This window comes from Babylonia areolata, chromosome 25 (assembly GCF_041734735.1).
Source record: "Babylonia areolata isolate BAREFJ2019XMU chromosome 25, ASM4173473v1, whole genome shotgun sequence".
NCBI classification, from domain to species: domain Eukaryota; kingdom Metazoa; phylum Mollusca; class Gastropoda; order Neogastropoda; family Buccinidae; genus Babylonia; species Babylonia areolata.
Genome location: NC_134900.1, coordinates 23,818,783 through 23,952,478, shown reverse-complemented (window position 1 = coordinate 23,952,478; position 133,696 = coordinate 23,818,783). Strand labels below are relative to the sequence as shown.

The window sequence follows — 133,696 nt, the reverse complement described above, 5'->3', positions numbered from 1 at the left end:
AGTATCCAAATATGCACAATGGAAACCTTAAGTTTTTCAGCAATTTCTTCACTCAGCACATTTTGTTTTTAACAGAGCGCAGCTAGCTCCAACAGAAGTTTGTGAAGAGTCCTTTGCATGTAAAATCCATCTGAAAAAATCACCATCTGGTCAGCTTCGAAAGTCAACATGCTCTATTTGTTTCGAGTTTGATAGTCAGTCGTGTCTGACTGTGACCATCAGAACAGCAGTGGAAACAACTGTTGTCCCGACTGTCTGAGCTAGAATTTTATTGTAGAGGAGAGTGTCTTGCCCAAGTTACACCCCCACTCTCTCGGCCAAGATGGCTTTAGGACGGTCTTGTTGGGGTGGTTTCCAAAGGCCAAATAGCCCCCAAGGCTGAAACACTAAGAGCTTGTGCAGTCATACCTCTTGACTTGATCATAGTCCTTTACAAAAGACAGCTGTAAATTAATTCCCATTGCAGCAGAGAAGTCACTGGTCATACAGCTCTCACTTTGCTGTTGCCCAACTGTAAGCTAATGTCAGTTTTTGTTTGAAGACATCAGAAGAAACTCCATTATTCATCTTTCTAGTAGGAGGATGGATTCTGTCCGGATTATTTCTGTTGACAAAGGGCCGTTGCAGATTCGGTCGGACAACAGACTTCTAATCCAGTGCCTTAGTGATCAGGGTTGGAGACCACGTTTCGGCATGGTGTTGTGTCCTTGGGAAAGGCACTTTACTTCGCTTTTTCTCACCCCACCAAGATTGTGAATGGGTTCCTGACTTCGGTTGAGGAAGCTTATAACGGTGAATGGAGAGAGCTGGGCCCCGTCTTCCCATGCCGAGCCCTGGACACATTGGATGTGAATTCACTGCCCCGATGGCCGTAAAGGGCTATGCGATCTTTAATCTGGTTTTTTCCCTGTTAACAGGCACAGCAGGTTTTCAGAAATATGTCAGTTGCAGGCTATTTTACATATGTATATGGTACTATATAAGTATCAATAATGATAATGATAAAAACGATTTGAGTTCGTTGCACGTCTTATTTCTCCCCGAATGTTTTAACCTGATGGAAGTACATCTTGATGGTTTGGCATGAATGTTTTAACCTGATGGAAGTACATCTTGATGGTTAGGCATGAATTCACCCTCTGTGTGGTGACACGTTGTGGTGTCTTTGAACAGAACACCATGTTTCTGGCTCATGCCTGTTGTAGTTTTATTCTCCGCTGAATGATACACATTACTTCTCGTAGGTTTCGCCTTAGCCTCCACCGTGATTTCCATTTCACACAGTCCCTGAAGACGAACCTATGGTTTGAAACGTAGATCAGCCCTACTTCTTGTCAGAGTGAGCCTGATTTTAAAACCTAGGATGCTTTTTTTTTATCGACTTTCTCCAAATGTATGTCTCATAGACTCTGCAGTAATCTTTTGAGAATTATTGCCGTACATTTCTGCACTGGGCTTTGAATCAGGGTCCATTTTGGGGGACGCTTTTTTTTTCAAAGCAAGTGCAGACAAGAATTTTTGTTGTTGTATTTCTACTGTTAGAAACACAAATATTTGTTTTGACCATGCTTGGTACTTGACCTGACTTGCTTTGACTTGCAAGGACGTTTGAGAACCCTCCAAAGGGCCTGTTCGTTGTTCTGTTGAATAAACAATATTCTTAGCAACATGCGTGGCAGGCATTAGTGCTAATAACAATGCAGTGTCTGCTGATTGCTTATTATCGCCATGCTGGTGATTACAGGGTTAACAGATATCTTCAGTGGTGGTCAAGTTGGTTCTTGAAATGAACAGTCCTCAGAAACTGGATCTCTTGGCCAGCCGTTTTCAAATCGCAAGTTTGCTGGTTACGCACGTGCTACAGTGTGAGCGATGCTCAATGTGGCAAGCAGCAAACCAACTGAGCGGACCGTGCGATGCAATGACCTGTTTTTCATGCAGTGAGTGTTGTGAGACTGCTCGATGAATCCGGGATGGGTAATCGGGTAAATCGGAATCCGTGTCTTGTCGGCCTGCTTCTGTTTTGATTGTCCACCTGTTCCCAAACCCATCGTTCACAATTAAGACTTGCCCGTTTGCATTTGCCCTCAGGCACCCCTGCCATTTCAACTGTTGAAAAAAAATGATTGGGCGAACTTTTCCTGGTGCAACCAGTCGGAGAAAGCTTTCAAAAACAGAAGTGCCACATTTGACGATCCTACGACCTGTCATCTGTGTAATACACACGTACGTTGAGCGTTCGCAATAAAGCCTACCTACTCAATTATGTTGCTTTTTTTAGCACCACTCCCCCCTCTCCTCCCCCCCCCCCCCCCACCCCCGGCTCTGCGCATATGAGAAGCGAGCCAACCCATTGACCTTGACCTTGTGCAGTGTGTGCAATGTAGTTTGTCTTATGCTTTGTTGTTTTTGTTTGTTGTCGTTTTTCTTTTTCCTTCCACAACAGATTTCTCTGTGCGAAATTCGGGCTTTTCTTCCCCACAGTGTAGTGCCACCTTTTTTGTTTTTTTTTTATAGTTTTTTGTTTGTTTTGTTTTTAACCTGTAAGTGTATTTGCTTTACGGTCAAAGACAGATGTTTTTCTACATAATTTTGCCAGAGACAATCCTTTCGTTGCCACAGGTTCTTTTTTAGGTGCGCTGAATGCATGTTTTCTCACGGGACCTCGGTTTATCATCTCATCTGAAAGACTAGCGCCCAGACCACCACTCCAGGTCTCGTTGTGGGTGAAGTAGAAATTCCGGTATTCGAACCCACGGACACCCGCGTCTCAGTCGGGCACATAAGCCGCCGCTACACACAACTCTACAGTTCAGGGAACTGTAATTAGGATCCGAATTTCTCTCCTAGGAGAATCCTGGATCCTTTCAATGGTCTTTCTGCGATGTGTTGTGTGTGTGTGTGTGTGTGTGTGTGTGTGTGAGACAGAGAGACAGAGAGAGAGAGAGAGAATTAATTCACCAATAAGGTGACTGCATAGAATATTGCTCTTAAGGCAACCGGGGCTGTCACTACCTTCCCTCGATAATCGAAGCTGTATTTTGGCCACTGGAATCCTGCTATGTAGGTCTGTCTGTGTTGTCTTTGATAGCGATCAGTTTTCAGAAGAAACAGACCCAGTTTCTTCTATTTTTACCAAGTCGCCGTAAGGATTATATGTGTTTGAGTACTTATAGGGTGACTTAAAACGATGATCTCACCTGCGAGCAAGATGAACACGAGCACAATGTGCTGATGTGCTTTTCTTTTGGGTTAGACGATAAACCGAGGTCTTGTGTGCAGCATGCAAAAAGCAAAGCACACGTAAAATAACTCAAGTCAAGGCATGAAATGTCCCCAGTAAAATTCAACAGACATGCGCACTTTGGTAGTATAGCAATACACTTGCAGACAGAAACAAGGTGGCGCTGTGCTATGGCGACGAGCTCTCCCAAAGGGACAGCAGACCGATTTTCAACACAGAGAAATCCATTGTGGCAAAACGTAATACAATGCAATAAGATGCAACACCATACAGTAGCTTAATAAATGACTAAATAAGCTCGCGTATTCAGAGTTTAACAATGGTGAAATGCGTAATATTCTCTCTCTCTCTCTCTCAGATTCCCCCCGCTCCCCTCTCTCTCTGTCTGTCTGTCTCTTACTGTCTCCCACCCCCTCTCTTTCTTTCCATTAAAAAAAGGTTCGTTCATTCGTTCTATCTCTCTCTCACTGCTTGTTTAAGTTGTTTTCTTTTTGTTTTATTCTATTCCTTCGTGTATTAATATGATCTCAGTGGCAGATGTAGATCAGCAAGGACAAATTGGAAAAAAAGTTGCAATATCTAATATCCAATTCCTTGAGTAATATAATTTTGGATTATAAGCTCTGAGTTTTGACTTCTCTCTTCAGAACTTCGCGTCAGTTGGTAATTTTGATTGTGCCATTTCGCTTCTTAAAGATGCGTAGAAAAACAAATATAACTAGATCTATAATATGGAGTCCAGATCAAACCAGAGACGCCCGAGACTTGCCTAGAATGACCGCAGGTTAAAAACACAGCATGGGATGAGGGGGGGCAGGGGGGGGGGTGTAATTTTAGGCTGCTGCACCGGTACAGCAGCAAAATGAAGCGACGGGCGGAGAAAAATGCAGATCTAACCCGAGTCGATCAGCAATGGCACCAGGATAGAGAAGAGGTGTGGGTGGTAAGCGTCCATGTCAATACCCATTGATCAAGAACGACAACTCTCGGCTTCCCGCCATCGATCGTTTCCCTTCCTGACGGTTCGCTCCTTCATTCAGGTCCTTTCCTGAGCAGGATGTCAAAACGGATTTCTTCTTAAAGGGGTCGATCCGCTGTAAACCGTGTTTTTTCTCTTTTCTTTACGAAAGTGTCTCCTGTTCTCTTTCCTTTTCCTTTTCTCAATTTATCTTGGCATGGGAAGTGTGAACGAAGTTTTGTCAATTCTACCTTCCGTCGCTGTACCTCTCTACTAAGTATTAACCCCTTCACTGTTGATAACATGTTGCCGGTGCTTGTCAATGAACTGTTGTCACCTCACTGAGATAAGGCAGATCTTACAAATCAGGATGTCAGTGAAGGGATGTCACCTCATTGAGAGCAGACAGAGCTTGCAGGTTAGCATGTCAGTGAAGGGCAGTCATATCACTGAGATAAGACAGCTCACATGTCAGGATGTCAGTGAAAATCACTCCCCGCCCCCCTCCGCCCCTACTTCTCAACTAGACCTTCAGTGGTGGTCTGGACGCTAGTCATTCGGATCAGAAGATAAACCGAAGTCCCGTGTGCAGCATGCGCATGGCACACGTAAAAGAACAAACGGCAACAAGATTTGTTCCTGGCGAAATTATGAAGTAAAATCCGTGTAAGTCGTATCCAACAATGACTATCAGAACAGTTAAGGAGACAACTGCTGCCTCGACTATCTGGGCTAAAAGTTTATTGTAACAGAGAGTGTCTTCACATTAAAGGAGACAACTGCTTCCTCGACTATCTGGGCTAAAATTTGATTGTAATGGAGAGTGTCTTTCCCAAGGTAAATACCCGCTCGCTCAGCCAAGAGGGTTTTTAGGACAGTCGTTGCTGGGATGGTTCCCAAAGGGAAACAAATCCCCCAAGGCTGCAGTACAAAGAGCCAGTGCAACCTTGCCTCCTGGATTCAGAGTCATAGTCTTTCACGAAAGACTAAGCTGTGAATGAAATCCCACTGCAGTGGAGAAACCACTCATCATACAGATTCCACTTTGCGGCATGCAAACTTGTGTCAGTCTCTGACAGAAGCCGAGCACAGAGCCTGAGAAAAATCCACTTTGACTGTACAACAAATAAACTCGTAGAAAGAAAGAAGAAGGGAAAAAAGGCGGCACTGGACTGTTGCATGCTCTTCCTGAATTTCACACAGAGAGATATGCAAACAAAAACAAACATATAACAAAAAGTAATACAATACAATACAATAATATAATACAATACAATAAATACAATACAATTCAATGCAGTACAGAAAAATGTTGTAACAAAGAGTGATACAATACAATACAGAAAGGGCAATACAATACAATACAATAAAATACAACACAAAACGCAGGACTCAACAGGACTCTGGACCTGGGCGGTAAGATGTGGCCACTGTGTGGGAAGACATCTTGTTCTCAACTAGATCAACACTCTTTCCGTATTTCCTCCTCACCGGGTCCGCTGATCAACCCAGAATAAGAAGGAGAAATAATGTAATATTGCTCTTACAGGCATACACACGCAAAGGGGCTGGAATCACCAGTGTGTGATGGACACTGAACAAAATCCCTCATCTTCCTCGCACGCAAGTGGCCAAAACGTTTTAGACGATGCTTAACTGGATCAAATTTCGCGGAATTCTGACAGGGAGCGATGATCGTATTGCACAATATTCCATCTCAAAAACAGTATTTTACCTATGGAAGTTGCTGCAAACCGTTTATATGTCCGTACATTATCTGTATTTTCTACCCTCTTTTTGTGAGACAGTGTCGCCGGCACATTACCCCATTACCTGCACGCAACTCGGTAAATACTGCCGTATTTCCTTCATCTTTTTCTAGGTCTGGCAAACATAAAAAAAAAAGGAAGAAAAAAAAAATATATCCCATCAGTCCCCGCCTACGTACGTAGACATTGGAGTGGGTCAGAGGCATCAGACAATACTTAACTGAATCAAACTTCGCCAAATTGTGACAGGGTTTTCCCCAGCCGCCGTGGCGCAGTGGTTAGCGTCGTCGACTGACGACTTGTAAGACGCAGGTTTGCTCCCCATTAGAGGTGGGTTTTTCGGCCAATGACCAGCTCCAGCCCAGAGCTGAGGGTGCTGTGGGCTCAAATGGGAAGACTGGGACCACACAGTCGAGGATTATCCACTTCACGGATTTTGTATTTGAGAGGGTTGCTCCAAGTTTCCTGACCAACACTGCAGATGTCTGTATCTCTCTGCCTGGCTGATGCCGGGATATGTTATGAGAGGACAGATTTGTCAAGTAGTCCCCCAAAACCTAAATGGATCCCATCGCAGCATCTTCATAACTCTCATCATCATCATCATCATCCATTATCATCTATATATAGAAAATAATGTCTCAAATTCTGCAACGCACACACTCACACACACACAAATTACAGGATCTCATTAACTGCGTTGCAAGTATTTCATCTCGTCAAGATCGTTGGAAAGAATATAATTCTTTTTTTACCCTGTGGAGGTATGAAGTGATGTGTGTGCACAAAGAGAGAGGGCCCAAACTGTCCAGCCATCAACCATCTCTCCAGCGCCTCCTTTATAGGAAAGCGGGGGCGTGGGATGCTGTCAGCTGGCACTTTACATGCACGGAATGCACGTGAAACATGTGGCTCTTTTCGTTCAGTCAATATGCCCCAGTTGACTTTCCCTCTCCTTGCCTGTCTCTCTCTGTGTCTGTCTGTCTGTCTGTCTATCTTGAACGAGTTGAACGAGGGAAGTGGGTCCCGTCTTCCTATTTGACCTTAAACCTTACTGAGCTTTGTGCGAACAGGGTTAATTCGATTTTCTGTCCACGTGCATTTTATCCGATCACGTCCAAGAAACAGACTTGAGTTCTATGCTCAGGTCTGTTGTACTGAAATTACTTTTTTTCTTTGCGCACGCATACACACACTGTCACACATAGTCTGAGACAGACAGACAGACAGACAAACAGAGACAGAGAGACAGTCAGAGAGAGAGATATATATAATTACACACACACACACACACACACACACACACACACAGAGAGAGAGAGAGAGAGAGAGAGGAGAGCAGACAGACAGGCAGGTAGGCAGACACGCAGACATATGCCCACACGCAGAGAGAGAGAGAGAGAGAGAGAGAGAGAGAGAGAGAGAGAGAATAAGACGAAGACAAAGACCACATGCCCAACGGTACCATCTTCTTTGCCTGTCAGCCCAAAGCACCCAACAGGCAAGGGCAGGAACCGTGGGGGTGGGTGGAGGGAGGAGGGAGAAGAGCAAAAAAAAAAAAAAGGAACCTTACAAACCACACCCTCACCCCTCCCACCCCATCACACATAGTCGGGGAGGTGGAGACTTAGGGAGGGGGGGGGGGGGCAGAGAGGAGAGAGAGGGGAGCGAAAGGGCAGTGGAACCAATGACCTAGTTGTGGTATTTCGGGTTTTTGAGGGGGTGCGGGGGGGAGGGGAGGGGGGCGAACTGTGCTGTATGTATGATGTGATACCTGCAGCTTTGATTTTGGTTTTTTTTTGTTTTTGTTTTTTTTTGACTGGTCTGCATTTAGCAGGGTGCATTGTATTGTGTTGACAAGTGTTGCGTTGTGTTGTATTGTGTTGTGCTGTGTTGCGTTGTATTGGGTTGCATTGTGTCTTGTTGTGTTGTGTCTTGTTGTGTCGTGTTGTGTTGTGTTGTGTCTTGTTGTGTTGTGTCTTGTTGTGTTGTGTCGCATTGGATCTTGTTGTAGTGTTCATATGGTATCATATTGTATTGTGCTGCAATGCGTTGTGTTGCGTTGTGTTTTGTTTTATTGCATTGGATCGTATTGTATTCCTTCTTGTTGTATTGCGTTGCGTTGTGTTGTGTTGTGTTGTGTTGCAGTGCGTTGTGTTGTGTTGTGTTGCGTTGTGTTGTCTTGTATTGTGTTGTCTTGCATTGTATTGGATCATGTTGTATTGCTGTCATATTCTATTGTTTTTGAAATGTGTTGTGTTGCAACGGATGTGTTCTGTTGTATTGGATTGGATTGGATCGTACTGTGTTGTGTTGTATTGACATGTATTGTTATTGTATTTTGTCACAGGGCGTTGTATTCATTGTGTAGTCTTGTGTTAACTTTCGTCACAACAGATTTTTCTGTGTGGAATTCAGGTTGCAGTCCTCAAGGGAAAGTACTTCGTTACAGTGCAGCGCCACCCACTTTGTTTTTCTTTTCTTTCTTTATGTGTGTGTGTGTGTGTGTGTGTGTGTGTGTGTGTGTGTGTGTGTGTGTGTGTGTGTGTGTGTGTGTGTGTGTGTGTGTGTGTGTGTGTGCAAGTACACTGATTCACTATAAAACTGGAATTTTCTTCAAAACTTTGTCAGGGACAACCCTTTTGTCGCCATGTATTCGTTTACGAGCGCTGAGTGCATGCTGTAAACAGGATCTCGTTTTATCGTTTCATCTAAAAAAAAATCTAGCACCCTGACCACCACTGAAGGTGTAGTGGAGGGGGCAGTGAAAACCCCTGTGTACACTACAACACTCAACCAGCAACGTTGTCCCATGTCAAAAAAGAAATAGCTTGGCATTGAAGAATAGCAGGAACGGCTTATCACCCATGTCAAGAGAGAGAGAGACAGAGGGGGGCAGGGAGTGAGAGACAAGACAAGACAAGACAAGACAAAATTCTTTATTTCGAGGACAACAGATAAGCACTGGTGTGCTTTTTTTACATCCAGTACCCGCCCTGAATAGGGTCAACACTACACAATATTAAATAGAAATTGAAGCAAAGCATGATGTTGATAGAAATACATAAGAGAGAGAGAGAGAGGGGGGGGGGAATTAAACAATCAATCTAAATATATATATATATATTCACACACACACACACACACACACACACACACACGAGCATGGTGTTAGCAAAACACACAGGGAACAGAATGAACACAATGAAAGAAACAAACACACAGAGCACACACCGCATCAGGAGAGAGAGAGAGAGAGAGAGAGAGAGAGAGAGATGGTTCAAGATTCAAGATAATTTATTCATATATATGCCAAGGCCCCTTATGAAGGGGTAGGTGAACATAATACAATGAAAAGACCATAATGCAACATATACGGAAAACTTGTATAAAACATCAGTTCCAAATGTAAACTAGCCTAATGCAGAAAAATCAGTATTCTCATGACGTAATGGTTTCTCAGACTTTGAAAGCTTTAAACAAATACAAAGCAAAGTTTCTAACAAGTTCACAGGAGGTTGAAAACATTAACAGGTTCAATTTAAACATATTTGGTTGTCTATGACATTTAGGCCTAATATTTTTTAGAGAGAGAGAGAGGGGGGAGGGATGAAGGGATGGATGGAGGGAGAAAGAGAAGCTTCTGAGCAAGAGATGAACACACCAGTCGCCACTCCCACCCAAAGATACCATGCAGAAATTCGCTTTCTCCTCACGTTCCACCGTCAACGAAATGAGATGCAAGATTGGCTGCACGTGCTGCTCCAGATAGCGTCAGTGTCCATTGTCCCACCCACATCCACCCACACACCCACACACTCCGGCCTTTGTTATCGAACACCCCTCTGGCAAAAGCTGGCAGATCTTGTTTTCCTGTGAATGTGTCAGGGTGAGCACGATATTGGTTCCTGGGATTGTGGGGCTGCATACCCACAGCGGATTTACTCTGTTGTCTGTCTGTCTGTCTGTCTATCTGTCACTTCTTGCTCCATTCAGAGCGACATGGAAAGGAAGCGAAGACTGGGAGAAAACAATGGAAAGGAGACCAAATGTGTGTGTGTGTGTGTGTGTGTGTGTGTGTGTGTGTGTGTGTGTGTGTGTGTGTGTGTGTGTGTACATGTTTGTTTACGTGTGTGTGTGTGTGTGTGTGCGCGCGCGCAAACACGCTTAGTTGCAAATGTGCATTGGTGTAATTATTTTTGTGAGCATGAGACAGGCCGATACTTTTCAGTTTTTCTAATGTTTCACTGTTATTCTCTATTTCTCCAACTCATGACAATGAAGATAAACAAATAAACGAATGAATACATAAATAAGATAACTAGAGAAAGGTGAGAAAAATAGATACATTTGTAAACAGATAGATATTAAATCAATAAATGCATAGATAATTACATAGAAAAATGAATAAATACATTGATAAATATATAGATAAATAAATAAAAGTACAAATGAAGTCTTGAACAGACAACAATTATTCAACCTCGTCTTAAAGTGTAGCTGACCTGTCTAGTCATTTCTGAATCTGTCCTGACCCTTTGGTGTGTCAGACAATACAGCAGAATGTGAACTTTATTGTGGAGCATCACGCCAACGTGCAATCTGTCTCAGAAACCGTGGAGTCTCTTTTCTGTAACCGTGTCTCCTTTTGAAGAACTAAATACGCAACAATGCTGTGCTTTACCGCTGAGAAACTGTCGGCTCTCTTTTCTTTAACTCTCTTCGTACGATGACAAAATAGGCGATAATGCTGTGTTTTACTGTTGAGAAACTATATAGTGTATTTTCTTTACCTCTCTTCTTACGATGACAAAATAGGTGATCATGCTGTGTTTTACTGCTTAGAAACTCTTACACTCTCTTTTCTTTAACTCTCTTTGTACGATGATAAAGTAGGCGACAATGCTGTTTTTTACTGCTTAGAAACTCTTACACTCTCTTTTCTTTAACTCTCTTTGTACGATGATAAAGTAGGCGACAATGCTGTTTTTTACTGCTTAGAAACTCTTACACTCTCTTTTCTTTAACTCTCTTTGTACGATGATAAAGTAGGCGACAATGCTGTTTTTTACTGCTTAGAAACTCTTACACTCTCTTTTCTTTAACTCTCTTTGTACGATGATAAAGTAGGCGACAATGCTGTTTTTTTACTGCTTAGAAACTCTTACACTCTCTTTTCTTTAACTCTCTTTGTACGATGATAAAGTAGGCGACAATGCTGTTTTTTACTGCTTAGAAACTCTTACACTCTCTTTTCTTTAACTCTCTTTGTACGATGATAAAGTAGGCGACAATGCTGTTTTTTACTGCTTAGAAACTCTTACACTCTCTTTTCTTTAACTCTCTTTGTACGATGATAAAGTAGGCGACAATGCTGTTTTTTACTGCTTAGAAACTCTTACACTCTCTTTTCTTTAACTCTCTTTGTACGATGATAAAGTAGGCGACAATGCTGTTTTTTACTGCTTAGAAACTCTTACACTCTCTTTTCTTTAACTCTCTTTGTACGATGATAAAGTAGGCGACAATGCTGTTTTTTACTGCTTAGAAACTGTGGAGTGCGTTTTCTTTAATTCTCTTCGTACGACCACAGAATAGACGACAATGCTGTGTTATACCGCTGAGAAAATGTAGACCTTCTTTTCTTTAACTGTCTTTGTATGATAACAAAATAGGCTATAATGCTGTGTTTTAGTGCTGAGAAACTGTAGACTCTCTTTTCTTACTCTCTTCGTACGATGACAAAATAGGTGTTAATGCTGTGATTTACTGCTTTGGAACCGTGGAGTGCATTTTCTTTAACTCTCTTCATATGATGACAAAATAGGCGACAATGCTTCGTTTTACCGTTGAGAAACTGTAGACTCTTTTCCTTAACTCTCTTCGTATGATGACACAAGAGAGGCAAGGCCTTCAAGACTCACTTGTGTTACACTTTAAAAAAAAAATCTAATCATTAAAATGTGTTCTGTATTTGTTAGTATAAAACTTCGGGTTAAAAAAGGAAAAAGAAAAAAGAAAAAAAATATATAGTCCTGACGGCAGATTCGAACCCCGCGTGTTCGGGTGAGAAGAAACTGTCTTACCCAATACACCATCATGGTTCCTTCACTGTCATTCAAAAATTTAACATTTAAACTAACTTTTTTGAAGGGCGATAAATCGATTGCGGTATTCCCAGCGGTGAGAACGGTGTTTAAATCATATTATTCTGGTGTATCTTGGGCATTCAAAAATTCTTTAAGGGCAATTAAAAATTCTTTTTAAGTCCGCGGTAAAGGCCGGAGATGTGGCTATCGCGGCAATCACACTGCAACATTTAGCCATTTTCTCTGGATCTAGATAGATGTACAAGTTTAGTTACACCCGCCAGGAATGTACGACACGGTTGATTCAGTTTCTCTTTTATGTTCATTCTAGTTTCATAGTTTTAAAGTTGATATGAAAAATTGAGTATTTTGTTAAACTAACAACATGTAGAGCCAAGTACAAGTACTTGTAAACGTCGTATGAAGTGAAAAGGACTTCATTTTGAGAAAAGTCAAGACTGGAAATTTTTACGTTTCATCAATGGTATTAACTCTCATGGTTTATTATTTTTAACTGTGAATTCCGACTGATTTTGTTGAGATTTTTTATGGCACTTTGGGGCATAATCCAGAAAGTGATGAGGCGTTCACAAATCTTTCTCTGAATAAATATTTAACGGTCTCCTTCTCCAACTTTCCATCACATGTTATATCGTGTATTGTTGATTGAATATAGGATTGAACGGGCAGGTCAACAACTTGAAACAAAATGGCGACCTTCGCGTTCGCGAGGAATATAAGCACGCGCTTTGAATATGTATAAATATGTATACGCAATTGATTTTTGCTCATGACCTTCAGGGCTCAGTCAGTAGATCTATAAAGTCCACTCGTAGTGTTGATTTTAGTATTTTCCGAAAAAGACCACTTGGGCGAATTAACATAGTGAAAGCTTTTTATGTATTGAGTATGATTTCAGAATGTAATGTTTAAGATGAGAAAGATCAGTTTAAAGCAAATTAACCCCCCTAGCGTTAATTACATATTATTTTCCCTTTTTTACTATCTGCAGCAAAGACATGCACCAGAAATATAACTTCCATGCTTAGTAAAAGAAGTTCCTGTTTGAACAAAAAATGATTAAAAAAAAGACTATTCTTGTTGTTGTCAGAACATCAGATCAAAGTGCCAAGTTTAGAGAAAAATAATATAACAGTAAATTCAGTTTGCATATAATTTGGCTTCTTTTTTAATTTTTTGTGCCCATCCCAGAGGTGCAATATTGTTGTAAACAAGATGACTGGAAAGAACTGAATTTTTCCTATTTTTCTGCCAAATTTGGTGTCAACTGACAAAGTATTTGCAGAGAAAATGGCAATGTTAAAGTTTACCATGGACACACACACACACACACACACACACACAACCAAACACCGGGTTAAAACATAGACTCACTTTGTTTACACAAGTGAGTCAAAAATAGGCGGTAATGCTGTGTTTTACTGCTTAGAAACTGTACACTCTCTTTTCTTTAACTCTCTTCATACGGTGACAAATTAATAGGCAACGATGCTGCTTTTTACCGCAGCTGACATCACTGAAACGTTACTAACGGAAGGTGCTCATAATAACATTGAGGAACTGGATGAAGACAATGAATGGCAGTATTTCTAACGATGAAAGTCATAGGCTGAGCCATTGAGACACCACTGGACATCTGATGGGGTGTCTGTGGGGTGAAAGACAGGGAGAAAATTAGCCGTCCCGAGTGAGTTAATTCTTCTCCAAAGTTCGTCTTTTCTGGTCAGTAGGAAACTGAATGGCAGATCAGACTCGTCTGAAGTGTGAGGTATGGTCAAAATGGATGACACGCAACACTGTTAATATCAAATTTGATATTGTTTTTGAGGAAGAGAGGGGGTGAGAATCGTGCGTGTGTGCACACAATCACACACACACACACGCGCGTGCGCGTGCGCACACGCACTACACACACACGCACATACAAACACAAACACTACACATACACACACCTGTTTTCATTGCCCTTCATACTGAACAGCTTTCGCGATTGTAAGATTCTTAAGATTTGTTCTGCCAAAACGAAAGTGAGAACATGTATCATGTTCAGTTGCACTGGTTCCCTTTAGAATTTCGATGTGAATACAAAGTTGCAGTTCTTGCCTTTTGCTGTCTTGATGGGTTACCTTTGCCTCAACTGACTGCTTCATTTTCCACATATCGCTCTTTTTGTGCTGTTTGTTCTTACCAAGAAAACCTCTTCAGACGTCTGAGGCATAAATTTTAGACTGTCAAGAAATGTCACACACACACACACACACACACAGATCTTTTTTTTCACTGACCCCAGATATGAAACTGGCTGCCATCAAGTCCACGTAACTCCAACTCTGAGTGAATTCTAACTCAATCTCAAAACATATATTTTGCCAAATATTCCCTTAGCTACTTTACAGGCTCTCTCTCCCTCTGTGTGTGTGTGTGTGTGTGTGTGTGTGTGTGTGTGGATATAGCTGTTTATGGTGCATGATCTTAGTACATAAGCTGTATGAGTGGAGTATGTACAGTGCTTTGATTTGCATGTCGCAAGAATGTGCTATAATGACATTCATTATTTCATGATCAATAAAATCTGAATATAAAAATCAAAATACACCAACATACACGTATGTGCATGTGCACACACACACATACATGCATGCACACACTGACTCTCACACACACAAACACACTCACAGACACACAGACATACACCCACCACCCACACTTTTGAGCTGCAAGCACACAAGTTCGCCCTCCCTTCCCTTATCGTTCTCAATACTGCTTCCTGTTCCATGCCGCCCTGTCTTGAGTTAGAAGTGACAGATAGACAGACAGACAACAGAGTAAATCCGCTGTGGGTATGCAGCCCCACAATCCCAGGAACCAATACCGTGCTCACCCTGACGCATTCACAGGAAAACAAAATCTGCCAGCTTTTGCCGGAGGGGTGTTTGATAACAAAGGCCGGAGTGTGTGGGTGTGTGGGTATGTCGTGGGACAATGGACACTGACGCTAACTCGAGCAGCACGTGCAGCCAATTTTGCATCTTATTTCGTCGACAGTCGAACGCAAGGAGCATGTTGCTTTTTTCACATGAACGGTTTTTTTTTTGTTTGTTTGTTTTTGCTGTTTTTTTTTGGGGGGGGGGTGTCTATTTAAATATTCTCCCAAAGCATTCTCAAATCATTTACATTGTCTTTGGCTAAGTCGACCCTGTGTGGACCAACAACAACAACACACACACACAACAACAACAAAAAAACTTATCCACGGTTTGGTTACATTGGTATAATAAGTCAACCTTTTCTGGGACACAAAAATTTGCTTGCTGTATATGAGTCCACTTGTAGTTGTGTTTTTTTTTCTCTTAATGTGTGTGTGTGTTCATGCGTGCATGCATGTGTATATTATTATGTGTATGTGTGTGCATACATGTGTATATTATGTGTGTGTGTGCACGAGCATGTTTTTTCTTGTGTGTGTGTGTGTGTGTGTGTGCTTGTGAGTAAAAGAGACTGAGTTTTGTATATCAGTTTGTCTATGTCATTCTCTGTCCCCTGTTAACTCTGAAGGAATATGTTTTATTCTGTTGCTTATATCATACCCAGACTGTACTACTGATCAACCTCCATTCTTATGATAATCATCAGGTAATAGTCACAAGATAATGTTTAGAAGATAACAATCGTAACTTAAGGTCCATAAGGTAACTTTCATAAGCTTACGTTTGCATGCTAACTTTGTGAGCCAAGATTTGTATAAGCTTACATTCGTCAGCTAAGGTTAAAAAGTTAAGGTTTATAACGCAGCAAACATGAGCTGAGTGCTGAGGTTTGACTTTGAAAGGTTGAAAACAGCTACCAAAATTATGTGGAAAAGTAGAGCTCTACAAAATATTGGGGTTTTCTCTGGACTTCGATCTGTGTTTTGAGACCATGAACATTGTGTGAATTAAAAAAAAAATCTTCAAACGTGTGACAGTGGAGAGCCATTTTCAGATGTATACATACTTCACTCTATCTCTCTATATATACATGTGTGTGCGTGCATGCATGTGCACACTTTCTTATTGACACATTCCATTTGTCTTGAATGTAAGTCTTGATTATAGAACCCTGTGGAGTTAAATATCTGGTACACATCATTATTGAGAGTAACAACGTTTGTTGGTATACAGAAAAAGATGAAACAGAGCACATCTTGTGGTATGTAAAAAAACATTTATTTTCACCTGTTTCACAATGACATGTCAACAAAAAGTCTCAAATATATGTTTTTCTTTCTTCACTCATCTTTATTTCAAACATTTTTTTTGTTTTGAGAATAAAAACTGTATGGTCTTAAGAAAACAGGCATCCCACTGGCATCTTGTTCCAACCTCACAAATGAACCACACACACACATACATGCAAACACATTCCCAAAACAATTCACTTTTCTCCTTAGGTTCTTACAGATGTGACCACACAAAATTCCAGACTTTTAACAGACCAGACTGAAAATTCTCCATACCAAATACACAGCCAGACAGAATCAAAACTTCGTCTGCTGTAATGGCTGATGAAAGAGATCGGAGGATACCCCACTATCAATCTCCAGCTTTCTTCACTTTTTGTCTGTTCATTTGTTTGGTGTTCTTGTTGTTGAAGTTTTTTTTTTTTTAACTGCATTATGCTCTTTGTTGACTAGTACTAGTCCGAGGTGTAATTAGAATAGCAAGACTTTTCCAGCCCTGGAAATGGTTCTCTCTCATTTTCCAAGACTTTTGCAGCCCTGGAAATGGTCCTCTCATTTCCCTATGATTTTTCCAGCCCTGGAAATGGACCTCTCATTTCCCCAAGACTTTTCCAGCCCTGGAAATGGACCTCTCATTTCCCCAAGACTTTTCCAGCCCTGAAAATACTTTTTCTTGTTTTTGCAAGACTTTTCCAGCCCTGGAAATGGTTCTTTTTTCCAGACTTCGATGACTGTGGTAATCCTGTGCATTCATCTCAGCATGCGACTGTATGATCAATGGTTTCTCCACAGCAAGGGGAATTCTTTTACAGCTTTGTCAAGGACTATGATGGTCAAAATTAGAGGTAAGATTGCACTGGCTCTCAGTGCTGCAGCCTTGAAGGCTTGTTGGCCTTTGGGAACCATCCCTACACTGACTGCCCTAAAAGTAAAACCCTCATGGCTGAGAAAGTAGGGATGTAACCTGGGCAAGACACTCTCCACTATAATCAAATTTCAACCCAGATAGTCAGGAAAGCAGATGCCTCTCCTGCTATGCTGATGGTCATAGTCAGACACAACTGACTATCATACATATATACCAGTATCACCACAATGTCTGTGGCACAATATCCACACTAAGACAGACAGGTGATGTAAGAATTAAAGCTAAAATAATGTAAATATTCAGTGAAAGAAATCACGGCTAAAATGACAGTCTGAATAACTCAGTGTCCCATTTCATTTATTGTTCTAAAAAAAACCCCAAACAAACTACTAATATAAAACAGTCCATTAAATGCAACATTGTGTGCATGCTACCTAAAATCAAATTCTGTAGAAAAACATTTTCAAATCATAAAATTAGAGCAAAGCTAAAATCGTCCCACCATCAGCCCACAATGACACAAAGGTTAAAGGTCCCACATAACCTTTTCACTAAATTTCAGCAATCAGGGTAGTGAATTCATTTCCACTGCGTTCAGGGCTTGGCACAGGAAGGCAGGGCCCACTCCTCTCCTTCCACCATTATAACCTTACCCCAACCTGAAGTCAGGTACCCATTCACACCTGGGTATGACACAACACCATGCCAAAATGGGGCTTCGAACCCTATCACTGGTGAACACAGGGTCAGTAGTCTGATACCTAACTCATTCAGCCACAGAGCATCAGTAATGCCACAGTTCCAGAACACCCCCCCCCCTTCCCCCACAAAACCACAGGAAAACCCACTGCATACACACTTTTCAGAGGAACCATGCGACTGTACAATCGTTAGTTGTATTTGAGTTGAGACTTATTTCCCATTCCATAAGCCATATACTGTTCCAGACATACATTTCCAATGACATTCATTTATAAGCCATGCAAACTCTGTGTGTGTGTGTGTGTGTGAGTAATTAAGTAATGTACTATGCATAGTCTTTGAATCTGTTTCATGCTTTTGTGCATTAAACCATTTTTTTTCTTCTTCCTTTTGTATGCTATTGTGTGTGTGTGTGTATGTGTTTAATGTTTATTGTAAAGTGCTTTAAGCTCCCTTTAAGGGAGGAAAACACTCAACAAGTATCCATTATTACTATCATTATCATCAGGCACCAAAAATTAAATCCATGGACAATGCCATACTTTTTTTTTCTCTTTGAATCACATATTATACAACTATGTACATCTTTATCAAAATCACATACATTCATGATGTAAACCAACTCATATCCCTTCAATTCTTAACACAGTACAAATAAGGTCAAACCCATGCATTTAGTTTTTCCATTCACCAATTCCTGTTTAAAATCCATTCAGACAATATCCAATAAACTAGGTCAAGGTCACACACTCAGTTTTTCCATTCATTCATTCCTGATCTGTTAAAATTCATTCTCAGAATATTACAATAAATTATTCGTTGTAATTCTAAGCTGTTCACATCACTGAGGCACAGGTTTCAAGCTCGGCTCCGTGTCTCACACTGAAGTACAAGTTGAGCACTCTTTGTAATAAATATATAAACAAATCTGCCCCTTCCTACCTCTGTGACTGCCTTCACCTCTACACCCCATCTTGCTTGCTACAATCAGCTTCAGACCCATTGTTTCCTTGCCGTGTTCTGAGATTCAAACACTCCACAGAGGGCTGCCGCTCTTTCTCTGTGCACTTGGAATGAGATCACTCTTCGGCCACGTCACATCTCTGCACTCAGGTCTTTCAAGCCTGGTCATAGGTCTCTCCTCCCCTACCTGGAGTGGAATGATGGTCTAGAGGTAACGCGTCCGCCTAGGAAGCGAGAGAATCTGAGCGCACTCGTTCAAATCACGGCTCAGTCGCCAATATTTTTCTCCCTCTCCACTAGATCTTGAGTGGTGGTCTGGACGCTAGTCATTTGGATGAGACGATCAACTGAGGTCCTGTGTGCAGCATGCACTTAGCGCTCATAAAAGAACCCACGGGAACAAAAGGGTTGTTCCTGGCAAAATTCTGTAGAAAAATCCACTTTGACAGGAAAAACAAATAAAATTGCACACAGGAAAAAATACAAAAAAATGGGTGGCGCTGTAGTGCAGCAACGCACCCGCCCTGGGGAGAGCAAATTTCACACAGAAATCTGTTGTGATAAGAAGAGAAATACAATACAATACAATCCAATACAATCTCTTCACTGCCTACAGATTCTCCAGCTTTCTGTTCAATGTATTTCTAAGTTCTGTCTTTCATCCGCCTGAATCAGACTTGCATGTGAACGACTGGTGTGAAAGCGCTTTGATTTGCTTCACAACAATGTCAAGAGCTATACAAACACCTTTATTATCATTACTATTATCATATTCAATGGAAATCAGTCTTGTGGTAGAGTGGCCATGAACACTTTCTGATCCATTGAGTTGATGAACTTGCTTTCGTCTCCACGCAGACACAGTGTTTCGGACTCCAGCTTAGGTCCCGTTTTTTCCTGAAAAAAAAAAGAGAAAAAAAACAATGATACATATATAACACACTATCCAGAAATCTACTCTAGGTACTTTACAAAACCACTTTTGTTTACATAGCACATTACATCAATGTGACTGACAAACTGAACACACACAAATACATACAAACACACATACACACACAATGCATACATACATTTTAACGTATATATGTACATAGCAGCTACCCTCCACACATACACACACATTGGCATGCACAAACAGACACAGACGCGTACACACACACACACACGTACCAACATACACATTCATACACATGCATGTATTTATGTACACATACATATGTATGCACACATAGTCAAGCTCAGCTCACACAAAGGAAGTGGACCTGCCACAACTGAACTTACTGCTGAAAAAATAATTGAATAATTGAAAGGAACATCAGAAACAAATTGTTAACAAAAAGCAAACAGAAAAACAGAAGAGATATAACTGAATAATCAAAAGGAAAATCAAAAACTAATAGTAAACATGTAAACACTCTCTCTGGGGACAGCAGCCTGAATTTTGAACAGATAAAATCTGTTGTGATAGAGCAATCTGATCACCAATATGCAGCAGTTTAGGGGAAACAACCCATGGGGTGTGCCATGCACTGTGGAAAGCCTGACAGGGATTGCGTCCCTTCCATCATGCTCGGTGCAGTTTACAAGGAATTTTTTCTTTTGCTCAGAACTTTCAAACGACTAGCCTTTTTCCTATTAAAAGTACAATGCATTTGCATTGTCCCTGAAAAATCTAATGGCATTTCAGTGTCTGTGTAGGGGTAGGGGTGGATGGGGGGTTATATTTGAGAAAGTAGAATGTATCAATCTTAAAATGTGGTGATGCCAATATCGAAAATATCTATGCTAATATGTGGTCATGCCAGTTTTCCACACAACAAAAAGGAAAATATCTTCAAACCAAACCCCAGAAAAACTTTTAGACAAGTAAGGGGCTGACTGCTTTAGAATATGATTATGTTAAATGAGCAAAAAGTAAGTGGCTCATGCTCTCATCACAGGCTACTCAAATCTAAAAAACATATCGAGCATAAAGACGATGTGACTGTGATTTCATTTTCTGTCCTCTTCATCACATAATTTATTAGCAATTTCACCGTCATTGCTAAACATGTCCCATAGCCTTTTAAGGCCACACAGGCAGTGAATTCACATCCAGTGTCCAGGGCTCGGCATGGGAAGGCAGGGCCCAATCTTCTTCTTCCATCGTTTTATCCTTCCCTGAGTGAAGTCTGGTACCCATTCACACCTGGGAGGAATGAGGAAAATCAGAGAAAAGTGCCTTTCCCAAGGACACAACACCATGCTATAACAGGGCCTCGAACCCCGATCACTGGTGAATACTGGATCACAAGTCCAAGACCTTACCAACTCTGCCATGGCGCCCCCTTCTCCATTGAAAGTAATTCACTTTCAAGCCAGTAACACTGGCAATACACAATGGATGTCAACTTTCTTGTACTTACCCGATGCATGGATGTCTTCTCATAGCTATGTTCTCCACATTTTCTGGAAAAAAAAAGATAACAACAAAAATCATTAAAACATAATGTACTGGTACTAACATCCCACTAGCACAGAGAATGAACTGTAAACAAAAAAAGGAAAGAAAACAAGAACACACCTGACACATGAAATGAATCAGTGACTGCACAAAAACCTACACACGACAAAGCTTATGAACAAAAAGAGAGAGAGGCGGTGAAGTGGGCAAAGTGTAATCTGATGACGACACAGAGGATCAAAACACTTCAAATAACACACACAACAACACCAAGATTCGTCTGCTAGTCACAGCACAAGCAGTCCACAGGGCTGTTAGGTCGCCAGACCACACACCAGAGGAGACCCTGCACTGCTGCTGAGTCACTTTGATGGTGTTCAGCAGTGTCTGTTCAGCAAACACAGGACCACCACCTGCTCAGCTCCCTCCCCAGTAACTGCTGAGTCATGGAGCCAGACTGAGTGAGCGTACTCCCTCCCTTGTACTCCCAGGTACGGTGCCTTACAGAATGGTCTTCGCAAGCCCGTCTGATCTTGTGACATGCCTGTTCCATTTAAACTTCTTCCTCAAGACAACAGTTAGAAGGTCATTGTGGGGTCCAATGGCTTGGGTGATCTTCTGTCGGACCTCAGTGTTCATGAGCTGCTCAGTGTATAAGATGCCTAGTAGCTTTCTAAAGCATCTAATTTCTATGGCTTGGATCTTTTTCTGGAGCTCAGCAGTGAGAGTCTTTCACAAGCACTGAGAAACACCGACTGAACCAGTGAACGCACTAAAAACCTACACATAACAAAAAGAAAAGTTTATTTCTATTGTGCCTTTCATTAAAATACAATAATGCCCAAGGCATGAGTAAAATACGACAGAGAGAAATATTTTGCACAAAAATCACAACCACATGTAAAAATCTCCAATACCATCCCATGCGAAACAACATTCAGTCACCCCAACCAAACAGAGAACTAGAACAACCATTATCATCCACGCAATAAGCATTCACGCATGGAGAGACGAATGCACACACACACACTCACACAAACATACATATATATGCACACATACACACACACATACATATAGAAAAAGACAACCAAAACACATCAGAATTCATGCACAGACAGACGAATACACACACACACAGATACACACACACTCACACACACATACATATATATGCACACATACACACACACACAGAGAAAAAGAAGACAACCAAAACACAAAAAGCAAGTATTGCTGTACATACGTGCAGGGAGTGGTGGGGTATCGATCCAGGGACACAGTGCGGTGTTTACATTTCCTGCAGGCGAAGAATCGCCGCTTCCCTTTGTGTCGCCGCACTGTGTGTCGCTCCTGTTTGCACCGGTCGCTCTGAGACATCGCAGTGTACTTGCACTGTACGCAGAGGAAAACACACAACTAGTTCCTTACCTACTGAACTTTGAAATACTGGTGTACTTGCACTGTACGCAGAGAAAAAACATGCTACCAGTTCCTTACCTACTGAACTTTGAAATACTGGTGTACTCGCACTGCATGCAGAGAAAAAACATGCTACTAGTTCCTTACCTACTGAACTTTGAAATACTGGTGTACTTGCACTCCACGCAGAGAAAAACACATTACCAGTTCCTTACCTACTGAACTTTGAAATACTGGTGTACTTGCACTGTACGCAGAGGAAAACACTCTACTAGTTCCTTACCTACTGTACGTTGAAATACTGGTGTACTTGCACTCCACGCAGAGAAAAACACATTACTGGTTCCTTACCTATTGAACTTTGAAATACTGGTGTACTTGCATTCCACGCAGAGAAAAACACATTACTGGTTCCTTACCTACTGTACTTTGAAATACTGGTGTATTTGCATTCCACGCAGAGAAAAACACATTACCAGTTCCTTACATACCGAACTTTGAAATACTGGTGTATTTGCACTGTACACAGAGGAAAACACGCTACAAGTTCCTTACTTACTGTACTTCAAAATGCTGGCAAAATATCAAAGGTAAAAGGCTTCATAGCCTTTTCCAGCCATTGGAGCAGTGAATTCATATCCATTGTGTCTGGGGTTTGGCATCGGAAGGTGAGGCCCAGTCCTTTTTTCAATCTTTATCTTTCTCCCTTTGTTGCTAAAAGCCACACAGGGCCATACCAGAGATGAAAAAAAGTCAATATGGAACCCATAGAAAAATAAAAACAAAGAACAAACAAAAAACAAACAAACAACCGATGTCCCAGCTAACAAAGAAACTAGATGGACAATAAGCTCACCAATGAAAAAGCAATGGGACATGTGTCCTCTTCAATAAGAAAATGGCCAGATGTTCTCAACCCTTTACTGATTGATGTCTGATGCCTGACACTGATGCACACTGTGTTCTTTCATTTACTTATAGGTTTGTTATGTATCATGTAGCCTTGCCACATACGCAGTCACCACGTCAGGTTGGCCTTTTGTTTTTTCCATGTGCCCACAGGAGTTCTTAGTGGAATAAACCTTGCCTTCATGTGCTTAGGCCTTGAGTGCATGTATATAATTTTATATTTGTGTACCTATCCCAGTGGATTTCTTCAACAGAATTTTACCAGAAAACAACACTCTCATTGCCACGTGTTCTTTTTCAGTGCACCAAGTGCATGCTGCACACAGGACCTCGGTTTATCATCTCATCCAAATGACTAGACAATCAGTTTGATTTTCCAGTCAAACTTGGGAGAAAGAGGATTTGAACCCAGACCCTCACGCACTCTCTGTGCAAGCAGATGAGCGTCTTAGCCACTCAATGCCACCTCCCTGTGGGGAGGATGGAAAGTTACCTGTTCGCAGGTGACAACAGTGACCTCCATGGAGGTGACAGACTTCATCTTCTCCTCCATCTTCTCCTTCTGCTCCAGGTTGTCGAAGTATCGCTCCTCTCTCTCCGCTTCAGCCTGAAACACAACCACAGAGTGAGTGTAAGTCCTCATGTCTGAACCTTGGACTTGAAACAGTCTCCCTCCTTCGCTTCATCACACCCCTGCATCAGAATCCCGCTGACAGCGCCTGGTGGGTAAAGGCTGGAGACTTTTCCAATCCCCCAGGTCAACAGATGTGCAGACCTGCCAGTGCCTGAACCCTCTTCATGTGTATATCCATGCAGAAGATCAAATATGCATGTTAACCCTTTCGCTGCCAGGAAAATAAGATTTAATTGAAATCTATTTGCCAGGGTTTTTTCACAAAAAATTTTTTTTTTTTTATAATTCTGTGCTCTTTGTTATTGGAGAAAGACCCATAAAAGTATATATTTTCTGAAAGGTAAATGAATAAAGAATACAAAACACATGATGTTTGCCCATTTTATATATTTTTAGTGACATGATGTTGTTTTGAAATCAGTGTTTTGTTTTTTGTCACATTTTTAACTTGTTCATTACAAACATTAGTCAGGTAATTTGCACTAAAATATCATATTTTCTGGACAAATGGATATCTGCACACACAAATCATACTAGAACCACAACATAAAAAAATTGAAAAAGAAATCGATACACAATGCATTGTGACTTCTGCAAATGATAATATGGATGTGAGGCCACGCCCCCTCAGTCTCCACCCCCCTCCTCTTCACCCCTCTCACACGGTCACTTTATCCAGTTCTCATCAGACTGCGTTGGCTGAGTGCCAAGAAAATCGCTCACACTGTGTCCTGCTAAAAATTCTGTGACTTCTGTCGTCTGCTAGAGCTGAACAGCTGGCATCCCTCACTGATAGTCGTATCTTGGCCACTCTCTTGATTGCTCCCTTTATTTTCTATCAAATCATCCTATAAATGTTCACCACTGTCTTCTTCAAATTTAGGCTTCAATTCTTTCTGAGCATCAGCTAAAGAAAGCAATCTTGGTTGATTTAGTTCGCCACGATCGCATGTCTTGAGCACGGCATCAGTCCGACATTTTGTTGAGCGAGTGAGGAGAGGAGCCAGGCAAAGACTGCGGCCAGTAACCCAACCAAAACGTTCAAATAAAGGACTGCCTTATGACGTAAATGGTGTTTCTAGTTATGAATAGAATCTAGAAAGATTCCCCAAGCTAAAGCTACCAGCATTTTTGTCAATGAACCGAATGCAAAGCAGGGAAAAGTCAGAATATTTCTGTGACGAGTTATCTCGTCATTGTAGCTGTGAAGCATACATGCTTTTCATGACAAGTTATCTCGTCATATAGGTAGCCTAGGGGTTAAAGATCCCATAAATTAATCCCTGTCAGCATTCTGTAGGTTATGGAGACAAAAACATATCTGGCATGAACATCCCCGAAAATGGAGTATGACTGCCTGCATGACAGGGGTAAAAATAGTCATACACATAAAAGTCCACTCATATATGTGTATACAAGTGAATGTGGGAGTAACAGCCCAAGAACAAAGATGATAATGATGAAGATGATGGTGATGATGATGACAATGACGGTGATGATGATGGTGTTGATATCATGATAATGATCATTATGATGGTGATGATAATGACGACGACGATAATGACGATGATAAAGATCCCTTTGTTTCAGAGCTATGTATGCATGTAAAAGGTGGGTGTGAAAAAGCTCTGGTTTGTTTCCACGTAAGATCTAGCGCCACATAAATACATGAATTTGTTCATTGTTTTCAGTCAGCTCCAACCAAGGAGTGGCAGTGAAACATGACTGTGAAAGGAGATCTGTTGATTCGGAGAAAACAACTTAAGTCCCTATGAAAGTCTGATGGTCAAGCCAAGTCAAGATTTTATTTCATAATGGTCAATTGAAAAACAAACAGTTGCTTTTTTTTCTCAATTTTTAATATCAAGCAATCAATGAAAAAATTGGAAAAAACAAAACAAAGGAGAATCAGTATCAGTATGAGTAGCTCAAGGAGGCGTCACTGTGTTAGGACAAATCCATATACGCTACACCACATCTGCCAAGCAGATGCCTGACCAGCGGCTTAACTCGACGCACTTAGTCAGGCCTGGAGAAAACAAAGGAGAGAGAAGGAGAAACAAATACCAGACGAAAAGCGACAACAACAACCAGAACAACGACAACACACAGATATATATATACATATATCTATATATATATATATAACAGTATGATAATGAAATATACAACTGCATCTCTATTTCACACACACACACAAATGAGCACAAATGCTCAAGCACAAATACACCATGCCCATCCCATATTTCTTCATAAAACACAAAGTCGCTGCCAATGGTGAAACACTATCACTCATCACACACACAAATAGAAACGACACATGACTGCAGTGCTGCCCCCTACCTGTGCTAAGGCCCCTGTGTGAGAGGATCGGGCCTTCAGCAACTGCTTCACTTCCTCTGAGTTGGGGTCCACGTTGCCTAGGAGACGGGAGCGTTTCCTGGGAGGTTCTGCAGCAACACTCTGACTGGGTCGATCATCACCACTTCCTCCTTCCTCTGTCTTCTTGTGTTCGTTTTCTGACATAATAATCATAATAATGACACTAATGGGTATTCATAATGTGATCTACCTCCTTAGATCAGGGCCTAGGTTGCTAACAGTTAACGTCAGTATGGGAAGAAAAACGGCTACAGAAATGAACAACACAGGGCACTGTGTCATTGACAAAACACACACACACATGCACACACAAACACATACAAATAAATATATATGCACATACACACGCACACACTCACATGCATACACGCGCGGACACACACACACACACACCACACCAACATAAAGACATCCATAAAAATAGTCAAGGGTCATGCACTTCATGGACGCGTATTTGTGAGCGTTGCTCAAATTTCCTGACCAACACTGCAGGTGTCTGTATCTCTCGGCCTGGTTGGTGCTAGGATATATGAGAATACAGCCTTTTCAAGTAGTCCCCAAACCAAAATGGACACCCATAGCAGCAGCACCACCCCCCCCCCTCATCATCATGAAAACATAGAAATCAAATGTCTCAAAACTCTAGGAAGGTGGGAGCGCTTAGTGCTGAACGTACCAATATTTTCCAGAACCCGTTTTCTGATTTTCTCTGGGTCCTGTGTGGCGGGTCGGACAGCGTTGGGGTCAGACTTTCCCAGTCCTCCAATGGCCTGCACCTTCTGAATGGCTTTTCTCTGTGGAGGTGAAGACAACACCGTGAGGGAGGACTGATTATTGCTGCACATCAGTCAACACTGTGCACCCCTGTATGTACACCTTAACCCCTTCAGTCACGGGGAAAAACAGTAAAAAGTGGTGTTTCAAGTCATAAAACAATATCCAAAACCCATAAGCCTAAAACTGAGAAAATGGTCTGGAGATATACAACTCTGTGTGTGAATTTTCAGCCTTCCAGTTATATCATCAATGACATCACTATTTACGTATGTGATACATTCTATGACACTGACAGGGTTAACATCTCAGAAAACTCCAAACACCTTTATATAATATCAAAACACTCACTGAAATTGCCCATGAAAACAGAACTGTCAGACAAAGAACTTTGCATATCTAGAAGAATACTGCTTTGAATACATTTAAAAACAAACTGTGTATACTTAGAATACTATAATAATAATAAAAGGACATTTGGTATGACTAATCGAATGATACAAAAGCCCTGGGTGTTTACAATTAAAAAAATGCAACGACGCATGCATACTAAAAACACACAAATACACCCATACGCACAGATCATCCAGTTCCAGCTCCATCCCACAAACCCACACCCACTCCACACAAGATGTTGACAGACACATGCGCACGCGCATCCTGATTGTTCAAGGCATATGAATATGTGTACGTTTGAAAATAGTAAAAACAATAGAAGTAAAAAATTAACTTGGCTAAAACATAAAAGTTAAGACATGGAGTTATTTACTGATTTGAATGACTGGAAATAAATGAGTTTTCAAAGAGGTTTTGAAAAAAGGGCAAGAAACAACATGACGGACAGGAAACAGGAGTGAGTTCTATGGTGGAAGAAGCCTAGAAAGAGAAAGTGCATTTTCCATATGATCTGGTTCTGCAGGAGGGAATTTTTAAGAGATGGTCATCACCTGATGACTGGAGCTGACGAGATGGAGAATAGTAATGCAGAAGCTCAGAAAAGTAAGGAGACACGCCAGTCATAAATTTGTAGCACAGGAGAGAGAGTTTGTAATCTATTCTTTTATCAACAGGTAACCAGCGGAGGGAGTGAAGGAGAGGAGTATTATGAGCAAATTTGGGAGAGCAGAAGACAACCCATGCAGCACTGAATACATTTAGAAACAAACTGCATTAATGGAGCATCTGATGTGTAAAAAAAAAAAAAGAAAAAAAAAAAAAGAAAGACGAAAAGAAGCCAGAAAAGAGAGAGACGAAGAAAAAAGAAAGAATGGTTGGAGGAAAGGGGTCAGTATTTCACAGTCACCACACACCTTGGCCACATCAGTGGAGGAAGGCTTTCTGCGAGGGCTGGCTGACGATTCGGCAAACAGGTCGATGTTTCCACCAGGATAGAACCCTTTCCCAAGCACTGGCGTTTCTGACAAAACAAACATAATATGAAGGTGAGATGTTCTGTGATTGTTACATAAAGTATGAGCACATTTATATTTTGATAAGAAGTATCATTGCCACTCCACTCCGCATCTGTGTTGAATGGATCCACTTCTATTTCTTCTCTGTGTGTTTGTGACTGCTTGTGTACTCTGTGTGTGTGTGTGTGTGTGTGTGCGCGCGCGCGCGCACGTGTGTGTGTTTGTGGTGTGTGCATGCTATATAAATGTACGATCATTACCATTAACAGAACCTTATTTGCAAGGGTAAAAAAAAAACCAAGATGGGGATTATACTGTTAAAAGAAAGAAAGAAAAAAAAAAAAAAGAATTCATCTAGCATTATTATTCTCATAATGTTCACCCCTTTCCTTAAACTGTACTACCACAAAATTTTCAAAATCATGTCACTCACTTGCAACAGTTTTGCTCTTTGGCTGGCTGGTGGCGGCTGAGTTACTCCCCTCCGTGACCTTGCCCTTTGATTGGATGGTCAGTCCTCTGTCAGCGGATGTCAAAGATGACCCTGAAAGTCTGGGGCTTTTTGACTGCGACAATGACCCAGGACTTTTAGACGGCGGTTTGCAGGTGTTTGGTTGTTGCTGTGACTTGTTCAGCTGCTGCTGTCTGTTCCGGATTCTTTCCGCCGTCTCTTCGCGATGCTGTTTCAGCAGATCCCCCGCATGTACCGACTGGAAGGCCATCACCTCCCCTTTGTTGGCACCGCTCACATCTGAGGGAAAAGATAATGGTTTTTTTTCTTTTGTTTTTTCTTTGCTGCTCCATCATCTGCACCGTTTCAGTGGCGTTACTCCCACGCCGCTCATTCCGAGTCCCCCATACACATTCACACCTGGCTTCATCTGTTGCAGTCTCAGCGTCGGCAGTCCACAGGGCACCATCGATGTTAGGTCGCCAGGAGGCCACATATCAGAGGAGACCCTGCACTGCTGCTGAGTCACTTTGGTGGTGTTCAGTAGTGCCTGTTCTGATTTAACATACTTAGGACACCACCTACTAAGCCCCCTACTGACGACAATAATGGCTTAGTCGCTAAGCCAGACTGAGTGAGTGTCTCCCCCAGAGTGGAGACCGCCACCACACCCCTCCAAAGACAGTCCCCTATAAATCTGCCGACATCAAAGACCTAAACAAGACTTTCCCCAAGTGCAGAAATGGATGGGTAGCGAAACTGAGGGAACCACGAGATAATGAATTCATTTATATGGCACCCAATCAAATACATATTGCTCTAAGCGCACACTCAAAGCAATGATTTGGACATGACTTCAGTACAATAGTTCAAATGAAAATACATTACAATACATCAAAATATGCAGTCCAACTGAGTAAGAAACATAAACTATGACATGACAATGCATCATGAAGTACACACTAAAACTAGTAAAAGTACCCCATGGGTGTGTGTGTGTGTATAGCGAAGTGTGGTTAGTCATTTTGGGTATGACTTCATGTGGATGAGTGATTACCAGTGCACACACAGTCTAAATTTACTTTCAGAAATGCACTATAGAAATGCCATTCATTGTTATTTGTATTTGTATAACTCTTTTCTGTCACAACAGATTTCTCTGTGTGAAATTTGGGCTGCTCTCCCCAGGGAGATCTCATCACTACACTGAGAGTGCCACACCCTTTTTTTCTGCCTGCAATTTTAATTGTTTTCCTATCATTGTTATCATTATATTAATATATATAGCAAACTACACATGCATACATGCAAACATACATGCATGTATATACACACATTGATAGCAATCAATCAAATGCAGTTTTGAACAGATGTCTTGAGGTTGGTTTTGAGGTAAGAAGTGGACTGGGAGTTTCTCAATCTATCTGGCAAGGAGTTCCACTGGGTGGGGGCAGTGAATGTGAAGGAACTTTGACCAAAGGACTTTGTCATGATGGAGAGAAGTTAGAAAGTGGGCAGTGAATGAGATGAGAACTTTGACCAAAGGACTTTGTCATGATGGAAAGAAGTTAGAAAGTGGGCAGTGAATGAGATGAGAACTTTGACCAAAGGACTTTGTCATGATGGAAAGAAGTTAGAGAATATGACTCTGATGATGAGCGTAGTTGTCTTGCTGTAAGATGATGGAGGCATGTTAGTTTGGCAGCTTTCAGGTATCAAGAGTGTGCAGACTGATCCACATACGCTATAAAAAACAAAACAAACAAAAAAAATAATAAAATAAAATACCCCCCCCCCCCCCTCCAAAAAAGCAAAAAAAAAGCAGGGTTTCAGACAATTGATAAGATCCACACTGAACATACAGTAACTTGTTACGAATAATGTAGTTTTCAAATTGTGTAGAAATGTACCTATATAGCATATATGAATGTATATGCATGTGCGTGTGTGTTTGTGTGTGCATGTGTGTGTGTTGTGGTGTGTTGCGTTGTGTTTGCATGCGAATGCGTGTGTACGTGCTTTGCCTTTCTTCATCTGTTTTCACTAAGGCAGCGGATGCTACTAACTGCAGCCACTTTCGATATCTCTGCGTGGGCAGAGTGGTATTGTGCACAGGACAGGGAATCAGACCCCTGCTACAGTGGGTCAGGGTATAGCATGCCAGACCAAACCAACGTTTAAAAAAAAGGGCAGAAAAGTGTCATACCTGGAGCTTTCCTCTCTGCTTTAGCGATGTGGCGTACCAGGTTCATAGACCCTGCTGTTGGCACCGACAGCATGTCCAGGCTGCAAACATTTGATTTGAAATGGATACTTATAAAGCTCCTATCCTTGGAGATGAGGTGCAAGTGTACACAGTAAAGTTAGTTAAGTTATACAGGCCACACACACACACACACAAACACACACACACATATACAATGACTGACAGGACCAAACGCACAATACAAGACACCAGCATAAACACGTTCATTAGCAACAATGAACAGAAAGTGTTAGCTATTTTGGTTTAAAGAGCTTGTGGTGTGGTGCTGGATCAAGGACCAGCAGCAGCAACAACAGAACTAGGGTGCCTCCATAGTTGGCTGCCCAGAGACCCCGAGAGAGAGGCGCCAAGGATTGTGCTGCCTACATAGACTGGATCAACTCTATTGTCAGTTGTGTGGTAATATGATGTGTGTCGTGCCTTTAGTATAGTTAGTGTGAATGTGTAAATGAATGAGAATAAAAATTTTATAAGGTTTTTTTTTTTTTTATTTTTATTTTTTTATTATTATTATTTTTTAAAAAAATAATTTTCACTCCCTCTGTGTGTGTATATATCTATGTGATAGGTGAGTGAGGACATATAGTTATTAACACCAGAGCATGCACTTTGAAAAGAAGTGATACAAATGAATTTAATCATAAATTGTTTTTTATTTGTGAAAACGGTACATTACACCATATCAATCAATTAATCAATCAAAATCCCCCCCCCCTCTCCCCACTCACACTACAAGTATCCTTATCATTCAGTCAAGATGCCGCCCCGTTCCCCCATCCCCACCCCCACTCACAATGGCTGCTGGTGGGAGGCAGCCAGCGAGGACTGTACACGTGTGGAGTGCTCCGGCATCAGGTTCTGTACGGCCAGCGTGTTCACCTTCCTGTGCTCCTGCTGGGTCATCACCGCCTGCAGCTTGCCCAGCGTCACCTTGTCCTTCTTACCTCCCCCTTTACCCCTGTAACACGCACACCAAGTCCTTAGCTCCCCCTTTACCCCTGTAACACACACACACCAAGTTCTTACCTCCCCCTTTACCCCTGTAACACACACACCAAGTCCTCCTTACCTCCCTCTTTCTCTCTGTAACACACACACCAAGTCCTTTTTACCTCCCCTTTTACCCCTGTAACACACACACCAAGTCCTTACCTCCCCCTTTACCCCTGTAACACACACACCAAGTCCTTACCTCCCCCTTTACCCCTGTAACACACACACACCAAGTTCTTCTTACCTCCCCCTTTACCCCTGTAACACACACACCAAGTCCTCCTTACCTCCCCCTTTACCCCTGTAACACACACACCAAGTCCTTACCTCCCCCTTTACCCCTGTAACACACACCAAGTCCTTCTTACCTCCCCCTTTACCCCTGTAACACACACACCAAGTCCTTCTTACCTCCCCCTTTACCCCTGTAACACACACACCAAGTCCTTCTTACCTCCCCCTTTACCCCTGTAACACACACACCAAGTCCTTCTTACCTCCCCCTTTACCCCTGTAACACACACACCAAGTCCTTACCTACCTCTTTCTCCCTGTAACACACACACCAAGTCCTTACCTACCTCTTTCTCCCTGTAACACACACACCAAGTACACACGTCCAGTCACTTACATTGCTGCTTTTAGTTCCACCTTAACACCTGTAAACCTAAACTACAAACCATATCCCCACCCCCCCTACCCCTCAAAAAACAAAATCTTGCCTTCCTTTTACATGACAAACAATCACCAATAGTTATGCACAATTACCATGTAATACAGCACACCAAGTCTTACGTCTTTAAACGTGGGAAAGACACCATTGTATTTAATTTTCATCGTTGACACTGCCATTGCCTTTTCCTCCCCTTTTCCTGTTAACACAAAATCTTACCTCCCCATTCCAGTGAAAAGTATAAAACTCAAGACTTTTCCAGCCTTAAGGTCAGCAGCATTTATCCCCATGTTCCTACACCCAGAAATAGTCTTCCTGTACACTCTTTACTAACCTGTAAAACACACACACATAGCATCTTGACACTACATATTATACACATGTAACTACTCACCTTAGTGCTCACTACTCCTCCTCTCCCCACACACACACACCAATGCACTACACCCCCTACACACAGGTAACACATACCTCCATAAGTTCACTTCTTTTGCCACTTTGGCGTAAACTCCTGACATGAAGTACTAAACTCCCCTTTTCCTGAAAAAACAAAATAAGCAAATATCCAAAACCACAAAACACACCAAGTGTTCAAATACATTCCCCCCTTTTACCCACTGAAAATGAGCACATGGAATTGAACCAAGGATACCTCATTTTCTTTATCCTGTAACAACCACCAAGTCTTACGTTATAAAGGTATACAAGTATGAACCTGACATATGAAACACCATCTATCTTATCCCAAACTCTCAAACATACAAGTGACTACCATCGCCCTTTACCTGAACAACAACCAAGTTCTCCATTAAAGTCTTCCTCCCCTTTACCCCTGTAACACACACAAGTCCACCCTTTACAGTACACTCTACCGTCCTTACCTCCCTTTACCCTGTAACACACACAATCTATGTCCTTCTTACCTCCCCCTTTACCCCTGTAACACACACACCAAGTCCTTCTTACCTCCCCCTTTACCCCTGTAACACACACACACCAAGTCCTTACCTCCCCCTTTCTCCCTGTAACACACACACCAAGTCCTTACCTCCCCCTTTACCCCTGTAACACACACACCAAGTCCTTACCTACCTCTTTCTCCCTGTAACACACACACCAGCTGGTCATTTTAATGTCTGGGGGAAGATGGAGGGTGGGGGAGGGTGAGACAGGACGACAGAGAAAGAGAGAGACAGAGAGAGAGAGAGAGAGAGAGAGAGGGAGAGAGAGAGTGCGTGCCTGTGTGTATTCTTGTATGTCTTCATGGATTGTTGCATAATTACGCACAACTGTTTCGTATGAGGCACTTAAACCCCACAATACAGAGAGTTTGTACCATATATAAGTACTGTATGTGTGTGTGTATATATATATATATATATATATATATATATCTATGTTTTGTTTGTTTTTTAATCTTCCTGGCCTCACCGTCCGGCTGTGTAGCACTCCCCGCCGTAGAAGAACGTGTTGTTCTGCAGAATCTTGCTCTTCAGGGAAGAAGACGACTTGGGGGTGGTGCCTGGACAACTGTAAACATATCACACGTCTCAGTCACGTCTGACATTGCTGCTTTTAGTCCAGCTGACCACAAGGGGCCATGTCAGAATTGCTAAACTGAACAAAATTCCATTACCCCCCCCAAAAAAAAATCTTGCCTTACATTTTACATGACCCAAGAACAAATTCACATCGAAATAGATAGGTATGCACAAAATAAACAATGTAATTACAGCACAAAGTAAGAGGTCATGAAAGAAAAAGTGGGAAAGACACCTATTGTATTTAATTTTCATCAGTTTGACTGCCTTTGCCTTTTCTTCCTTTTTTTGTCTGTTAGCAAAATCTTCCTCGATACTATACATTCAGTGAAAAGTATAAAAACTCCAAGACTTTTCCAGGCCTTGAAGGGTAGAGCATTTTTCCCCATGACTTTCCCAGCCCAGGAAATAGTCTTCCTGTAACACAGTCTTATACTAAGCATGTAAGAACACACACAGACATATGCACTCATGCACACACTTACATAATTATACAATATCGCTTAACTACTGCACGCTTGTGTGCTCAGCTAGCTCTCTCTCTCTCTCTCACACACACACACACAGATGCACATACACACACACACACACACAGAGAAACACATACCTGCCATGAAGTTCACTTCTTTTTGCCGACTGTTGGCGGTAAGCTGCCTGGACATGATAGGTACAAAAGTCTCCCTGTTTTCTGAAAAAGAATCAAAAATAAGAAATAATAAAAACCAACAAAACACACAAAGATGGTGCTCAAAATACAATTCACACACAGGCTGTATCCTTCAGAACTGAAAATGTGTATTGCATCATGGAAGTTGAACAAAGACGGATACAAACAGACTCAATTTTGTTTATTCATGTACAAGCCAAGGCCACTAATATGGAGTTATAAAAGGGTATACAAGTATGAACATTACATAGTGAAAACACCATATTATAACTTATCCGAAAATCATCAAACATAAATGAAGACTACCATGCACTATGAAGCAAAAACTCAATATTCTCATAAGGTTTCATGGAATTTAAAATACTTATAATCCTAAATACAAGATAGGGTTTCTAACAGTATCAGAATAGGTTTAAGACATTATCAGGTTCAATTCAAACAGAGTAAGTAGTCTTAATAAATGTTTCTGTAGTATTTCTTGGAGCTGACGAACAAAGGAGAAAGTGTATCTAAGTTTCTTTTGAGTCCTTAAATAGTGAACAAATCAGATTACTGTTGGTGGATATCCCTGTGTTGATGTCAAATTTTCACCACTTTTTGTTCTTTTAATCCATGAAGCTCTGTTGAATGGTGCTGGTGAAGGCTTTCCTTAAAATTCCAAAACTCTTCCAGACCCTTAGTGGACAAAAGACTTTTTAAGCCCTGGAAATGGTTCTTTCAATTTCCCCAACACTTTTTCAGCTCTGGAAATGGTTCTCTCATTTCCCCAAAACTTTTCCAGCCCTGAAAATTTTTTCTCTCATTTTCCCATGACTTTTCCAGACCTCCATGACTGCATGAACCCTGTTAATTACATGTCAGGGATTGAAGATGGCTGTCAGAAGGAGAGGGAGCTCAACAGACACGCACAAGGGAGGTAATTAGCCGCATCTACTTTCATTTTCTCCCCTTCAGCAGAATAGTAGTTTGCAAGGGACAGGAAATCAGACCCCTGCCAGAGTCTGCACCAGTGGTTCAGGGTGTGTGTAATCAAATACACATCATCAGAAACAACCAACAGACCCCATCAAATACCAGCAGACTCAGAATGAAGCCAACTCAGACTGACTTGTTGATGAAGTTGGTGCAGGTGGTTCCCCGCTTGGTCTTGCCGATGCACCAGCCCAGGTCCTTGGAGCGGCCTATCTCCATCACCTGCTGGGCGTTGTTCACCGTGAACGCCACATCCCCAGAGCTCTGCAAAACACAACAGCAGTAAACAAAAGCAAAGTAAATGAAATACACCTTATGGCTAGATATAGAATGGAAACAGTGTCCATCATTAGGAAAATGATGGGTGCAATAGCCGAGTGGCGAAAGTGATGGACTTTCAATCTCAGGGTCCTGAGTTCGAATCTTGGTAACGGCGCCTGGTGGGTAAAGGGTGCAGATTTTTACCATCTTCCGGGTCAACATTATGTGCAGACCTGCTTGTGCCTGAATCCCCTTTGTGTGTATACGCAAGCAGAAGATCAAATATGCACGTTAAAGATCCTGTTATCCATGTCAGCGTTTGATGGGTTTTGGCAACAAGAACACACCCAGTATGCTCACCCCCAAAAATGGAGTATGGCTGGCCACACGGCAGAGTAAAAACGGTCATACACGTAAAAGCCCACACATGTACATATGTGTGAACGTGGGAGTTGCAGCCCACCATTGACGAAGAAGAAGATTAGGGAAACACACAGACTTTTTTTTTTAAACTGATTTTCAACATTTAATTACTATTCAATCAATCTATGTTATATTTTGCATTCAGCTGAAGAATGGATAAAAAAGAAATTAAAAAAACAGAAGAAAATGAGAAAAAATAGGAGGAATGTGTGAGAGTAATGACACTGAAATGGTTCAGATGATGGGACAACTAAAAAAAAAAAAAGAAAAAAAAAGAAGGAAAAATAAATCACCCTAACCCCCCTCCCCTAACCCCAACCTCTATAATCAGCAGTGTGTGTGACAGGACATTAAACAAAATTCACTTCCACCCTCTTCTGGCTTGTGGGCCTCCTGACAGCTCATTTCAGTTCAGCTTCTCCAGAAGGTGTCAGTGCGTTCAGACAAATCCATATACTCTACATCACATCTGCTAAGCAGGCGCGTGACCAGCAACGTAACCCAATGTGCTTTAACACGCCTCCGGACAACCAGACATCAATAATTCCCCGCAGACTGCTGACACTGGAACTGCGACGGACGGACATGGTGTGGCTGTGTATGGGGGGTTTCAGAATAAGCAGCATGGGAGTAATGCTATTGAAAAGGTGCAGATGACGGTGGCAGCAAAAAGCACTCACCTTTTCCATGGAGTCCATGATGTTGGGGTTGAGGAGGCCGATGACGTTGCCCACGTCCATCTTCCACAGCTGTTTGTACACCTGGCCGAACAGGAAGAAGCTGACCGTCACGTCCGTCTCCTGCAGGTCGCTCAGCTTCCAGATACTGTACGTCTTGCCCTGACACATACGTTTAATTTGATTTTGATTTGATATGGATACTTAGATAGCACCTATCCTCGATCGGAGACCAAGCTCTAGGCACTTTACAAACTTGGAATCATTTTCACAACAGGCTGCCTATAAGGGTAGAGCCGACTGATGACTGCCATTGGGCACTCATCATTCATTTCCTGTGTCATTCAATCAGATTTCAGTCACGAAACACATACACACTCAGCCAGTAACATTTTACATGTATGACCGTTTTATTTACCCAGCCATGTATGCAGCCATAACTCCTTTTTTGCGGGTGTGCATGCTGGGCATGTTCTTGTTTCCATAACCCACCGAAAGCTGACATGGATTACAGGATCTTTAACGTGTGTATTTGTTCTGCATGCGCATACATACTGAGGGGGTTCAAGCACTAGCAGGCTTGCACATTCTTCCGGCAGCCATCTTTGATCCCTAACCTGTGTATCCCAGCAGCTAGGTCATTTTTTGCATTTTCTTACTGTCTGTCCTTTCTTTGATGTTCTTGCATTGCATATTGTCATGCTTAACACATTTCTGCTGCAGACGTCAAACCTACATCTGTGCAGATCTGTGTTTGTCGCCAGCGGATGTAGTTTTGTCATTTGTCTGGTCTACTTTCAGTTTTGGTAGTGATTAAAGGGAAAACTCTTATTTAAACCAAACCGGAAGAATACAAACGAAGGGAAATTCAAGTTTTGCATGGGTGATTTTGGAGCCTAAAAAGATGAGTTTTCAATGAAAATTGACATTGGACGAGGCTGTCAACAAAATCATGATGGACTGTCACAGTGAGGAGGAGAATGTGAATCGGAAAACAAAGTAGAGGAGGAAAATAGCGATAATTTTGCAAACCAAGTGCAGAGGAAGGTGAAGAAGTGGCAAATGATTCAGACTGCATGTTTTCTTTAGATCTGTTGTGATATTTTGTGCAAAAAAGCATGTTTTATGCATGTTTTTTCTGCTTTCTTTTATTTTAGCAATAATTTGTAATGACCAATTATAAATTTCCTTCCTTTAAAAGTTTCAGTACTAAACTACAGTTATTTCTGAATAACAATGCCAAATTTGATCAAAATCCACCCATATTTAAAGATTTTATGAGCGTTTTTCTGACCATACCCTCTTGCGTCAGCACATAGGTAAAAGTTACTTGGGCAGGGGCAGGCAACTCAACGAAAAAGGCTTGGCAGAATAGTGTTAACAGCACACACGACTATCTTACTCATTTGGGCGATCAGGCTAAGATTAAGCCTAGACTGCCCTTGTTAGGAGGGCATGCTCTATACAAAAAGAAATCCCTTCAAAGACACCAGACACTCACAAAGCCAGACAAATGGTCAACTCACAGTTTGCGACTTGCGAGCCTCCGACTTTTGAACGATGACCCCAATGGTGACCCAGTCACCCTGGAGGTCAGGGGTCTTGACCTTGAGGTGCAGCCTTGACACAGGAATCATCCGGCGACCTTCCATCTTTGAGGCCAGCATGATGGAGGATACCTTGGGGTTTCTGAAGTTCAGAAAAAAAAAAAAAAAAAAAAAAAAGAAGAAAAATCAAATTGCGATATCTTCATACAAATCCCTATTTTCTGAAAATGATCAGATTGCTGATGCTGTATAAAAAGGACACACTAGTTTTGATATGAAAATCTATAAAAACAGAATTTGAACAGAGTAGAACATTTCCTATGTGCTTTGTATATTGTAAAAACTTAAATAAATGAACAAACCCCCCCCCTCCCTCACCCCCCCCAAAAAAAAACAGTTCTGAAAACTTAGAAAAAGACCTGATAAAAAAATTCTTTACATGAATTCATACCCTTTTCACAAGACAACACAATGAAAAAGAAAACGGTTTAAACTATAACATCTTTTCATTCATGCCCCCTCCCCGAAAAAACAAACAGTACGTACACAATGCGGAGCCCAGAGAATTTCTCTGTCATGAAGTCCTTGGTGTCTGGCTCCTTCTTCACAGCACTGCTGCCAGAGGCACTGGTGGAGGGTGTGGGAACGTTGCTCACTGATGGCCTTGTGTCCCGCGCAGAGGAACCCGAAGCCTTAGATTTCCCTGAAATAGTCCAACATACATCTGAAATTCACTGTCTTTCTGGTGGATGCAATAGCTGAGTGGTTTAAGCGTTGGACTTTTAATCCCCGGGTCCTGGGTTCGAGCCTTGGTAACGGTGCCTGGTGGTTAAAGGGTGGAGATTTTTTGGATCTTCCTGGTCAACGTACATGCAGATCTGCTTGAGCCTGAACCCCCTCTGTGTGTATGTGCAGGCAGAAGACCAAATATGCACATTAAAGATCCTGTAATCCATGTCAGCCTTCCATGGATTATGGAAACAAGAACATACCCAGCATGCATATCTCTGAAAACAGAGTATGGCTGCCTACATGGCGGGGTAAAAATGGTCATTCACATAAAAGCCCAGTCCTGTACACACGTGTGAACAGCCCATAAATGAAGAAGACTCTTTCTCACTCCGTCACAGTCCCTCACCCACATCCCTTAAAAATCAAATCCAAGAAACCATTCTTTCAAAGCAGTGTCTACTTAATTAAGGCACTCCATTTCCATATCTGAATACTACGGATCCACATCTATTTCTTCTACACATTCCCTATCAGTGTTGTATGGATCCACTTCTATTTCTTCTATGTGTGTTTGTGATTGCATGTGTACTTGTGTGTGTGTTGTGTGTGTGTGTGCATGCGCGCGCATTTATAATTGCATGTGTACTTGCATGTGTATGCGTGTGTGTGTGTGTGTGTGTGTGTGTGTGTAAAAGGCATTGATACACACCAGCAGTTCTCAGTTTTCACCTTCACAGCTAGAGTAGTGTCTCAGAGTAACAATATTCCCAGCTATCACTCTAACACTAAGCAAATAAGACTCAAGTTCAGTTTTTTTTGCTGAAAAAAAATGTTTTTCATTGAGTCTCGTTTTTACTGTAGCACTGTACATGGGAATCAAACCTGTGGACCCTTGCTGGCCGAATAACCATGTGGCCACAACTCCACTAAGTTTGTGTGTGTGCGTGCGAGCGTGTGTGCGCATGAGCATGTAGGGTATTTTTGTTCTGTGTGCGCGTGAGAGCGCGAGTGTGTGTTCATACAGCAATTTGTAGCATTGTCTTGGTGTATAGATACACATATATGTGTTGTTTTTCATGTGCAGAGATATGTCATTATGCTCTGTTGTATATGTGTTGTTTCATGTACGGCGCTTAGAGGCCACTACATGGAAAGTTTGCACCATATAAGTACTAGCATTATCATTATTACTGGGACACTCACACGTTGCTGTGGTGGTGGATAGTGATGGGGACGACGTGTACGAAGGGGTGCATGCCTGTTGCTGTCGTTGACCCTGCAGCAGACGTTTGATCTCCTTTCCACTGCTGTTCAGTTGTGCCTTCTCTCCTGAAATAAAAATGATAAAAAATAATAATAAATCATTCTTCTTTGTTCGTGGGCAGGTTCACTCGTATGTAAATGAGTGGGCATTTATGTGTATGATTGGTTTTACCCAGCCATGTATGCAGCCATACTCCATTTTGGGAGGTCGAAAATGCCTCATTCTTTTCTAAAATCCAGGGTTCCCACACGTGTGATCAAACAAATGTCCATACTTTTCCAGACCAGACTGAAAATTCTCCACATCAAACAAAATGGCAGAGGGAATCAAGAACTTGTCTGCTACAATGCTCATTAAAGATATTGGCAGACATCATGGCACTGGTGATTAATTTTTATTACTCTTTGGGTTTTTTTTTTGTTGACTTTTTTGTGTTAAATTTTTTTATTTTTTTTATTTTTTTTATGCATCGAGCTGTCTGCTGAACAAGGTCCAGGGTTTAATTAAATTCCCAAGACTTTTCCCGGACCCTGAAAGACATTTTCAGCCCTGGAAATGGTTCTCATTTTTCCCAAGACTTTTCCAGGCTTTCACCAGTGTGCAAACCCTGCTCTCCCTTACCCCAATCTTTTTTTTTTTTAATTTATTTATTTTTTTTTTTAAACACGTGCCATGGCAGAATCGTTTAGGTCTTGGATGTCTGATCTAGTGTTCACCAGTGATCAGGGTTCGACTCCCTGTTTCGACATGGTGTCAAGTCCTAGGGAAAGGCACTTCACTCTGAGTCACCTCTCTCCACCCAGGTGTGAATGGGTACCCGACTTTGACTGGGGAAGGTTAAAACTTCCAAAGGACAGGACTGGACCCTGCCTTCCTGTGCTGAGCCCTACACACAGTGAATATGTAAATTCACTACTCTGATGGCAAAAAAAGGCAATGGGACTTTTCAACCTTTTTTTTTTCTTTTAAAGACCTTTAATCACTATTTCTCACAGACACACATATCATAATAATGATAATAAAAATGAATATTTATGTAACACACTAACCAGAAATATGCTCTAGGTGCTTTACAAAACACTTTTGTTTATATAACACATTATGTCAGTGTTAGTACACACACCAAAATGTGACTTACAAACTAAACACTCACTCACACACACACACACAATGCATATACATTTTAACATACATATGTACATAGCAGCTGCCCTCTACGCATACACACACATAGGCACGCACATACACAAACAGACATGCACATGCTCACACACACACGCACGCACAGACAAACACACACACATACGAACACACACACATGTATTTCTGTACACATACATATATGTATACACACATAGTCAAGCACAGCTCACACAATGAAGACGTACCATCCATATCCTCCCAGTCGCTGTCACTGTCAGCGTCCCCAAACAAACTTCGCTTCAATGAGGTCCGCCTCCCTTCACGTGGTTCTCCCCCTTCTTTCTCTGCCATGTCTGCCAGAAAGGTGGAGGACTGCTTCCCCTTCTCACCATCCGCCTGCTGGGAAACCCGACAGCTTTTATCTTCTCCAACAACCTTTCAGCCAATCAAATCAATTCATCAATCAAATCACTTTAATTGATGTTCTCATAAAAAAAAATACAAGAAAACCAGTCTGTGGGCACCAAGAAAAGTGCAATAACAACAAAACAGAGTTTTATCATCTGTTTTTATTCTCTCCGACCTTTCAACCAATCAAATCACTCAAATATCCTCATGCAAAATACAAGGAAAATGGGCAACAAGATAGAATGAGAGATTTCAATGGTACAATAGCGTTAAAACAGCATTTTATCTTCTGCTTTTACCCTCTCTGACAAACTTACAATTTATCAAATTACATAAATAACTTAATAAAAAAAAACCCAAGGAAAATAGGCTTGTGGGCAACAGCATAAGAAAATATTGTTTTAAATAAACAATTTCATAGAAGTCTAGCAAAAAAACACATAAAAGAACATAATATATAAAACCCACTAAAAAAAAAAAAAAGAGGACAAAAATCTTTCTCACATACACCCTTGAACCTCTATCCCTTCCCCCATCACCCTCTCCCCTCCCCCCACTCTCTTTCATCCACCCCACCAGGACCCTATTCTGCCACCACCATCCATCCTCCCAAACTCCCACTTACAACCCACATCCACTCACAACACCGCATTCTGTTTAATAAAAAAATTTTTTTAAAACCCCAGTCCAATAAATCAATAAACAACGCGCCCATTTACAACTCCTAAGATCATAACAGGACATGCAGGGGGTTCGAACCTGCTCCTTCTTTATCCCATTCACCATCTTGCTGCTGCTGTCATGCTGCAGGACTCCCTCACTCCTTCGTGCTACAGAGAGGAGAGGTTTCGACTTTGAAGAGGAGCCATGACGGCCGACAGAGACACCACCGCTCGTAGCAGCAACCCTACTGGAAGGGCTGGGAGAAGAAGTTTTGTTTTTTTCTTTGCCTGTGATAAAGATAAATAAGATAAAGATAGATGGGGAGGACTTTATTGTTTCATAAAGAGAAATTACACTAGGTGTGGCAAAACAAAAGTGGACAGTTATGCACACAAAAATATCAAACAAAGAATTAAAATGCAATGTCAAAAATGTCAGATGTTTGTATAAATGTATATGTAAGCTTTGCAAATATTCACTGTAATGAATATAACATAAAAAAACCTCAATCTAAAGACATGAACCATAACCACAGCACTGCATGTCACATTGCACACTCGCCCCACACACTGCTAACTACTCTCAGCATAACGATATTAAAAACATTATTCCAGAAACTAAAACTACACATTATGCATGTACCTACAATGTATTCTGCATATTTAAGAGTAACTTGACAATACACATCCCACAGATGCACTGTTGCGCACGATCTCCATCCCTGTCAAGCCCAGACCCTCACGGACTCTGCGTTGGCAGAATAACGTCTTAACCATTCTGCCACCTTCCCCCTTAACAACCAGAGAGAGAGAGAGAGAGAGCACTTACAGTTGGGCCAACAGCAAAGTATGATCAATGGTTTCTCCACTGCAATGGGAAGTCATTTGCAGCTTAGTTTTTTGTGAAGGACTATGACTCTCAAACTAGAAGGCAATATGGCACTGGCTCTCAGTGCTGCAACCTTGGGGGCTAGTTGGCCTTTGGGGAACCAGACCAATGCGGACCCTCTTGGCTGAGAGAGTGGGGATGTAACTTGGGCAAGACACTCTCACTCTAATCAGATTCTAGCCCAGAGAGTCAGACAACAGTCGCCTCCTCTGATGTTCTGATGGTCATAGTCAAACACAACTAACATACATCAGGACAGAGTAACTTGACTGACTACCTGAAGGGGCGAGAGGAGAAGTTTTCTTTCTTTCTGTGCCTGTGATGACAGAGGATTTTGATGACACTTTCTTCTCTGGACACCCCGACACATTTGGAGATGATGATGTAGGTCGTTTTGCTTTCTTGTTCCCACCGCTGGAAACTTTGAAGGACGCTGGCGATGATGATGATGATGATGAAACTGATGGAGACAATGCAGAGGCCATCCCTGATGAAAAGAAAAGAAAGACTGAACCACCTTTTAACCCCTGCTGAGTACAACTGAACAAACTTTTAACCCCTGTTGAGTACAACTGAATCAACTTTTAACCCCTGCTGAGTACAACTGAACCAACTTTTAACCCCTGCTGAGTACAACTGAACCAACTTTTAAGCCCTGCTGAGTACAACTGAACCAACTTTTAACCCCTGCTGAGTACAACTGAATCAACTCTTAACCCCTGCTGAGTACAACTGAATCAACTCTTAACCCCTGCTGAGTACAACTGAACCAACTCTTAACCCCTGCTGAGTACAACTGAATCAACTTTTAACCCCTGCTGAGTACAACTGAACCAACTTTTAACCCCAGCTGAGTACAACTGAACCAACTTTTAACCCCTGCTGAGTACAACTGAACCAACTTTCAACCCCTGCTGAGTACAATTGAATCAATTTTTAACCCCTGCTGAGTACAACTGAATCAACTTTTAATCCCTGCTGAGCATAACTGAACCATCTTTTAACCTCTGCTGAGTACAACTGAACCAACTTTTAACCCCTGCTGAGTACAACTGAACCAACTTTTAACCCCTGCTGAGTATGACTGAATCAATTTTTAACCCCTGCTGAGTACAACTGAACCAACTTTTAACCCCTGCTGAGCACAACTGAACCAACTTTCAACCCCTGCTGAGTATAACTGAATCAATTTTTAACGCCTGCTAAGTATGACTGAATCAACTTTTAACCCCTGCTAAGTACAACTGAACCATCTTTTAACCTCTGTTGAGTACAACGAAACTGACTTTCAACCCCTGCTGAGTACAACTGAATCAACTTTTAACCCCTGCTGAGCACAAATGAACCAACATTCAACCCCTGCTGAGTATGACTGAATCAATCTTTAACCCCTGCTGAGTACAACTGAACTATCTTTTAACCTCTGCTAAATATGACTGAAATAACCATTAACCCCTGCTGAGTTTGCCAGTGTAGAGCTGACTGTTGCCTTACTGTGATAAGGGTTTGTTTTCAAAAGAATCTAAATATCAAGCCTGAAAATGCGTTTGCTTACCATATAATGCCTTGGATTTTAATACAAGTTTGAAACAAAACAAACCCTACCTTCCCCCCACCCCCCAAAAAATGAGGTAACAGATCAGGACATCCATCACCATTCTTTATTTAGACTCTTTTCTCTTAGGACTGCAATATTTTTGTACAGCAAAATCAATCACACATTAAACAAAATGCCGTTCTTGCATTCAAATTTAAGCCACGCTGATCTCGTTTCACCCATGATCACCAGTCAAGGGGTTAGAGAAACAAAATAAAATGGAACAAAATAAATAAATGAAAACTAATCAGTAGCAAAGGAAGAAACGAGCATTCAATTTCTGAATTTATTGTCTTACTTAATATTGAGAATAATAATTAAAAAAAAGTATACATATCATATTGTATTGTGTTGCATCACTCTTTTGTAAAACATATTTCTCTGTGAGAAATTAGGTCTGCTCTCCCCAGGGAGAGTGTGTTGCTACACTGAGAGCGTCACCCTTTTTTTTCCTTCTTTTTTTCTGCCTGACAATTTTATTTCTTTTCCTATTGAAGTGGATTTTTCTACAGAGGTCTCACAGCCTTTTACAGCCACCAGGGGCTGTGAATTTATATCCATTGTGTCTAGGGCTCAGCATAGGAAAGCAGTTAATTCATATCCACTGTGTCTAGGGGCTCAGCATAGGGAGGCAGTGAATTCATATCCACTGTGTCTAGGGGCTCAGCATAGGGAGGCAGTGAATTCATATCCACTGTGTCTAGGGGCTCAGCATAGGAAGGCAGTGAATTCATATCCACTGTGTCTAGGGGCTCAGCACAGGAAGGCAGTGAATTCATATCCACTGTGTCTAGGGGCTCAGCATAGGAAGGCAGGGCCCAATCCTCTCCATCTACCATTTCACCTTCCATATACCCATTCACACCTGGGTGGTGTGAGGAAAATCAGAGTGAGGTACCTTTCACAAGGACACAACACCATGCTGAACTGGGGCCTCGAACCCTGATCACTGGTGAACACTGGACCAGAAGTCCAGCGTCTAACTGATTTTCTTACAGAGCATCCTCAAAAAATAGTTAAAGTGTATCATTAGGGGCGTGTTTCCACAGCTCCATGGACTGACTACAAACCACCCTGACAAGCTTTGCCCTTCTTTTCTGAGGTCTTTATGCCCACATGTTGTTGATGATATTGTTTTTTTTTCATGTTTTGTATATTGCCAACATCATGCTGATAACCAATTCTGCCACAATGCCTCTTACAGTATGCTGCATACTTCAAATCCCCGAAAAACCTGCCTGGACGCTTTGTCTGGCGTGTGACCGAGGCCACAGTGGCACTGGTGGTGGTGGTGGCAGAGGTAGCAGTGGACTTCTGTGATGCTAACAGCTGCTGGATTTCCATCATTCTCTGCTGCATAATCGCCAACTCATCTGCCAAGTATGCATCATGATGATGATGATGATGATGATGATAATAACTAAGGACATAATAATGATGCTAATGATGATGATGATAATAACTAAGGACATAATAATGATAACAGTCAAGGACAGCCATTCAGCACTATTTTTTCCAATAGATATTTACACACATAAATATATGGACAATTATATTTTCTTATACAAAATAACAATAAATCAACCACACACACACACACATATCTGCACACAGAGAGAGAGAGAGAGAGAGAGAGAGAGAGAGAGAGGGAGAGCAAAGGATCTCCCAGAATCAATATTATAATTTCATCACTTTCAACAACACAGGATACGATAATGAAGACTTACTAGGAAAACAACAACAAATGTTTAAAAATTCTGTTCATCATTCACTAGTATAAAGACACAATCATATTCCTGAAATCATCATGAATTCTTTCTGATTTAACAGAAAAGTTGCATCTCACTGAGCTTACGTTTTACTGTTTTGATTGTTTCGTTTTTTAATACACTGAATTTGTCTTATTTCCGTTTGGGATAAATGCCTGTTCACTTCTGGCATGTATACATTGTACAATGCTGTATCTCTTGTATGTTACTTTTTTCTTCTTTTCTTTTCTTCCTAAAAATGTATGTCTTAACCAGACAGTTGGTGTGGCTATTGTAAACTATAAGCTCAATACCAAATATCATCTATATTTGTTCAAGTTACATGAAATATGTAACATTTTCATGTGCTCCACGGGGTTTCCAAAACATAAACACTTCTTGTCTTGTCGAAAGGCAAGGTAAAATGATTTGTGTCAATGACAATGCACACACACACACACACACAACATACCAGCACCTAGTCATCCATGAAAACACATTTGTACAGGTGTGTTTTAAGACCCTAATTCTACCTTGCAACTGTTTCACATGCTGGGCATCCTCTTGTCTGGTGTCGGTGTTGTTCTTGTTGTTGCCCGAACCAGTGCCAGAACTTTTCTCATGTCTGGGGGATTCCGGCCCAGCGGCCACAGTGCTGCTGTTCACAGGTTGGGGTTCGCTGCTAGGGTTGAACCCTGGGGCTGTCTCCTGGCTGCTGTCTTTGTTGTTGCACTGCTCTCCTTCTGGGGATGACAACATACAACATGAGTGAAGGACAGCTAGCTGGTTAACCCCTTCACTGCTGCTGACAAGTATGCTCATTAGAGAACATCTGTCACCTCACAAAGACAGCTTACGTTCAGGACAGTAGTCACCATTCTGTATTTAAACTTCTTCCTTTGAGCACTGCATTACTCTGTACAGCAAAATCAAATTCACCAGAAAAAACAACAAAAAAGTAGCAAGTAATGTTTCAAGTCCTAAAACAATATCCTGAACAATCAGCCAAAAACTGAGAAAATGATCAGGAGATATACCAGTCTTGATCAAATAAGTGATTTTTCAGCCACCAAGAGTTATTTCCCTTCTTTTAATGATGTCATGAGCGACGTCACTATGTACGTACATAACACCAGTCATGGCACTCAAATGGGTCAAAGAGTGCAACAAAAAGTAACTGATTGCATTTCAGATACACTGATCTCATTTCAGCAAATTCAGCAGTCAGGGGGTTAAAGGTGTTCCAACTGATATTATCATTATTATTATTTATATAGCGCTGAATCTTGTGCAGAGATAAATCAAAGCGCTTTCGCACCAGTCATTCAAATGCGTGCATAACTCTAAAACTGGAAAAAAACCCACTGAAGACAAGGAAGGGGCAGGGAAGGGAGGCTATTTTGGGAAGAGGTGGGTTTTAAGGCCAGACTTGAAAGAGCTCAGTGTGGAGACCTGTCGAGTCGAAAGACAAAGTTCATTCCAAGGTCCAGAGACAGAGAAAGAACGGCAGCCAAAAGTTGATTGATTGAATCTGGGAATGCACAAACAGAGTGAATCTGAAGCCAATCATAGAGAGCAAGATGGAGTGTAAGTTTGTTTTTTGTTGTTTTTTTGTACAGCAGCTTCATGGTATTTTATTCACATGTACACTCAGCTTATTTTGTGTTCACACCAGTGCAGCATCAATGTAAACAGCAAGTTTCATCTCTGTCACATTTTACAACAGCCACGTTACCATTTGAATAAATGTTGTTTTCTTTTCAACTGATCTGTATGGTCACATACAAAGTTGTCCCAGTTCATAATAATTTAGAATTTGTGAAATGAAAAGTTCTGACTCACTGAACTGAGAAAAAGACACACTCAGCCCCCCCACCCCTCTCCCACCCTCTCTCTCTCTCTAAATACTTCTAGCCATTTTCATCTGCACATTTTATGCAGCTTTATTGCACATTAACACTTTCACCAAGTCATACTTAAACTTCCACCCACACACACAACCATGCATTCAATTAGATAATAATCTTGGTCTGTCTGTCTGTCTGTCACTCTCTCTCACGCACACATAACCACACAGGTTTTGTAAGCATACATTATATGTATTAAAGAGAAAAGGTCACTTGGTTCCATGTGTTTCAAATGATAGAAAACTATCAGCAAGTTATATGCGTTAACAAACAACACAAACCATTTCCACTTGGCATCAATGCCAACTCTAGTTAGAATGGCTACAATGGACTCTGCAGATTATATTCATTACTTTTCTTACATTTGGCAGAATAAGTTTCAGTTACACTTTTAAGGTATCAAATAAAGCTTGCGGACTGATCCATATAATGACTGTCCTATTCATTTACCCTGCCATGCAGGCAGCCATACTCTGTTTTCAGGGGTGTACATGCTGGGTATGTTCTTGTTTCCATAACCCATCAAACACTGACACAGATTACAGGATCTTTAGTGTGCATATTTGATCTTTAGTATGCGTAAACACACAAAGGGGGTTCAGGAACAAGCAGGTCTGCACATATGTTGACCTGGGAGATGGAAAAAATCTCCACCCATTACCTACCAGGCGCCGTTACTGAGATTTGAACCCGGGACCCTCAGACTGAAAGTGCAACGCTTTAAACCACTCGGCTATTTCATGTTTGAAAACATTTCTTAAGGTTCTACAGGACAGTTTTTGACTCACTTGTGTAAACAAAGTGAGTCTATGTTTTAACCCGGTGTTCGGTTGTCTGTGTGTGTGTGTGTGTGTGTGTCCATGTGTCTGTGTGTGTCCGTGGTAAACTTTAACATTGACATTTTCTCTGCAAATACTTTGTCAGTTGACACCAAATTTGCAATAAAAATAGGAAAAATTCAGTTATTTCCAGTCATCTTGTTTAAAACAATATTGCACCTCTGGGATGGGCACTAAAAAAATAAAAAAAGAAGCCTAAGTATATGCAAACTGTATTTACTGTTATATTTATATTTTTTGTATTCTCTAAACTTGACACTTTGACCTCTTATTCTGACACACCAACAAGAGGAGTCATTATTATCATTTTTTGTTCAAACAGGAACTTCTTTTGCTAAGCATGGAATTTTAATTTATTTTGCAAACGTTTTGGTGCAGATAGTAAATGTGACCAAGCGCGCTATGCTTGCTCCAACACTATTCACGCACAAGCCACAGCAGACGACAGTTTTCCCTCATAACCCGCGCACAGAATGTGTGACGTCACTCCGCTTACATCATTTTGTCCTCCTCGCCAGACACCTGCTCACAGCTCGCCCAATGTCGCATCCCGGTACGTCATTGGCTGAGAGGAAACTTGTGTTTCTGTTCCACAGTATTTAATTAATAGCTCTTTTGTTAGATCAGTAAACTACTAGTATTATATACTGGCAGAATCGTCTTAACTCCATCTTTAAATTTATTCCATTTATGTTTGCCTACGTGAAACTGATTTAACGCAGTTTGTAATTTTCAGCGACGAGCTCGTTAAAACTGACCCTGTTCAGGTGACTTAAATTAAGATTATAAATTTATCTTAAATAACCAACACTTCATTTTATACTCATTATAAAGTAGGTGTTGAGCTCTTTCTTTTGCAACTTATCCGACGTAAATCGGTTCAGGAATCATTTAGAAATCTGTCACTGAACACCTTTAAACAAACACAATTGTCATCGGATTCTCCGTGATTAGTAACGATCTGCTTGCAAGCACACGTGACGCACTTTGCGGTCCGCTAAACTTGCATAAATTGGCACAGTGAATGATGAGTGGTCATTTCATACCTGGTCAGTCATCTGACCAGAGCCTGCTCTCTCTCTCTCTTGCTGTGTCGCGGGCAGTGTGTCGTGTGTGTCCCCACAACAGCTGACACCTCGCTACGTATCGCTGTAAGTACTAGTGTGTAGAATGTGTTGATTTGTAAGTTGTATTATTCGACACAGTACTTGTGTTTATATGAGTATGTTCAGTTATTGTTTTGTTCAGTTAATTCTTTGTTCAGTTATTGCTTTGACAAGTTAGTCACAGATCGGCTATGACTGATCTAAATAATTGCCATGTCGTCATCTGCATGGAGCAGTGTTCCATTTGATTCTTAACGTCACAGTCAGTGACGTCTCTGGACACAGATAGTTTGTTCCAGAATGTTGTAGTGAGTGCGTAAAGTTCATTCACCACTTAATGGTTAAGCCATGGTGGTTCTTCACTTACTATCTGGTCTATCAGTTTGCCAGTATAATATCAAAGCCACTGATTCTATTATCTTGTTTATTATTCATGTATTATTTTACATGCTGATATCAATTGTACTGCTACAGTGTGCTCAGTACTCTAAGAGGTGTGTAGTATTCTGCTGTTGTGATTACAAGATAGTGTTGGATTAATTGTTTCAATCACTTTAACTGAGCTATTTAAATGTATTAGAAATGTCATTTGATGTCAGCGTTTGGTCTTCACACATATGCATTATGTTGTTGCGTATCCCAAACCCGAGTGATAGTCTTTCCATGTAAAATGTATCCATGTGCTTTACTGTTCACTTGTGTTGACATGTTGTACTAATGACATTTGTTTGTGTCATTCCAGGCACTGTCTTCTTCTCTTTTTATCTTCTCTTCTCTTCTCTTCTCTTAGGTTTTCTTCTCATCTAATATTGTAAATAAAACAATAGAAAAACCCATTTGTGACTGGCCTCTATATGTTCCTGGCCTGTGCATGGGATCTTGTCTATCCTTCAATTAATCATATTTAGTTAAGTCTTTTGTGCCGTACCCTTCAGTAACCACTCGGTACACGGCTACATAAAAAAGGGAAATTACTCTGTAATTAATGCTAGGGGACTTAATTTATCACAGTGAGTCTTGAAGGCCTTGCCTCTCTTGTTCAGCCTTGATATAAGCCTGTGTGGTTGGCTGGCTATTTCATGTTTTAAAGATTTTTTCAAGGTTGTACAGGACAAATGTTTACAGTTTTTAAACCTTGATATACGTCTGTGTGGTGGGCTGGACTCCAACTTAAAGACACAATGACAAACAGCATACCCGGTTCACTGTCGGAACTCTCGTCAAAGAAAGCAGCAATGTCCTCTGCAGTCACCTGATCCTGGTCTGGCTGACCTTTGACCTCTGAAAAACGGGACACACCATTGGTGGTCTGCTTTGCACTTCATTTTTTAAAAACTATCTACATCATAATAATGCAGCAACTACTACTAATGATAATAACAATTGTACATTTGTCTGTTTTTCACTTCATTTTCTCATTCCTATATAATAGTAACAAAAGTAATAGTAGCAGTAGTAGTAGATTATACAGATCTTTCAAACCACTCTAATGCAATTCCTACTCAACTGAAACTGAATTCAAAGGGAGAAGGAAAGGAGAAATTTGGGCTGCTCTCCACAGGAAGAGCACGTTACCACAGTGTAGCTCCACCCTTTCTTTCTCTCTCTGCTGGTTTATAAGTTTTACTATCAAAGTGGTCTTTTACGCAGAATTTTGCCAGGTATAACCCTTTTGTAGTGTGGGTTCTTTTAAGTGTCACTTTTTCATATTATCCAAACCACTAGCACCAAGACTACTACTTAAAATGACGTGGAGGGGGAGTAAAGCTCCAGGTCTAAATATGGGGCTTGAACCCATAGACATTCACTTACTAGCTGGGTCATCACATGACAAACTGAGAATTTCTAATGATCACAAGATGGGAAAAGGGTGGAGATTTTTCCGATCTCCCAGTGCAACATATGTGCAGACTTGCTAGTGCCTGAACCCCCTTTGTGTGTATGCGCACGCAGAAGATCAAATACGCACATTAAAGATCCTGTAACCTATGTCAGTGTTTGGTGGGTTATGGAGACACGAAAATACCCAGCATGCATGAACCACGACAGAGTCATCGGCAAGTCGATGTTGGTCGTGTAACGGAAAGAAGAAGAAGAGATGGAATATTAACAAAAGCATAACAACAACAAAAACATTTCTTAGCCTTGAGTGTGAGTCATGCTGCAGAGTTTTGAACTTTTTGGAGTTTGTCAACACATTGTTTGGGACAGCCAACAAGAAGAGCATTTCCATAATCTAATCTACATGGAACAAAAGAACAAACCAATGTTTTGTGGTTTCTGTGGTTAGATATTTGGCGAATTGAGCTGATTTGTCAGAGTTCTGCATATGCTGACCTACAAATGTGGTTGAGGTGTATGTCAAGTGTCATATCATCTGAAAACATATATCCAAAACTGTGTGCAGATGCTGAGAAAGGTATAACTGAGGTTCCTACCAGGATAAAGGCTTAGGCAAATCAGAAAAGGAGTGCTTTGAGTGAATGAGAAGTGCTTTTGTTTTGTTATCATTTAGTTTGAGTTTGTGATCTGCCATCCATGATTTAACATCTGTGATGCATGACTGTAAAGTCTGTTGGTTCGATCTATTTCTGTAGGGTGACAGGTTCTATAAAGCTGTGTGTCGTCTGTGAAAGATTGACTGAAAAGAAAGTGACTCTGGATGGGTGTATGAAGAGATTTGGAGCAAGTGATGAAGAGTATAGGACCTAAGACAGAGTCCTGTGGAACTCAGAACAAAACAGGTGCTGGTTGTGATGAGTGATTGTTGATAATGACAGTCTCAGAGATGCCAACCCCTGTCAAGTGTTTGTAGGAACAATCAGGAAATTTGGTAGGAACTTTTGAATTTGGTAGGAATACTCAGACTGAGCCGCATCAGCAAACATTCATTTTATTACTAGGCATACAAACACTTTGGTCCTGATAGAAATGTCAAAATCACGCACAGTACAACAAGCATGCGAGTTCCCCAAAATGGAGGAAATGATGCACGGATATTTTTCAGTGTACGTTTGGTGAAACTTCTGTTCCCGCCGCTGCTTCTTTACAGCTGACGCATCTGTGGCACTGTGTTGCTTCCCTGGTCTTTGTTCGTCTTGTTTCTCACAATGAGAATCCATGGCTGACTTCTGTTTTGAGCTGCTGTTTCCTTCCTCGCACTCCATAGCTTAATCCACCGGGCACAGACGTTTGACCGAGACGCAGCTTGATTAGCCACATTCTCTTGTTTTGGCAAATGATAAAGCTGACTGGTCCACTCAGTGCTGTTTCAATGTAAACACGCACACGATTAGCTGAGCATCGTCACGTGAGACCAAGGTTAGTAGTGACTGCCCTGGCCTCGTGACTGACAGGTCTAGAGCTTCTGGGAATTGTTATGACAGGTAATGATGTGACCATGCTAAGTAGTTGAAAATGAACTTAATCAGAACAATTTTGATGGCGGAACAAACTGTGATCAAGCGTAACAAAATACAACGAAATTATAACAGTTGGCATCTCTGCTGTGTGGATTTGATTTATAAGTTTGCTAAGAGACAGCTTATCCAGAAACCCCACAGCAGTTGTATTACCTTCCAAATCAGAATCCTGGTCCAGCATAGATGACAATGCTTCCATGTCCATCTCCTCTTCCTCTGCAGTGTTACTGTCGATGCCACCATTGCCAAATGGACATGGGTTGTCTTTCACAGCTGGTGAATTTTCTGTGGCAGCTTTGTGAAAGAAAATAACAACATAAGTGCTCAACTCTTACAGTCAAACTTCTATGATTGGCAGGAAAAACTCATGTTCAAATAATAATGCAAAAGTCAATACATACTGTTGTATTTCATGCCATCATAGTAGACAATACAAATTAGTTTATATCACACAAGAAACTCAGCTTTATCAACACAAATTTACACAAGACACATACAGTGATGATACACATGCTCACAAGTTTAGTGCGCATGAAATGGATTTTGTACATACCTCCGATGCCCATCATGACAATGTCAGTTTTCAATCAAAATAGAAAATCTACGCAAATTTACTGTTTCAAAACCTTATCAAATGTAACCAGTATTTTACTGACTGAAGTTGGTTTCTACATCTCTTTGAATGTAACAGGCAACATGCCTTCAGTCTGTAATTTACCTGCAGCTGGTGAAGGCTGCTGACTCACATGGTGGGCAGAGGGACAGTCCTCAGAATCCTCATCCAGCAGTGCGGACAGCGTGTCCAGATCACAGTCATCATCTGTGAGGGAACAAAGAGGAGAGTTCAAGGCCACAATGAAGTGAAAAATGCATAAAAACGCATGCCTTTGCAACTTGCTTTCCATCTATTTTATTGTATTATTGTATTGTATTAGACTATTAGTATTACTCTTTTTTGTCACAACAGATTTCTCTGTGTGAAATTCGGGCTGCTCTCCCCAGGGAGAGTGTGTTGCTACACTGAGAGTGAGAGTGCCACCCATTTTTTAATATTTTTTCCTGCATGCAATTTTCTTATTTGTTTTCCTATCAAAGTGGATTTTTTTCTATAGAATTTTGCCAGGGACAACCCGTTGTTGCCGTGGGTTCTTTTACCAAAGCTAAGTGCATGCTGCATATGGGACCCCCATTTATCGTCTCCTCCGAATGTGTGCTCAGATTCTCATGCTACCTATGTGGACGCGTTACCTCTAGGCCATTACTCCACTATACTCCCAGATCCTTATGCTCAGCTGCTGATTCTTGAGTGCTGACAATGCCTTGAAGAAACAAAAAAGTCCCAAGGGCAGCACTCTTTCTTCTATCTTGGCCCAGTGGTGTGGAACAAACTGTCCTTCTCACTAATCTCAGACCGCCACATGGATTCTCTGGTTTAGTATGATTAAAAGTCTCTCAAAACACCCCCTTCCATACTGCCTACTATCTTATTGACTATTGTGCTTCTTGATCTTCTGCTAACAAACATCATGAGATGATCAGATGCGCAGCCACAAACTAAGCATGTCAATCTTTACCTAAAATGTAAATCTGTAGTTTCAATCACTTGTCTTGAGTTCTAACACTGAAGCAGGGGCCAACCAATGTGGACTGATTAACAAAGAGCTTGTCTTCATACATTCTCTCACTATTTATAACTTGTGTTAGCAAAGGAATTATCCATTGATCTCCCCAGTCCCTGCCTGAAAGTATTTCAGCTAAGCAATTAAAAAAAAAAAAAAAAAAATCATTGACTGAGTACTTGTAGAACTTCACTCTTTATCTTATTTTTCAAAATGTGTTTGATTTTACTTAAGATAAACATACACAAATATGATTCATAAATTCATGCATGTACAGACAGTATAAAACCTATTTAATACTACTGTTATTTAGTGTTAAACAAAGAGAGAAATGATCATACCACTGCCTGCCATATCTTGTGTGCAGATAGGGTGTCACTGTGTAAATTTCTTGAAATTGGAAGTGATGTCAAAAGTTGTTCTGCTGTTTACAGCAGATCACTGGTTAGCATTCCAGTCTGTGCTTTTCTGGGTAACCTGCAGAACAAGAGTAAGTATATTATGACTTGTGTAGCCATGTACAAAACAATATTTGTAATTCAAAATAACTTACAGAACACGATAACAACATTGACAACAACAGTGACCAGAAATGTTACTGCATCAGAATCTTTAACCCCATGACTGTTGAACCTTGATCAGTGACATCATTGTGGTGTTTTAAGTGCAGTTACAAGTTATTTCTTTATGTGTACTCCTGGATGGTGTAACTTGCTGTCATTTTTCAAAACAACAACAAATAATCCAAAGAGGAAGAAGTCCAAATAATGGTGACTGATGTCCCGACCTGTATCCTTCACCCATGAGCACTCTGCAGCAGTCAAGGGGTTAACTGTGAAGCTCATGATAATGGCAATCAAACGCTGATGACCTGTTCTGTGATCATACTCAAATTAATAATAATCAGAAAACAAATGATTGGAAGATCACAATGTTTCTGGGTGCTGGTCTGAGTCTGACTGCTAAATGTGAAGGGGAAAAAAGGAAAAAAAGAAATGAATCTGAAAAGAACAAGAAAATAAAAATACTTGAAATTGCAGACACAACCAGAATAGAACCTGGCACTATCACATTGAAAATCCTAACCGCTTTGCTATCACAAACCTGTTACCTACAGTGTATTTGTTTGTCTATGCATATTTAATGGGGAGAGGGGAGCACAAGGAAGGAGGGGGTTGGGGGGAGGGGCTGCATACATGCCTGTCTCCTGTGCTGTTGTGTATATTGTGGGTGGGAATGCATGCAAAAGGTCACAGTGTGTGTGTGTGTGCGTGTGTGTGTGTGCGCACGCACGTGTGTGTGTGTGTGTGTGTTGTGTGTTTGCATACTGTATGCTTGCATATTTATGCTATAATTTATTACTATACATGCACATTTGACTGCATCTTTCATAGTCCTGTATTGCAATGCCTACTTGAATGTGTGTGCATGTGTGTTTATGGATTTGGGTGTGAGTGTGTGTGTGTGTGTGTGTGTGTGTGTGTGCATGTGTTGAATGGCATAAGTTGGATGTGCAGCTTGTGTCACACTGTTCATGTTCTTGCAGCTGGTATTCAGTGCTGTCATGCGTCTGTCAGAATGTGTGTGTGCGTGTGTGTGTGTGTGTGTGTGACTGTGTGTATAAACTGTATGTGTGTGCTGCCTCAGTCGGTGTGTGCGTGCGCGCGCGCGAGCGGGATGTATCTATTTTGCTCGTTTCTTCTGTGATCAAAACTAATGCCAACCAGAAACAGAAAGAGAAAAAAGTGCGATATAGCAATGTCTGATCAGAATATTTTTTTTCCCATGAGAAACATGATAGTTTCCACATCATTCGAATACGCGTTGACGACCAAGCAAAAATATGTTAAATTCTGTATCCGTATCTGTAGGGTACGTTGCTATCGCCACTTATGACATAAACGCAACGGTATTTTTATGATATTTCTACAAGGCCACTGACATGACAAACAAGGGTAATGTCCAAAAGTCATATTTTCATTCGCGACACATACTTGATGCACTGAGGTTCATCGACGATCATGCATTGGCCTCACCGCACGATGTTCCTGTTTGCTTTCCGCGCCATCGTGAGGAGCTAGAGTACTATCTACATTTTCGAACATCTGAAAACAGGGCGACCGCTAAACTGATTTCTTAGCATACTTGCACTAGAAGATTATGATGAATGACTACATTAATGATGATTATAGTAAAAATCAAAGTCTGGAAATGTGCTACAAATAAGAAAAATCTTAACTATTACGAAAATTTGTCTCGGTTTAATATTTCGTGCGACATCCGGTTTCCATCCGGCCAGCTGAGATTTCGCTGCACAACGTAAGGTAGAAAAACGCTTGTTTTTTATTCTGTTTGTTTTGTTGTGCGCGGTGTTTCTTGTGAACATATACTGTTACGTGGCTCGCAAGTAACTCTCTGTTTGATCATGAGAGTATGCTTTTGATGGGGTTTTGTGATAGGGGAATGATTTGATTCCCTGTTCTGTGCAACTGATAACCGTTTAGACTTTCAGTTTTACTAGTTTTCGTTCTGACACACGATTATTTTGTTTGAACTACTGTTCTTGAACAGTACACTGAAGGTTAAAGTTCCAGCAGTTACGTATTTAACATTTTTCCTTCTATAGTTCTGAGAAAACACGCAAACCCCCCTTATAGTCTACAGAATCTTCACAAGGATGAAGGCGGTAGTCAAGGGAAAGAAGAAGATGACCTGAAATAGTGTAAAGTGATCTAATTTCGACCGGTTGAGTCACCTGCTTTGGTTCTCAACGCATTACTATGGACTAACAGCATACCAGTTTGATTCGCACAGTCAGTAACTTTTGTCAGACTGTCTGTGATCAACCTCGGTGGAGCGCCTCAGGTCCCGAATCTAACTGACCAGCACATCTCCCCCACCCCTCCCCCTCTCTCGACCCCCTCCCCTCCTCCACCACCACCACTCTACCTCACCGCCAAATCCCAAACTGCCAGTTCTACAAAACAACCAAGCTAGTGGAAACCCCCAGTTCTATACACATCAGAACCATCAAAGAAAGAAGAAATAGAAGAAGAATACAATGCCTGTCGTGTTTCTATGTGCTATTTTTAGTTCTGCAGAAGCCGTTAAAAAATGTTGGTATGCTTGATCTAAATCCGACCAGGTGGATCTAAACCCGACGGTAGGCATTACTGTCAACTGACAGCATATCAATTGGGTTCACAGACTGTCTGTGATTGTAGAATGTCTGTCATGTTTCTGTGTCCTATATTTAGTTCTGCTGTTAAGAACGTTGGTGTGCCTATCTAAATCCGACCATGTTGATCTAATGCCAACCAGAGTTCTAAATATGTGAATCTGCATCTGGATATGTATGTTGCTGGGGCTGAAATTGACTGTAACTGCAACGGGGAGGGGTTTAGTGGGGGTTCTGCACAGGAGTGGATCAAGTGGTGTGGCTTTGAACCGTTTGCCTGAAGTCAGTTGACATGATATCACCGTTAGGCAGGTTGTTCCACTCCCTTCTTGTAAATGCGCATGTGTGTTTGTGTGCATGCATGTGTGTTTGTGTGTTGTGCAGTGTGTAAGTATTGAAAAAGGGATCACACGCACACACACACAAACACACACACATACACACACACACATATATATATATATGTGTGTGTGTGTATCATCCTTATACCAATATATATACACATGTTCCACCACTGGAACTGGAAACCAAACCTCATCTGCTGAGGCAGCCTCGTTCGGGCATTCCTCACTCCAATCCTCAAATGCTCCACCTGCACGCGTGGCTGCTGTGCAGGCGGATCTGTCAGCATCACCATTGAAGTCTTCCACCCCTCGGTCAGCCTCTGTGTCGGCCGCGCTGACCAAGGGGGGTGCCTCCTCCGACCTCCTCTCCATAGTCTCCAAAGCCAGGAGGGAGGGAACAGAGACTTTGTATGACTTTCGATGGAAGAAATGGCTGAGTTGGTGTACAGCTCAGAACATTCCCCCTACTAACCCTATGAGCATGCAGCTGGCCAACTTTCTGGCTCACTGCTCCTCGGTTCTCAACCTGTCTGCTAGTTCGGTGAGAGGGTACAGGTCTGCCATTTGTACCACTATCAAACAGCTAGGTGGTCCCGCTTTTGAAGCTGATTTCCTGCTCAGAGAAGTGGCTAGGGGCGCCTCTCTGAAGGAAGCTAGGAATCCCAGAAGAGTGCCCCTCTGGGACTTGTTCCTGGTGCTGGATTTCATTCGAAAACAGCCCTTTGAGCCATTGGGGACTATTCCTTTTGACCTGCTCACTCTCAAGACCACTTTCCTTCTGTTGCTGGCCACGGGCCGTCGTAGAAGTGAGATTCATGGTCTTAGTGGTATGCCACAAGATCTAGCATTCCACAGAGATGGTTCCATCACTCTTCGTTTCCTTCCAGAGTTTCTGGCTAAGAACCAAGACCCCGAGGTCCCTTCCCTCTCTCTGAGGGTCAGACCTTTGTCTGATATTCTTGCACAAGATGATGAAGATAGGCATCTCTGCCCCGTTCGGTGCCTCAAATACTATTGCAATAGGTCTCGCCATAGGCGTTCTTCTCAGAGGCGCCTTCTCATCTCCCTCAATGAGAATTACAAGAAAGATATCGCTGCAGGCACCATTTCCCGCTGGGTTTCCCAAGTCATTCGTAGAGCCTACTCTCATGCACACAATGATCTCAGTTGTCTTAATCCCAGAACACACGAAGTGCGGGCCATAGCTACTTCGGCTGCTTTCCAGCACTCGGTACCACTGCAGCATGTCTTGGAGGCAGCCTTCTGGCGGTCGGAGAATCCCTTCATCAACTTCTACCTCCGGGATTTCCGTATGACCAGGGCTGACGGTTCCAGGGGGATTTCCTTTGTCGCGGCTAACACTGCCGTCTCAGTTTCAAGGGCTCCCCATACGAACCAGTAGGCGTTGCCCTCCTCCATTTGCTTTAAATTCTGCATCAGTTTGACATGGTACAGTATATGACACCAAAAGGAGGAGTTTGTATTATACTCCATGTTTGGTGTTTACATATACTTACCATGTCAAACTCGAATGCCCGCCCGTCCGTCCCCGCGTCTCCGCCGTGGTTCTCATGGGGCATTTTCGTTCATGGCCACGGATTGATTCAGCGCTTATAGCTGTTAGAGGCGTTTGATTGGCTAAGAGCGGGCCAGACTAAGAGGGGCGTCTTTTCACTGTTAGCCGCGTGAAATTTGGCCAAACAGAGCAAACCATAGGCCTAGTTTGCATCAGTATGACATGGTAAGTATATGTAAACACCAAACATGGAGTATAATACAAACTCCTCCTCTCACAAATAATGTCCACTTCACATCTGAACTGGTTGGCATTAGCTCCACCAATTGAAATAATGGATGTAACCTCGACTGATTTTGTCTGTCATTGCCTGGACAAAAATAGCCTTGAAACCAGCTGAAATATAATGTAATCACTTCCCAGACTCCTGTTCTATCCATAGGTATGTGAGACAAAGCTGGCGAATCAACTGTTTTTAAATGGTAACGCGACACTTGCCAACCTAGTGCGTTGACATCACAGCGATTTGGTGCCAAAACTGTTGTCATGTAAGTCGCACACACATGGGGCGCTTTTCGCGCCACTATACGTCACCATCGGGTTCCTGTGATGTTCTCATTGGTCCAACAAGATGATCAGTTTATTTCGTTGGCGAACTGAACAGGGATTTCCCAGGCTGCTGCCATGAATTGATTGGCATTGCTTATCATGGGAAGAAGGTGACTGTGTAAAGCGGTCAGGTTTAGATCCATAAAAAATCGGTTGGAATTAGATCACCTTACCCCATAAGCGTTGTTTTGTGTTGAGCATGAATGTGCGTTTGAATGATATATTGACTCGTACAATGCATGGGGCCCCTTCAAATGGGCATATTCGTCGTTCTGCATCATTCTATATATTTAGATGTGTGACAGGCATATGGAGCTAAGTAAAACTATAGTGTCATAAGCTACCTAATCTTGATATACTGGTGAGTACAGGGTGAGCAGGCTTTTCAACTGACAGCGGATTCTAGTTAAACTTAAGGTTAAAGGTATTACTAGAGGGTGCAGTTACTAAGCTGATTCAGTATCTGGCAGGATGTTCCAGAGGGAAACAACTCTGTTTCAGAAGAAATTTTCTCCAGCATTGAGCCTATGTCGGTTCTTCTGGACTTCAGAACTGTTTCCCTGTAGGTCTCAACTGCAGGTGAACCCAAACTTTGGCATGTTGATGTTGTAGCTTTGGAGGAATATATATATATATATATATATATATATATATATATATATATATATATATATATATATATACCTTGATCACATCACCTCCATGGCACTGGTGTTCTACTTCAAGACTTGGTAGCCTCAAGACCTACAATCTCTCCTGATGGCTTGTCCTTCAAAGATGACAACAGCTTTGTAGGTCGGCGCTACATGTCCTCAGGGTTTTCTGTTGTTTGAGTCATGATAATGTGATCAATAATGTAAGTACATCACTTTGACACAGTTTGTGGAAAAGTTCCACTTTTTTTTCAGCTTAAAAGATGCAGAAAGTCACACAAACAACAAAGACCAACGACAACATACCTAAGTATTCAACCCATATGGACCACTTGTTGAAGAATGACCGTGATGTTTTGGTCTTCATATTATCAGTACCACTGTATCAGTCTCTATTTGCCAAGATGGTAAAAGTAAAGATATCAACACAAAAAAGTACGCGTTACATGTTTTATTTTTTGAAAAATCTTGCGAGTTGAGATGCATTTTTGGCATACCTTTCACTTTTTTGTTTGCCAGTTTGAACGTTTCAGTAACTTTCTTGGGAAGCACACAACAAATGCTGCCATAATTGTTTTCATGGTCCACTACTTGATCTCCTGAATTTGGTTTGAATTGAAGATAATTAGTTTAATTTCCCGTAACTTCTCCAAATGATGATTGTCATGATTGCCATATAGTGATAGATCATAGTGCTTTATTTCCTTATGTTCTGTACAGTTTGCAGGCACAGATATAGTGTTGGCCAGTGACAAAGAATTCTGCAGGATATAATATTGCCTTTGTAACTGTAAGTCACGTATCTTTTTTTGTTTTTGTTTTTTTTGATAAGATATTTTTATGTGATGTATTACGTCTGCATTATTTAGCATTTTATTTTTGTACATCGTAAACAGGGAAAAAAAAAATTATATATATTATCTCACTGCGCATAAATGTGTGTGTGGACACGTATGCATGTGGGTGTGAAATAATTTTAAATATGCATCCAGTGAAGTTTGTATTGTATACATCAATAATGTCAATAATTGTTTGCATTGACAGCTTGTCGCAACTGGAACCCAGGAAAACAAACTTGTTTTGTGGAATTTTTGTAGGAATTACCTTTGTGTAGTTTTGCTGATGGTGAACGGTGTTTTTGATTTTTTTTCAGGCGGGAGCGTTTGTTTGTTCTTGAGGGTCTATCTCTACGGAATTCCAGAAAATCCTTGTGTTTTTGTGTTGCAGATTTCATTGGGGGTTTTCAATACACCGTGACCAGGTTTCTTCCAACTGTTATGTGACTCAAAGCTCAGTCCATGGCAGTCTGAATAAATGGCAAAGACTGACATTTCTTTCTGGACTTATTAATGTTCCATTGTTTTAATTTTTTCCAAAGATTGATTGTTACTGTTAGCAGCAATCAAAACATGGATTAATGTTTCTGTTTTATTGTGGTTTATATATATATTAAAAAAACAACAACAACAACAACTCTAAAGCATTAAACTTCTAAAGTTTATTTTGACTCTGGGAAAGAACAATTATTCATTCACATTAGGAAAAAACAAATTGCTGATTCCACATTATGCTGGACTCATTCTCGAAAATAATTACACATACTCGTTTGGGATCCATTCCAACAAATTTCAGGAAGAGAAACAGATAGCTAGAGACCAGAAAACAGTCTGTTTATTCCTCAGTATTGTACAGGAGTTGAGAGAATTGAGTTGACTGGATAATGTCGGAGCGAGGGAGAAAAGGCGGAGAGGGAGGGGGCCGGCATGGAGAACGTCAGAAAGGGGACAGCAAGATGGAGGTGAAGCCACCAATCAGAGAAGCCGGGGACGGGCCAACGCCCACCAAGGAAGGAAGGGAGAGGTAGTTATAAGTTACTGCACTGCAGGCACAGATCACAATAATAATGGTAATGATAATAATTATGATACAGATCGATGTTTACACCTCCTAGGCTGGGAGCTTCTGGTATTTACAACGAAAGCATCAAACACGCCGTACAGTGATACACAAACAAGCATGTGCACACACAAAAAAAAACCACCCCAAAAACCACCACACAAACATGACCCACAGAAGTATGGTAGGCAGGAACTGAAGAGGAGTTTTGAGAGACTATTTAAACTGAACCGAGGAAGCCATGTGACAGACCGAGAAGTGCAGTTTGTTCCACACTACTGGATCATAGGAGAAAGTGCTGACCTAGTGATTTTTTGTTTTTGAGGAACTGTCAGCACTCTTGAAGCAGTAGCCAAATGTAAAGATCTTGAAGGTATTGCAAGATAAGTTTCATGGCTTTGAAGCATGTCCTGTCGCCTTCTTCAAGCACAAAATTACTTTTAGGAGTGCAGTTATATCATTGTAAGATACATGTATTAAGCTGTGTTTATTGTGAGAATGATGCACATGTCTTGGGTGAAGGTTTATGCCAAACAAAGATAGTTCTTGAAGTAAACAAAAATAAGAAGTGACACACTTTGAAATATTTGTGTCCTGATTTTGTTTTCTACTAACAATTTTTTTTTTTATTATATCAAAATAATAGAATTTCTTATTCTAACAATCTTTTTAGAGAGCTAGTTTGCTGGGTGGTGGAAGGGGGATGAGAAAAGGAATGTGGTGACTTCAATCTGGTATGTCCTGTCTTTTTATGCACAATATATTTTAAAAGTGTGTAAATGTTTTATGTTTTACATGCAGCTGAAAGACACTTTTCCATGTTTTATGGACAATTTAAGTGGTATCTTACAGGATTTTACATCCACAGTCTTCAATTTTTGCTGTTTTACTTAAGTTCATGTAATCATTTTGTTAACAGATACAGTGAAAGACGTTATTCTGCTCAAAGAGGACGAAACAACAATCAGTCATACAATGATGACCGTAACGACCGGAGAGGGGGCAGGTAAATTATTGTCTTTTAGAATTTTATGTAAATACATATTAAACAAAGCAAGCATAGAAACTCATATAAACAAACAAAAATTCCATTCAAGTACAATTCTTTATGTGTTTTCATGGAGATATACTTTCTTTTGTAGTCGACAGATGTTCATTTGTCACATTTTGTGTTTGAGTTTTTTTATATTCTTCTAGTGTCTGATGCATCCTGTGGCATGTGTCTCTATCACTCACTCATTCATTTGTGTGTGTGTGTGTGAGAGAGAGAGAGAGAGAGCATGTGTGGGTTGGGGTAATATTTATACATTTTTCTTTGGCATGCATTATTATGCATCACTGTGAATAAGAATGATCTTTCTTTCCTTCTTTTATTAAAAAAAAATTTTTTTGTTAATTTCTTTTTTTTCTCCCATTCTTCTTGTCTCGGTGTCAGCCACATATGCAACTTAAAATCTATTGTCTCAACTGAGGTAGGACAAATTACGAAGAACAAAGCATGCATCAGCCGTACAGAGTCACGGAATTGAGGAAAAGTCAGAAATATGTTTTACCTTTCAAGATCTGGAAATACTTTGGAATTTTACTGAAACCCTTCACCAGTACCATTCAACAAAGAGGTGAATGCATGTAAAAAAAAACCCCAAAAACCCAAACATTTGAAAGACCAACTCGTGATGAAAATGGTACATCGACACCAGGATATCTGCCAGTGTCTTTTGTCATTGGTGCAGCAGATGATTTTTCGGTTCAGTTTGGCTTTCTGTATGGTTTGAAACATGTTCAGTCTGGTCTGGAAAAAGTGTGGAATTTTGTTTGGTCACAAGGGTGGGAACCCTGCACAAGGAAAACAAAGCATGCACTTGAAGGAGCATTGTTTTTCACCCTGGTCTGGGCTGTGATTTTCAGCTCCACATCCGGAAGACCATCTGGAGGCAAAGAGGGACGAGGAAGCTTCCGGAACGATGAGGACAAGAACGCTGCCAAGAAACAGCAAAAGGAGGAGGAGGAGAGGAAGAAGAGGGAGGAGGAGCAGAGACAGGAGGAGGAGAAAAGAAAAGCTGAAGAGGAGCAGAAGAGGAAAGAAGAAGAAGCCAGAGTCAGTTGGACTGTTTGTGCTGTGTTGTATTATTAGGTTTTTGCCACAACAGATTTCTTTCTGAAATTTGTGCTGCTATCCCAAGGGAGAGCACATTGCCTTATTCTGTTGCCAGCCCCCTACCAGACCCCCATACCTTTTTTTTTTTCCTGTGTGCAATTGTATATTATTATTGTTATTTGTTTTCCTATGAAAGTGGATTGCACAGGAATTTGCTGGGAACAATTTTGATGTTGCTGTAGGTTCTTTTACATTTGCTAAGTGCATGCTGCATACTGGACCTTGGTTTAATGCCTGTGGGTAGAAGAGAGTGGACAGTTTAAACTCATTCTTGCCTGGCCTGTGGATACAGTTAGTATAACTATAAGATTTTTTTTTCTTTTTTTTCATTTCAGAAAAAAGAGGAAGAAGATGCTGAGAAGGCAAGGGTTGAAGAACTGGTAAGTGATGTATTAAGGATGATGATTATGATACATTGAGTTTGATATATAATGCTTTTTAAATTAATATTTTTTTAAAACTTCTTACAATAACACATCAGTCAGACTTTAAGCACACTAGAATATGCACACACGCTGGGAAGAAACAGGTATGGATCCTTAGAATACAGACACGGAATGGAGTGCCTTTATTATGTGGAGACTGATTGAAAAGGAATGTTTTTATTTTTGTTGTAAAGGATGTGAGTGAGGTGTTGTGACAGACGAAAATGCAGTCAGTGTAAACATAAAACTGAATGAAGATAGCAGAACATAAAGTGTTGAAGATTCTGCATAAAAATAATCATTGGTAATTTTGGTGTGGCAAGCTCTACATGGAATGTATACATTGGGCATCAAACATATATACATATACATTTGGCATCAAACAATCAGGTATGAGATTCTTCAGACAGTAGCCAAGAATCGCACTTAGGACAGATATGGAAAAGGTCATGCTTCTTATAGTGTGCATGTGATTATGGTGGTAATTTGGTGAATCCAGACTGATAGAGAAATCATCAGTCTCTCTTGTCTCTGACAATAAAATTAATGGTGCTTAAAAAAAAAAATTGTTTCATGGTCAGTATGATACTGTCCAGAGAGAAGAGTTCATGATCATTAACAGTATTTTAGATCTCATCCTTTTCACTTTCTGTATATTTGTATTGCATTTTTTGGATCATAACTGAAATCTTCATGTGGAATTATGTCTATTGTCCATTGTCTTTATGTTTTGCAGTTTGCTTGTATCTTTATGTATCTTCAGTCACTTGCTCTGCACACAAATAAACTGTTCTTGCCTGAGGAAGCCATCACACAAACTTCTGCTATATGTTTGTAGAAAACACTGGAAGAGTTCGTCAATGAATGTCGCGAGAAGGCAAAGTTCAAGACTGAACTTCGAGAAGCAAATATTGCATCTGCTGGTGAGTAGGAGGTTTGTGTGTGTGTGTGTGTGTGTGTGTGTGTAATCTATTTTTCCAATAACAATCAAGATTGAGTTGTTGTTTTTTGTTTTGCTTTGCTTTTGTTTGTTTGGCTTTTTTTTCTAATGAAAATATACTTGAAAAGTAATTAAAAAAAATTTTCCCAAAATTCCCAGACATTTTTTTGTAATAAATTATTCCAAAACAATACTAATAATGGATATTTAAGTAACGCTCTGTCCAGAAAACTGCTCTATTTGCTTTACAGAACACATGATATTGTCCATAACATATTACTTCAAAGTTACATTTACACACTAAAATATACTGAGAAATTATATACACATACAAGCACAATAGTATGCATACAAATGTAAATTCAACAAATGTAAATTCAAACACATATGCATAATAACACCCCTCCTCACACATGCATACACACACTCACACATTTTTTTTTATGCTAGGCCTGTGTCCTAAGCTTTTGAATTTTCAGATGAATTCCTGCTTCTGTTTTCAGACAACCGTCCTGATGAGTCATTTTTCACCCGGCTGGATTCAAGTCTAAAGAAAAACACAGCATTTGTGAAAAAATTGGTAAATTTTTGAAAATTATCTGATATCATCATTAGTACTGAAATGTGTGCGTTTGTCAAAAAGAAATAGATTTTCTTATTGCTAATGTTGTAGAAGAGCAAGCGGTGTGTTGGTTTGAAAAGAAAGTGTTTGATATGGAATGTTTGGACTGTTGATGATAGCTTCCAGTAGTGTTGTACATTGTTTTACCACATAATGCTTTGCCATTATTGCAAAAACAACCGCAACAACAGCAAAGTATTTCCACTCACTTGAAATCTCTGGGTTTTTTTGGGTTTTTTTTTACCCAAGATACTTCATTGGGGACAAAAACAAAGTCATGGAAGAAAAAAAGAAACACACACACAAAAAAAGGATCAAACTAGAACATTGGTACCGAGATATCCACTGATCTCTTTTGTCTGCGCTGCAGCAGGCAAATTTGATATTCATTTTAGCTTTGCTATTGGTGTAAAAAATTTTCAGTCTGGTCTGGTAAAAATATGGAGCTTTGGTCAGATCTGTGGGAATGATGGTTGTGGTTTGTGCAACATGATTTGGTGTGGTTTGATAAGGTAGTTTGGATGTGATGGTCACATGTTGAATGTTTGTTCTCGCAGCGTCTGCTTTCTGAATCGCAAAAGGACAGTCTGGCTAAGGACTTCAATGGACTCAATCTGAGCAAATATGTTGAGGAAGCCGTAAGTTTCTCTTCTCTTTCTACACTCATATATGCATAGATGTGTGTGTGTGTGTGTGTGTGTGTGTGTGTGTGTGTGATATGTAAGCATGCTCAGCTGCAAAAATGGTTAACTGTCACAAGTTAATGTTTGAGAGTTGTGAAGAAGATGGAAAGGAAGTTCTTGCCTTGAAAGACCCCCCGCCCCCCACGCTCCCCCCCAAATAAATTGATGCCTCTAGACCATCGGGGAAGAATGCAATGAACAGTGTTTACAAGGACAGAAAAAGAAAATTAGCTTGTGCGCTCTCTTCATGTGCAAATTCTCCATCAGTCATGGTGGCCATGATGATTGTCATCACATTGAATCAGAAAAGAATATAGTGCATTCCTGAAAATTGTTGAAAATTTCTGTTTGTTCCTGATTTTTAAAACATCTGATTCTGAAAGTAGATTTATGGGTAGGCACATATGCCAGTAGATAATTATTAATTTTTTAATTGGTTACTTTTATGTGAAGTGTCTGTGACATTTTATTTTACTCGAGTAGATGAACTTTATGCTATGTGTGCAATGTGTAGTTTTTCAATTTTGCTTTTGTTTGTTTATATCTGTTGATTCTCTTTGCCATTTTTATCTTTTAGGTAGATTTGTAAGTGATTGTGTGGTGTACCATTTTTGTGTTGTGAATGGTATGTGTGAGGTGAATCGTTTTATCTCATCTGTATCATATCTTGAAACTGTTATGTATCTGTTTTTCATCGAAAAGTGTGGTGAGTCTGCCCTTGAAAGTGGGGAACCGTGCTAAATAAGCCTCCACATTACTATAATTATTATTATAATTCTCCTTCAGGCTTCAGCAATCTCGGAAGCCAAGCTAAAGATGTCAGACGTTCAGACAGCGGTGTACCTGTGCAGTCTGATCCATCAGCGCTATGCAGACTTTGCCCCATTTCTGTTGGAGAACTTCCAGAAAAACCTGCTGAACAAGAAAGACGAGGGAAAGGTATGCTGCTTTCTTTCTTTCATTTTCCCCCCATTACAAAGAACATTCTGTTCTTTCAAAAGCAAAGAAATTACACTTAGATATTTTGACACCACACATTAATCATGTGATGTAGATCCATGTTGATGTACTCAACAAACATTTTCATTACTTTCAAGCACATTAACACCAAGTATGCTCCCACGCATTTCAAAGACTGACAACAACAGCCACCTCTCACCCATGCACAACTGCATGAAACAACACATATACAGACCATCACATCCAAACTTCCTTAGCAAATTACACCAAATCATGTTGCACAAACCACAACCATTGTTCCCACAGATCTGACCAGAGTTCCATATTTTTACCAGACCGAACTGAAATTTTCAACAATTTTCAGGAATGCACTATATTCTTTTCTGATTCAATGTGATGACAGTAACATACATCTGCACATGAAAAACAACACATATATGTGTATCCATACACCAAGACAGTACTACAAATTGCAGGTATGAACACACACACCCAAAAATACCCTACACTCGCACACACATGCGCACACGCTTGCGCGCAAACACTGCCCGCGCACACAAACATCCCACCCACAGACACACGCACTATAATGATGACTTCAGCAGAGGGCAAAGTTGGGTGGGTAGGAGGCAGAAGATTGCAGACAATTAGCTATGCTTCATCACACCCAAAGGGCTGCTTTAATAGATGGGTTTTCAAGATGATTATGATGACTGTCCAGATCTCGAACCCCAGCAAGTACCGGGTGGACCTGCGGTTCTTTGGGGAGCTGGTGTCGGTAGGGTTGTTCCGGGCCAAGGAGGGGCTGTCAGTGCTGGCCAGTCAGCTGCAGCTGTTGGTGGCCCACGACCGCGAGGAGCACGCCCACCTCTCCATCCTCACCTCCTTCTGCAGGCACTGTGGCGACGACTACATGGGGCTGCTGCCCAGGAAGATCAGGTAGGGTAGCCTCTGAGTGTTGTCACCTGTGTGCGTCGTTTGTTTGGTGTTTATGTGTAGCCTCTGAGTGTTGTCACCTGTGTGCGTTGTTTGTTTGGTGTTTATATGTAGCTTCTTAGTATTGTCATTATATGAATACGTCATTTGTTTGATGTTTGTATGTAGCCTATAAGTGTTGTCACCTATGTACATCATTTGTTACTTGTCATGTCATTTGGGTGGTGTTTTTAAGTAGCCTTGATGTGTTGTTACCTGTGCACGTCATTTGTTTTGTGTCATGTCTTTTTGTGTGGTGTTTATAAATAGCCTTTAGGTGTTGTTACCTGTGTATATCTTTTTTGTGTGTCATGTCTTTTTGTGTGGTGTTTATAAGTAGCCTTTAGGTGTTGTTACCTGTGTATATCATTTTTTCTTTTTACGTTTTAAGTTTTGATTGTTTGACATTCTTTTTGTATGTTATATCATGAAATCTCAGTGTGTTGAGGTATTGTCATCTGTGTAAAGCATTTGTTTCTCATTGTTAGTTTTAAGTGTTTGACATTCTTTTTGTATGTTGTATAATGGAATCCAAGTGCCAACTGTCCTAAAGCCCTCTTGGCCGAGGGAGTAGAGATGTTACTTAAACAAGACACTACAATAATTGAATTCTAGCCCAGATAGTCAGGACAGCAGTTGCCTCCTCTGCTGTTCAGATGGTCATAGTTGGACTCAACTATACTACTTACACATGCATACTGGAAACGGAAATAAATGCTTGATTATCCCTTGTTTAGTCCTTTCTTTAATTTAGTGGGATGAGCTGTGGTTTGGACAAGTTTGGAAAACAATGTTGATGTCTTTTATGTTGAATACTGGAAGCAGAAATAAACACTTGATTGGTCCTGATGAGTTCTGTCTTTAATATGATGGTGGTGTGGTGTGAAGGGTTTTGGAAAGTGTAGAAAATGTCTTTTTTTTTTTTTTTTTTAACGAATAAAGTGAAATAGTCATAGGTTCACATGTTTTATGATGGCCATGTTCTTTGTGTACAAAAGCAGACTCTTTGAATTAAAGCCAATTGTACCAAATGTTTATTTAAAGATCTCAAATTGGCAAATGAAGTTGACATGTATGCTTTTAGAATGAATATGGACTATGACAGATTTGTACAGGAAAGGGCACTGTATGATTGTACAAGACTAAGCTTTATAATATCACAAGGAATCAGTATGTACATGAATATTTATTGTGCTGCCTGTATTATATTGATGTGGAATTGTCAGTATTCATTGCAACATCATGTTTTAACTTCTTAATATACACATTGAATTTGTATCTGTAAGCCTTTGTCTGGATAAAATTGTTGGAAAGAAGATAATTGCAGGTTGAGAACTGTGTACTATAGCAGCTCTCCTGCTGTTCTCTTACAGGTTGCTGGCAGAAAAACACGGCAGGGACATTCCTCGAAGTGAGGTCAGTGAAGGATTTCCATTTTTAATGTTTTCTTGTGTTTGTTTGAAATTTAATATCATTAAGGTCCTATCACCTTTTATGGCCATCAGGGCAATGAATTGACATCCATTGTGTCATTGGCATTAGAAGGTGGGACCCAGTCCTTTTCTTTCGCAATTTTAACCTTCTCCAACTGAAGTCCGGTACCCATTCACGCCTGGGTGGAGTGAGGAAAATAGGAGAAAAGTGCCTTTCCCAAGGACACAACACCATGCTGAAACCAGGCCTTGAAACCTGATCACCGGTGAACACAGGATCAGAAGTCCAACACCTAACCAGCTTCGCTACAGCGCCTTCCTTTATTTCATTAGTTAGATATGAGACAAAAATATATAGACTGAGACTAAGCCATGATTGCTGTTTGTAGGGGGTTTAGTAGGTGGTGCCCTAAATATGTTGAACCCTAACAGGCACTAACGAACACCTCGGAAGTGACTCAGCAGCAGTGCAGGGTCTTCTCTGGTATATGGCCTCTTGGTGACCTATAATTGATGGTTCCCTGTGGATTGCTGGAACTGGGACGGTGACAGACGGTGTGGCCGTGTATGGGGGAATCGGAATGAAAGGTGTGGGAGTAATGCCACTGAAATGGTGCAGATAACAACAACAAAAAAACCCCAAGAAAAACCAAAACAGTATAACACCAGCAAGGTGACAGAAGCGTATTTTGGGTGGGGAGATGGAAGGGGGGGAGTAAAAAGCTGCCAACAGCAGTGAAATTTGTCAACATTGCCAGCTGGTATTTGATCCAGGGTCATTGGTTGCTGAATGTGAAACATTCATACAAATGCATATATGTACATACAGGTACATGCATATACTTATGATATAGAAATATCACATTACTGGGCTTACTAGCTACTACACTGTCTCTCTTCTTTTTTTTCATTTATTTTTTTCAATTGATTTCAGTTAATAGTTCATAGAATTACAAATGCCAGAGAAATTCCTGAAATCTGATTCTGGTCGCCATGGTGTTGTCTTCTGCTCTGTCTTTGGTTCTCTTTCTCTTCTTTACACTCAAATAAAAGCTCATGACAATTCGCTCCATAACATTCTCTATGATCGCTTTCAGACCCATTGTGTTCCCATGTTCAGACACTCCACAATCAGCTGCCACTTTGTCTCTGTACCTTGCACTTGAAATGATCTCCCTTTATTGGAATGATCTCCCTTTATTGTGGCAGATGCTGCCCCCGGAGCGTCAGAAAGCGTGCCGGAACTTACTGAAGGAGTACTTCTCTTCCCTGATACGTCACGTCACCAATGACCACCAGACCATCAAGGGCATGGAGCGACAGAACCGGAAAATACTGCAGGTAGGGTATCAATGATTTATTCATTACAGGCCTTTATCTACGCTGAAGGGGTGTTCCAACTGTACATAATATAAGCTACTTGAAGTTTGAAGAACATGTAATAACTGTAAGGAAAACAATATAAAATACATGAAGTTTGAAGAACATATAATGATTGTAACAAAAACAATATAAGCTGCATAAAGTTTGAAGAACACAAAATGATTGCAATGAAAACAGTATAAGCTGCACGAAGTTTGAAGAACATGTAATGATTGTAACGAAAACAATATAAGCTGCATGACGTTTGAAGAACAGGAAATGATTGTAACAAAAACAGTTTAAGCTGCATGATTTTTGAAGGACATATAATGATTGTAACAAAAACAGTATAACCTACATGACATTTGAAGAACAGGTAATGATTGTAACAAAAACAATGGATGAATTGGGAAAAGAAGAAACAAAACAGTTAAGAAATAGCTATTTCTCTAAACTTAAATGCCTTGTACAAATTAAAGAAAAATTACTTACAACAATAACTTTAGTACTTGTCAACACTAAGCTTAACTTGAACACACATGGCTGTTTATAGTATTCAGGCCAATGAGTCTCTCCTTTTGATTAATGCATAATGATGCTGAAGGTAGGCTAGTTGTGAGTGTGTGTGATGTTTTTATGTGCCACCGTCTGACTAGATAGAACTTTACAGAACTCGTTGCTGCAGCACAGATGATCCTTAGTTACCACACATAAATTGTCCAACATGTCTGCACAGATTGCAAGAAGATGACATGGCAACGTTAGAACATTTGATCGTCTGCAGGAAAAAAACAACCTTGTCAGATATTTTTTTTCAGTGTTCTTCCCCCCACAAAAAAAGAAAAAAGAAAAAAAAGGGTGACACTTCACGATAAAACAGTAATCATCTGTAAGTCCCTGGAAGTTATATTTTCCTCATATTCTTTCATTGTGTGTTGTCATTGTCATTGTCAGTAGATCACTGCAGTGTTGGCTTTGCTGCGCTTTCAGACCAAGGGAGAGCTGACCCAGGAAAGAAGAGACAACTACGAGTCAGCCTACAATGCCTTTCACAAGCTTCACACCAGTGCTTCCGCCCTGGCTGTGAGTCTGCACTGCAGTGATAAGTCTGCCTGAGTTACCCCTGTGGTGATGCTATGGGCTCTTTTACTGTCAGTCGTTTTCTGGAAAATTGATGCTAGAAATGTCCCCCTTTCTATCACTTTCTGGGCTTTTGTCCTTTTCTGTCTATTGTCGCTTGCTGTCTTCTGTTTTGCTTTGCTGGTCCATTCATCTGTGTTTGTTCTAGTAAGCTTTGAATACTTTGGGTATTTTTCTGTATTTGATGACTGGGTGCTCTTACTGTGTTGTGTTGTTTTTTGCATGAAGGACATGTCAGGTGCCCATTGGTAATTTCTCTTTTTGTTTATTGATATTGATATGGTTATGTATTGTATGAATGAGTGAATGAATATATATATGTATTTATATATATATATATAGAGAGAGAGAGAGAGAGATGACACCTATCCCCAGATAGATAGATAGATGGCACCTATCCCCAGTCAGAGACCAAGCTCTAAGTACTTTGCAGACAAAGAAGCATTTGGACAACAGGGTAAAGTTGACTGATAGTTGCCTTTATGGCAATCATTCATTCATTTCCTGCGTCATTCATTCAGGCTTCAGTCACACACACACACACGTGCACGCACGCACGCACGCATGCACACACACACACACACACACACACACACACAAAAGCGCGCGTGCATGCGCCATATATGCACACCCACACACACACACACACACACACACACACACACACACACACACACACACACAAATGTTCAGTTTTTTAGTCCTCTGATGAAAAATTGGCAGAACTGTCAACATTAGAATCAGGCCTTAGGTCTGTGTGCGTGAATGTGACAGTACTCGTGCCTGATTGTTCCAGAAGGTTCTACAGAATCAGTGTTGACAGTTTTTCAGCCTTGGTGTGGCCCTTGTGGTCAGCTGGGCTGTGAGCAACAGAGACAGAAAGGTGTTCTGGTAGTGATTTGACTTCTCTCTTTCTTTTTTCTTTTTTTCCAACAGGATTTGCTGGATGAGGACATGCCAGAATTCCCTGCAGAAGGTGAGTTCTGTGTAGTTTATTCTTCTTCTTCTTCTGCGTTTGTGGGCTGCAATTCCCACGTTCACTCGTATGCACACGAGTGGGCTTTTACGTGTATGACCGTTTTTACCCCGCCATGTAGGCAGCCATACTCCGTTTTCGGGGGTTGTAGTTTATTCAACTTGACTCAGTGATGCAGATTGACACTTTCACATTGCAAGTAGGGAACTCGTGGCGTTTATAATAAAAAAAATAAGTTATACACACGGAAACATACATGGATAGGTAGACCAAACACGAAGTATATGCACACAAACATGCAAAGACACATCTGAACACATGCACATGCACACACACACACACACACACACACACACACACACACACACACACACACACACACACACATGCACCCACACATTACCGGCAAAAGTTCAAGAAGTACAGCTGGTCAAAAAGATGGCAGAGGTGTGTTTTGAGAGGCTTTAAATAAAAAATAATTAGATAATAAACAGAACTGGGGAATCCATGTGACAGCCTGAGAAGGCCAGTTTGTTCCTTTTTTTCTGATTCATTTATGTATTTATTTGTTTGTAAATTAGATGTCATTTCATTGTTGTATGTTTTCAGTTTTTGTGTGTGTGTGTGTTTTAAAACTATAGTTCAAACTAAAGTTTAATTGGCCATTGCACTTGTGACTTAGGTACTGAGCAACATTGTGTTTGAGGATATTTTGTTATGTGAAACCTCCCAATTTACTCTTAATCACTGATACTTTGAATGTTTACTTTTTGTTTATTGCACAGAGTCTTCAGAGGATGGTGGGGGTACTTTTGACATCTTTAACCCTTTGAAGGATGCAGAGGTAAGTAGTTTGATTATGCTAAATATTTCGGTGCTTTTATGTATAATGAGAATTATACCAGCATGCATAAGAGAAGCAGATGCAAGCAGATGCAGGCAGGCAGGCAGATTGACAAGAGTTGTAGAATAGAAAATGTAAATTCCAAGAAGTGAATCTGAATGTCTCACTTAATGTGCTGTTCCAGATAATAAAAATGTGCAACATTTTAATGTAGGGTAATGTAATGTGACACAATGTGATGTGACAAACTGTTATACAAAAATATATGTATGCATATGTGCGTGTGTGTATTATGTGTCTATCTTTTGATATCTGTTTATTTAAGTTTCTTTGAGCCTGCAATTGATTTTTTTTTATGAAAATATGTATTTGATGAACAATGTTTCAGTTGTTTAACATCCAGTTCTTTTTGTTTGTGTAACAAAAATGGAAATTAAATGTTTTATTTGAATATTAGTAGCAATAAATCCAGACCATGACTTTGGTATGAACTTTTGATATGAGATTGTGATATTTCAGCTTTAACTATTTTAAATCCACAAAGTTGTCAGTGAAGAATTTTTTCCTAGATATAATTTTGCAGTTTCAGTGTATAGTAATCAACCTCTTTTTCAACACTCAAATTTTTCATTATTAAAGCAAGATGTTGTCAAGGCTGAGTTCTCAAATGTGAAATGTGATTATTTTCTTCTTTTTCTGTTTTTTCAGTTTCAGTATGAAGGCGACACAAACCTGTTTGAGGATGACGACACTCGCTGTTTCTATGAAAACTTACCAGACCTCAGAGCTTTGGTTCCTGGGGTAAGCACCGTAGATTGAATGAATGATATAGATACGTAAATAGTGCCTATCCTTGGTCGGAGATCAAGCTCTAAGTGCTTTGCAAACACAGTGTCATTTGCACAACAGGCTGCCAACCTGACAGCTGCCATTTGGGCACTCACCATTCATCTCCTGTGTCATTCAATCAGGTTTCAGTCGTGCACACAAGCACACTCATACAGACATGTAACATTTTACGCCTATGACTGTTTTGGTTTTTTACCGCATGATGACATTGTAGGTAGCCATACTCTGTTTTCGGGGCTGTATGCATGCTGGGTATGTTCTTGTTTTCATAACCCATCGAACGCTGACAAGGACAACAGGATCTTGAACATGCGTATTTGTTCATCTGCATGTGTATACACACAAAGAGGGTTCAGGCGCTTGCAGGTCTGCACATATGTTGACCTAGGAGATCAGAAAAATCTCCATCCTTTACCCAGCAGGCACTGTTACTGAGATTTGAACCCGGGACCCTCCAACGCTTTAACCACTCAGCTATTGCAGCTGATGGAATCCTTTGAACTTAGATTAGATTAATCTTCAGCGGCCTTGCCTGCCAGTGCTGACAGCAAATTTTCCCTTTCCAGCAGACAGCCTGTGGCCTGTGGCAAGCAGAATCTTCCCTGCTGCCTTGTCTGTGGTCTGGGCAGGCATGGAAACAGAATTCCTGCACTTTGCAGTGTAAAGTCTGGGGGAACTAAGTTGTATAAATAGCTTTGAGAATGACTTAAGGAACTGTCATTAACCCTTTATAATTGATTGATGTGCAGTGGTACTAGGTGGCACAACAGCCTTGGAACAAAAAAAGTGGCTGGTGGGTTTTTCCCACTCCATGCTGTTGGGATTTCCAGTGCCAAATAAATGTTGGTCATGAGAAAGCGTGGTACTGTTGTCTGTCTCAGTTATGATGATGCAGTCATAATTCAAATGCATCATAAACAGTGAAAGAATAAGAATTTGAATGTAGCGCAGTAAGTGAAAGGTTTGCTGTTTCCACTGATACCAAATGCATTACTGCTAGTTACTGGCTAGGTACCATAAAAAGAATGACTAAGTGGCAAGACATACCTGTTGGCAATGTCTGTCTGTTCTGCACAGTCATGCATGACACAGACTCCTGCCCACATCTGGATAGTATTGACTCAAGTTCAGTGTACAAACACTCACGCATGCATGCATGCAGACTCATGCAGACACACACATGTAGAAACATACATGCACACACTAATTCCAAGTGACTTTCTAATCCACTCCTTCACATGTTCCTTTGATGGCAGATTTTGTACAAAGATAGCGAGCATTCCTCCAAAGAAGGAGCCAAGGAAGCTGATCCATTAATGGAGGAAGGTAAACTAATAATAATGATAACGCCAGTGATGATAATTATGCTTTTGTATCAACATAACACATACACACAAAAAAACAGTTGGTGGAGTAGGGGAGGTTGAGGGAGGTGAAAGATATTTGTAATTTTTGCCAAAAAATCGTCAACCTCGCAAAAAAAAAAAAAAATAAAAATCACGAAAATGAAAACAATGCTCAAAGTATATAACAGAATATGTTTCATTGAAGGAAAACTTTCCAAGATGACAAAAATCAGTCGCGCATGGAAATGTGTATTCCCCCGAATAGAAGGGTAGTAACTTACTGAGGAAGGCTGCAAGTCACAGCTACTTTTAATTTCTTCCCGTGGTTTGAATAGTAGTTTGCTCAGGACAGGAATTGGACTGCTGCTGGAGACTGCACCAGTGGGTTATTGTAAGAATGTTAGATTAAATGTAATTTTATGGGAAAATTTCATTAAAAAAAAAAAGCATTGTAATGTTCTGAGTTTGGATATATGCAGGAGAGTTTCCGTAGGCAGAATAAAACATTTTGCAACTAACTTGTGCATTTCTGTGGTTTCACACCACCTTCCTCAGCAAAACTGATACATGCACAAACACACTCACACACACAGGCTGTGAGTGAACTGAGTTCACAGCAGCATTGATGTGCCACAGGCGCCTGACAGTGGTGTTCATGACATACTTAATGCATACCTCTAGTCTGCGTGTATGTGTGAGTGTGTGTGTGAATGCATGATTTGAGTGTGTTTGCGTGTGCGTGCGTGCATGTTTGTGTATGTGTGTGTGTTCCTTTGCATGCCTGTGTGTGTGTGTGTGCATCTGTGTTTGTTTTAACCCATTTTGTGTACAGCACCTATATAGAGAATGGGCGCTATTTAAAATCAGATAATTATTATTATCATGATCAGTATTAATGTTATTCATTGGTTTGCTGGGTGCTGTGTGTGACCAGACCTGGGAGAGCTGGAGGTGGAGGAGGTGGAGAAGGAGATAGAGACAGCCAGGATTGAGGAGAGCATGAAGGACGCCGACACCACCCTCACTGAGGACGACAACAACCCCGAGCTGGCCCCGGAACCTGAAGGTGGGTCTGCCTCCCTCCCTCCCTCCCTCTCTCTCTCTGCCATAATACTAACTCACTCGGCACAGCCATTTTTTAACCCCCTCACAAAGACTCCACCCAGTGTCTAATGGGTGTCTGAATGGCTCAGCCTATAGCGTTTGTCGTTATAAATGAGCTATTCTTTGTGTTCACCCACCTCTACAATGTGAGAACCTTCCCCTTGTAACATATTAACGATGTCAGCAGTGGTGAAACGCTGTCATCGTGTCTTCTGTCGGTCGTATGGTCGGACAGCAACGAAGATCCGCCACTCTTAGGTCAGTCTGAATTGTAATCCAGGTGTGCTTCAGGGTCTTGAGGTCTCCTTCCACTGTTCTGCACAAGGTGTTCTTTGGCTTTCCTCTCTTGCATCTTCCTTCTGGTGTCCAGTGAAGGGTTGTCTGGGTGATGTTACAATGTTCTCTTTGTATGACGTGTCCAATCTGTTTCCACCGTCTTCTCATGGTGATGGTCTCAATGTTCTCAGCCAAGAAATGTGGTCACCCCTGAAACGTGGTCACCCAGAAATGGGTCTTCATGTGTTGGATGAATGACATGCCCCCATAAAGTTATTCATTCATGATGAAATAAAAAGGTTGAAGGTTCCATAACTTTGACAAGTATATGGGCAGTGAATTCATATCCACTGTGCCTACTCTTGGGCTTGGGATGGGAAGGTGGGGCCCAATCCTTTCTTTCGGCCATTTCAACCTTTCCCAGCTGAAGTCATGTACATTTTCAAATGCACATGGGTAGAGTGAGGAAAATGCCTTTTCCATGGCCCGGTTTAGGCATGGTGTTGTGTCCTTGGGGAATGACACTTTACATTGATTTTCTCTCTTTCCATCCATGTGTGAATGGTTACCTGACTTTGGACAGGGAAGGTTAAAACAGCGGAAAGAGAGGGTTGGGCCCTGCCTTCCTTTGCCAAGCCCTGGACACAGCGTATATGAATTCACAACCCTGAAGAAGGCTGTGGGACCTTTAACCTTTTTAACTGTTTTTAGAGTATGCTTTTAGTTTACTGGGGGTTCTGGCTCACTTTGACCTTTGACCCCCAAATTGCCCTCAGTCCCTTAATGGTCCTCATTCAATTTTTTTTTAATTTTTTTTTTACAATTTTGTACGGTCAGTTAATTTTTGCAGAAGAGGACATGGAGACGGGGACACTGATGAAGCAGCAGTTTGATGCCTATCTTCTGTCACTGCCAACCTGTGTCAACAGGGACCTCATTGATAAGGTCAGCAAGGGAAAATACACATGCATTAACAAACACACGCGTGCACACACACGCACGCACACACGCACGCACGCACTCACTCACTCACTCACTCACTCACTCACACACACACACACACACACACACACACACGCACATATGCGCATGCGCGCGCATAGAAACACTATATTAAGAGCATGGAACAAATTACATAAAAACAGTCGTAATAATGGTGATGATGATAATAATGATAGTAATAATAATGATAGTAATAGTTATAATAACAAAAGTTGTGTACATCTGACAAAGAAGAAGAAGATAATGATAAGAATAATAATGATAATAATGATAGTTTATTTATGTTGGGCCTTTCAGTAAAGTAATATTCAAGGCACATCAGAATAATAATGATAGTTTATTTATGTTGGGCCTTTCAATAAAGTAATAATCAAGGCACATCAAATATGTAAAACATGATTATGAAGAAAGGTTTTGCCCACATCAGAATAATAATGATAATAATGATAGTTTATTTATGTTGGGCCTTTCAATAAAGTAATAATCAAGGCGCATCACATATGTAAAACATAATTATGAAGAAAGGTTTTGCATAAATATCATAATCACAAGTGAGATTTCTACTATCACCTGTTCCCACACCCTCACTACCATGCATACAACAGTCACCTGAACCACTTAGTGAACATCCAGGTATCATTCACGTGATCATAACATGCATACACACATATGCTCGCTACTACCCATCTGTAACAGTCAAAAGGAAAAAGAAATAAACTTGTCTGTTGTGGACACAGTCTACATGGTTTTTACAGATGCATTAACACACACACACACATGCACACACACACACACACACACACACACACACACACACACACACACACTTGTAGTCTGGTAAAGTCTTGGAAAAAGGAGATAACCATTTCTAGGGTTGGACAGTGTGCTTCACATCTGTAACCTCTGTAGTAGAGATAATCTACTTCCCATCTGTAACATATGTAGTGGAGACAGTCTACTTCACATCTGTAACCTCTGTAGTGGAGACAGTCTGCTTCACATCTGTAACCTCTGTAGTGGAGACAGTCTACTTCACATCTGTAACCTCTGTAGTAGAGATAATCTACTTCCCATCTGTAACATCTGTAGTAGAGACAGTCTACTTCACATCTGTAACCTCTGTAGTAGAGATAATCTACTTCCCATCTGTAACATCTGTAGTGGAGACAGTCTACTTCACATCTGTAACCTCTGTAGTAGAGATAATCTACTTCCCATCTGTAACATCTGTAGTGGAGACAGTCTACTTCACATCTGTAACCTCTGTAGTAGAGATAATCTACTTCCCATCTGTAACATCTGTAGTGGAGACAGTCTACTTCACATCTGTAACCTCTGTAGTAGAGATAATCTACTTCCCATCTGTAACATCTGTAGTAGAGACAGTCTGCTTCACATCAAACATCTGTGATGCCAGTTAAAAGGCAAAAGAATAAACTCATCTCAGGTTTTTCCTTGCTTCTGTTATCAGTTTATTTTCATGTCCATGTGGATTGTATCTGTATGAGCAGTCCCCCCCCCCCCACCCCTTTTTTTTTCTTTTTTAACAGGCAGCCATAGAGTTCTGCATGAACTTCAACACCAAGGTCAATCGAAAGAAACTGGTGCGCACACTCTTCACGGTGCATCGAACACGGTAAGGGGGTAATGACTGTAGAATAATGCTACATTGCTTCTGTTAGATGTTATTAGAGGTGTGTGTGTGTGTGGTGTGGTGTGTGTGTGTGTGTGTTGATATTGATAATAATTAGGAGAAGAATGTACATTTGTATAGTGCCCTTTCTAAGAGCTCAGGGTGCTTTACATAAAAGAAAAAGTTACAGCTTGCAAGAACCACTCTTGACCACTCTCTGTCACTCTCCTGCTCTCCCTCCCCCTCTCCCTTCCCAAGCCCCCTTTTCTCATTCCTCACAGATACAAAGTGAGTTGGACAGCATGGGGTGGTGTTGCAGATCTAGGAAACAGAATGCTTACAGACAGGTTCTGAAAAGATGAGATTTCAGTGAAGCGTGAAAGGCAGAGACAGAGCCATGTGAACGGATATCATGTGGTAGTTTGATCCAGATATGTATTAGACCCTATGAGTTCCAAAATTATTTGTAATTTTTGCAAAAAAATTTAAAAAAAAAATAAAGAAAGAAATCACCAACCTCTCTCTCTCTCTCTTTCACACACACACAAACACACCACACACACATACACACACACACACACACACACACAACACTCACACAGCAAAAAAACAACAACAACAAAAACGCAACAGCACACACACACACACACACACACACACACACACACACACACACACACACACACACTTCATAAATGCTCGAAATTATAAGAGTATTTGTTTTATTGAAAGAATATACCCAATATTACTAACAGTATTGTTTCTTTTTCCTGTTTGCAAGTGTATTTTACTATCAAAGTGGGGTTTTCTACGTAATTTTGCCATGGACAACCTTTTTGTTGCTGTGGGCTCTTTTACATGTGCTAAGTGTGTGCTGCACAGGGAGCCTTGTTATTGTCTCTGATTCAAGTGACCAACACCCAGACCACAACTTACAGTCTATTAGAGGGTGAAGTTAAAAAAAAAAAAAAAAAAAAAAAATCCTGTTCTGTGTATGAGAATCTCTCATGGGCACTTACTTCCTAGTCAGGAGCATTTCCACAGGTCCACCACACCATGTTTACTTGTCATTGATTCATAAGTCTATGCCTGTTCCATAAACTTAGGATCATTTTTAAGCACTGCTAAGATCACTTGTGAACAGGAATTGCATATGTTTGTGTTCATGATTGTACCACTAGATACGACTTGCTGCCATTCTACGCTCGACTGGTGGCCACCTTGAGTCCTTGCATGCCAGACGTGGCCACAGACCTGGTGCATAATGTCAAGAGTGATCTTCGATGGCATGTAAGTTTATTTTACGTCTCAACTACCCCTGAAAATGGAGTATGGCTGCCTACATGGTGGGGTAAAAACAGTCATATACCCAAAAGCTCTCTCATTGATACAAGTGAACATGGGAGTTGCAGCCCACAAATACTTAGGAAGAAATTCTTTAACTGGTGAACCTTTGTCAGATGAGATCATTGTGGCATATTGAAAGTGCGGTTACTACTTTTCATTTACTTTGAAGTGGAGCAATTAATTTTACTGAACAGAAGTAATGCCGTCCCAAGAGGAAGAAGTCCAGATACAGAGTGGTGACTGACATCCTGACCTGTAAGCTCTGTCTTATCTCGGTGAGGTGACAGCCCTTCACTGACATCCTGACCTGTAAGCTCTGTCTTATCTCACTGAGGTGACAGCCCTTCACTGACATCCTGACCTGTAAGCTCTGTCTTATCTCACTGAGGTGACAGCCCTTCACTGACATCCTGACTTGTAAGCTCTGTCATCTCTGTGAGGTGACAGCCCTTCACTGACATCCTGACCTGTAAGCTCTGTCTTATCTCAGTGAGGTGACAGCCCTTCACTGACATCCTGACCTGTAAGCTCTGTCTTATCCCAGTGAGGTGACAGCCCTTCACTGACAACCTGTTTTATCTCAGTGAAGTAACAGCTCTTCACTGACATCCTGACCTGTAAGCTCTGTCTTATCTCAATGAGATGACAGCTCTTCACTGACACCCTGACCTGTACGCTCCATCTTACTCAGTGAGGTGACAGTCCTTCACTGACAACCTGACCTGTACGCTCTGTCTTATCTCAATGAGATGACAGTCCTTCACTGACACCCTGACCTGTACGCTCCATCTTACTCAGTGAGGTGACAGTCCTTCACTGACACCCTGACCTGTACGCTCCATCTTACTCAGTGAGGTGACAGCCCTTCACTGACATCCTGACCTGTACGCTCTGTCTTATCTCAGTGAGGTGATAGCCCTTCACTGACATCCTGACCTGTACGCTCTGTCTGATCTCAGTGAGGTGACAGCCCTTCACTGACATCCTGACCTGTACGCTCTGTTTTACTTAGTGTGGTGACAGCCCTTCACTGACAAGCATACTTGTCAGCAGCAGACAAGGGATTCAGTGTGACCATGTGATAAAAGAAAGGAGACCAGACATATAAAGTTAACATATTAAATGATACACTATCTGTGCAGAAATACGCACATATTGGAATTGAAAGTAAAAGTCTAAAACAGTGATGTCCAAAAAACTTAATCCCAAAAGAATCTTTGTGACAGAAATGCCAGCACTCAGAATGTCAGTCATTTTATTGAGGTTCATAACATTTGAAATTTTTGGCCTTTGGTGTCATAGATGTGTTTTTTTTTTTTTTTAATTCCAAGTTTTACAGTTTTGTCACAAAAAACCTGTATTAGCTTTGTTCTGTGTATTGTTTCAGATGAGGAAGAAGGATCAGATCAACATTGAATCCAAACTGAAGACTGTCCGCTATCTGGGTGAGTCGCTGACTGACTTTGGTGTCATCTCAGTTTGCCTATTCCTGTTTCACCTATTCCCACTTCGCCTGTGTATTCATTTGTGGTGTGTGTGTGTGTTTTAAAAAAGGAACATAAAATTGTGTGTGTGTGAGATAGGCAGAAAATGCAAGGGAGGAATGGTGGATAGGCAAAAAACAGGACAAAGATTCCAACTCTCAAAGAGGCCTCTGAGAGTGGCGGCACAATCAAAGAGTTGGTGAATCAGGAATAGGCAAATCAGACCTTCTGATTTTTTATTTGGGTAATACCATTGTATGTGTGTATGTGAATTATGCACCTGTATATTTTTGTCTGTGCAAGTGTGTGTGTGAGTATGTTACACACATGTGTATCTATGCTGGTGTTTGTGTATGTGTTAAACACATTACACATGTCTGTGTTTTTGTCATTGTATGCACGTTTTCGTGTCTGCTTGTATATGTGTGTAAAAGAATATAACTGCTTTCAAGAAACTAAAAACTGGATTTTTTTTCCTTATGAAACACAGGTGAGCTGGTGAAGTTCAACATGTGTCCAAAAAGTGAGGCACTGCATTCGCTGAAGGTCAGTAGTACAGGTGTTGTTTTTTTGTATGGTTATGTAGTGTTTTGAGCTGTTTATCTCGCCACTTGCTTCACATGTTGTACCCCATCGGTGCAGCTGCACTGCTGTTGGACCAGCCCTATGATCACTGAGTGCATTTTGGGAGCCATACTTCATTCACAGATACATTGTTATCAATATGCACAGTCCCTTTGAAAACACCAGCAAACAGTGTTAAAATATTGCAGAGGTTTAAACCAACCAGCTTAAAGCACATAGGGGGAATTAAACTGATTGAGTGAGAAAGTGAAAATGAATATGTTAACTAGAGCATGGCAATATCTGTAACTGGTCAAAGGGAAGACAGTGTCTGTTTACAGAAAAATCAGTACACAAAGTACAAAGTGTTAAAAGCAAAAATTTTAAGATTCATCATGAAAATGATCACTTTTCTATTATGGTCTTATTGTTTTATTTTTTACAATGTGTAATTTCTGTAAATATTATGTGAACTTTCAAATGGAGGTTATTCTGGTAGACTCCTGTGTTTTATTTTTATTTTTTTGGTTTAATTAAGAGTATTAGTTATTACCTGTTTCTTCACTGAGGATTGTTGAAGGTTAGCACACTTTCTGTAAATTACATTTTGTTGTGCATCATACATATATCACAAAAAGTTATGGACCACTTGATTGAAGCAGGTGTGTTTTCCTAAAATGTTAAGAAATGGAGAGATTATTTGAATTATGCAGGCTGCATGTGGTCTCTCACTGATCACATTAACGGCTCTTTTATGCATACTCACTCATTAAATGGCTTTAAGAATGCGTTTGAAAAATCATATGTTTCAGGTAAAATTTGACAGTTTTTCAGTTGTGTATAGCAGTGGTTTGTCAATTGTAAAAAGTGGAAGTGCTTGTGAAAAAAAAACAACACCTGTGGTTATGAGCTGCACTGATTACACTGGCTGTATACACCGTGGTTTGTTGGAAATTCAGCATCATTTCACCATGCCCCCAGGAAGAAAAGTGGTCCTTAACTTTTTATGAACCGTATGAATTACTGTAATTACATGATTTAGGATTTATCCATGGTCAACACCGACCAATGGAGGCCAATGATGGATTACTGTACATACAATTACAGGCCTGTTGGATCACATGGCTGTTCTATATGTTGGATATTTTTAAACAGTTTGAGCAATATCTAACCCACTGCTTGCTGTATGTGTCTTTTCTGCTTTCCTACCTGTTCAGATGTTGATGTTTGACTTCTCCCACCACAACATTGAGATGGCTTGCGCATTGTTAGAGACCTGTGGGCGATTCCTGTACCGCTCGCCAGACTCGCACTACCGCACCAAAGTCTATCTGGTGAGTGATATGTCAGTGATGTCTGCAGATTGCCCAGTGTTTAGTACGTCAAGACGTTTTAAATGTCGGTATTACCATTGTACAGCGCAGTTGAGCATGTTTTACATGGAAAGGTGCTTTATGAATTAAATTATAGTATTGTTTTTTTTTTTTAATTTTACAACTCTGTTGCAGGATGTGATGATGCGCAAGAAGACGGCACTGAGCCTGGACTCGCGCTACGAGACGATGATTGAGAACGCCTACTTCTACAGCAACCCCCCAGAGAACCCGCAGTCCACACGGGTGGAGAGACCCCCCATGCACAACTACATCCGTCGCCTCCTCTACAAAGACCTGTCCAAGATCACCACTGAGAAGGTGGGAGCATCTCATCGGTGCTGTGTGTGGTTTGTCATTGTCCATGTGAAGACTGTTTCTTCTGGTGTAAGAGAGGAGAGGGCAGGTTCTGAGAGGTGGAAGGGGGGAGGGTGAGTGTGTGTTAGGGATGGATGGAGGAGAATAATGTGTGTGGGGGTGATTACGTTTCAATATATTCATACTTTCTTAACTTGCTTGTTGCTTTCTTAGCTTATGTGAGGAGAATAATGTGTTGTCTTCAGTGTGTGTGTGCGTGATTATGTTTTGGTATATACATACTTTCTTAACTTGCTTGTAGTTGTCTTAGCTTTGGTTTATTGTTTACATTTTATATTAATGTTTACGCATATCAAACAGTGAATTTCTGTTCCTGTATATGGACAGTAAACCTGGAGTATGGAGTCTTGAATGTGTCTGCGTCTCTGTAATCTTCCTTTTTGTGCAAGTTGAATCTGACGAATTTCTGTACCAATATTTGGAAAATAAACCAGTCTTCGAGTTTTTTTAGTGTGTCTGCATCTTTAATCTTTTCTGTCTTGGGCAAGTTAAATTCTGGCGATTTCTGTACCTGTGTTTAGAAAATAAACCAGTTTTCAGTGTGTCTGTGTCTGTAATCTTTTCATTCCTGGGCAAGTCAAATCTGGTGGAGTCCACCCTCTCCAGACTGGATTTTCTTGTCAGATTTACTATCCACAAGTGACAGGTAGTACAGGGTTACATGGTTACCAGTAGTAGAAGTGAACGCCTGTGCTGACTATAGAGACGGTGGCATAGACACACAAGCAACAGACCTGGAGGAATCTGGTGGACAGTTCTGCTGTGCAGCACCCTATTGACTCTTGCAGAGCGAGGGAGAAGTGTCTGCAGAACATTGTGTTTCATGAAATGATGTTGATGTTTCCTTTCTGTTGACCAGGTTCTTCGTCAGATGAGGAAACTGAACTGGGATGATTCTGAGGTGCGTATCCATTTGGTCAATATCATCTTTTTCTTCTGTGTATGTTTGTGTGTGTGTGTGAGTGCATGTGCGTATGATTGGGCCTGTGTGTGTATGTGTACATGTTTGTGTGTTTTGTGTGTGTGTTCTTGTGTGCTTTATGTCTGACTGACCTGGCATTTAAAGCTCTTTGGGAGATTTGAAAGTGCAATATGAATGCAATTATTGCTATCATTATTATAATGTAGCTATCATAGTGCCAGCCTATATATGGAACTTTTTTTTAGGTGGGCTTGATTGTTTAAGCATAGGAATTTTGCTAGGTTGGTGGGGTTTTTAATGCTAAGCAAACTTAGCACTGTTAAGATCACTTTGCAGCCCAGCCTTGGTGTTGATTTGCCTTGGCTTGTTCCCAGAGCGAGTGGACAGCCATGGAAGTCTGGAAAAGTCTCGGGGTGGGGGTGGGGGGCGGATATCCTTTACCTTTTTCAGAATTTTAAGGAAACCTCTGACTGATACCATTCAAGAAAGAGCAATGCATTTGCAAAACTAACAAAAAGTGATGAAAATTAACACTGATACTGGGATATCTGCTGACCTCTTTCCTCAGCTGTCTTGCAGACACATTTTTCCCCCCAGTTTGACTTAGTGCTAGGAAAGGAAAATTTTCAGTCTGGTTTGGAAAAGGTCTGGGAATTTGTGTGGTCATAACTGGGAGCCATGGACTGACAGCATTGTGTGTGTGTTGATCCAGATTGCATTCTACGCCACCAAGTGTCTGACGGCAGTGTGGAACATCAGATTCAACTCAGTGCACTGCGCTGCCAACCTGCTGGCTGGTATCGCACCCTACCATGTGAGTGGCTGACGCTGTCAGCGTCGATAGTGTGAATCTGACCACGTTTCTCCTCTCCTTTGGTCCTCTCCATGGGCTGCCTGTTTGTAGTCAAATAAACCACAAGCTGTACACTTTTTCTGCAGTCATTGGCTCTGGATCAGATTATCTTTCTGAATTCACAGAATATACCATACACACACACACAGAGCGCACACATACATGCCCGAGGATACACTCAGTAAACAGCCACCCACAGGCACACACACGACATGATGATTTCAGTAGAGGGTGAAGTGGGGTGGATAGGAAGAGGAAGACTGCAGACAAACAGCTGTGCTTCATCATACCCAAGGCCTGTTTGAACAGGTGGGTTTTCAACTTTGTTTTGAAAGAGGACAGCTTGGAAAGTGACAGAGATCCAGAGGAAGAGAATTCCAGACAGAAGCTTGATTTTGAAAAGCCCTTTGGCCAGATGTCTTTGAGGAGGTTTGGGGGACTTGAAGGAGCTTTTCAACAGAAGATCTTAGAGAACAGGAAGGGGTGTAAGTATAAAGGACAGAAGATAAGAAAAATGGGAGAGATCCTTCAAAGTGGCTATAAGCCAATATGGCAATTTTTTTTTTTTTTTTTTTTTTTACTGAATTCTGTACTGGATGGGTAACCAGTGAAGTTGATGAAAGAGTGGGGTATCATGATCCATTTTTGACTTTCTGAAAATGATTCTATTCTTATCTATCTCATTGCTTATTTTTTTATTCTGTTTCAATTTTATTTCTATTTTTGTTTATTTTTATGTTTTTGGGGTTTACTTTTTCATTTATTTATCTGTTTGTTTGTTTATTCATTAATTCACTGATTGATCCATTTATTGTTATATATGTCTTTTTTTTTCCCCTCAAAGCCTGATTAAAGAGCGTTGGGTTACACTGCTGGTCAGGCATCTGCTTAGCAGATGTGGTTTAGTGTATGTGGATTTGTCCTGACGCAGTGAAGTGAAGTGAGTGAGTGTGTGTGTGTGTGTGTGTGTGTGTGTGTGACAGGAACACGTGGCCATTCAGGTGGTGGATGGGGTGCTGGAGGACATACGTCTGGGAATGGAGGTGAGGGGTGCTCAGCCTGTGGGCTGTTTTTTTCCTTTGATATGTCTTCTTCCCTCCCTCACTCTGACTCAGCTCTCTGCTGACTGGTAATTCTCGGGGCTTCCTTCATGTTTTAAACCATTCTTCTTCTTCTTCGTTCGTGGGCTGCAACTCCCACATTCACTTGTATGTGCACGAGTGGGCTTTTACATATATGACAGTTTTTACCCTGCCATGTAGGCAGCCATACTCAGTTTTCAGGGGTGTGCATGCAGGGTATGTTCTGGTTTCCATAACCCACTGCTGACATGGATTACAGGATCTTTAATGTGTATATTTGATATTCTGCTTGCGTATACACACGAAGGGAGTTCAGGCACAAACAGGTCTGCAAAAATGTTGAGAGCTGTGGGATTGGAAAAATCTCCACCCTTTACCCACCAGGTGCTGTTACGAGATTTGAACCTGGGACCCTCAGATTGAAAGTCCTAAACTTTTAACCACTCAGCTATTGCACATGTCTACAGCCTTGGCAGGCTTCCATGCCACATTGATGCAAGAAAAAACATGTAGACACATCCAGAAATATTGTGGAGGTTTGTTCCCTTTCATTATGGTTTAAACACACATTTAGGAACATGCAAAGTTTTTAAAAGAGACAAATTTTGACCCAGAGCAATGCTCGGTCTTAGGGCTGAAAGAGTTGATTGTTTTCAGGACTTTGTAAATAATCACCTTTTTTTAATTTTAATAATTACATACATGTTTTAAGTCCATGAAGGTCTTTGCCATTTTTCTTCTTTTTTTAATTAATTAATTTTTTTTAATAGATTACCCAGGTTTGTAAACATTTTAATGTATGGCTCTGTATTTTTAAAACATAAAAATTGTTCTTTTTTTTTTTTTTTTTTTTTTTTAATCTTCATTTCTGTCAAGACAAGGCACGGTAGTCACAAGTTCCACGGAAATTGAACTGAAAAGTAAAGTAATAATCTTAAAAAAAAAAAAAACAAACTCCAACCCAAAGGGATTTAGATTTCCACTGAAATCGCAGTGGTCATCTGTGCAGCAGACAGCAATTCATGAAAGCAGTGAAAGCCAGCACTCAAACATTCTGCCTTTCATCCAGGTTCCCAAAGAGATGGTTTCAGAATTTCAGGCTTTTGGTTTTTTGAAAGTTTTCAAAAGCGTTTTTTTTTTTGTTTGTTTTTTTCATGAAAAACTTGTATGCCTCACACTACTGCATAGAAATTTGGGGTGTGAGAGATAACAGTGGGTCTCCCTGCTGAACATTATTATATGAAGAAATGATCATGAAGGAGAAAACCTCTCAGTGTGATTTGTCAGATGCATGCATTTTCAATGTGATTTTCGCATACTCACTCAGAATGCAATCCACACCAAGACACAGAGCACAAGGCACAGGCAAGCAGTGAAGTACATATGTGCACACACACACAGCCCCCCACACAGACACTGGAGAGAGCCACTTATGTATTAACACCTTGACTGCTGCTGATGAGTTTGCTTGTCAGTGAAGGGATTTTGACTGAGATAGGATCGACGTTACAGGTCAGGATGTCAGTCACCATTCTGTATTTGGACTTCTTCCTCTTGGGGATATATTACTATTGTTCAGCAGAATCAGCTAGACCACTTTAAGTACACAACTGTATGTGCTTGTATTTCAAATTCATGCCACTCTGATTTCATTTGATTAATGTTGGGTTGATAAACATTTCATTTTTTATAAGACGATGATGATCAGAATGACAATGTATTTGTGTCGGCTGGAGTATGATTAAAAAGTGTATGATGTATGAATAAAAAGTGGACAGATTGACAATGCAGTTGTGTCAGATGGTGTATGATTAAAAAAATGAACAGATTGACAATGTAGTCATGTGGGATGGTGTATGATTAAAAAGTGGACAGATTGACAGTGCAGTTGTGTCAGATGGTGTATGGTTAAAAAGTGGACAGATTGACAGTACAGTTGTGTCAGATGGTGTATGGTTAAAAAGTGGACAGATTGACAGTGCAGTTGTGTCAGATGGTGTATGGTTAAAAAGTGGACAGATTGACAGTGCAGTTGTGTCAGATAGTGTATGGTTAAAAGTGGACAGATTGACAGTGCAGTTGTGTCAGATGGTGTATGGTTAAAAAGTGGACAAATTAACAGTGCAGTTGTGTCAGATGGTGTATGGTTAAAAGTGGACAGATTGACAGTGCAGTTGTGTGAGATGGTGTATGGTTAAAAAGTGGACAGATTGACAGTGCAGTTGTGTCAGATGGTGTATGGTTAAAAAGTGGACAGATTGACAGTGCAGTTGTGTCAGATGGTGTATGGTTAAAAAGTGGACAGATTGACAGTGCAGTTGTGTCAGATGGTGTATGGTTAAAAAGTGGACAAATTAACAGTGCAGTTGTGTCAGATGGTGTATGGTTAAAAGTGGACAGATTGACAGTGCAGTTGTGTGAGATAGTGTATAATAAGTAATAATAATAATGGTATTTATATAGCACTGAATCTTGTGCAGAGACAAATCAAAGCACTTTTGCACCAGTCATTCACACGCATGTATAGCTCTAAAACTGTAGAAACTAAAGACAAGGAATAGGCAGGCAAGGGAGGCTATTTTAGGAAGAGGTGGGTTTTAACGCCAGACTTGAAAGAGCTGAGTGTGGAGACTTGACGAAGCGAAAGAGGAAGTTCATTCCAATTGCAAGGTCCAGAGACAGAGAAAGAACGGCGGCCAACAGTTGAGTGTTTGAATCTGGGTATGCGCAAGCAGAGTGGATCCGAAGCCGATCATAGTGAGCGAGATGGAGTGTAGAGGTGAATAAAGCGGACCCCTTTTGTGAGCAGGTGAACCACCCTCGTTACAACCAGCGGCGTGTGAGCTGCATCAAGTACCTGGGGGAGCTGTACAACTACCGCATGGTGGAGTCGGCTGTCATCTTCAGGGTCCTCTACTCCCTCATCACCTTCGGCGTCTCCCTTGATGGTGAGTCCTTCACCTCTTGGCTGCCACACATCTGTACGTGTGAAAAAACAACACACCTTCACACCACACACATTGTGCTGTTCCCTGATAATTGAAAGGCTCCAAAATCCTCAGTGAGAGCCTAGCTAACCACATGCTTCTGAAAGAGATTGTTCATCCAGTCTCTTCTGAGTCTGGGTCCTTGACAACACATGCATCAACACTGTATCCATGACCTTGGTAAACATTTACTGACTTAGCCTGAATACAACATGCAAGGATACTTTCAAAGTGGCGCCGTTTCAGTGACATTCCTCCCAAACCACTCATTCTGAATCCCCCATACACAACCACACCTGGGTGCATGTTACGGTTTCAGCATTGGCAGTTCACAGGGAACTATTGATGTTAGGTCGCCAGTTGGGCAGACACCAGAGAAGACCCTGCACTGCTGCTGAGTCACTTTGGCGGTGTTCAGTGTGCCTGTTCTCATTTAACATACATAGGACACCACATACTAAGCCCCCTACTGATGACAATGGCTTAGTCACGGAGCCAGATTGAGTGAGCGTCCCCTCAGTGTGGAGACCACCACCATGGCCCTCCCCCTGCCCTAACGACAGTCCCTTTATGATTGCCAATACTGAAGACCTTGATGGGACTGACCCCAAGCATGGAAGTAGAGGGGGATAGATGTATTAAAGGTGCTTTATTATCTCAAAAAAAAAAATTATTGACAGTTATGGGGTGGGGGCAGAGTACCTTTTTTTTTTAAAAGGTGAACAAAGCTGAGGGCAGATGGGAAATTGTAATTTGAACACTGCACATGTGCATAAGATTGTAGCTGGCTACAGAAGAGCCGAAGATAAGAGGAAGTACGCTCAGCTGAGATGATGGAGGGCTGTTGTAAACATATCTTTCTATCAAGAGCAAACCTCACCAGGAGAAACAACAAGACTGATGCCTCTACACTTTGAGGAAAGATTACAGTGTACGGTCGTCATGTTTACAACAAGGACAGAAAAGCATCACATTTTTTAGGAGTACTGTGTTCCAGAGTATTCTTCAAAATTTCAGTTTGTTTCTGATTTTTGCATCATCTGTTCGTGGAGGTAAGGTTTTGCAGTTGATAAACTTACAAGACTCGAACTCTCTGTCCCTGAGGTAACATGTCTGACAGCAGAGTGTGGTTCCAGAGGTGGCACCCCACCCCCTGGACCCTCCAGAACACCTGTTCCGTCTGCGACTGGTGTGTGTGCTGCTGGACACGTGTGGTCAGTACTTTGACAAGGGATCCAGCAAGAAGAAACTGGACTGCTTCCTTGTCTATTTCCAGGTGACTGCACTATTTTGTGTCTCAGTACACAGTTACAATTATAAATTATGTATCTTCAGACTCCTTGTCATTTTTTCTGTAACAATGGTGCCAATTTCAGCTGATTCAAGACTAAGACTGGTACATCAGAAATTCATTGTTTGACATCAACAAAAGTAAAATACAACTTGACAAAAGCAGAGTAAATGTAACCAATCTGAAAAATAACATGTTTTTGGTTCAGTTTTGTGTTTGAAAGGATGATAATCAGTTGCACATTGAAAGTTTTAAACATTTGAAAACTTAATTTGGTTAGCTGATGAAGCATCTGTCTGAGGCTGGAAGTGTTCTTTCAGTACATAATCAGGGCCTTTGTATGTTTGTTTGTTTGATCCGGGCTATCTAAGTTACCTAAAAACTTAAGACTTTCTTTGACAACAAGTGCTGGGTGAGCAAGCAGTAGTGTCAGCAGGATGCATTTGTATATGATCTCTAAACAAGGTTATTTTAGTTCGGGATAGTCAATATCATGGAAAGTTACATTCTTTTTTTTTTTTCCAAGTTCTACAGGAACAATATTCACATGTGGTCAGCTGAGTTAAGCAACAAAAGATATAAACAGTATATGCCTGTGGTGTTTTCATTGTTAGTACCAAAGACAGGCGCTGTGTAAGTATCAACAACAATAACAATGACAATTTTCAGTGATACTATTGGTTCAAGCGGTCACTGCCCGTAGTGTTTTCATCATCAGTACCAAAGACAGGCACTGTGTCAGTATCAACAATAACAGTGACAATTTTCAGTTATACTACAGGTTCAAGCAGTCACTGCCTGTGGTGTTTTCATTGTCAGTACTGAAGACAGGCGCTGTATAAGTACCAATAAAAACAATAACCTTGATATTTTCAGCGATACTACTGGTTCAAGCGGTCACTGCCTGCGTGGAGCAACGATCGCCCCTTCCCCATCGACATCATGAACATGATGCGTGACACCATGGACGCCATCCGACCTAAGATGATGATGTGTGCCTCCTGGCAGGACGCTCTGGCTGCAGTCACTGCTCTGGAGGAGGAGTACAAGGCCAAGATCTGTGAGTGGGGGGATAGGGTGGGTGGGGGATAGGGAGCAGGGTTTCCACCTTTCAGCCAGTATACTGCTGGAGAGTTCCATGCTTACATCACTTAGAGAGGAGCGTCACATGATCTGTGCTGTCCAAGTTGATTGGTTATCCAAAATATGAGCAACAAAGGCAATCAAGAGAGGCAGAGAAAATGTGCAAAACGGCATGCTTCTTTTTTTTGACTCTTTGCTTCATATTTTGTTTTTGTTTTAATTGTGCATATGATGGCACTTAGTTGTACAGACTTTGGTTGTTGCAATGAAGGCTATCAACTGGAGTAATGGAGGACAGTACATGTTTGCTGCTCTGTCTATGTCCATCACCTTTGGCATTGCTCGTGCGTGATTTTGAGTAAAAGTCAGATGTATGTGCGCAAGATGGCTGTGGAACTCTCCAGCGGTCTGTTGGCAGATTTTAGCGAAAAGTGAAAAAGAGTTGGCAAGAAAAAGAAAATTTCAGTGAAAAACAAAATTTCTGCAAGTGACAGCTGCAAGAGCAACTGAACTGAATAAGTATTATTCGCTTAGAGTGGTAACTGGGAGTATTGTTACTGTGGGACACTACTGAAGCTGTGAAGGTGAAAACCGAGAAGTGCTGGTATGAATCAGTGCCTTTTTTCATCCTTGTAGATGTAAGATTGGAGTGTTCTGTGTGAATTGTAGATTTATGATAATGGCAGTAAGTGCAATAAAAGTGCTCCAATTGCGCCAGATTGCACCGTTTTGACAGGTGGTTGACAGGTTATCTGTGATGCCCCAACGGCCAAGGGGCAAGTGAAGTGGAGAAGTGAAGCACTGTTTTGAATGTAAATTTCAAAATTGTTCTGGGAAAGCATGCCAGAACTCCTCAGAATTTTGGGGATATTTGATTTTTCTCAGTGGGAGCCCTGGTGTGTGTGGCCACAGTGAACAAAAGATAATTTGTTGAATGTCTCAGTGGGGTTTGGACCATGCATGATGGACACAGTAACATGATGAACAAAGGGACTGTAGGCAGAATTGCATAGACCTGAAAAAATTATGCAAAACTCTCATGCTAAAAATTCATGCATAATTTGCATACAAAGAAACAAAATTTGTTCACCTCTTGAGTGAAACCATGGTGCCGGTAGGATCAAAGCCAGCATGAAAATGTGAGAATTTGGAATCCTGTTGCTGTGGAAGGAGAGATGTGAAGCAAAGAGGAAGCAGTGATTTTGGGTGAGCAGTGTTTGGAAGCTCGGGCAGCAGCAGGATGCTTACAACCTGACCAATGAACTTGGTTTTGATGGAGATCTCTTCAAGAAATGTACACGCCTAACAAGGGGAGCAACTTGCTCAAATAATGGACCTGGTAGAGGGGGATCTCATCAAACACTGCCTCAGCCGAGAAGGGATCTGCCTAAAGAGTGGGAAAATTTGCTTGCAATGTCATAAGTTTCATTGCATTGCGCAGAAGAGAAGTTTCACAGTGATGTTTGCGCAGATTTTGTGTGATATGGGCCACTATGAATTAACGCAAACACTAAAAGGTTGATGTAATTTTTTTTTTCCTTTCTGCATGCGAATTTCAAATAAGGTTTTTTGTTGTTGTTTTTTTGTGGTGTGTGGTTTCACCTTAGCATGACACTAATTTGTTTCCTTCATGCTGCAGCGGGCATTCTGCCCACAGCTGAAGAAGAGGAGACGGAGGCCGAGGAGGAGGGACTGTCCACTATACTGGAAAACGAGGAAGAAGGTGAGGCAGACTTGAGAGCTGAGTGATAATCATTGTCTGTTACTGGGTCCACTGGTCCTGAATGGTTATCATGCATGTTCTGATGACTGGTTTGGATGCACGGCTACAGTTAGACTGCTGGAGAGTTTGTGCTTACATGACTTGTATAAGAATGTCACATAATCTGTGCTCTCAAAGTTGATTGGCTCTGCAAACTTGCAAGCAACAGAGGCGATCAAGAGAGATGGAATGTGCAAAACAGCAGGCTTCTTTTTTCAATGTTTTGTTTCATGTTTTGGTGTCTTTATTGTGCATATGATCGCAGTTCCTTGTACAGAGTTTGGTTATAGCAATGGAAGCTATCAACTGAAGAAATAGAGGACAGCATATATTTGCTGCTTTTGCCTATGTCAGTCGCACTTTGCATTATTTACGATTTCGAGTAAACGTTAGATGTGCATGTGCAAGATCCAAAATGGCCATGGAACTCTCCAGCGGTATATTAATTTTTAGTTGTACTTGGAGCAAGTTGATTAAAAAAAAAAAAAAAGTCTACTTGCTCCCCACCCCCCACACTCCCCACCCCCTAAAATTCTGCTCACCAAACTGAAGTAAAGGGACAGTGTGCAGAACTAACAGCCGGTAATACAATAACAAGTCAGCCAGCATGATTCATTAACTCACTCTGGACGATGGAACGCTATAGTGTTCTGGACGCAAGGCAGCGTTCCGGACGACAGAATGCTATAGTGATTTTGACAATTAAAATTTTTCCACGTTTTCCTCATGGGGTACCATAAAAATCGCAGCTGCACCGGGTTTTGCGAACGTGTCAAGGATCATATAGAAAGTTTCTTCGTGAGGTTCCGTAACTATATACTTGCTGGCGAGCCGTTGACCTCGGTACCCCATATGACAAGCTAATCTGCATACGTATCGAAAATGGCGATATAAGTGGAAATTTTTGGAGCAAACTAGATCACGACTGTGGCTTTTTACTGCTGCAGAAGTGTTTGGAATGCTTCAGGCTGAAGGTTTCAACATTGATGAGAATGATGAAGACATTGAATAAAGTATCTGCAGTGAAGAAAGCTACCAGCAAGAAGGTACTGACAGTGACTCAGCTTCTGAGGGCTGTGAAGAGAGGGAGGGGTGTGGGCATACACACGACATGAGGAGAGGGGGTCAGTGGGTCAAGTACAAAGACTTTCATTCAGTTACTTTGTGTTATGTATTTTTTGTGATTTTTTTCCTAACCCTAACAAATATGTCTTCTGCAGGGAAAAGCAAGGGAGAAAACTATTCGTCCGGAGTGAGTTAAATAGGTAGTGATTATTACAGGTAAATAATAAGCTGGATGGGGGTGGAGGAGGAGGGAAGTGCAGCTGGTTTGCCCTGAACGTGGGTGTAGGTCGGTCTGAAGATGGAAAGCCATTTTTTACAGAAACAGAGTGACTGGAGTGGTTTTTTGTTTGTTTGTTTGTTTTTTAATGTAATACCTGGGGTTTGGGTGTTTATTGATAGGTGACCTGGTGTATTAGCCAGTATGTTCTTGCTGTTCTGGGGAGATAAACATTCTGAGTGTTCATGCAATGAATTAATCGAACAAGGATGTTAAAAAAGTAAAAATCCATACTGTTTAAAGTGAGTGGTGTGTGTGTCTATATATATATGTATATATACACACACACATATATATATAGAGAGAGAGAGAGAGAGAGAGAGAGATATGTATATAGATATATATGTGTGTTGTTGTGGTGGTGGTGGTGGTGGTGTGTGTGTGTGTGGTGGTGGTGGTGGTGTGTATGTTTGGGTGGGTGCCATGGTGGTGTGTATTTGAGTGTGTGTGGGTGGGTGGCTTGGTAGTGTGTGTGTGTGGCGTGGTGGTGTGGTGTGTATGAGTGTATGACATGGTGGTGTGTGCATGTGTTTGTGACATGGTGCTGTATGTGTGTGTGTGAGCTGTGGTGTGTGTGTGTGTATGTGTGTGTGTGGAGTGGTGGTGTGTGTGCTGCCAAGGTGTATATGTATGTATATGTGTGTGTGGCATTGTGGTGTGTTGTTCCAGAGGAGCTGTCGCAGGGTCTGTCCCAGGTGCGGCTGACAGACGGGTCTGGCACGCAGGACAGTGACCCCAGCCAGGAGGAGGACTGCAGGCCACATGTGGGCAGCCACAGCCACTCTGGGGAGGTCAGGCCCTCTGTTTTTTTGTTTTTTTTCTCAAGGCCTGACTAAGCATGTTGGGTTTCGCTGCTGGTCAGGCATCTGCTTGGCGGATGTGGTGTAGCGTATATGGATTTGCCTGAATGCAGTGACGCCTCCTTAAGCTACTGATAATGATAATGTATTGTTTTGTATTGCATTGTGTTGTATTTTGTTTTGTTGCATTGCATTGCATTTTATTATACTGTGTTGTATTGTTTTGTATTGTGTGGTATTACACTTTTGTCACAACAGATTTCTCTGTGTGAAATTTGGGCTCCTCTCCGCTGGTAGAGCATGTCACTACAGTGAGTGAGAGCGCCACCCTTTTTTGTTTTCCTGTCATACTGGATTTTTCTATAGAATTTTGTTGTGGGCAACCCTTTTGTCCTTATTGGAAAGGGAGGGACGCACACACTGTATTGTATGGTATTGTATGGTATTGTGTTGTAATATTCTTTTGTCACAACAGATTTCTCTGTATGAAATTTGGGCTGCTCTTCCCAGGGAGAGCATATCGCCACAGTGAGAGTATTGTTGTACAGGGGGTGTAGTACTGATAGATTGTGGGGTAGACATGTGTGATGATGATAAGTGTTGTGCAGGGGGTGTAGTACTGATAGATTGTGGGGTAGACATGTGTGATGATGATATGTATTGTTGTGCAGGGGCAGTATAGTACTGCTAAATTGTGGTGTAGACATGTGTGATGATGATAAGTATTGTTGTGCAGGGGGTGTAGTACTGATAGATTGTGGGGTAGACATGTGTGATGATGATATGTATTGTTGTGCAGTGGGGGTATAGTACTAATAGATTGTGGGGTTGGCATGTGTGATGATGATAAGTATTGTTGTGCAGGGGGAGGAGGGTGAAGGAGAGGACGACGCCTACGATGAGGAGGAGGAGGAGGAGGATGACAATGACGTACTGGACTCAGCAGGAGAGGATGAACACGACGACCAGGTGAGACTGTCAGATGGTGTGTGAGGGAAGGGAAAACAGTTGACTGCAGGGATTGCTTCTCTCAGCGACACAGTTTTCTCTTTGTCTGCTTCAATCTCTCTCTCTCTCTGTAGTCAAATATGCATGCACACACACAAGCTCATGCACACACATGCACCACATGCAGGCACACAAGCATGCACACACACACATGCTTGTGCACACAAGCATGCGCACTCACACATGTACACATTTGCACCAAAGTTCATGTTGTTGATGTGTTCTGCTTGGCTGTGTAAAATCCAGAAGCAAGTATTAGGGATTTCGTTATCTCATTTACTTTGTGTAAATTACATTGCCATCATTTTAAACTTAGCTTGGTGTAAATCATAAATGTCTGTGTTTAGTTATCACATGGTATTTTATGGCTGTTCTCTTTCTGTACTTATTGCTTGTGGGTGATTGTAATTATTTTATGTCAGGTATACGCCAACATGGTATTTAAGCATTTTATGCCTTTTATGTATTCATATTGGATGACTGATTGAATTTCTCGTTGAATTTCTCTTTTGGAGATAATAAAGCATCCTGTATTCTGTAACATCTGACCATGCTTAGTTAACAGAATTGAAACAGAACCAAAGGAAAAATTAGTATTTTTTACATGTACCGGTAATGTATTACTTACGGATGTATCTGATGCAGGTAACACTGCTGTCGAAGCCCAAGTTTATGCCAACTTCAGAAGATAACGATTTCATGGCTGCCTTTGACAAAATGATGGCTGAAAATATTCAGGTAAGTGATAAACAGACAGAAGTATTACACGATGTGTTGTTAGTCAACTCTTGTGATCAGTCTTGTAGATTATGAGATTTTGCATTCCCATTACCAGTACATGATTATCAGTGTTTTCTATCGATGTATAATTGATTAACCAGATTATTATTGATAATTGAATTTTTTTTTACCAGGATGTTTTCCAGGGCTGCAAGTCTTGGGGAAATGCTGGAAAAGTCTTGGGGAAATGAGAGAACCATTTCCAGGGTTGCAAAAGTATTGGGGAAATAAGAGAACCATTTCCAGGGCTGCAAAATTCTTGGGGATATGAGAGAACCATTTCTAGGGCTGGAAAAGTCTTGGGGAGGGAAATGAAAGAACTATTTCCAGGGCTGGAAAAGTCTTAGAATTTGGTTAAAAAAAAAAAAATTAAAAAAAAAAAACCCCAAAAAACTCTTGACCAATACCATCTAACAAAGAGCCTTGAAAATTGAGCATCTATGCAAGTAAACAGTGTAGAAAATTTAACATTGATAGTGGGATATCCACCGATCTCTTTTGTTAGTGGTGTAGCAGACAGATTTGTTAAAATATAGTTTGGCATTATGGTTTGGAACTGGAAATGTCCTGTCTGGTCTGGATAAAGTATGGAATTTGTTGTGTCACATCTGTGTGTTTGTGTGTGTGTGTGTGTACATTGATGTGTGTTTTAATGTTTGTTTTCCCAGTCAAGGACGCAGGAGTCATTGAAAGTTCCTCAACTGGACATTGCTGTTCCAATGCATCTCCGTGGAAAGAACAAGAAAGCAGGTGATGGCAGCTGGATATTTATCTCTTTTACTTCTTTTTGGAAAATTTAAATGAGAATATTTGCAGAAGATATCTTTGATTGATGTTTAGAGAAGAAAATTTTGAAAATTATATTAATGGTTTGAGGACAGTATGATGATATTGTCAAAATGAGAAGGGGGGTCGGGAGGGGAGGTGGGGGGGGGGGGGATGTGTGCACGCTTGTCTGTGTTTACATGCATGTGTCTCACAACTTTTTTTTATCTCTTTGAAGATACTTGATGCACTTGATGATGATGTTAACAGGGTTATATTGACAGCATTGCAGGTTTTAAAGCTGCTTTTTTTTTATTTTCCAGAATTTGTGAAAAAATGACATGAAAATGGAGTATGGCTGCCTGCATGGCTGGGTAAAAATGAGTAAAAACAGACATACAGGCAAAGTCCACTTGTTTATATACAGGTGTACTTGGAGTTGAAGCCCATGAACACAGAAGAGGAAGGAGGTATTTTGATTTTTAAAACAGTTTGTGAGTGAAAGTCTGCATGAACCTAGAATGGATACAGTGTGTTCACTGGAAGCTGTGATGTGTGTTGTGCAAGCCATCATGATCCCTCCAGACCTTCCGGGGATCAAATCTTTAAAAGTCCTCAAAATGAACTTTGAGGGTGTGTGTGTGTGGCTGAGTGTGGTTAGTTACTTTTAGGGCGTGTCTGTGTGCGAATGGGTGATTGCCAGTGTACTGAGTCTGAATTATTATGATCTTCATTCATGGGCTGCATCTCCCACGTTCACTCGTATGTACACGTGTATGACCATTTTTACCCCGCCATGTAGGTAGCCATACTCTGTTTTGGGGGGTATGCATGTTGGGTATGTTCTTGTTTCCATAACCCACAGAATGTTGACTTGTGCATATTTGATCTTCTGTTTGTATACACACAAAGGGGGTCAGGCACTAGCAGGTCTGCATATATGTTGAATAGGAGATCGGAAAAATATCCACCCTTTACCCACCAGGGGCAGTTACAAAGATTCAAACCCAAGACCCTCAGATTGAAAGTCCAATGCTTTAACCACTCGGCTGTTACGCCCATCAGTTATCATGATGATGATTGTTATTGTAGCATATGTGACAGTGACGTGCCCCAGCTCTCTGGGAGGTCCGGCGACACCAGCTGTGGCAGTGAAGGAGGAGAACACAGTCAGCTTTGTGCTGATGACCCGCAGAGGCAACAAACAGCAGGTGGGGGTCACTGCAGGGATCCTGCTAGAGAATTGGGTCATTCAGCATGTATCCACAACACATCAGATGCTTTATTAGACTGCAGAATATTTTGTTGTCTCCAATAAGAAATATCAAACTGTCACTCTTCATAAGGAGAAAAAAAAAAAGCCCACAAAAAACAAACATACAAAAAAACAAAAGAACAAAAAAACAGTCAAAGCAAAACAAAACAAAACAAAAAAAAACAACAACATGTTTTAAATCAGCAACTGTTCATTTTCCAGCTTATATCTACAGCAGCTGTTCAGGTTTCTTGACTGCATGTACAGCAGCTGTTTTTTTTCCCTCAAGGAAAAGGAACAAGAGCTGCTTTTCTTCTTCTTTTTTACCTCACAAAAACTAACATATGATTATTTCATATTTGTAGAATTTTTCTAATGATGTGACAGACATAGAAAAGGGATCAAAGTGTGTTGATATCTCTTCCTGTCTGTCTTTTGATGTCCAATCAATTGAGAAAGCAGTGGAGGATGACTTGTGTTTCAGTTTATTTTCAGGGAGTTGAGAGCTACATGGAAAAGCGCTTTTCCATTTCATTTGAAAAAGAAAAAAAGTGTCTGCCAGTTGGGTGTGACTGCCACAGAAAAGCTGCAGAGGCCATTCATGAGATCTGTGCAAATCTGGAAAGAAAATAGGGGGAGGGGGTGAAACTTAGGTATGGTGGTGTTGCCCACAACGGTTGTTGCAACGCTAATGCCGATGTACTTGACGATAAAATCAGGGGCTGAAATTATGCCAGCCGATAATGTGGTGATCCACTTGATGGCTGCAGTTAGTGTATGTTATTTAGATCTGTAACCAAATATTTGTCTCCATTACCAGCAGAAAATATGTTTTGTTTTATACCTGAATTTAGACTTATAGGAAACACTGTTCTTTCTTTTGTGTGTTTATGTGCCAATTGAAAAAAAGATATTGACCCCTGCAAAACAAACATCGGTTATTGGTTATTCTTGCACTGTTATTGGGGTTTGTAAACATTTTTTGTCTGCTTCAGTGGGGCTTTGCCCCATGACGTATGCATACTAAAAACACATAAACACACTGCACCAATCCTCACACTCCTTCTGCAACCCATAAACCCACACCCACTCCACACAAGTTGTACACACACATACACACACACACACACACCACACACACACTCATGCATGCACGCACGCACGCACACACGTGGGCAAGCACACCTTGGCCGTTCAAGGCATATGAACATGTGTACGTTTAAAAAGCGTAAAAATAATAGAAGTAAAAAATTAACTTGACTAGAAGATAAAAGTGAAGACAAGGAGTTATTTACTGATTCGAATGGCTGGAAATGAATGAGTTTTCAAAGAGGTTTTGAGAGAAGGGCAAGAAACAGCATGACAGACAGGAAATGGGAGTTCCATGTGGAAGAAGCCTGGAAAGAGAAAGTTCGTTTTCCAATACACTTTTTTAATTCAGTCTCCTCTCAATTCCCTGTATTTTTGATGAGGAGAAATGGCAGACTTGTTAGCTGTACATCTTGGGGGAAAGGGATACTTTTTTTCCAGTATTTTTTCCTTGTGGACATACTTGTGTGTAATTGTTGGATTGACTAGCTGCTGTATTTTGGATTGGTTTTCAGTGTTGTGATATGGTTTTTGGCCCTTTGATATTGATCTTAAGTAATGTGATGTGGGAAGTCCATCTCTTGGGTATTGCGATGTGTGATAGTTATTTGTGCTGAGTACTGTGTGACTGTTTAGAGTGTGTGTGAACAGAACATTGTGTTTGGTTGGATATCGGTGCAGAGTTTTGCAGTTTTGGGTTTTAGTGTTGTTCTACAGTGTACAGCACAGTGTAGCATGTTTTAAATGGAAAGGCGCTATATGAATTAAATTTTTTTTTATAATTCATTTGCTGATTGATCTATTGATGTGACAGCTGACCAACCTGGATGTGCCCATTACTGAAGGATTTGCCACCAAGTTCAGGGAGAGAGAAGAGGTACGCTTTGTGTGTCAGTGTTTGTATCTCAGTGTGTGCAGTGTGTGTGTGTGTGTGTGTGTACGTGCGTGCATGCGAGTGTGTTTGTGTGTGTGCGTGCATGTGTGTGTGCGTGTGTGTGTGTGTGTGTGTGCATGTGTGTATGTGCGCACGTGCGTGTGTGCGTGCATGTGTGTGTGTGTGCGCGTGTGTGTGTGTGTGTGTGCGTGTGTGTGTGTGCGTGTGTGTGCGTGTGTGTGTGTGTGTGCGTGTGTGTGTGTGTGTGCATACCCATATATCCACGTGTGCATTGTTCACCTGCTTTCTTTCATTCGGTGTGCGTGTTTGTTTCTATTTGCCTGTTTTTGTGAAATGTCTAAAGACCATATTTTACACTATGCACACACTTTTTTGTCTAAACTTTGGTCCACTCTTTTGCATGTTGTGTTCTTGACTGTGAGTGTACACATACGCATGAATGTGTATGAATTTGTGTTTGTGTGTGTGTTTGTATGATTGCTCATGCGTGTATGTGGATGTGTGTGTGTGTCTGTTTATGTATGCATGTGTTTACATGTAAGTATATGTGCATATTTTTGGAGGGCGGTTGGTATGTACATATGTATATTGTATGTAAGCTGTGTGTGTGTGTGTGTGTGTGTGTGTGTGTGTGTGTGTGTGTGTGTAGTTTGCTTGTCACTTTTTGGTGTTGATGTGAAATTATGTAATGTGATATGTAAGAAAAGAACAAAACAAAAAAAAACCCATGTATTTTGTGGAGCACAGAGAGCAGATTTCTGGATAGTGTGCTTTAAAAGTATCCATTATTATTATTCTTACTATTATGTAATTTGTGTGTGTTGCCCCTTCAGTGTGTGTTGTTTTCTCTGGCGTGTGTCTTATTGTCTCGCTTTGTATTCATTAGTTTGATGGCATGCAGTGTATGTGTGTCGTCCCTCAAATATGTGTTGTTTTCTCTGGTGTGTGTCTTATTGTCTCACTTTGTATTCATTAGTTTGATGATGTGCAGTGAATGTGTGTCGTCCCTCAAATATGTGTTGTTTTCTCTGGTGTGTGTCTTATTGTCTCACTTTGTATTCATTAGTTTGATGATGTGCAGTGAATGTGTGTCGTCCCTCAAATATGTGTTGTTTTCTCTGGTGTGTGTCTTATTGTCTCACTTTGTATTCATTAGTTTGATGATGTGCAGTGAATGTGTGTCGTCCCTCAAATATGTGTTGTTTTCTCTGGTGTGTGTCTTATTGTCTCACTTTGTATTCATTAGTTTGATGATGTGCAGTGAATGTGTGTTGTCCCTTAAATATGTGTTGTTTTCTCTGGTGTGTGTCTTATTGTCTCACTTTGTATTCGTTAGTTTGATGGCATGCAGTGTATGTGTGTCGTCCCTCAAATATGTGTTGTTTTCTCTGGTGTGTGTCTTATTGTCTCACTTTGTATTCATTAGTTTGATGATGTGCAGTGAATGTGTGTCGTCCCTCAAATATGTGTTGTTTTCTCTGGTGTGTGTCTTATTGTCTCACTAATGTAACAGAGCAAACCATAGGCCTAGTTTGCATCAGTTTGACATGGTAAGTATATGTACACACCAAACATGGAGTATAATACAAACTCCTCCTTTTGATGATGTGCAGTGAATGTGTGTTGTCCCTCAAATATGTGTTGTTTTCTCTGGTGTGTGTCTTATTGTCTCACTTTTGTATTTTTAGGTTTGATGGCGTGCATTGTATGTGTGTTGTCCGTCTATGTGTTTTTTCTCTGCTGTGTGTCTTATTGTCTCACCTTTCTATTTATTCATTTGATGGCTTGCAATGTATGTGTGTTGTCCATCTAATATGCGTTGTTTTCTCTGATGTGCGTCTTATTGTCTCTCTTTTGTATTTATTAGTTTGATGGCATGCAGTGTATGTGTGTTGCCCCTCTAGTATGCATTATTTTCTCTGTTGTGTGTCTGATTGTCTCACATATTTGATTCATTATCTGATGGCATCCAATGCATGTGTGTGCCCTGTGACAGGCTGAACGTATGGAGAAGGAGAGGATGAAGCAGATGGTGCTCAACATCCATGAACGTCAGGAGGAAGAGGATTATCAAGGTGGGTGGTGGAACTGACTCTGACTGCACGCTACCTTTTCTTCTCAGTGGCTGCTTTGGCCTTGTAGCTGTGCTGTTTGATATTTCTTGTGCACATATTCTGTAAAGTAAAACCAGGGAAGCGCCTGCCCGCCACCCCCTCTCTGCACAAGTCTCACCCCATAGTTAGGGATGGGCGTTTGCTGATCTAAAAACATATTTGTTTTAAACAGTGTTTTGGTTTGAAAACATATTTGTTTTAAACAGTGTTTTGGTTTGAATAATCTTTAATTGTTCAACAGTACACATTAAAACATATTTGTTTAAACAGTGTTTTGTTTTGAATAATCTTTAATTGTTCAAGAGTACACATCAAAACATATTTGTTTAAACAGTGTTCTGGTTTAGATAACTTTTAATTTTTCAACAGTACACGTGATTACAATGCAAACAAAAACAAAGAAGCATCAACAAGCTCAAAGCTTATACTGTGCTCACAACGTTGCAGCTCAACAGTGTTTTGAACTGTAGATTCTTCTTCCCACTGACTGAGTCTGTATGTGTTTGTGTGTGTGTGTGTTGGAGGGGTGGGGGGATGTGTGTTATAATTGTTGTATAATGCACTAATAATGATGATAACTTCTACAGAGTTGAGGCATTAATTTTTTTCCCCCCGTCCCCCAGAAATGCTGGCTTCCCTGAACCGCTCCCCACCCACCAACCAGAACCGTGAGCGCAGAGTGCGCTACCAGCACCCCAAGGGAGCGCCAGACGCTGACCTGATCTTTGGCTCGGGCCCCAAGTAGTCCCTGGACGTGCCACACTCACTGGGAGTGTTCAGGTAACCGCCTGGTCTTCTGCTGCCCTGTAGCTCCACTGAGGGCCTGGCATGGCACCACTTCTCTCCATCTCTCCCTCTCGTGGCACAGTTGTAGCAGATTAGGTTTAGCAAATATGGATTTGTCCAAATGGTGTGACAACTCCTTGAGAAACTTCAACTGTAACTGTCTCTCTGGTAGGGCATGTCTGTTCCAGCATGGGTTTTTTTTTGGGGGGGTTGGTTTTTGTTGTTGTTGTTGTTTTTCTGTCTGAAAGTGCATTTTTAAGAGTTTACTATCAAAGTCTATTTTTCTACAAGGATTTTACCACGGATAACCCTTTTGTTGCCAGGGGCTGTTTTATGTGTGAGAAGTGCTAGGCTGCACACAGGACCTCATCCGATAGACTAGTACTGTCACCACGACTCAGCTTGACAGTCGGGCAAGTCACTGGAAGACTAGTACTGTCACCACCACTCACAGCTTGACAGTCGGGCAAGTCACTGGAAGACTAGTACTGTCACCACCACTCAGAGCTTGACAGTCGGGCAAGTCACTGGAAGACTAGTACTGTCACCACCACTCACAGCTTGACAGTCGGGCAAGTCACTGGAAGACTAGTACTGTCACCACCACTCAGAGCTTGACAGTCGGGCAAGTCACTGGAAGACTAGTACTGTCACCACCACTCACAGCTTGACAGTTGGGCAAGTCACTGGAAGTCTAGTACTGTCACCACCACTCACAGCTTGACAGTTGGGCAAGTCACTGGAAGACTAGTACTGTCACCACCACTCAGAGCTTGACAGTCGGGCAAGTCACTGGAAGACTAGTACTGTCACCACCACTCACAGCTTGACAGTCAGGCAAGTCACTGGAAGACTAGTACTGTCACCACCACTCAGAGCTTGACAGTCGGGCAAGTCACTGGAAGACTAGTACTGTCACCACCACTCACAGCTTGACAGTCGGGCAAGTCACTGGAAGACTAGTACTGTCACCACCACTCACAGCTTGACAGTCAGGCAAGTCACTGGAAAATTCACTTGCCCAGACAGAATTTGCACTTGCCCAACTTTCAGAAACGTACATGCATCACCAAATGCTCACATGTGCGCACGCGCATGCACACACACACACACACACACACAAAGAAGTAGTCAAACCCTTTTCTTTAACTGATGTTTGTTTTGTTGGGTTTCACCAAAGATAACTGTTGTTTTGAACAGCCAAAACAAGTTTTATCTCAGTCTCACTTGACAAACACTGCCTTTGGCATGTTTTTGCAGTTGACTGTCAGCCACAGAAATTATTTCTTTTTTTTTCTTTCTTTTTTTACCTCCACTGCAAACAGCAACATGCAGAGTTAAAAAGACAAGCTAGCATTTGTACTGTAAGACAATCAATGCAAGGATTTGACAGATCCAAGTACGAATCTGTTAGATGGGGTCAACAGTTACTGTTTTTCACTTGCCTAGTAGGGCAACTCTGTTAAAAATTCACTTACCAGGATGGCCACATCAGGATGGGTTTCAGTTGTTCTCACCTGGCATCAGAGACACAGAGAGAGAGAGAGAGAGAGTGTGAGTGAAAGGGGATGGTGAAGAGTCACAGTTCCAGAGAGGGACGGTGGTACAGCTGTTCTTCTTCATGGAGGTTGCTTAGCAATGGAGCTTTCCACAACGTCCTTTGATACGTGTTGATCCCCTCAGTAAAACTGGACTTTGACCCCTACCTCGCCTCCATCCTTTCTGCTATTCCCAGTCTGACCATGTAAAAAAAAAAAAAAAAAGGGGGGGGGGGGGGGGGGGGTGACAGGATAAGAGGAGAGGGGGGTAGGGATAAGCAAGTCTGCTGTATGGGAGGTGGTGTCTGGAGGAGGGTTCAAAGAGAAAGTTAGGGGGGTGAATGAATGAGAAGTGGGGAGGATTGTGGAGGTCATGTCTGTGTTGACTTGATTTAAGTCATGATTCTACAGAATGGCCGTTTCCTTTTTGATTTACCAACTTGACCATAACACTGAGATGTGAGGGAGAGAGAGTGACAGAGAGAGAGAGAGAGACTGAATGAGGCAGAAAGGCAGACAGTTCACGGTCAAAGAAATGGAGGGGAGGGTTGTGAAGGGATAGCGCGGCAGTGATTTTGACAACCTTGCCAGTGGAGGGGTGAGGTGTAGGTTGAGAAAGAGTAGGGGTGGGTGGGGGGAGGAAGATGGGCACAGCCATCCATGTAGGTTGCCCTCTTGGACTGACTTCAGACAGGCCTGGCTGGCAGTCATGTAACACCGACGGGCAGGTGCCAGCAGTGAACTTTTCACTTTCCTCCAAAGAATCCGTCACCACGCGAGCAGCATCAAAACTCCTCACTTTGTTGTTGTGGACAGAAATCTGGTTGGCGAAAACATTTTTTTCTTTCCTCATAAGTTGTACTGAAATCTGTTTTCGCGTACTGGTGTATTCTAAGTCAAAATAATGTACAAATTACCCCAAAATGGTACTGGTAAACAGGTCTGTCATAGAAACAAACTCTGTTGTTTATTTTGTTTAAAGTGGAATGACATTAGAGTACGTTGCGACGTGATTTTTTTTTAGTTGTGATGTGATGGGCGGAAGACAAACTCCGCTATAAGAAAAATTACCATTGCCTCTCCAAACATAGCAACCAATGGCAAATCACCTTTTAGAGCTGCATGATAGCTCTCTTTTTCCGTTGACCTCTTCTCACAGTCAGACTCAAAACATCGTCTGCTAGAGGAAGAGTGTCAGATGATTGGTGTCAGGAGCGTGGTGGATATTTTTTTAAACAAAACATGCTAGTCTTGGAAAATATAACTTGCCCGGTCGGACAAGTTCGGTAAGGGCAATGCTTGCCTGACACGATGATCTACTTGCCCCGGGCAGTCAGGCAACCGTTACTGTCGAGCCCTGCCACTGGAGGTGTGGGGTGTAAAAATCCCTGTCTGTATATGGGGTTTGAACCCTTGACACTGGCTTCCTAGTTAGGTGTATCACCACAAGGCCACCACACCATTGCTGATTAAAGAATTTTAGTTAAAAGAACTTGGTATAATGAAAGAATGATAAGTACTAAGACTTAGAGCTGTCTGCTGTGCTGATATCCATACATAAAAGGTTTCTGCTGTGCTGATATCCACACATGAAAGCTGTCTTCTGTGCTGACATCCATACATAGTTATTCATTGGTATTATTTCTATCTGTATTCTATGGATCCACAGCTATTTCTACATGCATATGTGTACATATGTGTGTGTGTGTCACTCTGTGTGTGTGCTTTTGACTGATGTGCATTGTAAAGCACTATGAGTTTGAGAGGTTTGAAAGAGCTACATAATCGTACAGTTGTTATGTTCTTCATGTTAACAGAGACTCAATGAAGGCGTGGCAATGCAGACAAGCGTTGGCAGTAGCAAGGAGTGATGACGACACGACAGGAGATGATGCGACATGCCACCTGTGCCTGTGTCGTGTCATGTCGGGGAGCAGGCGGAGAGTGAGCAGTCATCACACACTGACCTGCCGCCCTCACAGAGAGGCTTGGGTTCACTGCTGCCTGCCTGCCTGCTCACTACCGCTGTTTCCAGATGAGAGAAAGCCACCATTTGACTCGCAGACTATTGAAACGATGCACAGGCAGTACATGCCTGTGTTGAAGTTGTTTGGAGCAGTTGGAAGCAGAAAAACAAGTGTGTGTGTGTGTGTTGGGGGAGGGGGGGCGGGGGGTGGGGGTGATGAATGCCAGCTTTGTACTACGTGTGCCTGTGGGTGTGTTTGTGTCTGCGTGCTTGTGTTGGGGGTTTGTGCAGTCATGGAAGTCATGGAAAAAGCCTGTGGGTGAAAATAATGAGAGGACCATTTTCCAGGGCTGGAAGCCTTGGGGGGAAAAAATGTTTAACCCTTGTTCTGGGTCTGAGAAAGGTCTTGGAATAAAGTCTAATTGTCAATGCTTTGGACCAGAAGCATTCAACGAAGATGATGATGTGTTAAAAAGAAGAATGAAGGATTTCCACCAGTCTGTTTCATCAGTAGTGGCGGTGCAGATAAATATTTGATTAAGTTTGGCTTTGTGTTTGGAACGGAAAATTTATCTGGTCTGGGATATTGTTAGGTCACAGTTGTGCTTGTGTGAAGTTGATAGAATGGTGGGAAGTGGAGAAATGGGTGGAGGGGTGCAGGGTGAGTGTGAGGGTTAATCCCAGCTTGCGCTGTGCATGCTTGTGGGTGTGCTTGTGTGCATGTGTCTTGTGTGTTAAGTGTAGACATTGGCTGTCTGTGCTTTTTCTCATTTCCGACATCATACTTTTTTTGGGGGGTAGGGGGTGGGGAGGGGGTTGTGCATGTTTGAAAGACTGAAAAATGGAGCAAAAGGGTGCAGAATGTGTTCAGAATTGGTTGTGATTACCATTTTTATTGATTCTGTTCATTGCGGTTTTGTTAAGGGGGGGGTGGTGGTTGTGTTTTTTGTATGGATTGTTTGGGGAAACGGTTTCCCTATGTTCATTTTGAGTTCTAGTTTAATTTTAGATTTGATTTTGAAGAGATGATTACACTGACAATTTTCTCCTGATTGTCAAACCTGTGTTTGATGCCTTTATAAACTCTGGAAAGAAAAGGTATTTGAGAAAGAAGAGAACTGCATGGAGTTTTTGTTCAGTTACAGCAAGAATCAAATTCATTGTATGGTTTGCTCTTTGCTAAAATGTTGTATTGATTGGGTTGCTTTTTTTTCAGTGTAAATTATCTTATATGATGGACATGGTTGAAACTGTGGATAAGCCACAGAAGTGTTTTCGTGGTGATGGTGATTGTTACAAATGAAGAATTGTTACAAACGGAGAGTTGACATGGCAGAGTCAGTAAGGTGTTGGACTTGTGATCCAGTGTTCACCAGTGATCGGGGTTCGAGGCCCTGTTATAGCATGGTGTTGTGTCCTTGGGAAAGGCACTTTTCTCTGATTTTCCTCACTCCTCCCAGGTGTGAATGGGTACCTGACCTCACTCAGGGAAGGTTAAAATGATGGAAGGAAATGATTGGGCCCTGCCTACCTATGCCAAGCCCTAGACACAGTGGATATGAATTCACTGCCATGAAGGCTGTGGAACTTTTAACCCTTTTAACCATCAGAACTAACTGACTGACTGACTTTGGGAGGTTTTAGTTCTTGTGATTACTGTCAGTTTACCACTGTGTGCTGTGGAAAGATCTTTTAAGTTCATGACTAGTTGTGGCTGTTCTCTGTTCTACCTACCCCCTTACACACACAGAATACAAAAAATGCAGTGCACTCCACCAGATCTACACACGAACAGTGCTTAATGGTGCAGGATTGGATGGAAAAGAGGGACATGCTAGACTTTAAAAAAAATTTTTTTTTACAGTAATGGAAGTCTGAAAAATTCTTGGAAAGAATGAGAGAATCTTTTCCGGGGCGGAGAAAAGTCCTGGAATGTTTTGCCCCTTCAGGGTCTGGGAACAGCTAGCTTGTTTCTTCAGTCCACCATTTGGGTAAGGCTACACATTGCCACAGTTTTGCCACTGTGGTTACACAAATTTCCATCTACCTCTTAGAGGTTAAAGGCTGTGAACGTTAACTCTGGCATGTTGTTCAGTCCAGTTTTTTGGAAGGCCCACATTTTGAGGAAGTCTGCGCATCGTTGGTTTAGAGATTACACCAATATTTTATTCATTGCACATACATGCATGCTTGCATGCATATTCAGGTTCGTAAAATAGTGTGCTGCAAATACATTTGCTTTAGTATTCATGGACCAGTTTTTCCCCTCAAATGGTCTTGTCTCGCATGCACGCCAATAGTTGATGAACAGGGTTGAACTCAAAAGTAATAAGTAATAATAATAATATGCATTCACGATAATACAGTGCTTTCCCTGCAGCTGACAGTGCATTTAACAATACATGTACCATGAGTAAGACACAGGAATACAATTTTTAAAATATGATATTCAGACTTGCTAAAAGTATTATGTTTAAAAGTGTAATATTACCACACACATGCGCACAGACATTCAAGGGGAAGAAGGACCTTAAGTTTAAAGTATTGTTTGAACAATATGTTTTAAGATTGTATTTAAGGTATAGCAGTGGAACAGTGTCTTGATATAAAAAAAAAAAAAAAAAAACCAAAAAAAAACTGGCCAGACAACTTTTCACTTGCTGATGAAGACAGCAGCAAGTGGAATTAGAATTGTTGGAAGAATAAACATGGAAGAGACATCATGCCATTTTGTGTCAACCGTGTTCATGCCATTGAATAAATATATTTTTTAAACATGCTCATTATTAATAGTTGCCCCTCTCTCTACCTCAGTATCTTTTTTGTTGTTCTTTTATATATTTTTCACTCTGTCTTTTTTTTCCCCCGAAGAACAGTGTGTGCTCATGAACATGTGTGTATATATGTACACACACACACACACACACACTGAGTACAGTATAGTACAGTACAGTACATCAAAAGAAATAATGCAATAACAGAAAGAGGAGAAATCACAAACTCACATGCTTGTATGCAAACGTTACCCAAATAATTGAATGTGCCTGTGTACGAATGTGTGTGTGTATTCCCCACACCATACACATAAACAAACAAGGCATGGTTTTCAAAGGTTTTATTGAAGCAAATGTAAGCAAAAATGATTCAGTATTTTAGTAAATACCAGACAGAGTTGGTGAACAGTAACTGGCACCAGTTTAACAGTGTATTAACCTCTTCAGTGTCAACTTCTTTCTCTCATTGGTTTAAATTGTTCAGCAGTACACATGATTATAATGCAAACAAAGACAAAGGAGCATCAACAAGCTTAAAGCTTACACTGTGCTCACAACGTTGCAATTTATTTTTAACATGACGGCTGATTAACAATATTATCATTATTTTGGGGTTCTCTTGACTGGTTTTAAGAGCTGGTGGGTCATCAAATCTGAAATGACCCATTTGTGGTGGACTAGGTTATATGCAACATGACTAGATAAACAATGTGATTCGATTGGATTTTCTCATTTTTAATCTTTTTTTTTTTTTTTAATCAGTTTGTCATTATTGTTTTTCTTTGAAGTTTATGTTGATTTTGCTTTATTTTGGCTTGTGCTTTGTCCGGGTTTTTTTTGTTGTTGTTGCAGAAATAAAATTCTAGCAAACTACAGCAAGAAAGTATACATAACCCATCTTTTTTTGGGAAAAAAAATGAATAGACCAACGATTTCTGATAGAAGCTTATTCAACAAACTGCTTGTGGTTAGCAAAGAGTGAACCATGAATGTGAGGTAAACAAGTTTCACATACTTTTAGAATATGTTATAGACTGTTAATAAAAGCAGCTGAAATGAACCTAAAACAATGTGAAAGCTAAAAACTAAATGTGTCGCCGTATCTTACGTACACATAGAGTCATGAATTATAATCTAGTTCTGCTATAATTTTCTCCTGCATTCGATAGCCAGTAGTAACACCATTCTTTGATCAATGTAAGTGTGTTTTGCGAAAAACATGCTGGTTTAGTGATTAAGGCAACACAAGATATTGTTTCATTCCTTTCATCAGTCTCTTTCTCCATGCCCTGAGTAAACAGATGGTTTGTCTGAGAGTTAAACTCTTGATCACCCACACAGATATTCTTGGCCTGTTCAGCTCGCTCTCTCCTTTGATTTCAGCATCTAGCTCTACAACTACCCCCACCCTCCACACTCTCTGCACGTCATCTGACATCAGTCACACGGTCATTCTCATCAAGTAAACCACTGACGAGATTTTGTCACCACAAGCACTACCTTCATCGCCTTCAATGACTTGTGAAGCTTCTGCAACATCTTGGGTGATAAGTCACGAATGGTTTTTGCAACACACTGCTGTTTCAAGCCATTAGGGCCAGGCTGTCCATAGTCATCCACCATTTTGAAAGCGTCATCCTAAATTTCTGAGAGGGTACTGACAATAACATCCAGTAATTGCCATACAGAGCATGACTGGCTTTTATTCCTCCTGGATAACAAAGGTAGACATATCAAGTTTTCTGACTAGTGGCTATTGGGACACATCAGCTTTTAAATAGAACTGTGAAAATTCAAAAATCGTGAAATGACATGGACATATGTACATCCTGCAGCAAATGTTGAAGCATTTCTGCGGATGTATATTTCATGCGGCACTGAAGAGGTTAATGCAGAAAAGTAATTAGCACCAGTCGGAAAGTAGATGAACACAAAAAGGTAATAGCACCAGTGGGATAGTATATTAACACAAATAAGTAATTAGCGCCATTGGGACAGTATATCAAAACATCACCATCATCACTGCCCAGTTGTATGCATGACATAATTGGCTCTCAGAAGGAATTCAAATGACCCTGTGTCTATGTCTTGGAAGGGTCTATATAACGATTAATCCTTCATCTTTATCTTTTTTTCTAATTTCATTTTCATTTCATTATTTTCTCATTTAGATATTATCTTCTTTAATTTTCATTGGAAATAACTGAAGAGTTTGTTCATATTTTCTCTTCTTAATATTATCTTCATTAATTTTCTTTGGAAATAATTGAAGAATTTGTCAAGTTGTTACCTGCACTTGTTTTCCTCCACTATTATACTGGACTAACTAATTGTGGTCAGCCAGTGGTGGACTGCTAGCATCTCTTCGGATCCAAGCACAGGCTATTACCATACACAACTCTCTCCCTGTGTCAGTGATTATTTGACAATCAGTGCCTGGGTTATAAGAGCTATGCTGAGCACACTGCTCATCACCCCTCCTCACTTACAGACTGTTAACATGAAACAGTCCACTGATGTCTTGGTTTGACTGCTGACCATCAGAGAAAGGTATATCCTGCTGCACAGCCTGTCAGGTCAGTGAAAATTGGTGTAAACCAACAAAAAATTCTACAGACTACATTTTTTGTTAAAAGGTTAAAAGTATGCCAACCGTTTTTTGTTGTTGTTTTTCCACTTAAGAAGAAATTGACTGAGCCGTCTATTTGAAAACGCTTTTGAAATAATGGGATTTTGAGATGGTTGAACAACTAAGTATTATGAGCTACACTTCTTGATGCACAAAACATACAACAATGTGACTAATTCAACAACAAAACCTAAAAAATACAAACAAGTATGCAAGCAGAGAAAACCCTCTAAATGAAGTTCATGTGACCAAGGCAGCGTAACTGAACAAAAATAACAATCGAAATACACACATTTTGGAATAATTCCAAAATAAGTACTATCATCAGTCCCTACCCTCCCTCCTCCATGCTGTCCAACATTTTTTTGGCTTATGTGACTTGTGATATCCCACTATATGTGTTAATCTCAGAACAATTGGTGTCTGCGGTCATAACCACATATGCTTGCTTGGAAGTTGTCCAACTTTACTAGTTATCGTTTACTCTGTGTGTGTGTGTGTGTGTGTGTGACATCACTCTGATTGCTGATTGGGGTGGCAATTGGTCAATGCTTTGAGCTACACATCTGGCCACGTATACTATCAAAACTGTGTTCATGTTTTTTCATGAACTACAATCCTCTTCTGGGTTGGACAACAACAGTCATGACTCTATTTCTCTTTTTGGCTGAAGGAAAATTTGGCGAAGCCCGATGACAGGTCAACCCACCGTATTGGCTGCAAATTCAGTATGATGGGTTAACCTGCCATGTAGGCAGTGAACAGGTTAAACTGGAAATACTTCAGTTATAAACAGGACAAGAAGAAAATCGTACACAATGTCCTGTCCTGATGTTCGTATATCTTAAAGTATGTGACCGTCTTCACAGCAAGAAATTCCTAAGATGAATATGGATGATATTCATCAAAACAAAACTAAAAGATAACAGTGAAATGAAGAAGAAAGAACACGTGGTTGAAAGTGAAACCAGTCAGTCTTACTCTACTGATTTGGTGTCATCCTCTTCATCTGTCCCCAGAACTATCCCCATTGTTTGGTGTCTGTAGGTTGTGCCAGACCTCTGGTCAGCTGCCTTTCCGCTTTCATCAGGGTTCGTACAGAGCCAAAGAAGTCCAGAGAAAACCACTTACAGGGCTCAAAAAGTCCTGGGGAAAAAAAGATGTTGCCCTCCAGGGTCTGGGGGTCTTGGAATAATAAATAATAAAACAATGACCAGTTAAAAAAAAAAAGAAGAAAATAAGTAATGAAAGCTGACATCAATACTGGGATATCTGCCCATCTCTTCTGTTAGTGGTACTGCAGACAATTTATTCATTCTGTCTGGCTGTGTGTTTGGTACTGAAATTTTGTCAGTCTGGTGTGGAAAAAATACGGAGTGGTGTCTGGTCTCATCTGTGGGATCCCTGGGTTGTGCAAGACGCAGGTTGTACCATGCCCAGTCCACCTCCATTGTCCAGCGGCAGTGAGTATGGCTTCCTGCCAGTGGTGGGCGTTCGATTACTAGTGGTGTCTGGCCATGGGTTTGTTTTGGAGACAGTTGTTTACTGATAATGGTCTGTACCTTCTTGGTGGCTGTCTTTGGTTTTAGCGTTTTAATTCAAGAAACGAGACAAAACGTTGTGTTCAATACGCACTGTCTAGAAAGAAGAAAAAAAAAGACTTGGGCAACAAGAAGCTTGAGCTTATAGTGTGGTTGTCTTCCTTGTTCTGCATACAGCAGGACTGATTTAGATACTGGAGTTGAATGTAACACACACAACCACACACCTTGCAGTAGCAAACTATTTCTTCTTTGTGTATCAAGTACATGTACCCCAGCTGACCCCACCCACCCTAAAAAATTAGTAAAATTAATCTTCAAAAATACAATCCAAAATATATTCATATCAAAATTCATTTCAAGAAATACATTCAAAAATAGATTTGGCATCAGCAGAACAAAGTGTCGAGAATAATGTCAAAACAACAATTGCATGAAACAGAATTACATGCAAAAATACATTTCCAGATTCATTCAATTCATAATTGTTAAACAATCAGATATGTACATAATTATGTGGTCAGAAAAAAAGAAGTAATACACATACACATATACAAAATTATTGATATTAAAGTCAAGAAGTGCCCTTTTGGGAGGAAATTTGAGATTTTTTTTTTTTTTTTTTTTTTTTTTTGCGAAGATGAGACCCCCCTCAAGTGAGAAGCAGAAAAGAACAGAAATACCCTCAACACTTTTTTTATATTTTTTTTTATAAGAATTTTAAAATTCTATTACCAAAGACATCACAGTTTATCATTAAACACACCCCTGTTTGTCAGTTACTCATTTACATATATACAAGGAGCACTTTGGACTGAAAAAGGTAAATGATACATGTTTAGGATAAATAGATGAAGTAAATAAATGAATACATATATAAATCAGTAAATAAAGAAGAAAAGATAATAATATAAAGGGACCTATCATTTTACTTCCTTTAATGTCTTCATCTATTTTGTTTTTTTATGTTGTACATTTTTTTAACATTTACACCAAATTATGGAATGAACGGAAGTGGTTGCATAGTATTATATCCAAGCATATTAATGACACAGCACAGGACATTTATAGAAAAAAAATATTTTGATATATTGCATTATTAAGACACATTAGGTTTGACATTACCCATAAATACTTATACTTTTTTTTCTTTTCTTTTTTTTTAATGAACAGGTTTTAAACATTTACATTATACAAGTATATACTTTCAAACAAACAAAGCAAAAGAAAAGAAAAACTGAAACAGATAAGCAAAAGATACAAGTCATTGTCATCATCAAAATAAACGTTTCACAGAGAAGAATGCTTTCACTGGCCTCCTGCTAGTGGTGGGCGTTCGATTACTAGTGGTGTCTGGCCATGGGTTTGTTTTGGAGACAGTTGTTCACTGATAATGGTCTGTACCTTCTTGGTGGCTGTCTTTGGTTTTAGCGTTGTAATTCAAGAAACGAGACAAAACGTTGTGTTCAATACGCACTGTCTAGAAAGAAGAAAAAAAAAGACTTGGGCAACAAGAAGCTTGAGCTTATAGTGTGGTTGTCTTCCTTGTTCTGCATACAGCAGGACTGATTTAGATACTGGAGTTGAATGTAACACACACAACCACACACCTTGCAGTAGCAAACTATTTCTTCTTTGTGTATCAAGTACATGTACCCCAGCTGACCCCACCCACCCTAAAAAATTAGTAAAATTAATCTTCAAAAATACAATCCAAAATATATTCATATCAAAATTCATTTCAAGAAATACATTCAAAAATAGATTTGGCATCAGCAGAACAAAGTGTCGAGAATAATGTCAAAACAACAATTGCATGAAACAGAATTACATGCAAAAATACATTTCCAGATTCATTCAATTCATAATTGTTAAACAATCAGATATGTACATAATTATGTGGTCAGAAAAAAAGAAGTAATACACATACACATATACAAAATTATTGATATTAAAGTCAAGAAGTGCCCTTTTGGGAGGAAATTTGAGAATTTTTTTTTTTTTTTTTTTGCGAAGATGAGACCCCCCTCAAGTGAGAAACAGAAAAGAACAGAAATACCCTCAACACTTTTTTTATATTTTTTTTTATAAGAATTTTAAAATTCTATTACCAAAGACATCACAGTTTATCATTAAACACACCCCTGTTTGTCAGTTACTCATTTACATATATACAAGGAGCACTTTGGACTGAAAAAGGTAAATGATACATGTTTAGGATAAATAGATGAAGTAAATAAATGAATACATATATAAATCAGTAAATAAAGAAGAAAAGATAATAATATAAAGGGACCTATCATTTTACTTCCTTTAATGTCTTCATCTATTTTGTTTTTTTATGTTGTACATTTTTTTAACATTTACACCAAATTATGGAATGAACGGAAGTGGTTGCATAGTATTATATCCAAGCATATTAATGACACAGCACAGGACATTTATAGAAAAAAATATTTTGATATATTGCATTATTAAGACACATTAGGTTTGACATTACCCATAAATACTTATACTTTTTTTTCTTTTTTTTTTTTTTAATGAACAGGTTTTAAACATTTACATTATACAAGTATATACTTTCAAACAAACAAAGCAAAAGAAAAGAAAAACTGAAACAGATAAGCAAAAGATACAAGTCATTGTCATCATCAAAATAAACGTTTCACAGAGAAGAATGCTTTCACTGGCCTCCTGCTAGTGGTGGGCGTTCGATTACTAGTGGTGTCTGGCCATGGGTTTGTTTTGGAGACAGTTGTTCACTGATAATGGTCTGTACCTTCTTGGTGGCTGTCTTTGGTTTTAGCGTTGTAATTCAAGAAACGAGACAAAACGTTGTGTTCAATACGCACTGTCTAGAAAGAAGAAAAAAAAAAGACTTGGGCAACAAGAAGCTTGAGCTTATAGTGTGGTTGTCTTCCTTGTTCTGCATACAGCAGGACTGATTTAGATACTGGAGTTGAATGTAACACACACAACCACACACCTTGCAGTAGCAAACTATTTCTTCTTTGTGTATCAAGTACATGTACCCCAGCTGACCCCACCCACCCTAAAAAATTAGTAAAATTAATCTTCAAAAAAACAATCAAAAATATATTCATATCAAAATTCATTTCAAGAAATACATTCAAAAATAGATTTGGCATCAGCAGAACAATGTGTCAAGAATAATGTCAAAACAACAATTGCATGAAACAGAATTACATGCAAAAATACATTTCCAGATTCATTCAATTCATAATTGTTAAACAATCAGATATGTACATAATTAAGTGGTCAGAAAAAAAAGAAGTAAAACACATACACATATACAAAATTATTGATATTAAAGTCAAGAAGTGCCCTTTTGGGAGGAAATTTCAGAAACTTTAAAAAAAATTTTTTAAGTAAAGCGAAGATGAGACCCCCCTCAAGTGAGAAGCAGAAAAGAACAGAAATACCCTCAATACTTTTTTTTTTTTTTTTTAATAAGAATTTTAAAATTCTATTACCAAAGACATCACAGTTTATCATTAAATACACCCCTGTTTGTCAGTTACTCATTTACATAAATACAATGAGCACTTTGGACTGAAAAAGGTAAATGATACATGTTTAGGATAAATAGATAAGTAAATAAATGAATACATATATAAATCAGTAAATAAAGAAGAAAAGATAATAATATAAAGGGACCAATCATTTTACTTCCTTTAATGTCTTCATCTATTTTGTTTTTTTATGTTGTACATTTTTTTAACATTTACACCAAATTATGGAATGAACGGAAGTGGTTGCATAGTATTATATCCAAGCATATTAATGACACAGCATAGGAAATTTATAGAAAAAAATATTTTGATATATTGCATTATTAAGACATTAGGTTTGACATTACCCATAAATACTTATACTTTTTTTTTCTTTTTTTTTTAATGAACAGGTTTTAAACATTTACATTATACAAGTATATACTTTCAAACAAACAAAGCAAAAGAAAACTGAAACAGATAAGCAAAAGATACAAATCATTGTCATTATCATCAAAATAAATGTTTCACAGAGAAGAATGTTTTCACTTCCCATTCCCTGATCCCATGTTCCACCTCCCTCTCTTGCCCCCCTATCAACCACCCACCCCTACCACCCTCCCACACACACCTCACACTAATAATACTCGTAAAACTAAAAAATATTTACAATGTCAGGCTGGGGCATTGTCCAGGAAAGTTTCCTCTGAAAATTGGCCAGGGTCCAGGGGCTGCCTTGGGCCCCTGGTGGGGTGTTGTCCCCCTGACAGAAAACGAAATTAGTGAAGAGGTTTTGGGGACCTGATGTAATTGTTTAGCTTTCAGGAGGAAAGCTAAAACAGTCATTCAGTTTCTGAAGTGGCTTCCAAGGCAGTCATCTTCCTCTCCCACTTCTACAGTTTGTGACAACCATTCCCATCCCCACTTACCTCCAACGCTTTCTTCGTCGAAAACGTCGCCATGATTCACCACTCTCGACATGCTTGCCATTTGAAAATTACAAGAAGGCAGCTTAATCAAAAGTGACGTCACAGTATAGTTGAAAAACTGAACCGGGCTCAAAACAAAAAGCTGAACCAGGCTCGAAACGGACTAGACGAAAATAAAACATACTCGTTGATTTTTTTTCCTCTGAAAAATTTCCTTTTTCCCTCTGAATCAACTGCTTTTCTGCTGAAAATAGCAGATCCACTGAGAGCCTTAATGTGTTCCACCTCCTTCAGGTTTCAGAGAGCTAACAATTAATGGGAGAAAGAAAATGGTTACAGACATTAACATCACACGGAACTATTATCAAGACTTAACTCATTCAACCCTGGGGTGTTCACAGCCTCTGTTGGATACCAAGCCATACTGATGTGGAAAAATGAAGAAAAAATATACTGAAATCGACTGGTTTTTCCTTGTAACTGACATGTGGGGACACGGCCGGAAATACTGTTCAGGGCTCTCACTTTTCAGCAAGTTTGCAAATTTCAGTAAACAATTAGATTCAGCGAAAAAACAAAAATCAGTGAGAAACATAATTTCAGCAGCAGCAAGAGCAACTGAACTGAATAAGTATTATTTTAGAGGGAGAGTCATTCAGTGAGACACTACTGAAGCTGTGAAGGTAAAAACTTTGAAGTGTTGGTATGTATCAATGCCTTTTTCATCCCTGAAGATGTAAGATTGGAATTACTTTGTATGAATTTCAGATTTATCATAATGGCAATGCAGTGCTCAATTTGTGTCAGACTGCACTATTTTTAATGTCAATTTCATTTTTTATATCTGTGGGAGCATGCCCCTGGAATTTCAGGGACTTTTCATTTTCCTCAGTGGGATCCCTGCAACATGCAGTAACTCTTTCTGCTTCTGCCAGCACCTTCAGCAGGTGGAGTGTCTGTTCTTTTCTCAGATAACTGGAGGTATCTGACATTGTCCACGTCAGTTCCCCGCTTTTTGGAGAAAGGAGCTGAAGTCTGGCTATGGTGTACCTTCAGTAGGCTTTCCCAACGTGATGTCATGGAATGAAAAGTTCAGTGTTTGACATGCCTCTGTGTACAGAATTCATTACACAATCTCTGAACAATCTGAAGTGTGTGGTGTCACAACGTGAGATATGGCAGGTGACAGATGGTGTGTCAAAAATGAACCACGACTCGTAGTCATGCACGTTCCAAGGCTGCAAAAATCTTGTAACAAATAGGTCCTCCCATTTAGGGTCTAGAAAAGCCTTGGAACAAATATGTTCAGCTCTCTAGGGTCTAGAAAGTCCTGGAACAAATATGTTTTGCCCTTTAGGGTCTAAAAAAGTCTTGGAACAAATATGTCCTGTCCTTTAGGGTTTAAAAAAAAGTCTTGGAACAAATATGTCCTGCCCTTTAGGGTCTAGAAAAGTCTTGGAACAAATATGTTCACCCCTTCAGGGTCTAGAAAAGTCTTGCTATGCAAGTCATTATGACTAGAGGCACAAAAATTACCAAAAAACAACAAACATTTGCTATACACAGGTAATCAAGATCATGAATTATAACACTGGATTTCAACATGTCCAGAAAAAAGGGGAGGTTTTGGTTTTTATTAAGTTTTTTTCTTTCTTTTTCAACCTCACAATAACAGAAAAGACATATTCATGTAAAAATGTCAAGAAATATACACAGGAACATAGTTTTAAATCACAATACAAAGGACATATTTACCACAAAAAATGCCATCAAATAGTTTGAAAATGTTCCAATTATCAATAAAAGGGGAGGGTGGGTGCTTTTTTTAAGGGGAGTGGAGGGGAGACTGAAAGGGTGGTCTCAACATCAACAGCTATATGTGAAACAGATGCTGTAGTTTTTCAGCATATACAAAAATTTTTTAAAAGATTTTTTTTTTTTTTAAATGGAAACGAGTTGGACATAAACATTACATCAACAGCAAATACTAGTTGTTGCAATCTGTTCCAGACTACATGACTTGATGATTATCAACTAAGTTGTACTGTTCCATGTTCTTGTAGTGTTGAAGCCGCTCTGCTTACATCTAAGTAGAAGAACCTTGCTTTTTTTTTTTTTTTATGAGATTAACACTTTAAGGTCCAGCAGCTCCAGATCAATTTCCCTTTCCCCATCACCATTCTTCTCCTACCCACCCTCTGAATCTCTACTCATTTCTCTGTTCAACCTTGCCTCCTTTTACTGATTAATACTCACAATCTTCTCAAGCTTTTCTTTTACCTCTACTGTCATTTTCAACTGAAGACAGACCAATGGTCTGAAATGTTGGACATCTTTTATCAAAAGCGAGTCTTATTTTACAACCCACAGTTTTTATAATCTTTCTCCATTTGAAGTAACATCTCTTTACACATGAGTTTGATGTTTCTAAATGGATTTCCCTCCTTTGATTGTGTCCAACACTGTGTGAGAGTTTGTTTTAAAGACAAACTAAGTATAGACTTGATGCGTTCAGTAAGATGGTAGCTAGTCGATCAACTCGACATTTCAGACTGCAACAAACTGATGAATTAGTGCCAGAATGTGGCTCCAACAAAGAAGGTATTAAGTAAAGTAAAAGAAGCTTTTGTAGTGTAATTTTTCACTGTTTCAAACAGACACCAAGGAGCCTAACATGTAATTACTGATAGAATAGTGACTAGAACAGTGCAGTGACTGACATCACGAAATCGGTTTTTATTGGGACTGTTTGGATTCCTTTTCATGTGGACTATGGAATACTTATATCTGCATCCACATAAAAATAAGATTATTTTATAAACCTTATGTTTAGCACTTTCTTTTGATCACTAATTTGAATATCTAGGCTGATTTTTTGTGATTTTTAAAAAATCATGAAAAGTCATGCAATTTCTGGGTTCACGGTGCATGGTTAAGTCTGCGGCTCAATAGTGATAAATGGTAAGAAAATACACTTAGAATCATCAAAAACACAAGAGTACTGTACAGTAGTAAAAACTTTGCTGTCAGTTCCATAACTTTGTACAATCAAAAAAGAAAGAAAACATGAAAAACATGGGAAAGCAATAACTATCATCATTATCAAAGCATGCATAAAATATTTTGTGCAATGATATCGCCATTGTCAGTTACGCAGGATATATAAAAAAAAAAACAGAAACACATGCAAAATACTTTATACAGTGATATTGTCAGTTGCACAGAATCTAAAAAAAAAACAAAAAAAACCCAACAAATATCTGAGGGCATAAAAAATCAGTGTTTCTTTTGTACAACTGTGTTAAATCTGTAAAAACTGGAGTTTTCATGCTGAGTAAATTTTGCACTGCTAGAATCGCTTTTTTAATGCTACTCAGCCTAAGTCTGTGTGAATACCAGCTGTAAGTTCTTTCCACACAGAATATATCTCAATCACACGCTGACAGACACAGACTGCTATCTCTGTCACACGCTGACAGACACAGACTGCCAAGTGTGTATATGTTGCCGTGGAGAGAAACCCTTTTTGCTGACGACAGAAGAGCGCACTAGGTGTTGGAGTACAGGATCTGGCTGTCCCGGAAGTCCTGGGCCATACGGAAGCAGTATCGATACTGCGTCTGCAAGGTAAACAATAACAAATAGTAATCATAATGCACATTTGTACAGTGCCCCTTCTCAGTGTCAGGGTGCTTTACATGAAAGAAAAGGTTACAATTTACATGAACCATCCTCTCTCTTTCTTTATCTTCCCCTCCTCCCTCCCCCCCCCCGCACCCCCCCCCCCCCCCACACACACACACACCCTCCACCCAATCTCTCTGTGGTAGTGTGATGTTAATAACTGTGGTGTCTGTGAATGACTGACCTCAGTGGTGAGGGCCTGGGGTGTGTGTGAATGACTGACCTCAGTGGTGAGGGCCTGGGGTGTGTGTGAATGACTGACCTCAGTGGTGAGGGCCTGGTGTGTGTGTGTGAATGACTGACCTCAGTGGTGAGGGCCTGGTGTGTGTGTGAATGACTGACCGTGAGGGCCTGGGTGTGTCGTGTGAATGACTGACCTCAGTGGTGAGGGCCTGGGGTGTGTGTGAATGACTGACCTCAGTGGTGAGGGCCTGGTGTGTGTGTGAATGACTGACCTCAGTGGTGAGGGCCTTGGGTGTGTGTGTGAATGACTGACCTCAGTGGTGAGGGCCTGGGGTGTGTGTGAATGACTGACCTCAGTGGTGAGGGCCTGGTGTGTGTGTGAATGACTGACCTCAGTGGTGAGGGCCTTGGGTGTGTGTGTGAATGACTGACCTCAGTGGTGAGGGCCTGGGGTGTGTGTGAATGACTGACCTCAGTAGTGAGGGCCTGGTGTGTGTGTGAATGACTGACCTCAGTGGTGAGGGCCTGGGGTCTGACTTGGTGCAGGTAGCGCACAGTGGAGAACAAGTCCACCTCCTTGTCCTCCATCATACGGCTGACCAGATCACACAGCACATAGAACAGACCGCTCTGTGTGGCACCGTCCCTGTAACACAGACATCAGCTGACCAGATCACACAGCACATAGAACACACCGCTCTGTGTGGCACCGTCCCTGTAACAGACATCAGCTGACCAGATCACACAGCACATAGAACAGACCGCTCTGTGTGGCACCGTCCCTGTAACAGACATCAGCTGACCAGGTCACACAGCACATAGAACAGACCGCTCTGTGTGGCACCGTCCCTGTAACACAGACATCAGCTGACCAGGTCACACAGCACATAGAACAGACCGCTCTGTGTGGCACCGTCCCTGTAACACAGACATCAGCTGACCAGGTCACACAGCACATAGAACAGACCGCTCTGTGTGGCACCGTCCCTGTAACAGACATCAGCTGACCAGGTCACACAGCACATAGAACAGACCACTCTGTGTGGCACCGTCCCTATAACAGACATCAGCGACCAGGTCACACAGCACATAGAACAGACCGCTCCGTGTGGCACCGTCCCTGTAACAGACATCAGCTGACCAGATCACACAGCACATAGAACAGACCGCTCCGTGTGGCACCGTCCCTGTAACAGACATCAGCTGACCAGATCACACAGCACATAGAACACACCGCTCTGTGTGGCACCGTCCCTGTAACAGACATCAGCTGACCAGGTCACACAGCACATAGAACAGACCGCTCTGTGTGGCACCGTCCCTGTAACACAGACATCAGCTGACCAGATCACACAGCACATAGAACAGACCACTCTGTGTGGCACTGTCCCTGTAACAGACATCAGCTGACCAGGTCACACAGCACATAGAACAGACCGCTCTGTGTGGCACCGTCCCTGTAACACAGACATCAGCTGACCAGGTCACACAGCACATAGAACAGACCACTCTGTGTGGCACCGTCCCTGTAACACAGACATCAGCTGATGACCCTGATAATCTTCAAAAATTCCAGACAATTCACAACTGAGCTGCAAGGCCAATAGTTTAGAACATCACAGACAAACCTGTGTATCTCAATCCTCTTCTTGACAAACTGCACATCTTTCACTAAACTACAAACTAGCCACCATGTGTTTTAATGTCACAAACCATACTGCATCCACATAACTCTGTTAACCATACTTTCAATCTGTCATACCTCTGCAGAGATGCCAACCGCAGTCAAGTGTTTGTAGGAACAATCAGGAAATTTGGTAGGAACATTTTGAATTTGGTAGGAACACTCAGACTGAGCCACATCAGCAAATGTACATTTTATCTACAAGGCATTCAAACACTTCGGCCTACCTGCAACATGGTGCGACTGCTACGATTAAGCTGATTGGTCCACTCAATGCTGTTTCAATGTAAATATGCACACGATTAGCTGAGCATCATCACATGACAGCAAGGTTAGTAGTGACTGCCCTGGCCTCGTGATCGATAGGTCTATAGCATTTGGGTAATGTTACGACAGGAAAGCATGTGACCATGCTATGTAGTCGAAAATGAACTTGTCGGAACAATTTTGACATTGGCATAACATCGGATCAAACTGCGATCGAGTGTAACAAAATACACGAAATTGTTATAGTTGGCATCTCTGCCTCAGTGATCCATACTTTCAATCTGAACCTTCTAGATTGTTCCAGATTTTGTACACTCTGGTGCTGATTCCAGAGTGCTGACAATTGCTCCAAGAAACAACAAATCCCAGGACAGTGTTCATCCTCCTGTCTTGGCCCAGTGGTATGGAACACACTGCACTTCTCACTACATCACCTGGATTCCACACTTCAGTCATTACAAGTCTCTTTAAATGCGCCTATTCCATTCTGCCTACTATCTTAATAATAAATGTGCTTCTTGAACTTCTGCTGGCTGTGTGTGTGTGAGGGTGCAAAGTGAGAGCTGTGTGATCAATGGTTTCTCCATTACAATGGCGGTTCATTTACAGCTTAGTCTTTCATGAAGGACTGTGACTCTCAAACAAGGAGGCAAGATTGCACTGGCTCTTAGTGTTGCAGCTTTGAGGGCTAGTTGGCCTTTGGGAACCATCCCAACGCTGACTGTCCTAAAACCCCCTTGGCTGAGAGAGTGGGGATGTGACCTGGGCAAGATGCTCCACTATAAATCAAATTCCAGCCCTGATAGTTGGGACAGCAGCCACCTCCTCTGCTGTTCTGATGGTCTTCGTCAGACACAACCATCATACATATAAAAAGGTGTTTTGTGTGTATGCACATGCTTGTTTGTGTATGCTGTGCTGTATTTGAATGCATGCATACTCATGTTTGTGTAGTATTTCTTTTAAATGTTGTCTCCCTGTCTGGGAGGTGTGAGCATCAGTCTACAGGGGAAGCCACTCACAAGCACTGTATGATGACAGGGGAGGCCACTTGCTCCACTTCCTGTTTGAGGAGGTCTATGAGGTGCAGGACATCAGAGGAAGAGCCGGGCAGCTCTGTGGTCCAGTCTGTGTAGTGAAGGACCTTCACCGACCGCTCTCCATCCTGAACACACAAACACAACAAAGAACAAGGCCTTCAAGACTCACTTGTGATACACTTGAAAAAAAAAATCCAAGCTTTTTATAATTTCAAAATGTGATGTTTAAGATGAGAAAGATCAGTTTAAAGCAAATTAACTCCCCTAGCATTACAGAGTAATTTCCCTTTTTTACTATCTGCACCAAAACGTTTGCAAAATAAATAAAACTTCCATGCTTAGCAAAAGAAGTTCCTGTTTAAACAAAAAACGATAATAATGACTGCTCTAGCTGTTGGGTCAGAATATCAGATCAAAGTGCCAAGTTTAGACAATACAAAAAATATAAATATAACAGTAAATGCAGTTTCCATATAATTAGGCTTCATTCTTTGTTTTTTTTGTGCCCATCCCAGAGGTGCAATATTGTTTTAAACAAGATGACTGGAAAGAACCGAATTTTTCCTATTTTTATGCCAAATTTGGTGTCAACTGACAAAGTAGTTGCAGAGAAAATGGCAATGTTAAAGTTTACCACGGACACACAGACACACACACACACACACACAGACAACCGAACACCGGGTTAAAACATGGACTCACTCTTTGTTTACACAAGTGAGTCAAAAACTAATGTGAAATTCACAGGCAAACTTTGAAACGAAGGAAACACAATCACATCTAAACTTTTCATCATTGTGTAAAATCAGAGATCCCAAATTTAACTTTGCTGCAAAACTTTTCGTTCGTCAGAGGGATAAAACTTTCGACTTCACATGCAAATCTTACAGATCGCCTCTCAGCTGAGGCAGTGTTTAATGAGATGCCCCCCTACCAGGTCCATTACTTGAACAAGTTCATCCCCTGTTCACGACATGTATTTCTTAAGGAGATCTCCATCAAGCCAAGCTCCTTGATCAGGTTGTTGTAAGAACCTGCTGCTGCCTGAACTTCAGAACATGTCTTTTCTGGAATGTCAAAAATATGCTGAATTATATTAAAAATGCTTGCCACAAAGGTATGTTGCTCCAAAATCTGTTTTCAATTTCTGAAATTTACTAAACAGAAGTATAAATGCACTGTTGAAACTAAGCGATTGTATAAGATTGGGAAATGGTTGATTTTGTTCAACAATGTTTCTAATTTTGCTAATTATGTTGGAAATATTTGTCACAAAGGTATGTTGCTCCAAAATCTGTTTTCGATTTCTGAAATACACTAAATGGAAATAAAAATGCACAGCTGAAACTCAGCAACTGTATAAGATTGGGAAATGGTTAATTTTGTTTGTTAATGGTTGATTAAACTTGAAACATGTGCGTGTGCATGTGTGTGTGTATTAGTGTGCTGATGTATGTGTGTGTGTGTATTTTGTGTGTATTAATATGCTGTACATTTGTGAGTTAGTATTTTGTGTTTGCGAATGTTTTCTACACATCTGTCTGCATACAGCACAGGAGAATACAAGGACAAGCTGTACACATTCGTCATTACTATTACTGTGCGCACACACACACACAGAGTACCTCATTGTCCAAACGAAGGTGGTACAGGGAGAGAGTCTCTGACACCCGTGACACATTCTCCAACCGTACGCTGTACTTCCCTTCCTTCACTGTCTGCTTTGGAGTCTGGGGCCAGTAGCTCGCGTAGCTCTGCCACATAGGAAGTCCACACAGTTGTATTGAAAAGTCTACCTCCTGTAGCTTTGCCAGAGAGAAAGTCCACACAGTGTATTGTATTGAAAAGTCTAGCTCACATAGTTCTGTCAGAAAGTCCACACAACTGTATTGTACTGAAAAGTCTATCTCGCATAGTTCTGTCAAAGTCCACACAGTGTATTGTATTGAAAAGTCTAGCTCAAATAGTTCTGTCAGAAAGTCCACACAACTGTATTGTACTGAAAAGCTTAGCTCGCGTAGTTCTGCTACAGAAAGTCTACACAACTGTATTGTACTGAAAAGTCTAGCTCGCATAGTTCTGTCAGAAAGTCCACACAGTGTATTGTATTGGAAAGCTAGCTCACATAGTTCTGTCAGAAAGTCCACACAACTGTATTGTACTGAAAAGCTTAGCTCGCGTAGTTCTGCTACAGAAAGTCCACACAACTGTATTGTACTGCAAAGTCTAGCTCACATAGTTCTGTCAGAAAGTCCACACAACTGTATTGTACTGAAAAGCTTAGCTTGCGTAGTTCTGCTACAGAAAGTCCACAGAGCTGTATTGTACTGAAAAGTCTAGGTCACATAGTTCTGTCAGAAAGTCCACACAACTGTATTGTACTGAAAAGCTTAGCTTGCGTAGTTCTGCTACAGAAAGTCCACAGAGCTGTATTGTACTGAAAAGT

General features: G+C 40.8%; 3 protein-coding genes across 6 annotated transcripts in view; 1 reads left to right on the top strand and 2 right to left on the bottom strand.

Moving 5' to 3' along the window:
• Positions 1 to 16,331: 16,331 nt before the first annotated feature.
• LOC143299623 (protein MCM10 homolog) lies at positions 16,332 to 58,675 on the bottom strand. The gene is made up of 27 exons (XM_076612916.1): positions 58,614 to 58,675; positions 56,961 to 57,096; positions 55,719 to 55,820; positions 55,154 to 55,294; positions 52,776 to 52,859; positions 48,260 to 48,469; positions 47,217 to 47,351; positions 44,659 to 44,868; positions 43,590 to 43,780; positions 42,668 to 42,818; positions 41,219 to 41,344; positions 39,830 to 39,986; positions 39,263 to 39,425; positions 37,740 to 37,898; positions 36,512 to 36,639; positions 35,344 to 35,424; positions 34,627 to 34,725; positions 32,323 to 32,487; positions 31,470 to 31,549; positions 29,246 to 29,563; positions 28,711 to 28,817; positions 27,303 to 27,420; positions 26,588 to 26,763; positions 24,104 to 24,217; positions 22,526 to 22,674; positions 21,242 to 21,284; positions 16,332 to 19,730 (listed from the first exon to the last, which is right to left on the bottom strand). Exons 2-27 carry the CDS (start codon positions 56,971 to 56,973, stop codon positions 19,617 to 19,619), a joined length of 3,534 nt encoding a protein of 1,177 aa, XP_076469031.1. The 5' UTR covers positions 56,974 to 57,096; positions 58,614 to 58,675; the 3' UTR covers positions 16,332 to 19,616.
• Positions 58,676 to 58,896: 221 nt separating this feature from the next.
• On the top strand, positions 58,897 to 120,312 carry LOC143299927 (regulator of nonsense transcripts 2-like). 4 transcript variants are annotated; one of them, XM_076613468.1, is made up of 41 exons: positions 58,897 to 58,943; positions 64,147 to 64,779; positions 65,735 to 65,821; positions 66,724 to 66,913; positions 67,309 to 67,353; positions 68,237 to 68,321; positions 68,842 to 68,918; positions 69,518 to 69,598; positions 70,430 to 70,582; positions 71,325 to 71,542; positions 72,952 to 72,994; positions 74,221 to 74,352; positions 75,364 to 75,456; positions 76,450 to 76,489; positions 77,275 to 77,333; positions 78,042 to 78,134; positions 79,439 to 79,508; positions 80,463 to 80,594; positions 81,759 to 81,853; positions 83,461 to 83,546; positions 84,725 to 84,833; positions 86,278 to 86,335; positions 86,865 to 86,920; positions 88,156 to 88,272; positions 88,447 to 88,632; positions 89,549 to 89,590; positions 90,324 to 90,425; positions 91,448 to 91,507; positions 94,356 to 94,494; positions 95,670 to 95,809; positions 96,701 to 96,884; positions 98,547 to 98,630; positions 100,681 to 100,802; positions 101,676 to 101,780; positions 102,465 to 102,557; positions 103,268 to 103,349; positions 104,469 to 104,575; positions 106,523 to 106,585; positions 108,600 to 108,678; positions 109,341 to 109,497; positions 112,859 to 120,312. In XM_076613468.1, the coding sequence occupies exons 2-40, from the start codon at positions 64,640 to 64,642 to the stop codon at positions 109,460 to 109,462; spliced, it is 3,969 nt and encodes a 1,322-aa protein (XP_076469583.1). In that variant the 5' UTR covers positions 58,897 to 58,943; positions 64,147 to 64,639; the 3' UTR covers positions 109,463 to 109,497; positions 112,859 to 120,312. The 4 variants fall into 4 exon arrangements, with proteins under 4 accessions (XP_076469583.1, XP_076469579.1, XP_076469582.1 ...); XM_076613464.1 differs by having other exon boundaries at positions 104,457 to 104,575; XM_076613467.1 differs by lacking the exon at positions 58,897 to 58,943 and adding an exon at positions 59,068 to 59,200 and having other exon boundaries at positions 104,457 to 104,575.
• A 7,577-nt stretch (positions 120,313 to 127,889) lies between these two features.
• The window catches only part of LOC143299545 (uncharacterized), a 76,312-nt gene continuing 70,505 nt past the window's right edge, over positions 127,890 to 133,696 (bottom strand). The window contains exons 28-31 of the mRNA XM_076612828.1: positions 132,876 to 133,004; positions 131,233 to 131,375; positions 128,770 to 128,905; positions 127,890 to 128,012 (exon numbers count right to left, since the gene is read on the bottom strand). Of these exons, the coding sequence (XP_076468943.1) occupies positions 127,941 to 128,012; positions 128,770 to 128,905; positions 131,233 to 131,375; positions 132,876 to 133,004 (480 nt within the window). The 3' untranslated portion in view covers positions 127,890 to 127,940. The remainder of the gene's footprint in view (positions 128,013 to 128,769; positions 128,906 to 131,232; positions 131,376 to 132,875; positions 133,005 to 133,696) is intronic.

Coding starts and splice junctions, on each gene's coding strand:
- LOC143299623 (XM_076612916.1), bottom strand. Junction 47,352..48,259: donor GCATGTGAAACAGTTGCAAG/GTAGAATTAGGG, acceptor CATACTTGGCAG/ATGAGTTGGCGATTATGCAG. Junction 26,764..27,302: donor ACGGGTTCTGGAAAATATTG/GTACGTTCAGCA, acceptor TTATTATGTCAG/AAAACGAACACAAGAAGACA.
- LOC143299927 (XM_076613464.1), top strand. CDS start 64,640: ATGTCGGAGCGAGGGAGAAAAGGCGGAGAGGGAGGGGGCCGGCATGGA. Junction 96,885..98,546: donor GGAGTACAAGGCCAAGATCT/GTGAGTGGGGGG, acceptor TTCATGCTGCAG/CGGGCATTCTGCCCACAGCT. Junction 103,350..104,456: donor TGGAAAGAACAAGAAAGCAG/GTGATGGCAGCT, acceptor TTGTTATTGTAG/CATATGTGACAGTGACGTGC.